At 37.9% G+C, this 144,179-nt stretch overlaps 4 protein-coding genes across 5 annotated transcripts in view; 1 reads left to right on the top strand and 3 right to left on the bottom strand.

Moving 5' to 3' along the window:
* GON7 (GON7 subunit of KEOPS complex) overlaps nucleotides 1-1,235 on the bottom strand; it is a 3,074-nt gene extending 1,839 nt beyond the window's left edge. The window contains exon 1 of the mRNA XM_072623387.1: nucleotides 858-1,235. Within this exon, the coding sequence (XP_072479488.1) occupies nucleotides 858-1,068 (211 nt within the window). The 5' untranslated portion in view covers nucleotides 1,069-1,235. The remainder of the gene's footprint in view (nucleotides 1-857) is intronic.
* A 27-nt stretch (nucleotides 1,236-1,262) lies between these two features.
* On the top strand, nucleotides 1,263-41,471 carry UBR7 (ubiquitin protein ligase E3 component n-recognin 7). Of its 2 annotated transcripts, XM_072623380.1 has the most exons (12): nucleotides 1,263-1,584; nucleotides 4,954-5,087; nucleotides 5,621-5,681; nucleotides 7,210-7,305; nucleotides 9,006-9,059; nucleotides 9,267-9,372; nucleotides 23,199-23,419; nucleotides 23,772-23,921; nucleotides 24,455-24,617; nucleotides 27,789-27,850; nucleotides 34,189-34,261; nucleotides 39,266-39,437. In XM_072623380.1, exons 1-12 carry the CDS (start codon nucleotides 1,435-1,437, stop codon nucleotides 39,271-39,273), a joined length of 1,278 nt encoding a protein of 425 aa, XP_072479481.1. In that variant the 5' UTR covers nucleotides 1,263-1,434; the 3' UTR covers nucleotides 39,274-39,437. The 2 variants fall into 2 exon arrangements, with proteins under 2 accessions (XP_072479481.1, XP_072479480.1); XM_072623379.1 differs by lacking the exon at nucleotides 34,189-34,261 and having other exon boundaries at nucleotides 39,266-41,471.
* Nucleotides 41,472-56,963: 15,492 nt separating this feature from the next.
* Nucleotides 56,964-115,841, bottom strand: BTBD7 (BTB domain containing 7). Its single transcript, XM_072623081.1, has 10 exons — nucleotides 111,294-115,841; nucleotides 109,509-110,588; nucleotides 85,241-85,449; nucleotides 83,842-83,917; nucleotides 74,223-74,383; nucleotides 72,775-72,918; nucleotides 69,118-69,307; nucleotides 67,113-67,291; nucleotides 63,384-63,815; nucleotides 56,964-62,140 (listed from the first exon to the last, which is right to left on the bottom strand). The coding sequence occupies exons 1-10, from the start codon at nucleotides 111,373-111,375 to the stop codon at nucleotides 61,325-61,327; spliced, it is 3,369 nt and encodes a 1,122-aa protein (XP_072479182.1). The 5' UTR covers nucleotides 111,376-115,841; the 3' UTR covers nucleotides 56,964-61,324.
* LOC140514647 (uncharacterized) lies at nucleotides 111,374-138,487 on the bottom strand. The gene is made up of 4 exons (XM_072625139.1): nucleotides 138,461-138,487; nucleotides 132,976-133,693; nucleotides 119,339-119,389; nucleotides 111,374-111,481 (listed from the first exon to the last, which is right to left on the bottom strand). The coding sequence occupies exons 1-3, from the start codon at nucleotides 138,485-138,487 to the stop codon at nucleotides 119,373-119,375; spliced, it is 762 nt and encodes a 253-aa protein (XP_072481240.1). The 3' UTR covers nucleotides 111,374-111,481; nucleotides 119,339-119,372.
* Between the last annotated feature and the right edge of the window lie 5,692 nt (nucleotides 138,488-144,179).

Raw genomic sequence — 144,179 nt, 5'->3', positions numbered from 1 at the left:
CTTCGAAGATACAAAGTTGCTTTACTGCCACGATACAATGTAGTACTTAGAGCATCCACACTTCACCACAGTAGATGTTCTAAGTACCGAACCTCACCCTCGTAGATGGTCAGTAAAGCAGTTTTGTTTGGTGGGAAGTACTTAGATGCTCTAAGAACCACCTTGCACCATAGCGGAAACTCTAAATACTATACTTTTCGTAGTAGATGCTCAAAAGTACTACACTATACCATAGAAGATAAAGCAGTTTTGTACAGTGGAAAGAGCAAAAGGGCAAAGGATTTGGTGTCCGAGGCGCAGGGTTTGAGTACCCTCTGCCACCTACTAGCTGTGTGCCCTTTGGCAAATAACCTTTCTGAACCTCTGCTTATACTCATCTGTAAAAAACAAAATGGGGATTCACACTTGCACTTTCCACTTCCCAGGGTTTGTCCTAAGGAAAGATTTTAAGGAAATCGGACAGCACTCTATATAAATGTTTGCAATTATTTTTCCTTTCTCATTTTTTCCAATCATCATAGCTATTTTTTCCTCCAAAGAACGGACAACACTTGAGCACTAACTTAGGCTGTGAGGCCTCAAAAGACAAAAGCAACCCGACTAGACGTAAATGCGACATTGCGGATCGGAGGATTCAGGGCTGGAAGGGCGTCTCCGACATTTTCGAGTCAGAATTCGAAGCCCATCACTGCCCCCGGACCCCGTCCTCAGAAGTCACCAACCAGGACCAAGCACCCTTCGGCCCCGGGCTCAGCCTGGCCTCGGCCTCGCCGTCCTCCCCCGCCCCGAACAAAGAGCCCCGCCCAGGACCCCCGCCCCCGCCGTTGCCAGGGGAACGGGGCCGCCGCCCGGCTCACCCTCCGAGGCCGAGGTGGAGCCTCCAGCCGCCGCCGGGTCCCGCGCCTCTCTTCCTTCCACAGTTTGAAGGAGCTCGGTCACCTGCTCCCTCATCTGCGCCAACCCCGACAGCAGTCCCTGGAAGCGGCCTGCCTCACTCGGCCCCTCACAAGTTATTCGGAGCCGCTGCTGCTTCCCATCTCGTCCCACAAACTCTCCCAGAAGCTCCATGACGGCAGTTCTTCAACTGCCCGCCACCGGAGCGACCCGGAAACGGAAGCGGCCCTTGCCGCCGCAGCAGCCACCAGAGGGAGGGGAGTGGGGCGGGGGGGGGGGGAGGGAGAGGAAAAGGGAGGGGATAGGAAACCAAAAAAAAAAAAAAAAAAAAAAAAGCCTACGCATTCGGCACCTCCCGCCTCCCCTGAACTTCCGTTTCCGCAATCGGCGCCCCCCGCGCTCCGCCTTCTCCTCCCGGCGCTCTGATTGGTTTTGGGAGTTGGAGGGGCGGGGTTCCTCCATCTCCGGCTACACCCCTCGCGCGCAGTTTTCCCGCCGCCCCCGATGTGGAGCTCCGGGCCTGCCGGCTGACAGTTGAGCATGGCGGGAGCCGAGCGGGGCGGGGGTCGGCTGTCCGAGCAGGAGCCCGTGGTGTCGTTGGTGGACGTGTTAGAGGAGGACGAAGAGCTGGAGAACGAGGCCTGCGCGGTGCTGGGCGGCAGCGACTCGGAGAAGTGCTCCTACTCGCAGGTGGGCGGGGGGCCGGGGCCGAGATTGGGGGGCTCACGGCCCGGGCCCGCGCGAGCCTCCGCTCCAGTGCCCGGGGCTCCCGTGCCCGGGGCTCAGTCCGGGCGCCTTCGGGCCCGGCCTGGGCCTGCCTCCTCTCCACGGAGGGCCACCCCGTCATTCTTTGCCCTTTCACCTCTCCTTTAGGGAGTTCCCACCCCCGTGCGGACCCGCTCTTCTCCGGGATTCCCAGCCTGCCCCGCCCTTCCCGGCCCCCAACTTCTCCCCCACCTTCCCATTCCCAGCCCGACCCCTTCACTCCTGATGTGTCTCGGCTCCCGCTCCGGAATTCTCTGCTTCCTGGTTCTCTCTTAAAGGCTCGTCTGCCTCGCAGGGTCCTCAGCCCCCCCACCCCCCGTCCTGGAGGTCAGGTAGTCCGCTAGCGTGGTCCTTGCCCTCCGAGGACGTCGCCCAGCCGCGTGGCTCTTGACCTTCTCTGCCTCCGCCGCCCAGCGCCGTGCCGGGCACGCAGTAGGCGTTTAATAAATGCTTGTTGGCCTGAGGCCAGTCTGTAAACTGCCGTGTGCAAACTGGAAAAATGCTGGCTAAAGTATGAATAATCCTGGGGAAGACTCCAGGATTAAGGGGATCAGGGAGGCTCCTTGCAGAAGGTGGGAGATGGGAGGGGATGGCCAGTGAGCGCGCACGGAGATGCCCCCGTTCTTGGTCTGTCCTCTTCCCAGCGTCGCCCCCTTCCCCTTCTTTATTCCCCGCCCCCCCCCGTTTCTGTTAGCTCCCGGAGGCTTTGCCCACCCCCCACCCATTCCCTTTCATAGATAGGGTGGCCCTGTCCCCCCCCACCTTGTCTTCTCCCCTGCCTTCCCCCCCAGTGCCCCTTTCCTCAGGACCTCTCTGCCTTATTCTTAGTGTCACTGTTTGCGAAAACCCCATTCCTTCCTTTCCTCCCCTCCTCTTGGTTCAGGCCTTTTATCCTGCCCCCCCCCCCCCCCTCTCCAAATCGCATTTCCCCGTCCTAGGGCGAGCAAGAAGGGATAGTAAGTTGTGGGCTGGCTTCTTTGGGAGGTGAGGGTCAGGGACGTCCTGTCCAGTTGCGTGGATGTGATGTAGTATTTTGTAGAAACGAGTTATTTGTAGAAGCTCTGCTTTCAACGTTAGATTAGGAACCAGAAGAGCGGATAATAGGGGAAAAGGGAGAGAAGAGAGCAGATTTGGCATTGAAGACTGCGGAAGGATGAAGGTTATAGGGGTTCCCTTTACCGGCTAGGGGTGCGTAGAAGTGCAGTAAGGACACTAGACGGAAGAATTAAAATGTGCAGAGATCCCTGTCCAGAAAGCTTAGTGGAGTGTGGAGAGAAAGGGACTTGAAGACGTTTTCTGGTGTGGACTAACATAATACAGCAGCCATTGAGAAACGTGTGAGCTGCTGCAGCATTAAATAATAATTCTCAGTATCGAGTTCTCTTTGGGATTGGAGGCGATACTCTTTACCTTAGAGGTGGTATGCTTCAGGCCTTGATCTTAATGAGAGTTTAAACCTGGTAGCCTTTTAGGAGAGAGCACCTGGGGCTGTGCTAAAACACCTCAGAGGTGATTTTTTTAAAAAGCTTGATTTGCAGCAGGTGGGTAGGCAAAAACCTGTTTGTTCTGTAAGGGAGGAAGGGGAGAAGGCATTATTCTTCCATAAAGTAAATTGTCTTTCAGATTTAAATATCTAAGTTGACCAAACATTTTCCAAGATGAAAATATGATGGTTAATTATTTTCATGTTCTCAGAAATACCAACATTGTAAAATGTTGATTAACCAGAACCCTGCTAACACTTAATTAGCTAAATTTATTTTGCTGTTTCCCATTTTTATGAAAGATTTAAGCCATAAGGCAAGTAGTATAAGCATTTTAATACAAAAAGTGTATTTTAAGATGTCTGGGGGCACAACCCCTACATCATCCACATCTATTCCTATAACCTTTTATGATCTTTCTTGATATGCAGTGATGATGAGACACTAAAAGATTTTCAGTCATCAAATATTGTTATCTATCCCAAACTATAATTATTAAGGCAAAGCAGTTCCCTAATTCATTTTAGAGTTTTAAAAGGGGTTGGAAGAATTATATTTTGGCAAAACCTTTATTGACCACAACAGCTCATTTTTTGTGTAGTTTAATTAATAAAATACCTTTCTTGAGCATTGACTTTATGTAGACATGTTTAAGACATGGTTCTTTTCTTCATGGATTTTTGAAGTTGGGAACCGAACTGGGTCGTGTGTGTGTGTGTGTGTGTTCGTGTGTTCGTCCTTCGTTGCCAAAGAAGACCATGACTTGGACTTGACTTTGTTTTGAGTGAGGGAGGGCTGTGCAGGTCACCAGCCTCACTTCTCCTCCAGAGCCATCTGAATCCAGTGACCAGATATTCAACAAGATGACTGGAGATGACCCAGGATGAGGCAGTTGGGGTTAAGTGACTTGCCCAAGATCACACAGCTAGTGAGTGTCAAGTGTCTGAGGTGAGATTTGAACTCAGGTCCTCCTGCACTGGTGCTCTATCCACTGCACCACCTAGCTGCCCAGGGGCATGTACACACACACAAAATGACTAGAAATATTAGGCAGTAAATAGTAAGTGCAAAATGAGCAAACGAGTGAATTTTAGGACTGAAGAGGGAAGGGAGAATTTCAGATTGAAGGGGTCAGAGAAAGGTTTACAGAGGACCTAGAATTTGGGCTGGACCTTGAAGAATGAATAGAATTTTAATGGTTGGGAAAGGGCTTTTTAAATGGGAAGCAATTGTAATGATTTGTGATACGACTCAAGATACAGAAGCTGGTCATTATAAAACATTTTAAAATAATAAAAGGAAAGATATGACTGAAATAGAAACAGCATAGACTATATGGTTCGAAAGGTAGGCTGGGCCCTAAATGAAAGGTGTATTAAAATTCTCAGTACATATATGGATGTCATTGTCATAGAGGTAAAGTTGAAAGGAACTTCAGAAGACATCTAGACTAAGACCTTCATTTTGTAGGTGAGGAAACTGAAGCCAGGAAAAGTAAGGTGTCATGTCCAAGGTTACATTGGTAGTGTCAGAGGCAAGATTTGAACCCAGGGCCCTGTGATCGAGAGCTTCTGCTTGTTCCACTGTACATGCTTTCTCCTTTGAACTATACCCCATTTTATGGTACTGTTGTGCTTTTAAAAAAGAGGCTTGTAAGTCGGTGTGGGAAGACCTTTACAGATGTCTATGGGTTTTGAATTAAATTTCATTTATTATGTAGATCACAAAGAGTGCTTAGTGCCAGCTGTACCACTTTTGAATGAATTTGTTTTCTTGATGATTTTCTTCTTCCTCTTTGTGCATCTGACAGGGCTCTGTAAAAAGACAAGCATTATATGCCTGCAGCACATGCACCCCAGAAGGAGAGGAACCAGCAGGAATTTGTTTAGCATGCAGTTATGAATGCCATGGAAGTCATAAATTATTTGAGCTATATACAAAAAGGTAAAGTTGTTCAGAGAGCATTAAAATATCTGGATTAGTTCTTAAATGTTAACTCCAGTCCAAAGAGGTATACTTTATATAGTCTTTGCCTTCTTAACTGTATTTCCTTTAGCCCCAATTTTTTCATTTAAAACTGATTTTATAAAGGTGTAGAAGTGATTAAAGCTGATGTATGCTAATGAAACAATGTAATCATAATTGTTTTTAATATGGATTAGTTTTTGGGAGCAGTTTTTAAAATTACAGTTAAAGAACAAATTGATTTACATTTGTTTAAATTTACATACTTGGGATCAAGGAAGTGACCCTTATCTGTAGTAATTTTACTTATTTCTGCATTCTTTTTGGCCTCTTTCTTTTCTGGGACTGTACAATTTTTTTCTTATTACTTTTGTTCAGGGATCAGGTCATAGTAACCAAGCCCACTTTAAAAAAAAAAAGAAGCATGATTGTAACCTGACTCCTGAACGTAAAAAGTAAGACATTACATTTTTTGAATAAATTGAAATTATTACCTTGCTCCTTTGTTTCAGAAATTTTCGCTGTGATTGTGGAAATAGCAAGTTTAAAAACCTGGAATGCAAATTACTTCCGGTAAGTAAGATTTATCAATCATTTAATTAATAAAATCAATTGCAATTGGATGGGTAGAAAGGAAATTTTTTTTTAATTCCCTTAGCAGTTAGCTTAATCCGCATTAGAATCCAATCTCTTTATTACTTGTTTGCAAAGCTAAGTGGTAAAGTCATCAAGGTCTACAGTTTAGAACAAAATTAAAGGAACTACAAATTAGATTACCACTTAAAGTATCTTACTAAAGTATGTTGCATGTTAAATTGAATTTGTTGAATTGATGCTCTGGATCTTTCTAAGGAAAGGGTACCACTTAAAAATTTGAATAAATAGTATTGAATCGAATGTGAATGAAGAACATCTAAATACTTTTCATTATCTTATTGGTTAATCCTGTAATAAAACCCTGTTCTATAAGTGATGGTAGGAATGGTGACCCTAGGATCTTGAAAGTTATGCCAGTAAATTACAAGCTAGAAAGACTTTGGGTATGGACCTAGTAATGAACCCTTATGTCTCTCATCTGACAACCAGTCTAGTTTCATTTGGAGAAACTCATCACCATAGAGTTGGTGATGAATTGTTGTAAACACAGCAGTTCATGAAACTATCTACTAAAGGTAGACAAGGTTTCAGTCTGCATAAGTAAAGTTTTCTTAGTTGAAAAAAACATGTTTACTCAGCAGGTTTGCTTTAATAAGAAAAAAAATATTACCTTTAAAAAGAAATGAAGGGATATTAAATTATATAATCATGACTTGATTCCTAAAGACTTCGGGCTATCTCCTGTTGGCTCTTTGAGGAAGGGCAAGTAATTTGAAGAAGTAGGACTATTATCTGGCCTTTCTGGGACCCTTGATCTAATGCCCTGACTGGGCATTAGATGACATCTGAAATTCCACCAGGATTTCAGTTTCTTTTTTCAGTTCAGGGTGATTCCCATTTGTCTACAGTGTCAGATATTCAATTTCCCACATTGCCATTCTGACTTGTTCTAGGTTTGATAGCTGCCAGTTATTCAATCTGTCCTATTAATCAATGAGAGTTTGATAATTAATTATAGTAAATATTAGCTCCATCTTACTGAGAAACCAGGATTTAACACTAACATCAAGGAAGAGTAAGAAGGAAGTTTTTCTTTTTCCCTGAGTCTTAGATAAAACCTGTCTTTGAAGGACTGAACTTTTCTGGTTTGAAAATGTTTTAAAGTAGAAGTTTCTAAAACTCAGCCCCTGAACCCACAACCCTTCCAAGCATGACTCTAAGCAGATTAAAATGTAATTGGGAAGCATTTAACAAAACAAATAACAGTACAGTAAAACATAGATAACATGTGCTTTTCTAAGTCAATAAATATGCAGCTCACATTATACTTATGTAGATCTTGTTTAGTAGGCCCTGCTTCCACTGAAGTTTGACACTGGTGTCTTAAAGAACAGACTTTTGGGTTGAAATTTTTGTAATGCCAAGATAGATGTTTTATATTCTTTTTCTGCAATTAAAGTTAAGATCAGATTGTATATTGAAACTAGTATCATCTTACTTTTAGGAAAAAGGAAAGTTAAATTCAGGCAATAAATATAATGACAACTTTTTTGGACTATATTGCATTTGCAAGAGACCTTATCCTGATCCTGAAGACGAGGTAAGGAAATTGAGGGTCAAGACTAAAGTCCATGTCACCTATGGCCTAAGCCCGTTTCGTCATGTGAGTGAATGGTAAGGATTGAGGTTCCTTGAAACCAGGCTTTCTTCTTAAGAACCTAGAATGATTGAAGCAGCCAGGTATGTTAGAAATAGTGGAGTTAAGGAAGCTAAGGAGGGATGGGGAACCTGTGGCCTTGAGGCCACATGTGGCCCTCTAGGTCCTCTGGTGCAGCCTTTTCATTGAATCCAAGTTTTACAAAACAAATCCTTTTATTAAGGGAATTTGTTCTGTGAAGTTTGGATTTAGTCAAAGGGCTACACTGAAGGGCCTGGAGGGGGCCACACATGGCCTCATGGCCGCAGGTTCCACATCCCTGGGTTCTTGTCTCAACTGTGCCAGGAAATAGTTGTGTGGTGTTGGCAACTTATTTCAGCTTTCTGGGAATCAATTTCTCGTATGTGAAATGATAAAATTGGACTAGATGGATTTCTAAAGCCCTAATAAATTTTTCCATTACTTCTGTGTTGAAAGGGACTACATAGGAAAACTAAGCCAGAGAGAGAAAAAGTCACTTTACCAAGGTCACACAGGTCTTGTCATTTTAACTCCATTGAGCTTTGCTTCTTTTCTCCCCTACGGTGAAGAAAATAGGGGTTTAAGTTTGCAGTTTGGATTTTCTTTAAGACCACAAGGGGACCCTAGGCTCAAGTGTAGTAATGTGCCACAGCCCACATCTTTACTGTTATTATTGATACCTTCTTAGTTGTTTTTTTTTTTCAGTCTTACTCTGAGTAAATAGTCTTTTTTCTAAGCCTTCTAATTATCTTTGGGCTACAATCACTAAATTAAATTTTGGAAGAATAAATTGAAAACAGCTATGAATCAAGAGTGTGTGTAGAATAAAAACTTAGTGTTTATGTGGGATTAAAGAAAGTGGGATAGAAGCCATAAATGAACCAATAAAGAGAAAAATTAAAGTAAGAAGAGCAGAAGATAAAAGGGAAAATGCCAGTTTTAAAAGAAATTAAGAAGTAAAAGGACAGGTATGCACATATAAATGTAAACAGTATACATATAGAATATTATCTTTTAGATATGAAAGACTAGATAGAAGTAGTAAAACAAAGATATTTAAAAATTAGATACCTCTCTGTATCCTAGAATTCTATTTTTGCATTTACCGCTGTCCTTCTGGTGGAATAAGGAGGCTTGTGTAAGGAATTCCCAGTGTGAGATCTCCCTGCAACTGCAGATAGCAATTTATCTGCAGCTTATGTTCTTAGAGAGTTGGCCGAGCCTTTATGAGGTTACAGGTCACACATGATCACACAACTACTACATTTCAGAGGAAAGACTTGAATTCGGGTTATCCTGACTTCCATGGTGTGACTTTCTGACTGTCTGCTATATTGTGTGCCTTTGCTGTCTTTGTTAACAAGATTCTGATTTCAACATTGATTTTACGATTTATTTTGATAATATTGTACTATTTATGGGCAGCTTTACTACTGTCATCTATTTTTTCATTTAATATTTAAGTTAAAATACACATTTGAAGCCTAATTGGCATATAGAGGCTTCAGAAAGAATTCTCAACTAATTGACACTATAAGGACAGAATTACTCAAAATTTTGTGCATATGAACTGTTTGTGTATCTTGAGTATCTTTATCACAACATTGCTTTTTTTGTGCTAGATTCCAGATGAGATGATCCAATGTGTAGTTTGTGAAGATTGGTTCCATGGAAGGGTGAGGAGTATTTCTTTCATTTTTTAAAGCTAATATTTTAAAACTCTTGACATGTTTTTTTAATTAGTCTTCTGTTATGTAAAAGACATTACTAAAAGTTATTATGTACAGTGAATATTTGCCAATACACTGGTAGTTGCTTAAAAATGAATGTATTTATTGAATACATTGAAGGTTATTGGAACATTCTATTTTATAAATTGACAGCATCTAGGTGCAATTCCTCCTGAGAGTGGGGATTTCCAAGAAATGGTGTGCCAAGCTTGCATGAAACGCTGTTCCTTTTTGTGGGCTTATGCTGCGCAATTAGCAGGTAAATATCTCTGTTATCATATTTCCAGACTCTTAATATTAACTGAAATAGCCTGCTAATCAGACTATTATTTAAATACACTGTGAGAGGCCCACTATTTCTAGGTGTTATGGAGAATAGAAAAAAACTATAAAATTTGGTTTGTGCACCTTTAGAAAATGGATATCAGTGAAGAATATAGCTTTAGCTGTGTCACTTAGAATATCAGTTCAGTAGACATCAGAGAAGGCTTTGTTGAAAGCCGAAGACTATTTAAACCTTTCTCCTCTCGTGTTACTCATTAGTACTGTCCTTTCTTTCACAGTGAGCATCCTCTCCTTCCTTTCCAGTTCTTACCACTATCACCACAGGCTTTTATTGATTTATATCAGGATTACTTCAGTCAATTCCTACTTGGTTTTACTGTCACCATTCTCACCTGTCTCTAAAATGATACAACAGGGCCAGATTCATCTTTTTAGGATGAAAAAAAACAAAAACCTATAATGCTGGAGGAATAAAGTCTATACTGCTTGGCTTTCTCTAATCTTATCCCAGTTTTTCCCTTTCAAATGCTATTTCCACTGCTTTCCCAGCCAGACTCTATTCCAGACACAGTACTCAAGAGTCCCCTGGAAGCCACTCATATGGCTCAGTGAGAGAAGTAATGAACTTAGAATCAGGAGACCTGGAGTCAGCTCCATCATGCATACTTCTCCTGTGGGATCTTGGGCACCAAATCACTCTGCCTCACTAGGTCTTGGTTTCCCCCTCCTCAGAGAGGGTTGGGTTAAATTGTGTCTAATCATCTGTAGATAGACTTGTAACAGAGTCAGGACCAAAATTGAGGGTTTCCAACTCTAAATCCCATTCTTTTTTCTACTTTTGGGGCCCATGGGTCAAAGACATGAAACCTCATACCCCTAAAATCCTCTATACCTTACCTTGAAAAGCCTTCTGTTGGGCTCAAGGGTTATCAGGTATGCAGTGGCTTGGCCTGCTCTAATTCTTGAACTAATTGTCCTATGTTGTCAGTTTACACCTTTCTATGAATGCATATCTCTTCTCCTACACCAAGAGAAGCCTTTGTATGCACAAGTGATGAGTCTGAGCTCGAGTAATGGGAAAATGTTTTAGCAACTCAAGAGGTCCGTCTTTTTCCTTTGTCAATCCTTCCCCCTCTAATAACTTGCACTACAGTAAGATCTTTTAAATTTTTTTCTGGACCTTTGATCGATGATAATAATCGCAGTAGCTAACATATTATGCTTTTAGGTTTGTAAAGTACTTCTACTATATTATTTCACTTGATGTTACAACAACCCTGTGAAATAAGTTATTATCCTCATTTTGCAGGTGAGGAAACTGAGGCAAACAGGGGTAAAGTGACTTGTTCAGGGTCACACAGATAATAAGTGTCTGAGGTCAGATTTGAACTCAGGTCTTCTTGATTCCAAGTCCAACATCTTTGTGTCACTATCTGAGTTAAAGGTCTGCCTCTAACACACAATATCTGCGTGACTATGGAGAAATGATTTAATTTCTTAATGCCCTAAGCAATTTTCTGAGAATCAGTCAATATTTATCTAGAACCTGCAATATGCCAGGCACAAAAAGAGACAAAAGACAATTCTTGCCTTTAAGCTTACAACCAAATGAGGGGAGACAACGTATAAGAAAAGCTATATACAGGATAAATAGGAAATAATTAACAGAGGGAATTAAGAGGGCTTGGGGAATACTTCCAGTGAAAGATGGGATTTTAGTTGGAACTTAGAGAGCATTCCAGGCATGGAAGAAGACAGCCAGAGAAAATACCTGTAGCTGAGAGATGGAGTATCTTGTTTATGGAAGAGCCCCCAGGTGGAGGAAGGAATGGGGTGGGAGGATGTGGTTGGAACTGTGCTTTAGGAAAGTCACTTCAGTGACTCCAATGAAGAATGGAATTGATTGGGGGGAGACTTGAGGAAGACCTACTATCAGGCTATTGAAATAATTCAGGCATAAGGTGATAAGGAGTTGTAGTATTGTTCTGGCACCATCAGAGTATAGAAGGGGAGGTATTCCAGAGGTGGTGCAAAAGTGAAGTTGACAGGCCTTGGTAACAGCTTCTATGACACCTAGGTTGTGAACCTGAGGAACTAAAAGGGTGGTGTTGTCCTCTACAGTAACCGGGGTGAGGGAGGGTGGGTGAGGTTACTATAATTTGTAGATGAATTGCTAATCTGTATTGGTAAGAGTTTTTTACCAGTTCTTAAAAGACTCATAAAATCATAGATTTGAGACTTCTTATGTAGTAGAAAACTTTTTTTTGGCAAAAAGAAGTAAAATATTTGAAAATTAACAGTTTCTAGATCATTTAGCAAAAAAAAAAAAACTAAGGGAAAAACCAGTTGTTTTAAATACTCTGAAGGGAAGCTTTGTTTCAGGTTGTAGTTAGATTAGAAGTCATTTGAGGCCCTGTCCAGCCCTCCATTTTGCATTTGACTTTACTATTCCTTTACTGTATTTCACCCTTAATTGTCTGGTATTGTGGGACTTAAATGAGATAATGGATTTAAAGTGCTATGTAAATACCACTTATTATGTTATTAGCTTCCACTCTGGTGATGATTTCATTCTTTGAGCCTCCTCCCACACTTCTGCTGAGATAAAGGGCTGTGCTGGCTCTTGTTAAGTGGGAGTGAGGAGCAGAGGGGGAATGAATGCACATATACTTTTAACTTTAATCTGCATTATTAGCAGTTTTTAAAGTATAGACAATGAACAAAACTAAATCAAGCCCTGATTGTTTTTGTATTTATTTAGTATTTAATTTTTCCCCAGTTACATGTAAACAACAATTTTTAACAGTTTTTAAAACTTTGACTTCCAAATTCTTTACCTTCCTCCCACCTCACCCCCCCATTGAGAAGGCAAGCAATTCCATATAGTTTATATATGTGTAGCCATGCAGAACATATCCATAATAGGTTTTGAAAGAAAACATAGATTAAAAAAAAAAAACTCAAGAAAAATAAAATGAAAAACCCAAAAGTTGCTTCAGTCTGTATTCAGACACCATCAGTTCTTTTCTGGGGATGGATAGCATTTTTCATCCTAAGTCCTTCAGTGTTTTCATGGATCGTTGCATTACTGAGGATAGCTAAATCATTCACAGCTGATCATTCTACAATATTGCTGTTACTCTGTACCTATTACATTTCACTTTACATCAACCTGTGCAAAGTCTTTCTAGGTTTTTCTGAGAGCATCTTGCTCATCATTTCTTATAGTACAATAGTATTCCATTGCAGTTACATAACAGCTTATTAGCCATTCCCCAATTAATGTGCGTCCTCTCAATTTCCAATTCTTTACCCCCAGAAAAGAGCTGTTATAAATATTTTTTGTACTTATAGGTCCTTTTCCTTTTTGTTTTTTAGTGGTATTGCGATGTCAAAGGTTTTATAGCCCCTGAAGCATAATTCCAAATTGCTTTATAGAATAATTTAATCAGTTCACACCTCTGATAACAGTACATTAATGTCTCATTTTTCCCACATCCCCTCCCAGCATTTGTCATTTACCTTTCTTGTCCTATTATCTAGTAGGTATGAGATAGTACTTTAGAATTGTTTTAATTTGCATTTCTCTGATCAATAGTGACTTAGAATATTTTTTCATATGACTATAGATAGCTTTAATTACTTCATCTGAAAACTGATTATATCTTTTGATCATTTATCAACTGGGGAATGGCTCTTGTTTTTATAAATTTGACACAGTTCTGTATATGTTACAGAAATGAGACCTTTATTGGGAAGCTTGCTTTAAAATTTTTTTTTCCCACAATTACTGTTGCTAACTGTATTTCCCTCCCTCCCATTTCCCCTTCCCCTGTTTATTTTATTCTCTCTCTTCTTTCACCCTGTCCCTCCTCAGCAGTGTTTTGCTTGTGATTACCCTTTCCCCCATTCTGCCTTCCCTTCTATCACCACCTCCCTTCTGTTTTCCCTTTCTCCTTCTATTTTCCTATAGGGTAAGATAAATTTCTATATCCCATTGCCTGTATATCTTATTTCCCCATTACATGTAAAAACAATTTTTAACATTTGTTTTTTATAACTTAGAGTTCCAAATTCTCACCCTTCCTCCCTACCCACCCTCATTGAGAAGGCAAGCAATTCAATATAGGTTGTGTATGTGTAGTCATGCAAAACACTTCCATACTAATCATGTTATTTCCTTTCACTCTATCCCTCCTTAGAAGTGTTTGCTTCTGTTTATCCCCTCCCCTAATTTGCCCTCCTCTCTGTCACTACCCCCCTTATCCACTTCACCCCTGTTTTCCTGTAGGGTAAGATAGATTTCTATACCCAATTGAATGTGTATGTTATTTCCTCCTTAAGCCAGTTCTGATGAGAATAAGGTTCACTCATTCCTTCTCATGTCCCCTCTCCTCCTCTCCACTGTAAAAGCTTTTTCTTGTCTCTTTTATGTAAGATAATTTATCTCATTCTACCTCTCCCTTTCTCCTTTTCCTACTACATTCTTCTCTCACTCCTTAATTTTATTTTTTAGATGTCATCCCTTCATGTTCAACTTACCCTGTGCCTTCTGTCTATACATTCCCTCCAATTATTTTAACAATGAGAAACGTCTCATTAGTTACAAATATCATCATTCCATGTAGGAATGTAAACAGTTCAACTTCAATAAGTCCTTTATGATTTCTCTTTTTTTGTTTACCTTTTCATACTTCTCTTGATTCTTGTATTTGAAAGTCAGATTTTCTATTTAGTGCTGGTCTTTTCATCAAGAATTCTTGGAAGTCCTCTGTTTCATTGAATATCCATTTTTTTTCCCTGAAGGAGTATACTCAGTTTACTGGGTAAGTGATTCTTGGTTTTAATCCTAGCTTCTTTGACCTCCTGAATATTATATTCCAAGCCCTCCAATCCCTTAAGCTGCTAAATCTTGTGTTATTTTGATGGTGGTTCCACAATACTTGAATTGTTTCTTTCTGGATGCTTGCAATATTTTCTCCTTGATCTGGGAATTCTGGAATTTGTCTATAATATTCCTAGAAGTTTTCCTTTTGGGATCTCTTTCAAGTGGTGATCAGTGGATTCTTCAATTTCTATTTTACCCTCTGGTTTTAGAATATCAGGGCAGTTTTCCTTGATAATTTCTTTTTTTTTTTTAATTTAAATTTATTTATTTAAGTTTTCAACATTCATTTCCACAAAATTTTGGGTTCCAAATTTTCTCCCCATTTCTCCCCTCCCCCGCCCTTAAACACCAAGCGTTCTAATTACCCCTATCACCAATCTGTCCTCCCTTCTAACATCCCTCACTTCCCTTAACCCCATCTTCTCTTTTGTCTTGTAGGGCAAGATAAATTTCTATACCCCATTACCTGTATTTCTTATTTCCTAGTTGCAAGAACAATACTCAACAGTTGTTCCTAAAACTTTTGAGTTCCAACTTCTCTTCATCCCTCCCTCCTCACCCATTCCCTTTGGGAAGGCAAGCAATTCAATATAGGCCAAATCTGTGTAATTTTGCAAATGACTTCCATAATACTCATGTTGTGTAAAACCAACTATATTTCCCTCCATCCTATCCTGCCCCCCGTTTCTTCTATTCTCTCTTTTGATCCTATCCCTCCCCAAGAGTATTCCCTCCTCCCACTGCCCTCCTTTCTATTATCCCCCCAACCCTGCTTATCCTTTTCTCCCCCTCTATCCTGTATTGTTAGATAGGTTTTCATACGAAAATGAGTGTGCATTTTATTCCTTCCTCTAGTCGAGTGTGATGAGAGTAAGCTTCATGTTTTTTCTCTGACCTCCCCTCTTTCTCCCTCCATTGAATAGTCTTTTACTTGCCTCTTTTATGAGAGATAATTTGCCCCATTCCATTTCTCCCTTTCTCCTCCCAATATATTTCTCTCTCACTGCTTGATTTCATTATTTAAAGATATGATCCCATCCTATTCAATTCACCCTGTGCTCTCTGTCTCTATGTGTGTGTGTGTATATATGTATGTGTGTGTGTGTGTGTGTGTGTGTGTGTGTGTGTGTGTGTGTGTGTGTGTGTAATCCCACCAACTACCCAGATACTGAAAAAAGTTTCAAGAGTTACAAATGTTGTCTTTTCATGTAGGAATGTAAACAGTTCAATTTTAGTAAGTCCCTTGTGATTTCTCTTTCCTGTTTACCTTTTCATACTTCTCTTGATTCCTGTGTTTGAAAGTCAAATTTTCTTTTCATTTCTGGTCTTTTCACCAAGAATACTTGAAAGTCCTCTATTTCATTGAATGACCATTTTCCCCCTTGAAGTATTACACTCAGTTTTGCTGGGTAGGTGATTCTTGGTTTTAGTTCTAGTTCCTTTGACTTCTAGAATATCATATTCCAGGCCCTTCAATCTGTTAGTATAGAAGCTGCTAGATCTTGTGTTATCCTGATTGTATTTCCACAATACTCTAATTGTTTCTTTCTAGCTGCTTCTAATATTTTCTCTTTGACCTGGGAACTCTGGAATTTGGCTACAATATTCCTAGGAGTTTCTCTTTTTGGATCTCTTTCAGAAGGTGATTGATGAATTCTTTCAATATTTATTTTGCCCTCTGGTTCTAGAATATCAGGGTAGTTTTTCTTGATAATTTCATGAAAGATGATGTCTAGGCTCTTTTTTTGATCATGGTTTTCAAGCAGTCCCATAGTTTTTAAATTGTCTCTCTTGGATCTGTTTTCCAGGTCAGTTGTTTTTCCAATGACATATTATTAAAGGTGTTATTTTCTTCAGCATTTTTTTGGCTCTCCTTTAGCAAGGTGTTGACCTGCTTTTCATGCTTTTCTTGCATCTCTCATTTCTCTTGCGAATTTTTCTTCCACCTCTCTTACTTGATTTTCAAAATCCTTTTTGAGCTCTTTCATGGCCTGAGCCCATTGAATATTTATTTTGCCTGTTTGGGATACAGAAGCCTTGACTTTTGTGTCATTCCCTGATGGTAAGCATTGTTCTTCCTCATCAGAAAGGATGGGAGAAGATATCTGTTCACCCAGAAAGCAACATTCTGTAGTCTTATTTTTTTTCTCTTTTTTGGGCATTTTTCGCAACCAGTTACTTGACTTTTGAAGGTCCTTTGTCAAGAGTAGGGTATACTCTGGGAATCTGTAAGATCTCAGTTCCTCCAAGGTGGCACAATCAAGCACGTACTGGTCTGGATGCAGAGAGGGATTTTTGTGCCCAGAATCTTAGCAGTTACCTCTCCACAGCCTCCTGTCCTCCAGTTCCACCAAGTCAGCACTAGGGGCTGATTTTCAAATAAGCTGAATGGGCAGGGCCGCCATTCAGTGTGAGACAAAGACCAGCTCGGCCAAGGCCTCCACCCAGGGCTGAGGTAAGACTCAGCTCTCCAGTGCCCCCAGGGGTTTTTATGCTCCAACAGTGGAGTGGTCCATACGGGCTGCTGTGCAGCTTCTGTGGCTGCTGCCTGCTGCCGGAGCTATGGAAGGCCCTTCTCCCTTCCTGGCCAGCTGAAAAAACCCCCATCACTGACCTTTGGTGCCTATGGGTTGAGGGATCTGGGAACTGCTGCTACTGGAACTAGGGATTCCGTGACTGGAGATTCCACCCCCAAGGACTGTTCATGAGCCGACCTACCAAGGGTGGGCTGGGCTCCACTCTGTGTCCTGTGCAACAGACATTTCCTGTGGGCCTCTCAGGTCACCCTGGGCTGGAAATCTCCTCCTCTCTGTTGTTCTCCACTTCTGCTGCTCCACAATTTGTTGAGAGTCCCTCAACAGGTTTTTTTATGGGCTGTGTGGGGAGAGCCTCCGTATCTATGTCTTTCTACTCCGCCGTCTTCGCTCTGCCCCTCCTTGATAATTTCTTGAAAGATGATGTCTAAGCTCTTTTTGATCATGGCCTTCAGGTAGTTCAATAATTTTAAATTATCTCTCCTGGATTTATGTCCAGGTCAGTTTTTTCCAATGAGGTATTTCATGTTATCTTTTATTTTTTCTTTCTTTTGGTTCTCTTTTATAATTTCTTAATTTCTCATAGTCATTAGCTTCCATTTGCTTGCTCCATTCTCAATTTTAATTAATTTATTTGTAGTCTTCAGCATTTACTTCCATAAGTTTTAAATTTTCTCCCTCTCCCATCCCTTGCCCTAAGATGGCTTGCAGTATGATATGACTATACATACAAAGGAACTATTTTCTTCAGTGAGCTTTTGAACCTCCTTTTTTCCATGTGGTCAGTTCTGCTTTTTAAGGCATTCTTCTCATTGGCTTTTGCCATTTGGGTTAGTCTATTTTTTAAGGTGATATTTTCTTCATTATTTTTTTGAATCTTCTTCAGCAAGCTGTTGGCTCGTTTTTCATGATTTTCTTGCTTCACTCATTTTTCTTCCCAATTTTTTTCTCTACTCATTTGATTTTCAAAATCCTGAGTTCTTCCCATGGCCTGAGACGAATTCATATTTTTCTTGGAGGCTTTGGATGTAGGAGCTTTGAGTTTGTTGTCTTCTGAGTGTGTGTTTTGATCTTCCTTGTCAAAGTAAGATTTTATAGTCTGAGTTTTTTTCTGTTGTTTACTCATTTTCCCAGCCTATTTCTTGACTTCTTAAACTCTTTGTTAAAGCATGACTCTGCTTCCAGGAGGGTGTACTGTTCCAAGCTTCAGGGGTTTTATGTAGCTGTTTTCAGAGATAATTCTAGGGCCCTGTTTTCAGTTCTTCCAAAGTGATATGATGTCAGGAGAGGTGTTTATTCTCTCCTGGCCTGTGTCAGTGAGTGACCCACAAGCACTCTTTTCTGCCCCAGAATTGTGAGAAGGGTTCCCTCTCCACTACTGCCACAAGCTCTGCTCTGCCAGTGCTCTTCATCACCCTAGGACTGCCACCTAGATCCAAGTATGAACAAAGCTACAGAGCCCTGCCTTATCTCAGTGCCAGCAAAGAGACCCTATAATCTCCTTAACCAGTTGTTTAATCCCCTTACTATCTGGCCTGCCGCTGCTACTGATTCAGTCACTCTCCAGGCCTGCTCCTAGTTTGCTAGGGCCCAGACTGTGTTGGGACTGGGACTGGACTGTACTCCTCTCTCAGCCAGATCTGACAGCCATTTCCTACTGACTTTCTAAGCCTTTGGTGTTTGTGGGTTGAGAAGTCTGGAAAAAGCAACAGCTAGTGATTCAATCCTGAGGCCTGCTTTGGGTTTGCTGGAGCTCAGTCTATGCTGGATTATGCTCCTCTCATGTCTAGTGCAACAGACCTTTCCTGTCAGCCTTTCAGGTTGTCTTAGGGTTGGAGATTTGTTTCACTCTTGTCTTTTTGTGGGTTCTGCTGCTCTAGAATCTGTTTAGAGTCATTTTGTACAGGCATTTGGAAAGGTTTGGGTGAGCACTCTGGCACGTCCCTGCTTCTACTCTGTCATTTTTTTTTTTATTAAACTTTTAACATTTATTTTCACACATTTTTGGGTTACAAATTTTCTCCCCTTTTTTCCCCTCCCCCTGCCAGATCCAAGCTTTCTAATTGCCCCTGTGACCTATCTTCTCTCTCCTCTATCCTCCCTCCCTGCCCTTGTCTCTGTCTTCTCTTTTGTCCTGTAGGGCCAGATAGCTTTCTTGACCCCTTAACCTGTATTTCTTGTTACCCAGTGGTAATAACATTACATTTGGTCCTAACACTTTGAGTTCCAACTTCTTTGGCTCCCTCCCTCTCTACCCCTTCCCCTTGGAAGACAGGCAGTTCAATATAGGCCATATCTGTGTAGTTTTGCAAATGATTTCCATACTAGTTGTGTTGTATAGGACTAACTATATTTCCCTCCATCCTGTCCTGTCCCCCATTACTTCTATTTGCTTATGGTCCTTTCCCTCCCCATGAGTGTCGACCTCGGATTGCATTCTCCTCCCCCATGCCCTCCCCTCTATCCTCCCCCCCACCCTGCTTGTGCCCCTGTCCCCCACTCTCCTGTATTATGAGATAGGTTTTCCTATCAAAATGAGTGTGCATTATATTCTTTCCTTTAGTGGAATGTGATGAGAGTAGACCTCATGTTTTTCTCTTGCCTCCCCTCTTTATCTCACCACTAATAAGTCTTTTTCTTGCCTCTTTTATGAGAGATAATTTGCCCCATATAACTTCTCCCTTTCTCCTCCCAATATTTCTCTCACTGCTTGATTTCATTTTTTTTTTTTTAGTATGTGATCCCATCCTCTTCAATTCACTCTGTGCACTCTGTCTCTATGTATGTGTGCATGTGTGCATGTGTGTGTGTGTGTGTGTGTGTACTCCCACCCAGTGCCCAGATACTGAAATGTTTCAAGAGTTATAAATATTGTCTTTCCATGTAGGAATGTAAACAGTTCAACTTTAGTAAGTCCCTTATGATTTCTCTTTGCTGTTCGCCTTTTCATGGTTCTCTTCATTCTTGTGTTAGAAAGTCAAATTTTCTTTCCAGTTCTGGTCTTTTCATCAGGAAAATTTGAAAGTCTTCTATTTCATTGAAAGACCATTTTTTTTCCTGAAGTATTATACTCAGTTTTGCTGGGTAGGTGATTCTTGGCTTCAGTCCTATTTCCTTTGACTTCTGGAATATCCTATTCCATTCCCTTCTGTCCCTCAATGTAGAAGGTGCCAGATCTTGTACTATCCTGATTGTATTTCCACAATACTTGAATTGTTTCTTTCTAGCTGCTTGCAATATTTTCTCTTTCACCTGGGAATTCTGGAATTTGGCCACAATGCTCCTAGGAGTTTCTCTTTTTGGATCTCTTTCATGTGGTGTTCTGTGGATTCCTTGAATATTTATTTTGCCTTCTGGTTCTAGAATCTCAGGGCAGTTTTCCTTGATAATTTCATGGAAGATGATGTCTAGGCTCTTCTTTTGATCATGGTTTTCAGGTAGTCCCAGAATTTTTACATTGTCTCTCCTGATTCTATTTTCCAGGTCAGTTGTTTTTCCAATAAGATATTTCACCTTATCTTCCATTTTTCGAATCTGCGCGGTACGTTCTGAGATATCTGTCTTTCTCGAAAAGTCCAAAGCGTCCATCTGTATCATTCTAGATTTGAAAGATCTATTTTCTTCAGTGAGCTTTTGAATCTCCTTTTCCATTTGGTTAATTCTGCTTTTGAAAGCATTCTTCTCCTCATTGGCCCCTTGCACCTCCCTTGCCAGCTGAGTTAGGCTAGTTCTCAAGGTGCCAATTTCTTTAAGATTTTTTTGGTTCTCCTTTAGCAGGGAGCTGACCTGTTTTTCATGCTTCTCCCTCATCCCTGTCATTTCCCTTTCCAGTCTTTCCTCCACCTCTCTAACTTGATTTTCAAAATTCCTCTTGAGCTCTTCCATGGCCCGAGCCCATTGGGTGGGCTGGGACACATAATCCTCGATTTCTGTGTCTTTGCCTGATGGCAAGCATTGTTCCTCCCCATCAGAAAGGAGGGGAGGAAGTGTTTTTTTCTCTCCGATAAAGTACCCTTCAATAGTTTTATTTCTTTTCCCTTTTCTTGGCATTTTCTCCAACCAGTGGCCTGACCTCTGAATGTTCTCCTCACACCCACCTCGCCTCCTGGTCCTCCCAGCCAGCGTTTGGGGACTGAGATTCAAATGCTGCTTCCCGCCTTAGGATTTTTGGTGGGGGCAGGGCTGTTATTCAGTGTTAAATTAAGTTCAGGTGGTCAGGGGCAGGGCCACCTCTCTGGCTCAATTCCCTCAGGCGGTTTATGCACAGACCTTCCACAATGGATCCAGGCTCCCGCCGGCTTGGGGAGCCCCTGTCTGCAGCCGCCTCTCAGTCCCCACCTCCCCGGGGGCCCGAGCCATGGGGGCACCTCACTCCCCTCTAAACCCGCCAAAGAGACTCTCTCACCTACCCCCGTCAGTCACCTGTTGGTGGGGGGGCCGTGCCGCTGCTGAAGATCCTGCCTCCAGAGCCCTCTTAGGACTGTGCCTCTCAGAGCCGCAGCCACCGCCGCCGCAGGTCCGGGCTGGGCGCCGCGTCTACAGCGCAACGGACCTTTTGCGAGAGGTTTGCAGGTCCCTCTGTGGGTGGGGGGACCCGCATGGCCGCTGGAGATCCCGTCTGGCAGCCCTCTCGGATCTTCTTCCCACGTCGTCGCTGCCGCGGTAGGGCTGCTCTCTGCTTCTCGCCCCGGCGCCCAATCCACGGCGCGAAGGCTCCCCCGCGAGAGGTTTGCAGGTCTCTCCGGAACAGAAATCTCCCTCGCTCCAATATTCCGTGGTCTCTGGGTGTAGAATTCGCCCTGGGTTATTCCCCTCTGCCGTTCTGTGTTTTGTGGGTTCGGAGCTATGTGTATGTGCGTCTTTCTACTTTGCCATCTTGGCTCCGCCCCCCTCAAGCCTTGATTTATAGCAATGTTTATATTGAAAATTTACCAGCTCTTGCTAGCCCTTTAGAGCTTAATCCAGCATACCCCCGCTGATAATTGTCTTCCAGTATTTAAAGGGCTTCTACGTAGGAAGCTTTAATCTTGATATGCTTAACCCAGAGGCAAAACTAGGAGTAGAGGAAAGAAGTTCAAGAGATTTCTGTACAAAGTCAAACCCCAAAATAGAGTGGGCTTCTTGAGATGGGAGTAGGGGGGAAATGGTGAGTCCTTCTTCACTGGACATCTTCAAGTGAAGGCTGACTGACCCCTTTGACAGGGGTGTTGTAGGGGTGGGGCCTCGGATTTGAGTTAGATCAGATGTTCTCAGAGGTCCTTTCAGATTCTTAGATTCTATCCACAGCCCTGCACATCTCTGACTGCAATAATTTGCTGCCCTCAGCACTTAAGATGACCTGCGCTCTCGTCTCTGCCTCTCTCTCTCTCTCTCTCTCGAGAGAGAGAGAGAGATCTCTGTCCTTCAAGTCCCACCTGAAGTCTTAGTTCTTTTCATGAAACTTTTTTTCAACAACCCAAGATTATCGTCAGTGGTTTACTGCCTTTAACACTCATTTGATAGAGTGAGTGTGTTCTACCAGAGCATAGTAGAAAGAGTGCTGGATTTGGAATCAATAGACCTAGATTCAAATCTGCCCCAAAGGCTTAGTAGCTGTGTGATACTGGTCAAGCCAGTTAAACTCTGAGAGCCTTTTTTCTTCATCTGTAAAATGGGGATAATAATATTTTGTACTACTTATCTCACAGGGTTGATTTGGAAAATGCCTTGCAAATCTTATTAAAGCACTTGTGTAAATTTAAATTGTCATAGATTATTTTGAATGTGAAGATCTTCTATCTTTCTAAACAAATTAGGAGTTATTTTGAAGGTAGGCACTCTTTCTTTCCCCTATTTATCACCCCATAGCACTTAATATAATCTCTTTTACCCAGTAACTGTTTGGTAAGCATTGATAGATGTATGAAAGAAATAGCCCGATTCTATATTCAGTCTCTTTGTTGTTGTTTTTCAGTCATGTCCAACATGTCGTGGACCCTATTTGGGGTCTTCTTGGCAAAGATACTGGAGTGGTTTGTCATTTCCCTTTCCGCTCATTTTTACAGATGAGGAACTCAGGCAAACAGGGTTAGGTAACTTGCCCAGGGTCACATAGCTAGTAAGTGTCTGGGGCCAGATTTGAACTCATGAAGGTGAGTGTTCCTGACTCACTGACAACTCTGTACATTGCATCACCTAACTATCCCAAAAAGCCCATGCTTATTGGGTTGAAAGTTAGGCTAATGTAACCCTTTAAGTATGGAAATTAGTTTTTATTTTATTTCTGTCATCTTCCCTCCAATTTGTAGAGTGTTCTCTCTTTCTAAACTGTGCAAGTAATATTATCACATGAGGCAGAAAAATTTCTCTGTGACAATTATATGGATAATTATCTCCTAGTACCTACAGTCACTAAAATAATAACTGCTGAAGATGATGGAGTGCTGACTGTGGATGGAACAGAAGACCAGAAAGTCGTCAAGGCTGAAAATGGAGCAAATCATCATGAAAGTATCCCCGAAGAGAGTGTTCTAGAAAAAGGAAAAGATGTCAGGGAGGAGAATAAAGCAGAGCAAGTTGATGAACCATCCACCAGCTCTGGTTCTGAGTCTGATCTACAAGTAAGAATCATACTAATGCTCACTAGGGTTGTTGTGGGTTTTGAGAAAGTCAGAGCTGAAGCTAAATAAATTTAATATACAAATATAAAACATTGTATGCACTAACTTAATATATAAATTAAATATATTCCATTATGATAAAATCAATATAATTAAAAATAGATAATTTAATAATTGTTATTCATTTATGTCTATAATAATTTAACTTAATGGCCTATAGTAGTGATACTTTGAGTGTTTTATACTATTTTGCATCCAAAGAATATAATTTTGAAAAATTTAAACTAAGGAATGAAGCTATAGTAGTTTTTAAAGTAGTATGAAAAAACCCTGATGCTTTACTTTAATCTAGGCAGTTTCCGTGAATGAACATCAGACTATAGAATCCCATTCAGGCTGCAGATTACAAGATCTAAGGACCAAGAAGTATGTAAAGCAAGATACTGCCACCTACTGGCCCCATAACTGGCGTAATAAGTTATGTACCTGTAGTGACTGTATGGTGAGTATCGAATCTAATTAGTTTTTGATTGATTGAGAAATAGATTTTTTTTTTTTGAAGTTGATACCAAGAATGTAGTCGGAGCAGGAATTTAGACCTATGTAATATTTTCCTCTTTGACTCTTTTCCTCTGTGAATTTTGGTTTTGAAAACAGGTTCTTAACTTAGACAATTTGAAAATAATCTGTTCTTTTTGCCCAAATTCCTCCAACCTCTTAGCAGATGACTTGGACTAATGCTGAGGTATTTAGTAAGAACCACTGATGTGTAGTAGAAGCCTTTGGTTACACTAAAAACTCCTCCGGCTGCTGCTGAGTCTTGTGCTGCAGGGCTTGTGGAAGTGTTGTTCAATGCGCTTCTGAGCGCTTCTGTAGTTTCTAGTGACCCTTCACTGTAGGCTTTTAGATTTCTTACCAGGTACCCCCCCCCCAACTTCTTTTATTGATTAAAACTACTTATCAAAGGATAATTTATTAATTTTTCACAAGATTGAGCTTTGAAGGTAAATTCTAATAATTGTTTTGTCTTTAAAGAAAATGTATGCAGATCTGGAAGTCTTGTTCCTGACAGATGAATGCGACACAGTCCTGGCTTATGAGAACAAAGGCAAAAGTGACCAGGGAGCAGACAGGAGAGACCCCTTAATGGATACACTTAACAGCATGAATAGAGTCCAGCAAGTGGAGCTTATCTGTGGTAAATACTGTCTCAAATGTGGAATTTGGGAATATTTTTAAAGCATATTTCATTATATAAACTGACCTGTGTGGAGACCAATATAGTAGATGTCATTTTAGCTTTAATACTAGTCATCAAAAAGTCATGTTTTTTTTTCAAAATTTTTTTCTTTTAGTTACATGTAAAAACATTTTCTTTAGCATTTGTTTTTAGAATTTTTTAGTTCCAAATTCCCTCTCTCCTCCCTTTCCCCTCTCCTTAAGAAGGCAAGCAATTTGATAATGATTATGCATGTGTATAATCATTATTATATGATTATACATATATATATTTCTATGTTAGCCATATTGTAAAAGAAAACACAGACAAAAGAAAAAGAAAGTAAAAAAGTGTGCTTCAGTTTGCATTCATACTCCTTCAGTTCTTTCTCTTGAGGGGGTAGCATTTTTCATCATACATCCTTTAGAATTGTTTTGGATTATTATATTGCCGAGTACAGCTAAGTCATTCATGATTGATCATTGTACAGTATTACTGTTAGTGTGTACAACGTTCTGGTTCTGCTAACTTCACTTTGCATCAGTTTGTATAAGTCTTCCCAGGTTTTTCTGAAAGCATCTTGCTTGTTATTTCTTATATAGCAATAGTATTCCATCATAATCGTGTATCACAACTTGTTCAGCCATTCCTCAGTTGATGGGCATCCCTTCAATTCCCACTTTTTTACCACCACAAAAAGAGCTGCTGTAAATATTTTTGTACATACAGGTCCTTTTCCATTTTCTTTAATCTTTTTGGGAGCTAGACCTAATAGTGATATTGCTGGGCCAAACGTTATTCACAGTTTTCTAGTCCTTTGGGCATAGTTCCAGATGGCTCTTCAGAATGGTCAGACTAATTCACAACTCCACTAACAGTGCATTCGTGTTCCAATTTTTTCACATCTACTCCAGCAGTTGTCATTTTCCTTTTTGGTCATATTAGCCAATCTGATAGGTGTGTGGGTGGTATCTCAGAGTTGTTTTAATTTACATTTCTCTAATCAATAGTGATTTGGAGCATTTTTTTCATGACTATAGGCATGTATGATTTCTTTTGAAAACTGCCTATTCATATTCTCTGTTCTTTTATCAATTGGGGAATGACTTGTATTTTTATGAATTTGACTCATTTCTCTTTGTATTTGAGAAATGAGGCTTTACCAGAAAACTTACTAAAAATTTCTCCCTTCCTAGCCTTCTTTTATCCAGAGTAACTTCAGCAAGTTCCAGCAGAATTCTCCCTTTCCTTCCATTATTCATTAATTTGTCCTGCATTTCTAGAACAACTTGTCTTTTAGCAAACCTCCAGCCTTCAGATTCTTTCTTGATGAGAGCCTGTTTCTCCCCTCTCTCCTTCCAGCAGCTAACTTGTACCTAGTTCTTTCATTACAGTTGTAGTGAGAAAAAAGTAACCAGAAGGCGTGTTTGAGCCCCAGTTCAGCCACTTAATGTTTTATGATTTGGAGGGCTGATCATTTAATCTCTGGGTCTTAATTTCCCTATTTCTAAAATGAGAGGGTAAATGATCTTTTAAGAACTTTTTAAAAAAATTATTTAGTTTTAGTTTTCAACATGAACTTTTATAAGATTGTGAATTTTAAGTTTTTTTCTCCCTCTTTCCCCTCACCTCTCTCCATAACTTCATGTAGTCTGATATAGGCTATACATGTACAATCTATATTAAACATATTTCCACATTAGTCATGTTGTAAAGAAGAATTAGGAACAAAGAGAAAAACTATGAGAAAGGAAAAAAGGGGTGAGGGAGAGAAAATAGTATGCTTTGTTTTGTATTCAGACTCCATGGTATTTTCTCTGGATGTAGATAGCATTTTCCATCATAAGTCTTTTGGAATTGTCTTAATTCATTGCATTGCTGAGAAGAGCTAAGTCTTATCAATGTTGGTCATTTCTCAGTGTTGCTGTCACTATGTTCATTGTTTTCCTGGTTCTACTTACTTCACTCAGCATCAGTCCATGCAGGTGTTTCCAGGTTTTTCTGAAGTCTACCTGTTCATCATTTCTTATGGAACAATAGTATTTTATCACATTCATATACCACAATTTATTCAGCTATTCCCCAATTGATGGGCATCACCTCAATTTCCAGCTCTTGGCCACCACAAAAAAAGCGGCAGTAAATATTTTTATACATGTGGGTCCTTTCCCCATTTTTATGATCTCTTTGGGATACAGACACCTAGAAGTGGTATAGCTGGATCAAAGGGTGTGCGTAGTTTTTTATAGCCCTTTGGGTGTAGTTCCAAATTGCTCTCCAGAATGTTTGGATCAGTTCACAACTCCATCAACAATGATTTAGTGTTCCAACTCTCCAACATTTCTTATTTTCCTGTTTTGTCATGTTAGCCAATCTTATAGGTGTGAGGTGGTACCTCAGAGTTGTTTTAATTTGCATTTCTCTTAACAATAATGATCGAGATAGAGCATTTTCATATGACAATAGGTAACTTTAATTTCTTCATCTGAAAACTCCTTTGACCATTTATCAAATGGGAAAGGAACCTTTAACTATAACAACAACAACATGAAGTTTTCTTCCTCTAAAATTTTCTTTATTCTCCCGTCTCTGTCATACACTTACCTAAATATGTATTCTGAGTGCTATGAAGCATTATGTGTTCATGTGTGTCCATTAATATAAATTTTGGGAAGCTTAATTTTCCCACCAGGTTTTATGATCTCCTAAGACAGATATGATATTACCTCTTTATGACACATTCTTTTTTCTACTAGCAGCTAAGTATATAATAGGGTCCAAAGTTTTTAGCAGACATATTCTTTGAAATGTTCTATCATGGGTATAGAGATTGAGCATGACTTATGTGGATTTTCCCAAAGATTAGATTTATGAAGAAGCAAAAAAGCCTTTAATTTCTCAGCTAATCATTTGGAGTTAGATCTCTGCTTTTTTTAGACTGGGGTTTCTGAGATGAAGTTGAAGGGAGTTCAGAAAACTTTGATAACATGTAGAATAAACTTTTAGGTTTTATCTTAAGAGAAATAACTCTGGTTTAAAAATGCTGATAGCCAAGTCTATTCCAGCACAGTGACAGAAAGGTTGTATATTTTATAATAGATGCATCTTCACTAAAGTTAACCTCAGTGTGTGTGTTGTTTTTTCTTCTAGAATATAATGATTTAAAGACTGAACTTAAAGACTATCTCAGGAGATTTGCTGATGAAGGAACGGTGAGATGAATCACAGTTTTAAAAATTGCTTTAAGTTCCTTAAATTAAAAATGATTATTTTTCTTTGACAATTTAAATAATTAGTTTTGCAAGTTAGTGCCATTAGTTTTGCAAGTTGAAATCAGGTGTGTTTATGGGATGATAAAATTTGAGGTGAATCAACTAGACAGGGAACATTTTATTAAAAACTGGGATATAAAATAACTTTCTTCTTATAAAATCTTAACCCATTTGCCTTAGTATATATTTAAAGACCTGCAGTTTTTGCCTTTCCAGGGTCAGAAAGATGTAGAAACCTAGGTTTTTCTAATTATTCCCAAATTCTTGACTCTGAACTAAAGGAAATAGCCTGACATATGAAACAGCTAAAATTCTCTCTTTCCCTGAAAATGCAGAGTTTCTTCCCTGGGCATATTGCTCCTTCTTCCCTGCCCTATGATGCATTCAGTCGTTATTTCTTCTCTCTTCTAGAATTATCACTCAGCTAAGTGTTTACTTTTATAATATTGACACTGTTTGGCATGTGCCCGTTCTGAGGTATGTGGAGCAGATTACTGTCACCCTTTTAACAATGTAATTGTGTTTGAGTTCCTCAATTCACCATAAAGCCTTATATTTTAGAATTCTTCTGACCAAATGGGGTTTCCCATTGACTTTGACAGTTCACATGATGTCCATCTACCCTATTCTGATTATCTCCTATATTACTTGAGATAAAGTGTTTGAGTTCCTTATGATAACACTGAAACTAACAAGATTTCTAAAAACTCTGAAGGCTTATTCAAACCTACCCCAAACTACCTACCCAAACTCCCTCCCTTCTTTTATAGCAGACTTTACTCCCAGAAAACAGTCTAGTCACATGTGTCATACATTATGGTAAGACCAGAGTGAATCTGCCATTAATTCATGAACTCAGACAGTTCTACTACGGCTTCATCTTTTCAACTGGGATCTTTATGACCAAAGTCAAGTAGAGAAATACGTCCTTTTTCCAGAAATCTTGGAGAGTGAGAGTTGTTCTGAAGTGCTTTAGATGCTGGAGAAGTTTTTTGAAATAGCTTTTTTTAATGAAAATCTTTCCGAATTATTTAATAGGCACCCCTGTCTTCTTGAACAGCATACATAGAACATATTTAACTTTTTTTATGATTAATTAGTTTGTTTTCATCATCCTAAGAGTCTGTATTTAAATAATACTTTAAAATTTTTGAAGTTCCTTACAGATAATCTCTCATTAATACATATTTGCTCTAAGTATATGGTATTGGGGTATACATGCTGAATGGGGACTAACTGTGTAGTACTTGTCTTCTTAAAAAGAAGACTTTGTATTACTTGTCTTGAAAAACTTTCTGGTACCAGCTTGTTTGGCAGTCATTTACATTGATCTCTTCATCATAAAGAGGCAAAGGATATGCAGATACATCATTTCCTGGGTGGTGTAACATGACTGCCTTTTAAAAATATTGTTTATTGAATCAAAGACCAAAGTACGTTTCTACCTGTTGGCTGCTTTTTCTTCCTCTAACCATCCAGAAAGGCATCTTGACTTTTGCTTTTATAGTCTTTTTAACTTTACAGCAGCTTTCAAAACATTATTAGTGATTTCTTCATCACTAACATAATCAACCCCATGTACCTACTCTCTTCCATTACATACTCTTCTTTTCTTCTTAGATTCTGAAGGAGAAATGTTTTTTCAAGCATTGTAATATGCAAAAAAAAAAAAAAAAAGTCAGCACTCTATGTTAGACTTCTCTGGGGCACAGAATTCCCTAGTACCTGTCAGGTTAGAAGTTGGCAGGCATTGCTAAGAGAAGTCCATTTCATTAACATGTTCAAGGGATAAGACTGCTCAGAAATGTCACAGAATTCTTATGGCATATCTTATATTTTAGTTGTTTGGGGTTTTGTTTTGTTTTTAACTGTCTGGCTAGCCTTTAATGCATTATTTCAAATTCATTTCTAAAAGCTATTCTTCAGTAGACAGGCATGACTTACTATGATGGAGGTATTTTGATGTAGTAGAAAGATTTAAAATCAGAAAACCTTGGTTGAAGTCCTAGCCTTGCTGAAGACAGTTTATGTCTCTCTGAGTCTTACTTTCCTCACCTGTACAGTGAGAATAAAAATGCTTGTTACCTGTCTCATAGGTTTGTTCTATGTATTCAGTTAGGTAATGGATGAAAGATACTTTGTAAACCTTAGGGTGCTATATAAATGTTACCTTTTTTATCATCAACTGCATTTGCTCAAGCTAATCACATGATTTTTCAGATAACATCAGGCCAAAGATAGAGGCCTCCTCATATTTTTAAAATTACAAACCATGAAAATATGGTCTAGGTACTCTGATTTAGGAAGCTGCAAAATACAGCAATGTTAAACAATTTTAGAAAAGTCGGCCATCTGCAAATAATTTGAACAGCTGACCTTGTTGAGCCTTCGTATCATCAAAGAGAGCTGAACCAATGTTGATTAGCATTTTACTCTATTTGTCCTTTTGTGTCATATGCAGATTCCCATCCTCTCTTTTAAACCCAATGCAGCTTTCTTATTCTTCTGCCTTTTATCTAACTAGAGGAAGCTTGCTGTCCATACTATACAGTGACTTCTGTACAAACTTTTATGTTTGCTGCTGTCCAGGCAAAGTCATATCATAGAGGGTGACTTCTAAGATACAATTGTAGCTCTGTTCTGCTGCTTGTATGTACACTGTGGTACAGGTTACAGTATGTTATAGTACCTATTGTGGCTTAAATCAGTGTATATTAGAGAGAGACAGTACCTCAAACTCCCAGTAACTGAAGTGTATCAGGTGTATCATTGGCATGTCTGGTCCATTATAATTCAAGCAGTTATTTGCCATATAACATAGACACATCCTGTACCTTCTGAAACAATTAGGGTTCAAGTGCCTATTTCCTATCCAGATACACAAATGCCCAGACAAAAGATATTCTGTGGTTTCAAGGATTTTTGAGGTGAAGTTTGATAATACCCCCCCCAGTTTCAGAGTTCTTATTTTTTAGAACTCCATTTTTCTGATTGCAAAAGGTTCCGATGTTTAGTTTCATGGCTGCTAATTTCTTAATTGCTTCTCCTTTCTTTTTTTTGGCTTTTTAATAGAAGGTTAAAATCAGATTATAATGGACTTTAAATCTGCCAGGAGAATTTTTATTTGATTCTAGAGATAACCAGCATTTACTGAACAAGGGAGTGATGTGGTCAAATCTATGCTTGAAGGACGATCACGTTGGTAGCTACATGGAGGATAAATTGGTAGAGAGAGGCAAAGAACCCAGTTAGTAGGCTACTGCTGTAGCCCAAACAAGAGGTAATGAGTCCCAGAACCAGAGTGTGGCTGTGTGAGCACAGAGATGGAGGGGGATTAGAGAACTGCAGTAGAGATAGAATCAGTGAATCCCAGCTCATTGAGGAATGCAGAGTGTGTGTGAGAAATCAGAGTGTCAGAGATGACTCCAAAGCTGCCCTTTGTGGAAAAAAGGGAAGTTCTAAAGGAGGGGCTAGGCTTAGGGGTAAAGAATTATAAGTTCTGTTATCCAATATGAAATGTGAAAAGGACACAAAGTTCAAAGCTCTTCTACTTTCTAAATGCTTATGTAGTGTAAAAATCCTTGATCTCAAGCCTGTGAGGAAAGCTAAAATTTAATACTGTTTTGAGGATACTTATCTATTTGGCTACTCCCTTTAATAGTAGCAATCTTGTACAATCCTTATCTATGTTATCTTATAAATCCAGTTCTTTGTTATATCAAAAAGTGCCTGTAGGAATATTATTGTAGGTATGGGCACTTCTCCCTCTGTCATTGAGCTCCTTTGGGTATATGTTCAATGGTGGTGTCACCAGGTAAAAGGATATATACCTTTACCCCAGGAGTGAGGGGTTGCACCTAAAATGGACTTACAGGAAGCTCTAAATCTCTTGACATTGTCTGTATTCCAGGAGATCATGTAGACTGCCCATTTTCTTCCTTTGCTTTCTGACATCCTTTAGTACCTTGAAACTCTTCTGCTCAAACAAAATAAATGCAATTAGAATCAGAAGGAAAACTATTAACTGAGAAAAATCTTAATAGATCTTAATAGAAATCTTAATCGAAAATTTATCTGATAAACTTTGGGCAGCTAGGTGGATAGAGCATCAGGGCAGGAGTCAGGAGGACCTGAGTTCAAATCTCACCTCAGACACTTGACTCTCACTAGCTGTGTGACCTTGGGCAAGTCACTTAACCCCAATTGCCTCATCCTGGGTCATCTCCAGTCATCTTGATGAATATCTGGTCACTAGATTCAGATGGCTCTGGAGGAGAAGTGAGGCTGGTGACCTGCACAGCCCTCCCTCACTCAAAGTCAAGTGCAAGTCATGTCATTATTTCTCTGATGGCATGGTCTTCTTCGGCAATGAAGGACGAACACGCATCTGATAAACTTTAATATCCAAGATATATAAGGAATTGATTCAAATATTATACATGACCTATATGCCAATAAATAAGGGTCAGAGAATATGAATAGGCCTTTCTCAAATGAGGAAATGTAAGCTCTGAACAACTGTGAAAAAAGTGCTCCAGATTATTAATAAGAGTAATTGAAGTTAAATAACAGGTTCCCTCTCACGCCCATTAGATTGGCACAAATAACAAAAAAAGAAAATTTCAGTTGTTGAAGAGGGGTTGTGTAGAGTCAGGCACGCAAATAAATGCACTGGGTTGTTGTGTTTTTGGGGGGGGTATTACTGAAACTTAAATACACAATAAGAAAAGAAAAAGAAACATAAAATGAAATACAAAATAAAATGAGAAAAGAAAGCATGTTGTGCATAGCAGAACATAAGAGGATTCAAAATATATAGCAATACATTTCCATTTCAAGAAAGCCTACATAATGAATACCACCTGTTGTATTAAGAGCTGTCTGTCTTTTCTTTGCTTCCTTGTGAGTTTTCTTTTGTTCTCTGCTGTGCACTTTTTACTGTTTTTTTCCTCCTTCTTCCCCCCCCTTCCCAAAGATTACAATTAAGCTTGGATATATTTATAGATATATAGGTGTATATATACATATATACACATACATACATATACAGACATTTACTTTCCCTAATCAATTCTACTTCTGATCTTTGTTTTTATATTTGTGCATATCTCTTACTTCCTTTCTCTCAACTCCTTTGCTTTACTTTTACCCTCTATCCTCTCCTCCTATTACTTGACTTTTGAGCTCTTTGTTAAGTTGAGGGCTCTGGAAGCCACCTTGGCTTTAGCAGGGGCTGGGGCCAGACCATGCTCCCCTCTCAGCCAGGTGAGAAACCCTTCCCACTGACCTTTGAAGGTGTCTGATGTTTGTGGATTGAGAAGTCTGGAAACTGTACCCTCCGCTAATGATTTAGTCCCCTAAGGCCTGCTCCAGCTCTGGCCACGCTGGCACAGCCCATGCCAAACTGCACTCCAGCCCAGTGCAATAGACCCTTCCTTTCGACTTTCCAGATTGTCATGGGCTGGAAATTCGCTTCGTTCTGTCATTTTGTGGCTTCTGCCGCTCTAGAGAATTTTTTACAGGTTTTTTGAGGGGCTTGAGGAGAGAGCTGTAGCAGGTTCATGCTTCTACTCTGCCATCTTGGCTCCTAACTGTTTTACTTTTTAGTCATATACTCAGCTCTACTCTAGTCTAATTTATGAACTACTCACTCACTAATAACAATCTCAGATATGTTTTACATTTTACGTACATAAAGGTAAACAGCCTGTCCTTATTGAACATCCCTTGTAATTAGTTTTTGGTATGTACCTAATATTTCTCTTGGCTCTTGTATGTCAAATTTTCTATTAACTTCAGATTTTTGTTTGTTTTTTTGTCTTAGCAAAGTCCTAAAAGTCTGATGGTCCATTAAATGTCCATTTTTTAATTTGTAGTAGCTTAGTTTTTATAATCACCTCTAGTCCTGAAATATGGGGGATGGTGCCTCTGGCCTCAGATCCTCCTTCATTTTTCTCCTCTGGCCTGGGACTGGAATGAGGAACTCCAGCCTCATGTAAGTTGCCCAGCTAGCAGGGTCCCTGTCCTACTGCTTCTGCAGCATCTCTGCAGCACAGATGGGTCTGGTGTTCTTTGTCAGCAGAGGTACCCTCAGACGCTCAACTCCCCTCACTCTCTGGGGGGTGAAAGTTCCTTCTGCTGGGGCTGAGGCAGCCTCCCAACTTAGCTAACCCCAGGGCTTACCCCTTGTTTAAGGTAGGACCCAGCCTGGAGGTGTTACTCTTCACAGGGACCAAACTTCATCCTGAAACTTTTCTTCCCATCTCTGATTGTTTCAGGCAGACCCCTGTTCGGTGCTGAATGCTGGACACTCCAGGTCAAAGGGCACGTACAAGTTTGGCAGCTTTGGGGGTACAGTTCCAAATTCCTCTCCAGACTGGTTTAAACATTTAATTCATAGTTCCATTAACAGTGTATTCAGAGAAGATTCTGGAAAGATGGCAGAGTAGGTCAGAAAATTCCAAGCTCTCAACATTTTCCCCCACAAAAGAGATGAAATAGCACCTCAGGTGAATGAGTGGTTAAAAATAAATAAGAGTAGGGGCAGTCAGTTGGTCTTGTTTTGCTTGACTATAGATTTGTTACAGAGGAGGATAATCTGGTTGGGAGGTGGATTAATAGGCAGAGATGTGGGGGGGGGGAAGCTTCAATAAAACATTTTTAAATGCATGGAAGAAAATGAAAAGAAGTGCAGACAAGGATATAAATAGACTTAATTTGTTAAACTTGACATTTTTTTTAAAGCAAACTTGTGTGTGTATTTATATAAAGTCCTCTTTTCTGTTTTTCTCTTGAAATGTTAGTGTTTGTTGGGGATTGAAAAGTTCATAATTAAAAGAAATTTTTCTTTTTAAAGAAGTGTAAGATGGGAAGATGGCCAAGTTGAGATATCCTAGGGGCAGCCCTTCCCTCACCACACCAAATAATAGAGGTGAAAACACAAAAATGCAGAAAACTCAGCAACAGTAGAAGGAAGAAAAATGAAAGAACCTACTACAGCAATTCTTACTGGAAAAATTAAGACCTACTCCACAGCCCATAGTTTTTGGCAGTGGGAGCCCCTGTTTTTCCCCGAATTGCCATAGTGTCTTCTGCATACACTTCAGGCTGTATCAGTTCTAGATAACTTTTGCAAGTAGCTTCAGTTAATTTTTCTCTGGGGTGGCACTACTTCCTAGGGCAGGCTTGGGCCTTGTGCTGGATATTCCCATTTTGGGAAAGGACTCCACTCCCTCCCCATAACTATCGAACTTAGAGGAATTTGATTTTCAGTGCCCTCAAACTAACCTGCAAGGCTTATGAGGAAGAAAAGGCAGGGAGTGTTTGTGGAAGAGTGTGCCCGTCTGGGGAGATGATTTTGGAGGAGAGCAAAGACCAGGAACGCAGTACTAAAAAAAATACCATATTTCTTGAAATCCTATAGAAAAATTTTGCTTAGAAATAGAGGGAGCAGATTGCTAAGTACAGATCAAGAGAATCCATAGAAGACTGACAGTAAATTCACCAAGAAATCATGTGATCATATTTCAGAACTAAAGTATCAAAAAGCAAATTTTTTATGTAGCAAGGAAAAAATACCAGATTTCAAAGAGAATTAACAGAAGAACATAACATTGCCCTGTGGTTACAAGAAATCACAAAGGAGGAAAAAATTTGATACTTCCATAGACCAAGGGAACTTGGTTGTCCCCTTCAAAGGAACATACTTGGTGTGATAGAGCCTAACCATCTAAGAAATGAATTAAACATTCAGTAAGGGGGAAAAATTTAAATGATTCCTTCAAAAGAACTCAGAGGCGAGCAGATTATTAAGTGCAAATTGACCTGTCAGGAGAAAGTTAAATACTTTCAGGTAATAATGAAAGGCTAAGAAAGGAAATGTTTGTTTTCACGTGGCCAGGACTGACTGAACGAGGTCATGAATATGTGAGTTGGGAGTGTCTGTTGTTGGATTTTCAGTAGGGAAAAAAAAATTTTTTTCAGTATCTTGGTGACAGAGAGCTCTAGTAAACTAAAGAATCATTCTTAGGATTAAACAGCATAACAGAATCATTCAAGATAGTAGATGGAAGAAGTGAATTAATTTAGAAAAAAAAAATCTTGTTCTTAATAAACCAATATTGATGTTCAGATAATACAGAGGAACCTTTTGTATGTAAAGAAGGTGCAAAGCAGGTAGAGAAAAGGGTCAGGAGACCAGGTAGTGACCAGGAAGGACTTGAGAAGAAAAGGTGGATAAGAGACTTTGTATGTATCTCTTGCCTTTTATATGGTAGAAAGTATTACAGAAGGAGAAGAGGGAGTTTGGTTATGGACAGTACACAAGAAAGTATGTGGCAGCATCTGAGTGATCCCATGGAGATGGGAATGACTGAAATAAGTAACCAACTGTACTGGGATGGTTTGGATAATTCAGGAGATGGACTTTTTAGTAAGGGGTTGTGCATCTTTGCACTTTGACTGAGGGGAGAAGAGGATTGGGACTCTGGCACGATACAGGTTGGAAAGAGTTGAACAAGAAATCATATATTGAAAAGGGAGAAATGAGGAAAGAAATCAATAGGGAAAGTGGGTTGGGAAAGACAAGAAATAGGACCTGACTCCTTTGGTGAGGGTTTTCAACTGCATTTGTGTAATTATTAGTGATTTAGAGTAGTGTTTCATATGGTTGTTAAGAGCTTGTAGATCTTGTTTTGAGTATTGTTTCTTTGTGTTTTTACCATTTACCATCAGGACCATTTGATCATTGGGAATGGCTGATCAGATGTTTGACATGAAGATTTGTTTGATGTAAAAGATAGGTTTCATGTAAAGATTTTTACCAGTCATCTGCTTCCCTGCTTATCACAATTGAATTGATTTTGTTTATGTGAAAATTTTTCATTTACATGATAAAAAATGGTCTTTTGTCTTGTGTGGTTGCCTTTCATCATTGTTTTGTTAAGAACTCTACTGTAGCCATCTTTGAAAAGTACCTGATCTGGTTCTCCTCCAATGTTTTTATAATGTAACTTTTTAAATGTTTAGATTATATAAGCATTTTGAGCCTATGGTGGCCTACGGTTTAAGATGTTGATCTAAACCTAATTTTTGCTAAGTTGCTTTCCAGCAGCAGCAGTTCTTCTCTAAGTAAAAATAGATAAACTGATAGCAAACCTGGTCACAAAAAGAGAAAGGAAAATCAGTAACTACAAATGAACAAAGTGATATCACAATTGAGAGAGAAATTCATTAATGGAATCTGTTCATCATAATTTTATGGTAGCAAAATAGAGAATTTATAAGAAATGGATAATTACTTAAATAAGACAATACCCAAATTTTCAGAATGTGAAACTGAGATCTTAACCTAATCTCAGCAAATGAAACTGTATAGATTATAAAGGATTTCCTGGAGGAGGGTAAAGATGGTTCAGCATTAGGAATAGAACATAATTAATTATATTAAAAGCAAAAACACACAAATCACATAATTATGTCACTAGATGCAGAAAAGACTTTTGGCAAAGTACAACTTTTTTTTTTCCCTAAAAAGCACAGACTTTGAAGCATCATTTTAATCAGATAAAAAAAAACTGAATTGTAGAGCTAGCATTACTTGCAATGGGGAAAACATCAGAAGCTTTTCTGGGAAACATATGGGTAAAGCAAGGATATCTGATCTCCCCAAGAATTATTTTTCATGCTAGTAGTAGCAGTAAAACAAGGGAAAGAAATTAAAGACAATCAAATTGACAGAGGAGACAGAATTACCCTTATTTGCAGATAATAAGATGGTTTACTTACAAAACCCTAGAAGATAAGCAAAGAAATTATCTGAGAAAATTATTAGTTTCAAAAAGTTATATGATACAAAATACACATGCAAAATTATCATTTCTCTGTAGCAAGAGCAAATCCAGGAATAAATTCCATTCAAAATAACTGCAAGGTACCTAAAATATCTGGGAATCAAATCTACCAAGAACATGCCCAAACATATAATTATAATCACAAAACTTTCTTGAAAGAAATAAGAATTTCTTGAACATTTGTAAAGATATTAATTCCTCATGTTTTTGTGGAGCAATAGTATTGATAATACTGTTGGACTTGGGTTAAGTGGAAGACCATAGTGTGTGGTCTTTATTGTCTCCACTCATAAAAATAAGTTCAGTAGATGGTCCCAGCCTTTGCCACATTGAGGGTCTTTAGTGGTATTGGTTAAAGGTAAACATTTCTCTTAGAGATTTCCCTGTGGAGAAATTTCCCCTGTTGGCCGTGTTTGCTTCTAGGTACGTAGTTTGCTCGGGGCTAAATTCCTGAGTTGTCCAAACTTGAACATCAGCAAGTGCTGCAAGGGTTGCATGTCTCAGCATTGGTGCATTCCTGGGGAAGTGAACCTGGGTCAGCTGCCCAGGAGGCGTTTATGCCACTGTTCCATCACAGGTCCCAGAGCAAGGCCCAGCGGTGATGGTGAGAGCAGCTGCTGTTGACGTAGTTTTTTGCAGCTCTTGCAGCCTTGTAAAGTGGATGTTGTCAGTCGTGTTGTTCTCTGCATTTCCATAGCACTTATGGTGCCTTGGTGCTGTAGAAAAGCAGGACATTTGGATTGGGATCCCTCCTCAGAATTTTACTAGCTATGTGACCCTGGACACTGAGCCTCTCTGATCCTGGTTCTTCACCTGTAAAATAGGGATAGTGATACTTGTATTAACTACTTCATAAAGTCGTTAGCAAAGTGTTCTGCAAACATCAAAGCACTGTGTAAAATTCTTATTTTTAAAAGTATTTACATCTGTTATGCTAACATTTCTACAACACTTTAAGGTTGACACAGAGCTGCACATACATATCTCAGTTTATCCTCAAACAACCCTATGAAGTGGGTATTATTATACTCATTTTACAGATGAGGAAACGGAGGTTGAAGGAGGTTAAGTGACTTACTCTAGAGTCACATAGCTAGCAGGCGTCTGAGTCAGGTCTACCCGCCTTCAGCAAGCCCAGCATTCTATCCTGCTGCCATCTTGTTGCCTATAAGTAAGGAAAATGAGATTCAGCAAAGTTACTTATCTCAAGTTCTGACTTCAGGCTTTTTCCATCACGTGTCTGGATCATTGGCATCATGGCTGGGACATTGGCAAGGCCACAAATGCTGGCACATACTTCACCGGCTGATAGCAGTCTCCCAAGCTTCATCATTTTGGTTAGGGGTAGTGGTGTGGGAAGGCTGGAATTTTAATGATTGCAGGAAGGATTTTGAAAAGCCTCTTCTGGGGAAGGGGATAAATCTTGAGGGTATGTTTTTCTTCTTTCATGTTGTGTGACTTTTATTTTCTCCTAATTACTGTTTATCTTATTGTTTACCCGCAGGTCGTTAAGAGGGAGGACATTCAGCAATTCTTTGAAGAATTTCAGTCGAGAAAGAGAAGGCGGCTAGACGGGATGCAATATTACTGCAGCTAGAATGGCATACATGAGCTTTTTTATTTCAGGCCAAATGGGAATGCTGCTGTTCGATGAATAAAGGAGGCACATTTGTAACTGTTTGGTCCCCTTTGCACCATACTCCTTTCCAGGAGAACTTATCCAGCCTTCTGCTGTTACTACACGCCATCACGTTAGTGACCAGAAAGCATATTCTAATTTCACTACCAGTGATTTTCATTGTGAATTCAGTTCAATGTAACTCTGGTTTGTTGACTCCCGTTCCCCACCCCCAGTGTCAGTTGGTTTTAGGTTTTAGGGAGTTTGATTTGATTTTAAGAAAAGGTTGCCAGGATAATAGCCCCTTTTCTGCTGCCTAGTACTATAAACCGGGTATTAATAACCCTGTTAAATTTTGGTGGTTGTTTACAAAGTGCTTTGGATTTTTTATATTATCAGGGATACTTATGAGCCTACATTGAAAACTGACCTACTTTGATATTGTCATGTTTTAGAAATGCTGTTATCAGGGTCCCAGCAAATTATGTTCTCTCTAAACCTCTGCTGAAGCAAATATATCTTTGGTGGACTATCCTACTAGGAGTCAGCTTTGTGACCAGGGCAGCATGTGTCCCATATGGAAGGGGACAGACTATGAAAATGGATAGAAAAAAGATTTTGTGCTCATGGATGATTTTTTTTTTTTAAATACAAAGAAAAATCAACATCCAGTTTCCTTTCAATTGTGATGGCATCTCCTTTGGAAGGTGGTCAAGTTTCCTGCATTTGTGAAATGTGAAGCTCCATGGGAAGCCATTTCAATTGGTAGAGAGTTCATTTAACAGCTTCCTACCCCACATCCCTCTTAGTTTTTGTGGAGTGAGAGCATTCATTGAGAAGTATGTAGCCTTGAATCAGTGCCTCCCTCTATGTGAATCAGATTCTTCCTGGAAATAGATGATGGATGTGCTTTAGGACACATTAACTGCTTTGGGTTTCTTAGGCCACAAAATACATGCTCACATAGAGGCCACATAGGTTCAGTAGGAACTCAGTTTTGGCATGCCCACTCATGACTAGTATCTTACAGTTAAGTCAGGCATTGGGTCTAGAATAAATCAAACTGCCTTTTCTAGTGATTCTCCTATCTGTGAGAGTGATCTTTGGTTGGAAGATCCTTGTGCTTTCTGAACCTCAGGAGGGCTCACCACACAGCTGTGACACTTAGCATTCTTTGCAAGAGTGAGGATTCTGCAGGAGGCCCTGTTCCTAAGGCTCCTCAGGTAACCACACCTGCAGGTTATCAAGACTAGTTAGGAGGACCAGGGGACTGATGGTTGTGGCTAGGACAGAGTGTACTTTTTATTTTTCAGGTAATAGGATCATAGAATTTAGAGTTGGAAGAGACCTTAGAATTTATCTTAAATCTAAGCCTTTCATTTTAATAATAAGGCCAGAGAAGCTAAGTGACTTGTTCCATGGTCACAAGTTGTAAATAAGTAGCAGAATTGAGATTTGAACTCAGGTCTTCTGACTCCAAATTCTGTGCTCTATCTGGTAGTCTGACAGTTTTTTGGTTTTTTGTTTTTTTTAAACCTGTGGGCTGAGACTGTATCTCTGTGTGGCCTAAAAGTTTGCCTCTGATTCAATAAACATTTATTATAAAAGTACTGAAGGTGTGTGGATTCTGTGAGAGGGACTAGGAATACAAAGTCTAGATAAGCCATAGTCCTGCCAGTTGTTTTTGACTCAGTGCCCCAAAGTAACTTACCTGGCAGGGACAAGACGTACTAGAGCTGAGACTGGCTGTCAGCAGAACAAATTGCCACTAGTGCTGAAGGGCTTATTTGATGAAAGGCACTGTTCCTTCTTTAACATTGACCAAAAAACTTCTTTTCTACCTGTTCTTCACAGCTCCTTTTCTGACTGACTTTATTGGGCCACCTCTCCTCATAGAGACTGATTTTGGTCAAGATGCAAATGTGCTCTGCGCATGTTTTATGCAAGAGAGAAATATGGTATTAGTTGCTTTAAAACCAATAAATTCTGGTATTGTATGTGCATTTTTGTAGAAATTGTTACTGGAATTGTAACTACATACTTAATTTCAATCAAGATTGTGTACAAATTTAAATAAAACATTCAGAAAAGATCTGTGTGTTATATCTTCTTCAAGTGAGTTGTTTTTTTTTTGTCTCTAAAAGCTATGCAACCAAGCCTCCCCATTGATCATTCACATCAGTCTAGTTCTTTCAAGGGTTACGAAATATTTTTCTCAAAAGGATCATTGCTGAGGGAAGTCTTTCCTCTTGAGGTCATCCTTCCAGAGCTGCTAGCATAATATTCCTAAAGCGCCGGTCTTACCACATTTCTTCGACATGCAAATACACTACAGTGCCATCCAAAACTCATCTGTTGAGCCTTTGATAACTTGGCTCCAGCTTCCCCATCAGATCTTTTACATTACTCCCCTTCATGCACTCTTCAGTCTAGCCAAGATAGCTGCTTTCTTTATATGTGGCATCCTGTCTTCATGCCTTTGTCATGACAGTCCCACATGCTTGGAATGCACTTCCTTATCTGACCTGTTAAAATCTGACTGCTCAGGTGACACTCAAAAGCCTAAGACCTTCCCTGATCCAATTTGTACATTTTTTTTTGGTATATCTTTGTATATCCTACATGTGTACATGGCTCCCCCAATACAATGTTCACTTCTTAGAGGCAAGGGCTTCTAAATTTTGTTTTCTAGCATTGTGCCTAGCAATGATAAATGTTTGTTGACTGAGGAGGGAAACGTATTGTCTGTTTTACAGATAAACAGAATCAAGAGGTAGAGTGACTTGGCTATGATCAAAGCTGGCAAAGCCAGGATTTGAATCCCAACTTAAATTCTTCTCCCGCTATCTCATCCTACCTCTTAGTGTGTCTGCAGCCCTATTTTAGCTCTTCTTTTATTCTTGACACATGAATAGCAAACGAGAGTTGTTTCAGACTATCGGTGCTGTGAGGTAGGTGCTATTATTAATTTAGCCTCAACCTTTCTTTCAAACTACCTCGGTAATGATAACAGTTTTAAGAATGCTGATAACATTTTCATATATATAAGTAAACAGTTTGACCTTTAACAAGTGCCTTATAATTAATCTTTAATGTTTTCCTTATATTTCTTCTGGATCTTTTGTATCCAAGTTTCCATTGACTTCTAGTCTTTTTCTCACAAATACTTGAAAGTCTTTCACTTCATCCAATACTCATTTTTTTCATTCATTTTACACTCAACTTTGCTGCGTGTTATTCTTGGACACGAACTCCAGGTCTTTCTACCAAATCTGTTACCTCAGACGTTGGCACAAACACAAAGCATTGAGCAATCTTCCCCATTTTCCTTTGTTGCCACTGTCCTGCCTTGCTTATTGGCCCTCATTTCAGACTCAGGCCAAGGTTTGCTTCTCTCCTAGGTAGCAGAGTGGATAGAAAGATGGGCCTGTAGTTTAAAGCCTGGGCATCAGATACTAGCTAGCTGTGTGACCCTGAGCAAATCATGTTTAATGTCTCAGAGCTGGTTTTGTTATCCGGAAAGCAGGGATATTAATAGCACCTACCTCGCTGCATTGTTGGTCCGGGGTTTGTGGAGAAAGCTCAACCAGCAATACAAGAGCTGACTTGTGAGAACTGATGGTTAAGTTTTCAATGTAAGCAATTACACCTTGAAAATTGGTGCATGCTACAAATCAGGACTGGAATGATTGTTAATCAACTAGACTTAAGACAGTAATGGAAAAATGTTAATAATTCATATTAAACTTAAAAGCATGTTGTGAATTCAATCCTCCCTCCCCCTCCCCCCAAGAACTCATTAAGAATTTACCAGCACATCTCACTTGTAAGGATCAAATGAGAGAAATGTGTAAAAGTTCACTGAAAACTAGAGGACTACATAAATGTTGGCTAGTATTATAATGACCCTGCAGGACTTTGGTCCTGCACACTCATCCTGAAGTCCAGAAGTTCCTAAAGTGGATGATAACACCCCCTACAGGGCACTGGAATGATTGGGGGAGGGAGGATGGTAGCAGTCTTGGGTGCAGTTGGGGGGCACTGAATAAAAATAAGGGGGTGGTGTAAACAAAAGGAAAGGACATAAGAAAATCTTGAAAAACCATTTGTACATGTTTCATCTGTTGTATAACAGAGGTAAAGTCTTAGTGATTACAGTGTTTTCCAGATAAACACACAAAATGCAAGTTATGACCCATCAGTGGCCAAATCCACCGACAGGTCTTAACAAGCCAAGTGTTGGCAGGTGAGTGTGTCATGCATTGCTGGGAAGTCCAGCATGCATCAGCAGGAATATGTACATGTAATGACTTGTTTACAATACAATACTATACAGTTTCAATGTAGGAAAAGAAAACCCAATATATAATAAATCATTAAATTTAAGATGTCATTTAAAAAAAAGTATAATTTTTTTCAGTTTCAAAATTTCAAAAAACTGTTAAAGGGTTAAAGAAAGATTTCCAGGGGGTACTCAGTAATTTTTTTTTAAGGGGGCAACAGGCCAAATAAGTTTGGGAACCTCTGATCTAGACAGTTCTGGAATCTCTCCTTAACCTCCAGGTCAGTTTATATCTGACTTGGATTTGGCCTACGAAAATTGTTGCTATACTTTGGAGAATGGGCTGCTCTGGAGCTAAGAGGCTAGAAGTTCCATGGGTGGTGTTGCACACAGGGTAACAGGTAAAGGAAACGTTGGCTCATTCCTCTGGCATTTTTACCAGGACTTTTAGGGAAGGCAGATAATGGGAAATGAGCCACTCTATCTTGGATCAAGTCAGTCTATATGTGAGAAAGGGAAGAGAATGGCTAAAGTTAGGGAGCAGAAGGAAGTTTCAGTGACTGCTGTTTGGTACTGAACCTCCCTCCTGTAAGGATACAAACCATCCAAAGGAAAAGTCCCACCAAGACTAGAAATATGGACAAGTACTGAGATACTAAAGAAAGAAGGCCAATCCATGCCAGGTTTTATTGGGGTTAATTGGGGGCGGTTACTCCCGAGGTCCAGTCCTTGACAGCAGGAGGGCAGTGGTAGATGTCTGCACCACCCTTAGGCCAGGTCGGATATTATATTAAAAAAATATATATTTTATATTATATATTTATATTATATAACAAACAAGGCATGGTGCCAAGGGAGGTCCAGTCATGTGCAACTTTTCCCATGGGATAATTAGAACTTCTTTTGCTATTTATATTCAAGGTAGGTTAGGTCATGTTTTCACACTCTGGCTCTCACTGTGTACTCCACCTCCTCCTGACCTGCTCATACATTCTTTCTGATAGTATCTTCCACAAAGTTCCCTGAATGGTGCAAAAGTGGCTTTGTTAACATGCAGAAACCAACCAATGAACTACATACATTGGAAGCACAATCCACAACAGCACAAGTGGAAAAATAAAAAAACAACATAATTAACAAAAGAAGTCCCACAATTGTTAAAATTTTCTTTCACTCTACCTCAAGGCAAGTGAAGAGTCAATGGCATTTGGTGATTAGTGGGGAAAACTGGACTTCAGAACTTCTTAGTAGTCAGCTAAATTTCTGAACTAAGTTCAGAGACAAAGAAATATGGCTTGGGCAGTTTTACAAACTGGGGAGGATACAGAGTAGAATCAATTATAAAATGGAATTATGAACATTTGATTGCCTCAATTTCCCCCTTTTGTCAATGTGAGACCTGTTACAATTTTCTTTGTTAATGTCAGAACAAGAAGACTGACCAATCACAGTGAGAATGCCTAACCATAGGAAGAATATCTAAAATCATGGCTAATTTTACAATGAAAATTTACATGACACCAAGGTGACTGAGACAACAAAAAAAGCCAAAATTATACAATAAGAATCGTTAGCATTAACTAATATCAAATCTTTTTTGTATTTTAGTAACCTATTCCCAATGTCCATTTTATCAACATTTCATCTTAAATCTCAGATATCCTATGCAATTATCTGGTCGTTGGAAACATCTCAGCCATTTGGAAACAGGTCTTGTTCTTGGGGCAGCTCTGAAGTGGTCTCCTTTTTAGTACATTTGCTTCTCTGCTTCCAAGTTGCTTGTAGATACTCCTCAGATGTTCTTGCCAAAAATATTTTGCAAAACAAATCTCAATACAATTTAATATCTCACATTTTCTCCAATAACTAGTTCATGTGGTGAAAACTAGCTCAAATCTTGCAGTTCTGATCTTATCAACAATAAGAATGTGGTTCACTTCAAACTTCAAAGAATTTAAGTTTTTACAATACCCCATTAGAATCATTTACATTTTACATATATGATCGTCTGATCTTGTTGCTTTCTCAAAAATTTTCCACTCCAATTAAATCCAATTTCTTTAGGAGGATCAGATGCTATTAAAGATAAAATTCTATATGTGAAAATGTAGCTAACAACACTCATTGCATCCCCTAGGTTCAATGGTTACTGAAATGAATTTACTTATAAGAGGCTGCCTTTATTCCAGTTGTAACAAAAAGACCTGGGAAAGGATGTGTGGATGCACTAAGTAATTAATTCCCAATTGTATACAGAAAACAATGTATATCAAATGGATTTTCTGTAGTAATACATTCAGTTGTTAGCCATATTCAAATGGAATAAATATTATGCAAATATTGTTCTCCACCAGGAAGACTGACTTCTTAAATTTCTTTGAGAAATTTAAGAAAAATAAATATCTTTTTAAATTATTTTTTTATTTTTTATTTTTAATGTTCTACAATCACTACCTTAAAACTAAATTTTTTTCCCCCTTCCTACCCCCCACCAGTCCCCTCCTTCCCCAAGACGGCATACAATTCAACATAGGATCTACACATACATTCCTATTGAATACATTTTCTCTATAGTCATGCTGTGTAGAAAAATTAAAATAAGTGGGAGAAACCATATAACAAACCAAAACATAACACACGCACACACACACAAATGATCTGCTGCATTCTGCGATTAAATTCCATAATTCTTTCTCTGAATGCTGAATATGGAAGGCATTTTGCCTTAGATGACCATTGAGAATTTTTTTTTTATGTCCTTGCATTTCTTTATTTTTTTTTATTTAACTTTTAACATTTATTTTCACAACATTTTGGGTTACAAATTTTCTCCCCTTTTATCCCCTCCCCCCCCCAAACCCAAGCATTCTAATTGCCCCTGTGACCAATCTGCTCTCTCTTCTATCCTCCCTCTCTGCCCTTGTCTCCGTCTTCTCTTTTGTCCTGTAGGGCCAGATAGCTTTCTTGACCCCTTAACCTGTATTTCTTATTTCCCAGTGGTAAGAACATTACATTTGGTCCTAACACTTTGATTTCCAACTTCTTTAGCTCCCTCCCTCCCCACCCCTTCCCTTTGGAAGGCAAGCAATTCAATATAGGCCAAATCTGTGTAGTTTTGCAAAAGATTTCCATACTAGTTGTGTTGTATAGGACTAACTATATTTCCCTCCATCCTATCCTGACCCCCATTACTTCTATTCTCTTATGATCCTTTCCCTCCCCATGAGTGTCGACCTCGGATTGCATTCTCCTCCCCATGCCCTCCCCTCTATCCTCCTCCCCACCCTGCTTGTACCCCTGTCCCCCACTCTCCTGTATTATGAGATAGGTTTTCCTATCAAAATGAGTGTGCATTTTATTCTTTCCTTTAGTGGAATGTGATGAGAGTAGACCTCATGTTTTTCTCTCACCTCCCCTCTTTATCCCTCCACTAATGAGTCTTTTGCTTGCCTCTTTTATGAGAGATAATTTGCCCCATTCAGTTTCTCCCTTTCTCCTCCCAATATTTCTCTCTCACTGCTTGATTTCATTTTTTTTTTAAGATAGGATCCCATCCTCTTCAATTCACTCTGTGCACTCTGCCTCTATGTATGTGTGCGTGTGTGCATGTGTGTGTGTGTGTGTACTCCCACCCAGTACCCAGATACTGAAATATTTTGTCCTTGCATTTCTATGAAGATCCAAGTCTACCAGAAAAAACTCTCACACACTGTGGTTGTTGCTGTGCACAAGAAAAATCAATTTCTTAAAGCAGAAGATGTTTCTGATTTTAACCTCACACATTAATAAATTCAAATCTTTGTTTCATAAGCTTTTTTTTTTGCCCCTTTGTCCAATTATCCCTCTAACGTTCTGAAAGAATGAGATACCTCAGGAATCTTATACACGTGACTATATAACTAGTAGCAGGCAGATGACAAGCCAAAGCACTGATTTAATTAGTTGTTGAGATCTGGAATTCAGACTGAAAATAGTAAGATGCTATTAAGTGTCTTACTATAAATAATAAGACAATAGTTAATTGAGACACATTCAGACTGAAAATAGTAAGATCTTACATAATTGCAGTGGGCTCATATTTTCCACTGACCACCTGCCCCGATTATAGAAGTTTCCTGTAAAAGGAAAAAGCTAGGGCATGATTATAACAGCATCAAAACTAGTCCTTCAGCTTTAAGCTGAAGGGCAGAGAATAATTCAAATCGTGTATGCCAGAATGAAGAAATCTTAACTTCGCTTGATTTCAGGTAAGAATCACAGCTGAGTTTTTGGAACAGCCCATTGTACACCAAAAGTTCCACCTCCTTTATTGCCAGACTCAGGATTAATCAGGTGGGAAATATTCCTATTCAAGAGGAAGTAATACAATGGGGAAACTGAGTCAAGAGGATCCTACTTTAAATCATGTTAAAGTCATTCCCTCATTCTTTTCCCAGATACAGATATTCATAGTTATAGCAATTCAGGATCACATTCCTTTGAGTAGCCTGGGGCTTCTCTCTCAAATGACAATTTACTGACTTGACTGACTTGATCTATCCATCAACTATACCTAAATTCAAAACTCAGAATATTAATTTCAGTCCCAAGATATTTTACCTCAAATACTAAGTTTCACTAATCATAGTATAGGGCTGGACACAATTATTATCATTCTTATGGTGATGCAATATGCAACATTTACCAGGATTCACACACACTCTCTCTCTCTCTCTCTCTCACACATACACACACATACACGATTTCACTTAGCATCCTTTTCTTGTTCTTTTTTAAGCTTTTTTGAGCTTAAACTCAAAAACAGACTTGTAAATTCTCAGCTACCTAATTCATTGTTTAGGAATTCCATAATCCAAATAAGGTCTTTCATGGGGCTGATGACCTTGCTCAAAAATGGTTTCAAGAAACCTGGCAAGTTTACAGACAGCAGGATTCTACAAGGTCTCTTTGTACCTTTTTCCACACAATAATTACCATTTTTTCCCAAAATTTTTTCCAGTTCCTCTAGGGATGTGGGAGACCAGTACTAGGATTACCCACCAGAGGAGGCCTCTATTTCCAATCCCATTTCTTTGGTATGACTACACTAACTGTAAGGATGCAAACCATCCAAAGGAACAGTCCCACTGTAACAGGAAGGTACTGAGATACTGAAGAAAGAAGCGCAATGCACACCAGAATGGAGGTAAATAGATTTTATTGGGATACTTGGGAGAGTTTACTCATGAAGCCTACTCCTTGGTGGCAGAAGAGGCCAGGTCAGATATTATATAGAAACAGAATGAAGAAGACATGGTGCCAGGGATGGCCCAGGGTGACATGCAAGTTTTCTTTTGTTGTTTATGTTAAAGGGTGTTTACACTGAGAGGTCATCTTCTTATTTTCTGGCTACCACCAAACACTTCCTTTTGTGTTATAACTGCCATGAGTGAGGAGTGTTTGTATCTGAGCCAATCTGGAATCAGAACTAATGGGTGCCAGAGGCCACAAAAGGCTTACCAGGAGGCTTACTTGGAAGTAATAGTAAAGATGGTAGTCTGATTGAACCTAGCACTACCTGAGTTGTACCAGCTCAAGCTTATTCTCTAGAGAAGGGGTGCCTAGTGGGCACCTAGTGGGCATCTGATATAGGGAATTCCTTCAGTTCTAGGAAATCAGCACATCCCAGCTTTCATTCTCTTTGCACCCCCGTTTCAATGTGTTTTCTAGTAAAATGATTTCCTCAGCCACCACATTTTTTAATGAAATTATTTTGGACTTTTCTGCTCTCCTTTTAGCTTCTGTGTGTTGACTCACACCACCTCCCATGTCTGAAATGATTTTTGCTCTACATAATAATAGCAAGCATTTCTACAGAACTTCTGAAGTCTGAGAAGCAAACCTTTGGGAGTGACCTTCTGGACCCAGGTCAGAGAAACATGAAATGAAAACTCATCCAGCCATCATGCCAAATCTGAATTTGACCTTGATGGGACCAGTGATATGTAAGAACTGAGCTGAGAGTAAGTCTACTATCCCCTGAGACCAAGGTGATATGGAGGAGTCTTGGGGGCAGGCAAACGGTTATTCTTTATTCTTTCTATATCTTGGAAGAAAATATCCTTTTATAAAGGCTAGTTGGTGAAAAAAAACTTCTTTCTATTTGTCCCCTGTACCTATTAGTGGAGGGAACACAGTCACTGGGGATTTGAACTGATGGTAGTTGTGAAGAAACATCCACAAGCCCCTCAGAGTACCCTAAAACCCTTAGTGGGGAGAGGTAGCAACTTAGCTCTGGAATAGTAAGCCAGAGAGTACTTGCCTCAAGAAAACGAAAACAGATGGGGACAGACAAACTAAAACACTATTGCTATTATATTGCTAAAATCAAAATATGCATTTTTCAACAAAGCATAAATATAATAAATTTGTGCATGCTTTTATATGTTTGTTGGAATGTTTGTTTCGAGGACAAAGCCTGAGTCTTCATTATATTTTATTTCCTCAGTTTATTAATTGTCACCTACAGGGCAGGCAAGCCAAGTCTAGCAAGGGACCCTGAGGGAAAGACAGGAGGTACATGTACCAGATAAGTCAAATCACCACCACCACTCTGTATCCCCTCAGAAACTGATGAAGATAGCCCAGGGCCATGATCCCAAGAGCCCTGCAAAGAGCAGTGTTATCCTCCCTCCCAGACCACTAGCCCTCTTTTTGGCCCCCTACTCACAAGTATCATCTGCAGCCATCACTTAGGGGAGTAATCCTATAGAGAATGGTTCCCCACTTTTTACCACCAACACCAACCTTTGATTAACTGCTGCTGACAGGCAGGTAGCTCTTAGAGCCCTGGGGAATAGCAGTTCCCTTTTTCCACTCTCCTGAACCTTACCATGCCACACCCTAAACCACTGATCTTTTCAATCTAGGCTGAGAAGCCCAGGGGGAGCATACTTCGTGGAGATATGGCCACTTCCTTCTGCAGCCACTGGTCCTGAAGACCTGGGAAGGAAAGTCCTTACCACCAAAGTCCTTGGTCTCGCCAAATAGTTCAACACTAGAAATGGTTAAGGTTCTTAACAGTGCAAATACCATAAAGGAAGATATGTTACCTTATTTTGCCTCTGAACACTAAGAATTATATGCCCTTTCCATGTGATTTTAACAGAGACCTCTGTCAGTTGGTTTAGTCACTTGTGTGAGAGAAGAGGAGACAGAGAAGACACAGACTTCACAGGGTGAAGCACGATGGCAGGCTCCCTGAACCACAGAGATGTGGGGAAGAACTGACCCCCCAACTTAGTCCTTGATTCCTAGCACAGAGAATACTTGAGTAATATTGTTTTATTCCCAGTTGAGATTAGATTTCTTTCTGTTCCCAGATTTTTTTGTTGTTCTTTCAGTCGTGACCCAAGGACTCATGGGGTTTTCTTGGCAAAGATACTGAACTGGTTTGCCATTTTCTTCTCCAGTGTGTCGCCATTTTGTAGATGAGGACCTGAGGCAAACAGGAGTTAAGTGACTTGCCCAAGGTCACAAAGCTAGTAAATGTCTGAAGCTGGATTTGAATTCATATGTTCCTGGCTTTCAGTTTGGTGCTCGGTCCACTGTACCATCTAGCTGCCTCTCCCATGTCATAGACTACCCTTGCCTATTCTATCACCTAAACTAGCCAGCATGTCTTCCTTATCCACCGTTTCACTGTTTGCTTTGAGAAATATGTATAATGAAGTTGACCCATCCTCCCAGAGCCAGGCCTGTTACATTTCTCCTTTCAGGATTCTCAGATTTTCAGGTACCCTGAGAGGGGTGAGGGAGGAGTCTCTTTTTCAAACTTCAAATGGCTAAAGCCCTTCCAGCTATGTGTCCCCCCCCATTTTTAGTGTCCCAATAAGTAGCACCCCTAGTTCCAGTTCACCACTTAACAACAGAAAGTTTTTATAAAGGACTGTTTACTTCAAAGACATATTTAAAACAAAATGTAAACATTTCTCCCAACATCTCACCTACACCTGAATCTCTTAGGGCGGTGGTGGGGAAAATTAGGCTCAAAACTTAGCTCAGTTCCAACTTAGCATTGATCCTACCAAGTTCAGATTCAAAACTGGTACCACTGCCAGCTTCTGCTGGGCTGACTGTAACGCTCACCCTCCATTCCTGGACTGCAAGATTCTCAGGGCTTGCACTTTTGGCCCAGATCAGACACTCTTATTTCCTGCACCTAGAATGAAAAAGAAATTAAATAAAGGCAAAGACCCAGGCCCATTTCTCAGGGCCAGGTCCAAGCAGCCTTGGGAGAGGGAAGGAGGCCCTAAGCCCTCCCCTCTTACTGTATGGCATTTATTCATTATATGGCCATTATTGTAGCTGTTCCTCTACTCTGTCAGATGCAAATGCAGCAAAGGCATGACCAGGTCCTGACTCGGGCTGTTTTAAAGACAAAGATAGTTTGGGCTACAAAACCAATGGAAATAGTTTCCTCCCAACCACATTTGGTAGGTCAACACAGAATGCCCATGCACGTTCCAGTTTTCATTTTTCTGGAAGCAGGTCCCTACCATCCTCCGTGTGGATGATTCCATATTGACAAACAGATGACCACATATACACATATATGTATATAAATTCATATATACATACATATATATATATATGCATATCTATTTGCTGTTTTTTTTTACTCGATTAATCATGTCTCTTTATGACCCCATTGGGAGTTTTCTTGGAGGAGATACTGGAGTGGTTTGCCATTTCCTTCTCCAGCTCATTTTATAGATGAAGAAACTATGGCAAACAGCGTTAAGTGACATACAGGTCATACAGGTGCTTAAGGTCATACAGGTGTTTGAACTCAGGTCTTCTTGACTGCAGGCCTTTGTCTGCTATTAATGATTGTCTTTTGTGTAATCATCAAATAGTGGAGGATTGTTTCCTTCCTTTTACTAACAAACGCTGGACTGGCTGTTCCATGAACAAGATATTTCATCTCTCAGCTGCAGGCATTTATTTTCTCTAGCTGTCCCCCCTACGTGGAATGCTCTTTCTCCTCTACTTTGCCTAATGATCTCCCTGGCTTCCTTTTTTAAACCCCATGTTCTACAGAAAGTCTTCTCCAAACCCTCTTAATTCTAGTGCCTTCCCTCTGTTAATTATTACCAATTTATTCTGTATATAACTTTCTTTGTATATATTTGTTTGCATTAGATTTTAAACTCCTTGAGTTTTTGAATCCTCAGTAAATTAGCACAGTGCCTAGCATACTATATATTTGATAAATGTTGATTGGTAGGAAGGGGAAATGATCATGGTTCAGATTAAGCTAGATCTGGTGCAGAATTTACTCCTCTCCCCACAATCAGCAACCAGAGCAAGTGGCTTTTATGCTAAATCCCTCCCCTTTGAAAAAAGTACTGTACCCCTAAAAGAAACTTCTTGAAAATAAGGGAACAAAGACATGACCTCTCAGGCACATCTGTCCTACTTCCCACGAAAGTGGGAACCCAGACTCTTCAGGTTATTCCAGATTGTTCTGTGTTGTGTACGTATTTCCCAGTTATATCTGTGCTGTTTTGGTCATGTTACTTGGTGCTCTTGTACTGAGACTAAATTGATTCTGTATCACTTTAACTGATCCTATTTACAGTTAACTGATTTTTTTCCCCTTTAACTGCTTAAATCATGTTTTTTTTTTCTTTGAACTTAGTGTAGAAATTCGGCTGGCCTGTAATAGGCTAATAAGTTCAGAAATTCAGTTCTCCTGTTAATCGCTGTTCTGTTCTTTTCTCAAGGAAATTTGCGGTCCTTGAGGGATGTGGGTGGGCATCCAAGGAGTTTGGTCTTTACGCCACCAAATCATCCTTCAAGAATATATGGTTTGCTATCCAAAAAAGTCAGGCCTATTATCTCTAACTTCGCAGGTCCACTCAAACAATGAGCCTTTCTTAGTTATGGGAGAAGAGGGGGTTGTTGTTAGCCTTTCATTCCCAATTTCCAGCCAATCATTTTGTCTGCCATGCCTCAGCTATGTAACCAGTCATATTGTCCTCAATCCCACAATGTCACCAAGCTTATAAGAAATTGTATTATTTTCTCACTTACCCTGTTCTGTTCTAAGAGGAGAGCTGTCCTTCTGCTTCGGATGCGTGTTTTTTTGGACTAAACTGAGGCAGGCCATGGACCCCTTTATTATTGGGCTTGTGCCCTGTTAATAAGCTGCTATATTGCTTGGAGAGCATGTGCCTCAGCCTATCTTTGCTGAGATTCACTTGAGACAGTACAGTCCTACATGTATTGTCTCCTCCTATTAGAAATATGAGCTTCTTGAGAAGAGGAATAATTTTGCTTTTCTATCTGTATTCTCATGGCTTAGTGCCATTAATCATTTTTTTATTCACTTTTCTATATATGGGATGGGAAACAAGCATTTATTTATTAAGTACTTACTATGGGTCAGGCACAAATCTGTACTAAGCACATATTATTTCATGTGATCTTATCCTGGGCAGGAGGTGTTATTACTGTAATTATCATCCCTATTCTACAGTTGAGAAAACTCAGGCAGACAGAGGTGAAGTGACTTGCCTGGAAGTGTGAAGGGTCTGAGACCAGATTTGTAATCAGATAGATCTTCTTGACTCCAGGCCCACCTAGCTACTTCCTATATATATTTTTGATACCATTTTTCTTTGTTTATGGCTAACCCCTTGTGAACCCACCTCTGCCTCTCCACTGCACTCTGAGTGATCTCCAACTTCAGTTCTTTAGAGACTATTGAAAATGATCTGGTTGACAAAATCAAGGAACCACGTGCTCCATTCATTTCTTCATAATGCCAAGAATACACAAGGAAGACTCTGAGCAGGCCAAGTGGATACCTCAGGGTGAGCTAATGGTGAGATATTGGCAACAATTGCTTAGCATAGCTGGCAGTGATCTGAATCATTTAGAAGGAGTACCTTGATCCAGAAGTGTCAAATGTACTGGTGACATTGCTGTCCCCAGAACTCCTGACTGAACCAGATTAAAAAGTGATTGGAAAATATTTAACAAAAATAAATAAAAATACAATAGAACATAGACAATGTTAACAGGCAGTTTCCTAAGTCAACATACTACCAGCAAGCATCTTGGTATCTGATTTTAGTGGCCCCTGTTTCTATCCAACTTTGGTGTCCTAACTAATGTCTTTACAGGTCCAGTGTTGAAATATTAATCAATATTTGTTGAGCTGAATTTCATCATATTGGGCTGTGGTTATTGGAGTTCCTTAAGAACCACAAAATGTTAATTTGGTAATTTTTAAGAACTGGAGAAAATTCCAAAGTTGAGAGAGGGAGTGTCATGTTCAAGGTACAGCGAGAATGTCAATGTCAAGAGTTCATGCTGGGAGGAGGTATAAAGCGTAAGAAGAAGGTGTGTGTCCATAGGGGCAGGTTATGAACATCATGTGATGGCTGTTAGTGGAGAAGAGAGCATATAGGAGAGATACTGACCTTTTAGGTGTGATGGAAAGACTGAAATTGGGTGTCAAAAACTCTTGAGTTTGAGAACTGGTTCAACCACTTAGTAAAATTAAGGTCTAAGTCTACAGCAGACCTAGAGGGCCATAACTTAATCTCAACTTCCCCTCACCACCAAAAGATTACACAAAATAACTGTAATTAGTCACTTCTTCCTGGATCTCCCTTTTCTCCTCTCAGATGTGTATATGATGGATTTATGTATGTTTATGTGATGTTTAACAGCTGGATGGCACAATGGATAGGGAGCTGGGCTTGGAGTCACAAAGACTCATCTTTATGAGTTCAAATCTGGTCTCAGACACTTAACTAGCTGTATGACCCTGGGCAAGTCGCTTAACCCTGTTTGTCTCAGTTCCTTATGTATAAAATGAGTTGGAGAAGGAAATGGCAAACCTCTCCAGTATAATTGTCAAGAAAACCCCAAATGGGATCAACAGAGTCCAGACAAGAGAAGATAAGCCTAGCTTTGAAACTAATAACTGTTTTACACAAAGAATGCATCATCTAAGAAACACAAGCCAGCAGCCTCCAGCATTTATATATACATTATGTTCAATCCTATCCTCTCCACTCTTCCTGTCTTTCCGTTTCTCTTTTCTTTCTTATCCCTTTTTGTCCATTTCTCTTTTAAAATTCTTCTCATTGTGATAGTCTGAATGCAAACTCAGGTCTGTAGCAGGGTCAGAAGAACAATGATTAAAACCATAAATTTGATCCTGAAACGATCATTTACTACCTGTGTGAACCTGGGCGAGTCATTTAAATTTTCTGGGCTCGTTTTCTCAACTGTAAATAAACTTAAATGGACTGAAACTCAATGACTCTCTGTAAATGAGCTGAATTTAGGGTTCTTTCCAGCTCTAAATCTATGGTCCCATGATCCTATGAACTAGAATAAAGCCCAGTTCTTACATAAATCTTTGATAGGACTTATTTGAAAGGTTGAGCCTGAAACTGCTGATCTTTCATCTGAGTCTTTGTGCAGAGAAGCAATCCCAGAAAAACTAATGGATTTTTTTGGCCACAGCAATTGAGCATGAACTAAGAATGAGAGCCTCAGCTAAAGTGTGTGTGTGTGTGCATGTGTATGAATGTGTTAACTCCTTGAAAAAAGCTACTGTACTTTTTGGAAATAGCCAATGCAGGTATACTATGCATATTCATTACAAGGGTTTTGTTCTTTAGTATTTTTCAATAAGAGAGGTTGGAAAGAGAAAAAAAAAATCCAATTTCATTACTTGAAAAAAATTAAATAAAAAAAAAAACCACCAGGAAAAGAAGCTGTCTGCACTGATTGCCTTCACTTGCTCTCCTCTCATTTCTCAGTCCCTTACAATCTGGGTTTCGGACTCCATCACTCCCGCTGCTTACTCTGTCCTCTCCAAAGTCAGCCAAGATCTCTTACTTGCCAAATCCAAAGGTCTCAAAGTATAAGGGCAGAAGCTGAGGTGGAGAGATAAACAGCCTGGTATCCTAAGCTGTCTCCCAATTATTAGATAGAAGATCTTTGATGGAAGAGAGTGCTTCCCATTTGTCTTTGTATCTCCAGTGCTCAGCACAGTCTCTGACACATAGTAAATACTTAATCAATCTCAGAAATGTTCTGATAATGGGTAGGGGAAGAATGAATTTTATATTTGAATGTTAATAGCACAATTACCTCACATTAACATGCTTATTGCAATCCCAAATCCAGAAGGGCAAACTAACAATCCTCTGTTCTATCTCCAAAGACTGAAATGTTTACTGCAGTGTGGTATACCTCAGGTGAACTGCTCAAACAGACTATCCAACTCAGTAATTTCTATACAATCCATTTATTTGAAATGCCAACTATATGTAGGATAAAGTCAGTGTTACATGCTTTTCAGTAACAGTAGAAAAATAGAACCAGTGAAAACCTTTGTACAACTGTAATGGTACTCAAAAGAGAATGTGTTGTTTTACAATGCATCACACAGACTGGAATTCAAGTTTGGAGGTACCTAAATAAAAATACTATGTATATATATTTTTAAAAAACACTATATACAATTGAAGCGTAAACAAGTTTTACAAAGTACTGGTTATGCAGGTTGTAGAAAACACTTGCATAGGACATGAAATCGGTTTAAGAAAATTTTCTGAGCCTTTGACATTGAAGGCACTTGACTTTATACCAGTAACAGCACAACACCAAGAAATGCAGTATTGTAGAAGACCCCACCTCTCAGAAATACAGGTGGATTACTATATGCCAGCTGCAGATTTACCTTCTTGATCTTTCAGGTACCCCATATCCATGGGCAGGTTTTCCCACCACCTGCACATTTTAAAACAGATACACAGTCATGAACAGCCACACAAATGATGTTTCCACACCATGTCTAATCCCTTAAAAAGAACCACATAAAGACAAGCAATTACTTTCAAGAGTTTTCAAGACAAACAGAATACTTATAAGTATCCTTTCTATAACAAGGGCCACAGCATCTTAATATTCAGACTATGGAACAAATGATAGGATTTTTTTGGGAGTGGGAATAGACAAAGGGGAAAATCAATTAAAGGCTTGCCAATGTAATAATTACAAAATAACTTGTAATCTACGGGACAGAAAAGATAGACAGTTACAACTTCAGAAAAAAGTTATTCTTAGGGCATTAACAAAATAAGAAAAATATTTTTAAACAGTGTGTACTCTAACCATTTTCTTAAGCTTATTTGTGATGAGGTTTTAAAATAATTAGTACGCACAGTAAACCACGCAGAAGGGGAATTAGCACCCATCATGCTACTTTGATTTAAAATAATAATAAAAAAAGAAAACAAATATTTCTCCCTTTGCGTTCAGTATTAGACTGAAGTCTTAGAATTCCTAAACCATCTCGTGTTTCAGGGAACACCAATTTCTCTTCCTGTCCCCCAAAACAGGCAAACTTACATTTCTTCTCTAATGAAACAAGTAAGTTTAATAAAGAATAGTTATTGAGGAAACTGAATTCTTTGCCTTTAGAGACTGAGGTATTAAGAGATTTACTAGCCTAAGTTTCTATAGATGGATACCGGCCTTTTTTCCCCCTTGACATTGTCTCCAGTTAATATAAATACTGTGCACTCAACTTTAGTAAAAAGCCTCTCCAATAAACAAAAACAGAATCCCATAAAAGATCACTATAATAAAAAGTGAACAAAAACTTGGGGAAACATACTACATGAATTACAAGAGTTTGGCAAAGTTTCATCCATAATTTCTACAAAACGACTTAATTACACAGAGCTCCTAGAAAAGCCCTTAATGTTTAAGTGATAAATGAAGTGTTTCAAGAGTTTAGGCCCAAGATTTACCTGGGGAAAGCTAATGGGCATAGTGTGAAAACTGTATCATGCCAAGGGTTTAAAAATACTAAGTTCCACAAACAATTTTATGCCACCATACATTGCCATTTTCCTCCTAATGATTGTTTAGGAAGGTGGTATCTTTTTTTCTTCCACAAAGAGAGCAACACTAGTTGTTTACCCACTCTTTAACATGCTATGAGTACTGAAAATGGAGATTGTCTGAGCGGCCGATTGTCTTATGGAGATCTGGTATTTTGGTGATTTGGTTATTTTTAAATGCTTTTGTATCATATAAAATACCATTGCTTGCGGCCCTTAAGTATACACTGTTTTCCAAAAGCAATCTTCTGTAGTAATCTCATTTATCTTATCACAGCATACAAAGATTTAATAGATGTGTTTAAAAGCCATTGGCACACAGCTATTCAATTTACTCTACAAATTACATACCATATAATACAGTAAGATAAATGATAATTAATCTAATAAGACACATGCGTCGCAGACATAATATCCTTCTGCAGCATGTTATATCAGTCTATAGTACCATACACTAAAGCGGTTTTTCCCCATATGAATATTTTAGTCAGTTATTCAAACTAATTCTCAGCTGAAAATGTAGATTTTGCAAGTAAATCAAATTATGAGCAGTGGTCATTTTAAAATAATTTAGGTGATGTGGAAGGAAATTTCACTAATTTTTATTAAAAGTGAATGCGCAGATTTCAATAGTACCAGCCAAAATAATTCATAATCTGAACAGAGACAAGGGAAAATTAAAAAAATTCTGGGAAATGGAGCTCTCAATTGCATTCCCAGTACAACTCTGGTTTGATCCAGAGCAGCAACTTATAACTGTATCGAACTGATTAATGTTAATATATATGAATAAACACTAGAGAATAGACTGGAATCATTAACTCCTGTTTTCTGATTAAAGCCAGACTTCTTGTCAGGCCTCTAAAGATTATATCATCTACTATATGGTTTAGACCCTTAAGTAAGACAATGAATTGTTATAATTCTCTATCTAAGGAAAAAAAAAGCCTTTAAGGCAATGAGTAGGTCTATCTTATAAGTACGTTAGTGTTTACCCTTGGACCTCTCAAATGAAATATACAACATGACCTAAATCAAAATTTAATTGGAGCAGTCAACTAGACAGCAAAACAACTTGGCAGCGTTTTTAATCTGGGTATAGTATAAGCACATATTCCCCTCTTTGTGACTATCTATCGTTAGCATTAAAAAAATGTCAAGAGATATTCCTGAGTGTACATCCACAGGGTACAGTAGGAAAAAATCTGCAGGAAGAACTACAGTTAATCAGGAAAAAATCAGAGCTGTTGTCACCCAATAAAATGTATGTACTTAAAAGTGCATGTAAGTCATTTACATGGTAGCTTGTAAAGGCCTCCTCGCCCTGCATAGTTTAAGTGTGAGTGTCAATGAGTGGATTCATATGTGTAACATATTAATATATGACGGAATATTCAGGAAGCCTCTTTTATTTATCCAAGTACTATTGTTGGATATATGTGTGTGTGAAATACAAAACTGACACAAATAATGTTGAAGAATTGATTAAAAAAAAACCCACCGGTATATTTACATGGAAGGTTGGGGGAAAAAACAGTCCTTAGCTCATGTACTGCTGTTTCTAGGGAGAGGATCTTAAAACAATCCTATGTGCTGCAATAGTTTGGTGAATACCCAAACCAGCATCCCTAGAGGAGTTCAAGTAGGACATGTATAGTGTGTAACTTTTTTTTCTTTTTTTTGGTGATTTAAGCATTATGCAACACACAACTTCCTTCACATGACATCAAAATTCATTAGACGTACATTAAAAACATTTAAAAGTATACATATGCTTACAATCAAATGACATCCTTAAGACTGAAGCCCTTTTATTTGTTCCCCAATAGGCAGCAAGATCACTGAAGGCAATAAGCAGTCATCTCACCCCTCTCAGCATCAGAAACCTAGTTAGTGGTGTCTCATGAAAATCTGACATTTTCAGTGTTTCAAGATTAGAAGGACTTTGATTTGATTAAGACCCTATTTAGTGAGATTCTCATCTATTGTTTGAATTTTACAGCGATTCTAACTTAAGAGTTCCCACTGTAAATACATTAATAGTTTTAGATTGGGCAAAGAAAGCTTTTTTCTTCAGCATTCATCACTAAATCAGAAAACTCCAGGATCCTGGATGGACAGTAGCTAGAGATACTAGCTCCCACTATTAATTTAAAAAGGATGACAACAGATTCTTTTAGCAGAGACTGACCAGGCAGATTTCTGAACTAAAACTAGTACTAAAAAGAGAGGAGCATTTTGATGTGCTGTTCTTTGGAATTTCTATAATTAAAAAATAAACACATTATAACTATTTCATAAGAAAATACATTTCAGTGTGCAACCCATTGCACATGGAAATTGGTAGGTGAAAGGTAAAATGCAAAAAAATATGAAAATACAGTCCTTTAAATGTGGCAATAAAGTTTAACACGGTGATACAAAAATTAATATGGGTAAAATAAATGTACAGGTGCAAAAAACCAATTTGTTTTTAAAAAAGTGCCAGCTTGGTTTCTCTTAAAAAGGCTTCCTAAACACAACTGCTCAAAACACAAAATAAAACCAGATGCAGCATTTAAAAAAACAAACAAACCCTCATAGCATGCTATGTCTAATCAACATTGTATATACAAAAACTTGAGCAAAATAAAGTGAAACTGAGTTATCTGCTGGCTTTAAGAAACTTGTCTGAAAGTTGTCCGGTTGTGTCATAAAATGGGATGTTCCACATCTCAGGCACAGACCATTTGGAAGTTACTTTTAGAGGGCAGACTTTTTGTATAAAAAATCTGGTTTGCTTGGAGACCTCCTTCCTCTGCTTACTGAGTCTTCCCTTTCCAACTCTGCATTTCTCTGGGCTCCGTGTTCCGCAGACTCACCCTCTGTCAGTCTCCTTCTGGACCTTTCTTCTGGAGCGTCAGAGCTACATGCAGAGAGTGAAGTTCTATTACAAGTAAGCCCATATGTCAAATCAGTTTCCATTTTTGTTCGTCCCCTGACATGAGCTGGACCATTACTAGCATCTTCCTGGGCAGCTAATGCCAAATCCAACCTCTGGGGTGGTTGTTCTACAACATCAAGGTGTACTGGCTCATTCTTTTGTCTCGGTGGATGCCCATCTTGAGAAAGCATATATTCTCTCCTAGTTTCTTCTTGCTTTTTAGGGGATTTCTGGTTAGGTAGGTATGCTGACTTTAAGCCACTTGGTGAAGGCTTATTGTGGCTATACAAATCTGGACCAAAATATACACCTTGTGGAGGTGAAGGGGTATGCCTGGTAGGAGCTGGAGTAGAAGGTCTGCAAGCAGCATTTGAGAAATCATAGAAATCTGGATATTCTTGCTGATTTTCTCTAACATCCGCTTTTTGCTCTAGTGTGTGTTTCTTTCGAGAAGTGTTCATGTGCCTCTGCTGGATACATGGTACGTGTTGGGGAGGTCCTGGTCCTACCTCGGAAACTGGTTGGTTTAATTCTGTGTCAACCGCAAGTTCAGGCAGCCTCCTGTCCTTGAGTGATATTGTTGACACTCCCATGGCAATATCTGGCATCAGCTCATTGAGCATAGGCTGAGTACACTGCAGAAAAGAGGAAAAAGTCCAAAGAAACTACCACATTAGACGTATCCTTAAAAGGCGGCTGTTCTAAATATTATATGATATTGGATAAGTCATTTCAGCTCTCTGAATTTCAATTTCTTTATCCATAAAATAGGAAGTTTGGCTTAGATCACAGCTTCTTAAACTTTTTCCACTTGTGACCCACAGTTTAAGAAGCACTGGTTTAGATGACCTCTAAGTTTTTTCCAGCTCTGAAATTCAATGATTCTATGTTCTGCTAAGTTTATTCAATTTTATGACACTGATGGAAACATGGGATTATAATGTGTGACACCTGATTTTATGATTCTAAGTTCTAAACAGAATGAGTGATAGAGTAGAATCCTTGTATAGGTAGTTTAGAACTGGAGGGGGAAGACTGATACACACCTTATAAACTAATCATATTATATCTTATCTTTTCGGTATGTAATTTTCTTTTGTGGGGCAGAAAATCATGTTTTTACCCACTAAATATTCTAATTAAATTCATAAGCCTAATAATGAGCCAAATTACAATGTGGTTCTTTATCAACTTCATTTATAATCACCTCTTTGAATTCAATTTTACTGACAGTGTGATAGTAAAAGGCAATATTTAGAAGTTTTCCTCATGGCATAACCTAAAATAAAATCAGACAATTACTGTACAAAATCAAAAAAAGGTCTAATTTCTCTCAAAACAATATTTAACAGCTTCAATTACTTTAAGTTTTCAAAGCAAATTGACCTTGCTAATGAAAAAACACACCTAAGGATTTAGATACATTAGAAAGAATAGCTGGTGAATGTAATGTATGGGTAGTTTTTTGGACAAAGAATCACATACATATATGACATCATCCTAAATTATCTGAAATCACATCCTTCTGAAGTATAAATACAGGATAACAGATTCAAACTGTGTCTAAAAATCTTAGGGAAATAAAAAATTTAAAGTGCATAGGAACAAATCATTACAAAAGAATATGTAGGTCCTAATGTTCATTTTTTGCTTCTTCTAGAGCAACTGTAAAGCTGCTGTTTTCCTTTAAATGGGGTAGGAAACTTGTGATCCTCTTCTAACTAAATGCGTCTCATTTTCTCTTCTTTATTTTTTTCTTTTCTTCCTTCTTTACCCATTCCCTTACTTCTCTGTTTCCATATCCCCCCTAAGGCACTAGCTCGCCTTCAGGGCCTAGAAAGGGCTTTTGGCATGGGAAGTTACTTAACACTGACTTACCGCTTGTTTCTCAGCTGCTATCATTGTTGCAGTTGCAGCTGCTGTTTGTCTCCCTGATCCTGTAGTGTTAGTGCAGTCTGGTGGTTCTGCTTTGACACCAGGTATATAGACTGGAGGAGGGACAGCTTTGGGAGCTGTTCTTGTATGAAACAGCGAATGGTTGCAAGGATAAGAAAAAGAACGTGAAGGATGTTGACTGGGAGCTCTTTGTTTCCAACCAACTTTGAACTGGTTGTGAAGTGGAGTAGCTGGAGGATGATAGGGGGGTGGTGGAGGAGGCAAGGGTGGATGGAAGGCCACAAAAGTGTCGAGATCTGTAAACATGGTTTCTGCAGCGGGAGTACTGTTAACTCGACATCGTCCAGACTGTTTTACGGTCAAGAGTGGACTTTCATCCCCAAAACGTTCATCAGGAAAGAACTTGTGAGGATTCTACAAAAGGAAAAGAAAACGCTAAAAACTTTCTGGTAATTACTAGATTTGGAAACAGTCTTATACATCAAATTATAAAAATAAACAACTTAAGAACATTTACTAGGTACTCACAGAAACACAAACCAGAAAGCACAAAACTATCATAAATAAGAATGAAAAACAAGCAGAACAAAACATGATTTTCTAGGTCAAAACCCTAAGAGAAAGTATTAATAAAAGGAGAATAAGTGGACATTGTGCAGTTAAAGATACACACACGCACACACACACACACACACACACACACACACACACACACACACACACACACATCAACTAGACTGAACATTCTGCAAAACAAGCCAGCTAGTTTGGCTGTTATTGTTACAAGATACCACGGTCATGAGAATGCTTAATCACTCAAAATCAAGCCGTTTACATTCCAATACAATTTTCACAAAGATAACAAAACTAAGACAACAAAAAGTCACAGTAAAGTACAACATGAAAACTGTTCCTAAAACTCTCTCTAAACTTAGACACACTGACATATTTACTTCAGAGAGACATAGGAAAAGCACAACTATGGCACTCTTTCCCAATTTTTCCTAACTGGTTTGGACTAACATTTTGATACAATATGGGAATGCTGCACTCTTCAGAGCATGTTTTCAAAATTTACAATACACTCATTTTGTTTAAAATTTCACAAACAGTAACAGACCATGCCATTAAATGAACAGGAAACCACAGAGTGCATTTAAGACAAAGCACGGACCCTCCAAAAGAATCAAAGAGCTCTGGGGGGGAGAAGATGTTTTGATAATATCAGGGCAATCCTGTTTTTCCTTTTAAGGATTTAGTTCCTAGAGTCTTATAATTCAATGACAGAGAAAACCAACAATTTATTTACCACAACACAGACAAGGAAAATAGATCAAATGTAATTTTCCTTCAAGTTGTAACTGAGGGGACTATGGGCAGGATGCTTTTTACGTATAAAAACCAATTTAAGGAAGTTGTCAGAGTGCTTTCTCCGCCAAAAATAAGGGTGGCTAATTGTTTTCCAGCTTGCCTTAATAATTAATTTCATTCCTCATGTGTTGGAGGCATCAAGGGTACTGAAATCTAGATCTGATTCTCAGTAGTGAGGAAGAACTTGCTTCTGAAGTAGACATGACAATAACCATTAGGAAAATGATTATTTCTTAGAATTTGTCAAAGAAAGTTAGATAGTAGTCAGTTAGCTAGGTTCCCTAGATTTCTGGAGATCAGTTTTCAAATGGTTCACAAAAATAAGAGGCAGGACCCCATGGACTGAAATTCTATAAAGGAAAATCATTTTAGGACAATAAAAAGCTCTGAAGACTAAAACTCTGAAGATAGAAGGAGAAATAATTACAATAGGAAGGGGAAAAGTGAGTAGACTAGTAATATGTATGCATAGGGAAATCACTGACCAACTTCAATTCTTAAAAAGTCTGGAGTCAGGAAGACCTGACTTCAAATATGACATATACTTACAAGTTGTGTGATTTGGGGCTATCACTCAACCTCAGTTTGCCTCAGTTTCCTCAACTGTAAAAAGGGGATAATAACAGGACCTTCCTACTAGAGTTGCAGTGAGGACCAAATGACATAGTATTTGAAAAATGCTTAGTAACAGTACCTGGCACAAAGTAGGTGCCATACAAAAAACGTAAACACAAGACAGAAGCAAGGGTGAATGCAGAAGTGTAATATTAACAACATTAAGAGTAGCGTCAAGAATGCCAAAACTCAGAATGAACTGGGACAAGGGGAAAGAATGTTAAGGACAACAAAAAGGGTGGTACTGGGGAAAGGATCAAAGAGGGAAAAATGGCTACTTGAGACAGTTAGGAGGATGGTTGCTTTAGGTATGTGGAACAATAGTAAAATGACAGAACAAGAACTTCCCAATACTTATTTTTCTTTACCAAGAAGAGTTGATCTTGATATTGAAAATGACAGAGCAAAGAATTGAAAGGGATTTGAAACTCAAAAAAAGTTGGAAGATAGAATTGGAGGATGTAGCTGTTCAAGTCGCCAGGTCTAATGTTCAGAAAGGGCCAGTAAATGTGACTGTTAAGTCACTGTCAGAGACCTCTAAAAGAAGACTGAAAGGCTGATGTTCCAATCTTTCAAAAAGGAGAATATGCAGTCTATTAGCTATATTACAGACAGCTTGATTTTAATTTCCAGCAAAGTTAAAAGTATGGTTAATGAACATAAAGAGAAAATAGTGATCAAAAAGAGTAAGTAAGTAGAGCTTCATCAAGACTAGATCAAGCTAAACTAATTTAATTTTCTATTGTGACAATGCTAGTAGACTGGTGTACCAGACAAATGCAAAAGATATAGTTAATTATTGTTTTAGAAAAGCATCAAAGTCTCTGAGGTTATCCTCATGTACAAGATGTAGTGATGTGGGGCTAGATAAATATAGATAGGTGGAGTCGGAACTGGATAGCTATTAATGGTTTGATGTTAACTTGGTCTCTAGTGGAATGTTTTTGGAATCTGTGCATGGCTCTGTGCTGCCTAATATTTTCACTAGTGATGTGCCTAAAGGCATAGGTAGCATTTTTATCAAGTTTTCATAATACAGTTAGAAAGAAATAAGATTGGAGGACAGATTTAGGATCCAAAATGATCTTGACCGGTTAGGATGTTGGTGTGAATTTAATAAGAAGAAGAGGAAAATATTTAGGGATAAACATAAACTCTTAAGTTAATTTTTTTTTAAAAATAAATATAAGCTAGAGGAGGTACTGGTAGATCATTTGAAAAAAAAACTGGGGAATTTAGTGCATTATAAGGTGATTCTGAGATGTGGCAGCCAAAAGAACCATGGAGACCTTGGGCTACATAAAAATGATGCACTGTGTAGGGTCATGGAGGGAATGCTTCTGCTGCCCTGTTCTGGTCAGATCACACTTGACATATGGCATTCAGTTCTATCTTGATAGATAGAACATTCTGAAGTGTGAAATTCAATGGCATTGCCCTTCAGAGTTCAAGGATACCTCCATACTAAAATTAAGACCAGAAATAAGGACTCAGAGGAGGGTACTGATTATTGAAGAATTGTTATCTTTAAAGATAATAATTTAGAGATAACTTGGCTGCAGTTAACTCTGATAGCTACTATTTCAACATGAGACAAGAAAAACAGATAAAACCATAAAGTTTTCTTGGAAGACTAGTATTTGAAAATGAGGCTCGAATACCTAAAACTTATAGAATAATTAACAGTTTCCTAGTTCTAAAAATACCTAAAACATTGCTTCCTACCTGCAAAAGCTCTGCAGCAGCATCTGCAAGACCAAACTCTCGCAATACTCTAATCTGAATTTCATAACTGACAGTAGCACCTTCTCCACAGTTTAGAGCGTATGCTCTCTGTACTTGCTCAGTGTGACGTAGTTCCTGCAGACGTCTGACCATCTCTTTCATAACAAGGAGACGAGGGACTGAAAACAGAAGAAAATTGGTATACAGTGTGGCACACACATTTTATATTAATTCTCCATTCAAAAACAATGTTTGAATTCAACTATGTTTTGTCATTTACAGTTGTATTTTTAATGTGTATTTACTTCTTGAGCCATTTAATGTGTGCAATTTTTTTTGTATACTAAAATGGCTCCTTAATTGTGTCATTACTTTTATCTACCACAACACAAAATACCTAACAAAACACTATAGCTGGGTTCTCATTAGTGTGAATAATAACGAATCATGGGAAGTAGTCACGTCACTCAAATTTGCTCTATATTATATTTCCACTGATCTGGAATCACTACAATATTTTACAGAATTGTAACTCTGAAGAGCGTGAATTTAAGTACATGAGACCACTTCACAGGATTCATTATTCATACTAACCAGAATCTAGCAATTCTGTTTTTATTAAAATGTGAAACACATGAAAAACTGATTTCCAGGTACATTTAACCTTGAAGATTTCTAGGCATTAAAAATACTTTATGGTAATTTTTCAGTAATAGAAATAGAACATGATGTCTTCAAAATCCACAGTTAAATTAGCTAAAGAAACTGGGATTTTGCGTTATATTATTAACCATAACTTCTGTGGGCTTCAGTTTCCTACCCTGTAAAATGAAGACTAGATAGATCCCTAAAATTTCTTCTAGCTCTACAACTATCATTCTATGAGTTACGAGCTTGCGAAATTGTTATCATGATTAGATTCTTACAAAGAACAGACCAAAATTTTATGCATTTATTTCTGAACCAATCCTTAAAATAATTAGCTATCCATACGGTTGCAGAACTACCATTCTACAAACGAATGCCAAGTGTCACTTGATTTCTTGAAACAATGTAAGCTCCTTGATGGAAGAGATAATTTTGTTTTTGCCTTTTGTATTCACAGTGCATAACATAGTATCTGATACACAGCAGACACATAATAGATATTCAATGAACATCTGACTAGAATTAAATACCTATGGAAGCCATCAACAACAATACAAAGAAAACTTACAGAGTCAAAGAAATATAAATGAGTTCAAAACAAGTTTGGATAAACTTAAAAATGACAGCCATAAATAACTACTGAGAAAATCTAAAATAGAACTAATTTTAAAGGGTGATTCCAAGGAAGACAACTATACGCTGTCATGGCTAGCTGAACAGAACATCTACTACTTAACAGAGATTTTTGATCTTTATTTGTCTAGGAATATACTTTTTTGGTTGACATTCTGAAATATTAATACAATTGTACTAAACTTCTGGTTTCTGAGCAATTTGTAGTCCCAGGAGGTAGAATGGCAAGGGTGGGCACTATACATTTTCCCCAATATCCATGACCTCTCAAATCTCTCCAAAACACAGAAATGATGTGCTAAAGACAAAAGCAACTTAAGTCCTCTCCAAGGTAGGTAAAAAAACCAACAAACCCCAAATCCAAGACCTGATATTCCATGAGTCTGAGATCCCTCAGCACCTCTCTCTCTTACCTCCCACGCTCCCAGCAGCAAGTCTGCATTAGCAGACCCAAGGATTCCACACAATTTTACATCAAAACCCACTCCTGCATTCCAGTCTTCCCTCCTTGTGTCCAAGGCCAGCCATCTTGAATTTAAAGTGTGGGCAATTTCATTAAGGTTAACAAAATTTATGGTAAAATTAAAACTGGTTAAAGGACAGAATAGAACAATGGATGATAAAGAGGGAAAATAGCCTAAAGAGAGATTATTAAGAAATGGGCAAATTATCTGTCTGTCTGTCTGTCTATCTATCTATCTATCATGAAGTTTAAAAATCTTACCTGGAATTTCATTGGCTACAACTGAAGGAGGACTGGACTGGTTACTGCTTATTTGCTGGTGACTGATCATATGACAACACTGTGGTACTGCGTTGTTTACCATATAAAGCGTGTCAGGAACATTGGACATTCTAACCATCCGTAATCGAACAAGGTCTGTTTGTTCCACCATCATTTCATCTAGCACTGACTGAAATAAATCATTCAAAATTAATCAGAATTAGTCAAAACATTATTACTACTTAAAAATTACATTTCCTAGAAGCCAATTACCTTAGTTACATAAAAAAGGACAAAGAATTTGCTTCTAGTTTATAGTTCCAACTTCACTGAGAGGAGAAATAACCCCAATTTCTTTCATTTAAAAATAACTCTTTTGTGTTATCTTAGAGAATAAAATTTTAAATTCTAATTTTTTCCTCAAGTATGACTTATAATTTAAGAATCTGAATACTGCCTGATGAAGGAATAATTTAATGAACAGGATATAAATAAACGGGATCAATCATGTGATTGTAAATTTAGAGCTGGAAAAGGTCTTAAAGCAGAAGCCAGAGTCCAAATGATGATATTTTTGCCTCAGCTCTTCCATAATGACCTAAAAAGCATGCTAGACTGAATTCTAATTGAGAAAATTAAGAAAAAGTCACAGTGAGCTATTTTTTCAAGGCTAAAGGCAGCTTATGATGCGAGAAAGTTCTGCAGACAATCATCTTGTTAAAAAAATATAAAGGAAAGCTTTAAATCCGAGGGTGAAATTGAAAAATCCACTGGCCACCTCCTGAAAGAAATCTCAAAATGAAAATTCTAAGCAATATTATAGGCAAAAAACAGAACTTCCAGATCTAGAAGAAAACTGTGCAAGTAGTGAAAGAGAAAGAATTCAAATACCATGGAGTCACAGTTGGGATCACATAAGACCTAGCAGCTACTACTATAAAGAAATGGAAGGCTTGGAATGATATTCTGGAAGGCAAAGCACGTAGGATTACAATCAAGAATAATCTACCCTGCAGAACTGACTATAATTTTATAGGGTAAAAATAGAAATTTAATGAAATGGAAGATTTTCAAGCATTCCTATCAAAAGACCAGACCAGAACAGAAAATATGACATTCAAACACAATACTTAAAAGCTGATTACTCTTATTTTTCTCTTCTTGATCTGTCCTCTAGATCAGCTGTTTTTCTTATGTTTTATATTGTCTTCTATTTTTTCATTCTTTATATTTTGTTTAATTATCTCTTGATCTCTTATAACATCACTGGCTTCCTCTCATCCAGTTCTGATTTTCAGGGAGTTGTTTTCTTCCTTAAGATTCTGTATTTCCTTTTCTAATTGGCCAATTTTCTTTTCATAATCCTGTTTTTTTTATTTTTATTTTTTCTCAATATCTTTCATTTGATTTTTAAAGGCTTTTGAAAGTTCTATGAATTCTTTTTGAGCAGGTGATCATTTGACTTTATTCTTTTGGGTAGAAAAGGGTTTCTTTGCTTTAGCATCCTCCTCTAAAGACAAGCCTCAGTCTTTTCTATTCTCACAGTAATTCTCTAAAGGTGGATTATTATTTCTCCTTTGTCTGTGCATTTTAAAAATTTGTAGTAGCTCAGTTTTCATAATCATCTCTAGTCCTGGATGAAAGCAGGTTTCCAGAACTAAGTCCCCCTCCCCTATCTAACAGTTCTTCTTCTCACACCTCATTTCTATAAAATAAATACTCTTTTCAGTTGTTCCTAAACAGTTTTACTTTTTAAAGTCACATCATACTTAGATCCATCCCAATCTTTCTTACGAACTACCCAATAATTAGTATGTTTTTTACATTTTACATACATAAAGGTAAATAGTCCCTTACTGAGTCCCTTGTAATTAGTCTTTTGTATGGGGGATGGTACCTCTGGTCTCAGATCCTCCTTCCCTCTGGCCTAGAACTGGAACCAAGAATTCCAGCCTGGTGTAAGTGCCCCCAGTCAGCAGAGTTCCCTCAGATGCCCCACTCCCCTCGCTGTCCCCACCGTAAAAGTTCCTGCTGCTGGAGCTCAGGAAGCCTCCCAACTTAGCTAACCCCAGGGCTTGCCTCTTGTTGTTTAAGCTAACCTAGGACCTAGCCTGGAGGCGTTTACTCTTCACAGGGACCAAACTTCATTATGGGACTTTTCTTCAGATCTTTGATTGTCCCAGGAGGACCCCTGTTCTGCCCCTACACTTCTTAATTTTTACTGTTCAATATTCACCCTAAGGTGCTATTTAATTTCTTTTGTGGGGGAAAATCTTGAGAATTTGGAATTTTCTGACCTACTCCGCTATTTTCCCAGAATCTTCCCATCTTTTGGATTGAAATAAAAACCATCAAAATACAAAATAAAAGGTCCTAGCAAAGCTGACAAAGTCGAAAAACTTTAGTCTAAATCTCCACAGATGGCGTAATACAGTCTTATATAGAAGTTATCTTCATTTTTAGGGGCATTTATTTTACCACACCCTATGGATAATAAAGACAGCATTGAGTTGATCTACTGTCTACTTCTAAGACAAAGAAGGAATGTAAAAAAAAAATATTTGTGCTCTGTGGTCCTTTCAATCCCAGAGAGGATTCCTCTTGAGGGATGGAGTGTCCTTTAACAGATTCCAGAGAAGACCATACAATCTTGGCTTTTTCTGCAAGGATCAGACCAAACAATTTTATTTCCTCATATATCTTAAAAATGCTAAACTATGGGGCAGCTGGGTGGTGCGGTGAATAAAGCACTGGCCCTGCCGTCAGGAGGACCTGAGTTCAAATCCATCTTCAGACACTTACTAGCTGTCACATAAATAACCCCAAATGCCTCTGAAACCCTTCCCTCAATAAAACCTAAACTGTACTATCAGTACTAGTCAATATGACTCTAGTCAATATGATCATAGATTTAGAGCTAGAAGTAAACTTAGAGGTCCTCTAGTCCAATCCCCTCATTTCCTAGATGAGGAAGTTTGGGTCCAGAGAGGTGGCAGAGCCAGGACATGAAGCCAAGGTCTCTGACTCCAAATGCAGAATGCCTTCCAATATATCATACTACCTATAATTTGCCAAATGGAAATTATCTTGTGTCTCTTGATAGTACTGGGGAATAAGGAATGGCCAGTGACTTGCTTTTTAAGAAAACTTTATGAACAAGTTACTAGCAATGCATTTTTTCTTAGTTTAACAAAAGAAAACATATGAAATGGGAAAAGCATGTCTCAGAATTAGGAAGACCTACATTCAAGTACTCTGATCCATAGTTACTGTGTGACTCTCAGACAACTTACACTCTTTGGGCCTCAGGCAACTCTTAAGGAGCAGAAAGATCTGTATTGGTAGATAAAGTTCTTCACTGGGAGTTCCGTATACTAATGAAATTACAGGTACAATTTTTCAAAAAGGAAGAAAAATGAAAATCTTTTGGAATATTTTCCCCACTTTGGAAGACAAAAGAATCTTCATAAAATATAATTTTCTTAAAGATAACAATTTACAAAGTAATTAGTGTTATAGTCAGAAAAAATGTTTTTTGAGAAATAAAAGTATTATAAATGTCTAACACAGAATAAACTTTAAAAAAAAGTATTTTATAATTAAATGTTTCTACCTATTATAATTAAGTAATCCAGCATCTAAAAAGATTTTCATTACCTTTGCTTCATCAACATAAGGAGAGAATAGTCTTGGTCGAACATATATTCCAGCATTTTTTTGACGTAACCATGCATTTGACTTTCCACCTTCAGCTGTAGGCAGCATATCTGATGGAGGAGTACTAATCAAGCTCCTTTTCAGCTTTTTAAAAAGAAGATTAGAGACTTAGATAAATTACAGGTACTGTAAACATACCATATGAATGAACTATTTTTGAACCATTAAAATGATTCAAAATCCAGACACAGATAAAATGTTACAATTTAGAAATGTTCTCCAATAGGCAAAGGATGCAGCTTAAAAAAAACCCCCAACAGTTTTTTGTACCTTTGAATTTTTCTTCAATTAAGGAACAAAGTCCTTTCAAAATCAGAGAAGCAAACTCCAAGCAAAGATGAATTAAGATAATGGACAGAATTTAATACATAAATATCATTTTTTACTGAACCATGAATGAAACCAAAATTTATTTTTAAAAAATGTATTAAATTGGGTTTTGTAACAAAAAAACAAGTCTACTGTACTAGGCCATTAGAAGTTTCTGAAGCAAAATTTCATTTTATTTGGTTTCAGTCTGATTTAAACAAATTCTCTACTTCTCCAACTTTATTAAGTAGTCTTTGGAAAGTTGAATGAGTTTTCTTTCTCTTAATTTTTTTAAACAAAGATTGATATTCTTTCTTTTCCACATTCCCCTCCTCCAAAGTGGATTAAAGAAAAAAAATAAATCCTTTGTACTACATACGCATAATGAATCTGTACCTATTTCAAAGTGTGAAAGTGATTTCTTAAGTTGTAAAGGACCCTACAAATTGTGTTAAAGTCACAGTAATCTACCAACAAAATGATATTTAGATATGACTTTCTGGTTTAGGTAAGGTTTTAGTATTCATAGATTTTGAGTTGAGATCATCTCAGCAATCATTTAGTCCAGGGGTAGGGAACGTCTGGACTTGAGGCCCCATAGGTCCTCAAGTGTAGCCCTTTGACTTACTTCACAGAACAAGTCCGCTTAATAAAAGGAACTGTTCTGTAAAACTTGGACTAGATTAGTGTCAACTCCTTACAGACAAGAAAACTGAGGTACAGAATAGGAAGTGCCTCATTCAGGATCAGAGAGTCAATTACAATCAGGATGAAAACTTATGTCTTCTTATACAATGTAATAAAATTTCCTTCATTTTTTTAACTGACCCTGACACTTCTTGATTTGAGCCTTAATGTATAGCATATATCAAGTATAATGTGTATATGTATGTGCATATATACGTACAATAATTTATTACTGTGCATTAATGTACAACATAAAGTGTGCCCTGGAAAAGCCTACTCAAGCTGTATTCTAACTGATCACACAACGTCCCATACGAACAAGAGGGATTACATTCACTTGAAGAGATTAATTTTTTTCAATGAATGGATCATGGAGAAGAAAAACCACTTACCGCATCATTCAGGACTTCACTGTTCATAGGTAAAATATGTTCAATTCGAACAAAGGGTAAGAGAGAAGAGAGTATTTCTCTAAGCTCCTCAATGTCTAGGTCTCGCCTCTTTACGCCTCTCTTGTTCACACTATGAGCAGTACCACTTAATAAGTTTGGTTCTGTAGGAGAGATAGGAGGAAAATTAAAGTGGTATTAAAGTAAATTAGAGTTTTCAACAGGTGAGATTTCTAGGGCTTTTATATAAGAACATAATCTTTTAAAGAAATTACTATTAAGTTATTTTTAATTTATAAAAACTATGTTAATATAAAGTATTTTATGAAAAAAGCTCAAAAGTGCGAATAGTAAAAATAACTTTTAAAGATCATTTTATATTTTATGCAGATTTTGTTTCTTTGCTTCCATTTAGGGAAGTAAAGGGGCATCAATATAAAAGAGAAAAAAGCTATCTGGATTAGGATTTTCCTCACTTACTATCATTTTTATATCTGAGTTTTACTGAAATTGGAACATCATGGTATGTTAAAAGTTCCTTGAGAACAGAGATTATTTCATTCAATGAATTTGTATCCCGAGCACCTAGCTCAGTGTCTGGCATTAGGTAGGTATATAAGATGTTTTCTGTTTAATTATTTTTGGTCACTGTAGATGTATCAACATAATTCTTAACTTGCCATAGTTAATAAATATTTAATAGTAATAAGATATACATTGATCACTTGTGCCAACTGGAACAAGAACATCTTCACTGACATTCAAATCTCAATACTGAAGACTGACATCTTTTCTAAACATTAGACAAATGTCTACAGGATATCTCATTTCCCAAACTTTGTTAACTATCAGTCACTCTAAAATTGTTCCTTCTTCTGAGTTGTCTATGGCACCACCATTCTCTGAGTTTGGGGTTGACTTTTTACTTTTCATATTAAGTAATTACTCCTAATAATTTCAATTTTGCAACAATTCACAATTTGACCCACTACTATCATCCTTAAGAGAAGTCTCCATTATCATCTCTAAAGACTGTCCTGCAATAGGGTCCTAAAAGGTCTTACTGTCTCTACTGTCAACCTTCTCATCATCTGCTCTGACACTATACCCTTCAAACTTCTGGTGCACTGCCATCTGGTCTGCCAATACAGCTACAACTCTGCTGTGCCATCTTTATGTCCTGTTTCCCCAAAGTAGAAGATAAATTCCCTGAAAACAAGGACTATTTTGATTTTCTATTTACATCCTGAGTTATGGTAGGAGAAATATCCTAAACCAAGGGCCGGGAATGTGTGGCTTCGAGGCCACATATGGCTGTCTAGGTCCAAGTGCAGCCCTTTGAGTGAATCCAAACTTCACAGAACAAATCCCCTTAAGAAAAGGATTTGTTCTGTAAAACTTGGACCCAGTCAAAAGGCTGAACCCAAGGGACCCAGAAGGCCATGCTCCCCATCCTGTCTTAAACTCTACTCCTAAGCAAGTTAGGCTAGTTTTTCCTTAAAAGATTTTGAAACCATTGCTCAGGCTCAAGGGGCTCAGGCAGGATATTGACATTACTTCCTGGTCACCAAAGTATAAAACAGTTATCAGGCGATCTCTGCTGTTCATTGGAACCATGATAAGCAGCTTAGGCAAGGAAGCTTTACTCTACTGAAATCAATCTGAGGTATTCTCCATGCATATGCTTGTAGTATACTATTCTCTCGCTAAGTAAGGCTAAGTAAATCTCATTTTAACTATAAAATGACCATTGAGTGTTCCATTTTGTTCCAGTACTGAATATATAAACTACCAGTGAGTTCTGAACTGGTTGGCACATATTAAGTGCTTAATAAATAAATGCCTTTTCTTTCACTTATGCAAACTGTTTCCAGAGGAGTTTAAAAAACAGACCTGGTCATATAACACCCATGCTCAAAAATATTCAGTGCCTGCTATTGCCTCTCAAGTCAAGTTCAAGTTCTTCCAGCTGGCATTCAAACCTTTCCACAATCTGAAGCAATCTACTAGTCTTTCCAGTCTCATCCCATGTTACCACTTGCCATACCTTACGTTCCCATCAAACTAGACTGCTCTCTGGCTCAATGATATACATGATTCTTACAATGTCCATTTCTTAGGTCCTATTACTCATTTATTTATCCCTTTCCCCTCTTACTTTCATCTACTGATAACGTATCCATTTTTAAAAGATCACCTCAAATACTCTCCTCCAGGAAGCTCCCCCACATCTCCCTTTCTTCCTCCCAAAATCACACAGCGCTGTTTTGTAACTTCTAATGTGTTTATCAGGAATCTGATTTTCCTATTAGGCTCCAAAATCTTTTTAGGACAGGAATGATGCCTTCTTTGAACTTTCTATCTCCACCAGTGCACAACATATTGATGCACCCAGGCATTTAATAAATGTTTACTCTATTGTACTGTAAAATGTGAATGAATGAGAATGTCTATGAACTTGAACCCTTTCCTTTATAAATAAAATGTGATACGGAATGCCAATTTTACCTGAGCAGGAAAAAAAGTTTTTTCTTTCCTCTTCATGAGAAAATTAGGTATTCTAAGAGTACATGAGCTTACAAAATACAGGGGAGGTTAAAAGTACAACGAACTTGGGAAACTTTGTATTTTTGATCTAGGGATCTCCATTTTTTCTACGAAAGGGGAAATATTAATAAACAGAATCCATGCCCCTCAGGGCTTTAGCAAACAGCAAAATTGTATTTTTACAAGCATGCTGTTTATAAAAAAGAGACTTTTTCTCAGCCTTTGACTTTCTTAACCTTTAATATGAAATCTCCTTGTGCTAAGTGATCCAGGGAATGATTGGATTTTTTGCGGGGGGAGTGACAGGGGGAAAGAAGTGGGAGAGAGGTTTGCTGAAATTTGACTATAACCCAATCCAGATTCAGGTGTTATTATCCACTAACACCCAGGATATTTTTCTGCTTTTCTCAACAACTTCAATGTATGGTTCAGTTGTCCTCTTTACTACAACTTCTTCCCTCACTCTAATGGACATTTATCTACCTCTGTCTGTATGTTCTGATGTTCTCTCACACACCATAATTTCTCATTCTATTCAACTCCTTCCTTACTCCAATTGAGCTAAACACAGGGATTTTTGCCTTCACTAATGAGTTTTACATTCTTGTTCAAGAACTCTGAATTTGCATATCATCAGAATTTTTTCTTTCCATCTCTCCTTATGACTCATTTCTTCTAACCCTTCTCTTGTCCCTCAAAGTGACCTCAAATCCCTCCAACTCTCAGCACTATACCAGGCTATTATCATCGTTCGGACTACATTCTTCTCCCTTTCCAAACCTGACTTTTAGGGAAACTAATTCAAATCTATTCCTGAATCCTTGGCTCCTTTGTTGTACTGCTGCTGATCATGTCTTACCAAGTCCCAAACCTGCACTGTTCTACCATCTTTCTCCTTTGCTTCTACTCACATGCTGCTGAAAGGAAGTTAAAAAACTTCTGATTGGGTCCACTATAATTTTATGCTAACTAATCCCAAATGGAGTCTGACTTCAGCAAAATAATCCTACTTCTCTCTTATAATTGCCTCTTTTGGTATGTTCTTGGCATTATTTATTTTCTTTCACACAATTTCTATGATTTGTTCTTTGACTCACTCATTATTTAGGATTTCATTGTTAAGTCTTCATTTGAGTTTGTGTCCCCTGAAATGCTTATTCTTTTTTATTGTGTTAGGGATAGTAAAGGATATACTTACTGTTCCTGTCCTTCCATACCAATTTGTAACATTTTTGTATCCTGGGTAGCCAGTTTTTACAAAAGCTTGACATGGCGCTAGGACATATGCGTATTCTTTTGGCAGTCCCACTCAGAAGACGCCATAATAATTCTTTTAGTTCAAGCTTCTTCAGAAATTTTTTCACTCTGTATTTTCATTTACTCTTCAAATGCTAGAATTATATAAAACTAAGAGGGCATTGAAATCACCTAAACCTATTCTATTATTATGTCTTCTCGTCATAATTATTTTCTTTATAAATTTTTTTTAATTCTTTATAAATCTAGAAGTTAAGGGATTTGCAGAACTTAAGTTTATTATTTCTTTTATTTTCTTTGGTTCCTTTCAGCATAATTTAGTTTATTTATCTTAGTGTTGTGAATATTTATTTTTACTTTGAAAGCATGAATGCAACCTCTGCTTTTTGGGGTTCACTTCATCCACAGCAATTTTTTTCCATTCCCTCAATTTTATTCTATGTTTTTTTTTTTTTGGTTTGTTTCTTGTAAGCAGCAGCCTGTGAGATTTAATTTTCTTATCCAATTGGTCACTTTTTTGTTTTATTCAACTGTTTAATTCAGTTACACTTAAAATTACAAGAGTTAGGTTTGCATTTTCCTTTATTTTTCTACCAATTCCCCCCCCCATTTAGATTTCTTCCCTTTCCTCTATAAATAAAATATTTTTGTCTTTTCTGTTATTTTAGGACAAAATATTTTAAGGCAACCCTGTTCCTAAAGGCTCTCTTCCCTTCAACCTTAACCATTCTTCCCTCCAATTTCCCCTAATTCTAGAGTTTTGTTCAATTTATTATTATTATTTTACCTAGTTATTTAATTCTTCCCTTCCTTCTCTCCCCCTCTCAGTTAAAAAAATCAAGTAAAATTCTTCCCATTAAGTTTTTGAAAATTCCATTTTCTGCACCTTTCTTTAAAAATTTCTTTTCTCCACTTTTTTCTAAAAAGGATTTCTTTCCCTCATTCTCTTTATTATTTAGCTTCCCTTTCTGTCTATACCTTTAATTTTTGGTTTATGGCCTTTATACTTACCTTAGTCCTTCTTCAGTCTCTATTACTCATGGGATTAAAGCTTCTGAGGTATCTATTTTGAGTTTCTTCTTCTAAAAGTTTCTTTCTATGTTATTGACTTGTAATCCTTCCCTTTACCCGCTTGTTCTCTTTTTCTGTTGTGCCTCACTCTAAGAGATACCAATTCCTGCAGGTGACAGAGAGAATATTGCCTCATGGTAGGAGTTTTTCCTATGTCCCTGTACAATTCACTTTATTAACCTTTGCTCTTTCTATGGTAATTTTTCCCCATCTATACCATAAGTTTACTTGCCTGGATACTAGAGACATAGTTTTCCCCTCCTCTGCATGTTAGCTGCCCCAGGAGCTCTAATTCCCCCTTTCCCGAGGCAGTTATGAATGGTTTAAGGACCAAATCCCAGCAGATTTTATCCATTATACAATAGCCATTATCTGTTTATAGAATCTCTCTCTATAGGAGCATTTATCAGTTGTATGTCCTCTCACCACCGAAACAAGATTTCATTATTTCTTTCTCTGTTTCAATCCCTCCCTTTCCCTCCTCACCCATCCTCCTAGAGACTATCTTCTTCCTAAGAGACCGCAGGAGTTATTTTCTGTTGGTGTTAACCTTTGATTTGATTATGGTATGTTATAAAGTCTCTTCTCCCCACTCTTAAGTGCCATCTTATTCTGCAATTTAGGCCCTCAATAGCATTGGTTCGCCTGAAGGTGAGCGTGTTGAGGATTAGCCCATGTTTCAGACCTGTTTCTACACTATCACCTGTATTTGACTTTTATTCACCCTTAGCATCTCAAGTACTTTTAGAAAGAAATCTCTTAATGTTATCTCTGTTGTTATCTTCAGTTGCTGTATTTGTTTACCTTTTTTATATTTCTATCTTCTGGGATATTTGCAAAGCAAATAATTTGTTCAGGTCTAGATTTCTTTCTATGAATGCTTCAAATGACTTTAAAAAAATTAAAAATCTTTTATCATTAATGGTTAGGCCACCCTAAGTTACATCTTGAGGTCCTTTACTCTTCAGAAGATATTATTTCATTTCACCTTGCAGTTTCTGGTGAGTGCAGAATAGTTCTGTGTTATTTGACTTTTCTGTTCTTTAGATCTGAAGATCTTCTCTTGCTTGCTTGCTGAATTTGTTATCAGTTAATTGTTAAATTTAACCATTTTGGATCTTGGAGTTTATAGCACAGGAATTTTTTTTTTCTTTTTCTTCTGGAGGCAATCATGAATTCTTTCACTTGGCATTTTTTTCTGTATTTAAAAATTCTGGGAGATTTTCTTGTATTATTTCTTGCATTGTGGAGTTGAGTTTTTTTTACTTAATTATGCTCCTCTGAAAGATCTATAATACTTAAATTATCTCTAAACACATCCTGTGTTGGAGATCAGTATGTTTTGTTTGTATGGAGATGTTTTCTTTGAACAATATTGCCTTTTGCTTTACTTCTGTGTATTTGCATCTCCAAACAATTATTATCTCTTGTTTTTATGGTGAGACTTGCCACCTTGGATTCAAAATTGTCTGTTCTGCCAATTTTTTTCTGCTGTGCAGCTCAAAGAATTCTGCTTTCACAATTTTTATTTCTTTTTAAGACCATTTTGGGATACACTGTTGTGGTTCCATGCTCTTTCGGGAATACAGAGGGTCCTATGTCTCATCAGGTGTTGATTCATTTTCCTTTGTCCTGATATATTTATTCATAAATACATGGACTCTTTCACCCGATTTGGAAGCCACATTTCCTTCTGTTATCTTCCCTGTTGGTTTACATTAAGACTGGGCCTGATGGTCTTGAGACCACCATGACAGTCTCTCCTTAAAGGAGGTTGTAACTTCTAGAATCTATGCATAGAAATTACTGTTATAAGGTTAGGCCTATGGTTTTGAGGCCATTATGATGGTGTTCCCTTAAGAAAAGCTGTAAGGACATACTCATGGAAATAACTGACAATATTTTTTTAACACTGTCAACCACTAGTTCGTTTTTCTCCACGATAACAAACCCCCAAAATATTTTCCCTTACCCATTGATATGTATATTGGCTAAATGCAAGGAGGATACCCAAAATCAAAGTATAAGAACCTTACTCTCAGAAGGGCACCTGAAAGCATACCCTTCCCCTTCCAGTGGGAGTGTAACTTCCTGTTGGAGCACCTCTTTTCTGATGAATGGACCCATGTCTCTATGCTCCTTAATGCAGCACTGCCCTTATGTGAGTTACATATTCTTACGTTAGTATGTATGTCTGAATTGAATAGTGGGTTCCCTTTTCTCCCTTCCCCTCTTCTCCATTGTTTGCAATAAAGCTATGCATTGAAGTCATTCCCATTGTTTTACATGTTATTTTTATCACCCAAACTCATTAAGGCGTTATTTTCCCTGACATCTCTGGCTGGTCCACAGGCTTCACATTAGACATAAACTAGGTATCTGGACAAGGACTTAACTTGTTGACAGGTGCACCTATACAATCTCTATCACAATTGACTATGGGGGGGTGGCACACGGTACCCCTTCCTCCACATGTATCTTGTCCTACATTTCCCTGTCCCTCAGTTGTCACTGTTACAGCACAAAGTACTGCCACACTGTTTTCCCAGCCTGGATAAGCTTCTGCCTTTTGGTTTTCCATGCTCTGGGGACAGAGGTAGAGCTGATTTCTTTTGTGAACATATGGGTTGGCTTGTGTAGTCCAGCTAGGGTGTGGTAAGTGGTGTGGGAGGGGCTGCTGAATAAGCATGTTAGAGGTCAGTGATTAGCTTTTTCTACTAATTTATCAGATTGCTAACTCCTTAGGATTTGTATTCCAGAGTGTGGAGGCAGATGAAATTGCTTTATTTCTTGGGTATAATTTCTGTTTTGGAGATGTTTGAGTAGTTGATCTGTCTAGTACTCCTCCTTGCTGGCCATGTGACTGATTCCTCAACCCCACTCAACACAACAGTTGTTCCAAACCTTAAGCCTTCCATGACACTCTTATCTCCTGTCTACTGAGAAACCTACTGAACACTTCCCTGAAAAAAATAAGGCTGCCTATCCTGTCTTCTCTCATCTCATATTATTCTGATGTTATTCCCCACTAACTGTGCAGATGAGCTGTGGCAATATCCTGGGCTCTCTTATCTCTGTATACTTTCTCCCCTTTGATGATCTCATCAGCTCCAATGGGTTCAACAATTTTCTCTCTGTAGGTGATTCACAGATCTTTATATCCAGTCTGAGTTTCTTTCTGTCTTAGGTCCATTTCCAAATTACTAACTGCCTTTTAGACATGGATATCCTGATGTATCTCAAACTCAACATATCTACAACAGATTATGCCCTGTCCTGAAACTCTACTTGCCAATTTCCTAGTACTTTGAGGATACCACCATCCCTTTTCATTGTTCAGTTGCTTTGGTCATGTCCAACTCTTTGTGATCCCATTTGGGGTTTTCTTGGCAAAGATACTGGAATGGTTTGCCATTTCCTTCTCTAGCTCATTTTACACATGAGGAAACTGAGGTGAACAGAGTTAAGTGACTTGCCCAGAGTCACCCAACCAGTAGGTGTCTGAGGTCAGATTTGAATTTAGGAAGATGAATCTTCCTAATTCCAAGCCCAGCACTTCATCCACTGTGCCACACCTAGCAACCATCATCCTTCTAGTCACCGAGTTTTGCAGTTTCAGTGTAATGTATGACTTTTCTCTCCTGATTACTCCACATACCCAATTAGTTGTACTTTCTTGTGCTTTCTCTACATTACTTCTCACCTACTTCAGAGGTGTGCTAGTGAATGTTTAACAACCAGTTCGGGGGAGAGGGAAACGTATGCACAAGCACACTTTCATGTTCAAACTGCCCTATCAATATTTTTTCCATCATTTAAAACAAAACAATCAATTACACCCTCACTTGTAGCTTTTGCCAATCTTCCTGTGTAAAAACTTACATTGAAATTTTAACAGTTAGTTTCTTGAGAACCAGTATGAACTGGTTCCAATATACCACTGCTTTTCTCTCAACTAATACAATTACAACAAATGCAACTATCACCCTAGTTTTGGTCCCTAGACTCTTAGTTATCCCTTGTCTGGATTAACAGTCTTGTAATGAACTCCCTCCTCCTCTAATCCACCCTCCACACAGCTGCCGAGGTGTCACTCCCTCCTCCACCCTACGCCATGTTTACTTCATTTCTGTGTCGTGCATTGCATGTTTCCTCTGACTTACTTGCCATCTCCCCTGTATGTATCTAGTATGTTCTGATTGGTATCTACTGTCTCCCCTGGTAGAATATAAGTTCCTTGAAGGCAAGAACTGCTTTTGCTTTTTTTGCTTAGCACAGTGCCTGGATATATAATAAGTGCTTAATGAACACTTATTTATTTCTCTAAGAGAGAATACTATTTGCTTGAAAGGTGAATTAACAGACATGAGATTTATTTTCAAATATCTGGAAAATGATGACCACACATAATTGTATACTTTTATATCACTCCAGGACACTCTCACAGTACATCTGAACAAGCAAATCAATTACTTTACTAGAGGACCTAGAGGGTAAATAGAACTATATAAAATAAACTTGTAAATTATTATATATAGCTTACCCATCTGCCCTTCACTGAAAATCTAACAAATTCCTATATTTTCTGACAAATTCTTTGTGATGGACAAATATATCAGTGCCTGTACTGAAGCCTGATATACAGTATTACATGTAAGTGTATTTCTGAGTAGAACAAAAAGTATTTTGAGTATATTTTCTTAAAAAAAAAAAACCCAACAAACCAAACCCCCACAAAATCTCTTACCTCTGTCTGCTATTCTTTTCATCAACTGATGTTCACCCCATTTAATAAGATACTTAAGGATATCTTGTTCACTTGCCTACAATGCAAATATATATATATAGTATTTTCATACATTCTATCTTTTTATGATATATTATACTACCACAGACAAAAAGAATAGAATAAATAGAAAGTCAATATTAGAATTAAGGTAAAACAATTATTTTGAGAAAATAAGAATCCATCACAGAAAGATAAGGTCATATATAGAGAGATGAGAAGAAAAAAATGTCTCTGTAGCTAGTCACTTAACTGTTATTGGTGATTTTACTTTTTCCATGCTGAGTAGCAGAGACTACATTTCAAAAAGGCACTCTAATCTGATAACTGGTAAAGGGCCCTTCATGCACTGGGTGTTTAAAGGAATGTACCAACTTTGCATGCTATATTAAAATTGTTTCCCAATTTTTGTACTTTCCAAGAAAAGCAACTTGCTCCAAAACCAATCACTGGGAACAGTGGACTATTTTTTACCTCTCATATATCTATATATGGTTTGTACAAAATATTAATGAATCAAGAAGTTACTGAATAGAATTTTCAATAAATGGGCACAAATAAGAAAGGATTTACTTTATATTAGAGTGGATATTTGCATAAAAAGAATAAGAGATTCAAGACCACTGAATAGTTGACTAAGATGAGGCAATTTTACAGACTACGTACAAATATAAAGCAAAAATCAGATATTTCAATATAAAATTTTAGTAAAATCAATAAAACTAGTTAGCAACATACACAAACAGTGAAATGACCTGCATGTACTGTCATTATGGAATGGAGTCCAAGGAAAAAAAAAACCCTGAACATTTGCTTAATCACTACCTATATGATTAAGTTTGTTATAAAAAACACCCCAAATTAACAGGTATCATTAAGGGTAAGGTAGGGCAAATTGAAAATTTGATATTTTAGCAAACTAGAATGAATTTGAAATTTGTCATTAATTGATTTAGTCAACTCTATTTATTCTAAACCAACATATTAAGCCTAAATCTTCCTTTTGTCTCTGTCCTGGTGACTAATGATCCTACAAGGAAGTTTCCTTCATTACTCTAAAAATAGGAAACTGATGTATTATAATTATAGGAACATACAAATGCCACAACTCCTTTTAGAGTTATATTGATCAGGCTGCGTACAAGGCTGTACCTTGGCAATACTCTCCTCTCCTTTGTATAAATCTGCTATGGGTCTCTTTTCATTAGTTTATGATAGCATATGGTGCAAATGGAGCATCTGGACATCAGAATTCTAATGCAGGCCCTGCCACATGGCAAAACATTTTTATCTTTTTAGCCTTCGTTATCCCATCTTCAAAGACAGTTTACTTTATAATGATAAGACAATAATTAATTACCTGTAAGTAGTCAGATTGGATAGCAGTAAGAAGATGGTCTTTGCTGAGTTCATAAAAAACATCCGAAGTCATGACTTGAGTAAATTCCTCACAGAGGAAATGTAAAGCTTGTCTGTGTACCCACTTAGAGCCATACGGATGAGAACTCCACTTGAGGATAGCAATTAAGGTATCTAATGAGATGCTCTCAGCAATAATATCCTCACAGCCTAAAAGAAAATGCAAATATTTATCACTGAACATAAATATACAAGGTATGTAAGAGTAGAACTTTTAGAACTGTTACTATCACATAAGTCAAAAAGTGCCAACTACTTGATGGAATAAGTCTCATTACCTGAAAATGGTCAAAAATGTCTACCTTATTCAAAAGAAAACAGAAGGGGGAGGAGGAGAATAATACTATATATCAAGAAAGTATCCTTATCTGGAAGTCCACAAACCTGAGGGAGGTTCATGTCCTAAAATACTAAACAGAGACAAGTTAGCCTTTTGGGAATATACTTCAGAGTATTTGACTGTGAAGAGGAAATAGATAATACTTTCTGGAAAACAATCAGAAAATCAACATTAATAAAAGCTATGACAGTGTTAAAGAAATAATACTATCTGGACATTTGCTGTATCTCATTCTAGAAAAAAAAAGATGTGATAAATTCTGAGAGACAAAATTATCAGTCAGACAAATCAAAAAGAAGAAACGAGAATAAATGCTTCCCTGGACTTAATTCTAATTGATAAATAAAAACTGCTGGACAAAATATAATTTAAGGAAATCTTGGGAAAAAATGATCATGTTCCCAACAGTTGGAGGAAAAGAAAACTGAACATGGTCAGCTACATATGGAATTTAGTTTTCAAGAAAGATCTCAAAAATTTCTGAAAGATAATCTCTTAACCTAACAAATTTACTAAATGCCTTGTTCAAAGCACAGTGCAAATTCAACAACAAAGAATACCTTATCCCTTATCTCAATCCTACAATTCAGTAGAGGGGGTAAGTATAATATTTACAGTACAAGGAAGCATAAAACAAGTGCTATTAAGAGATACAAAGTATCTAGAAGTTTAGAGGAGGTTGAGATTCCTTCCAGCTGGTGGGAGGAGGTTGGATTAGGTTTCAGGGAAGATTAGGTATTTAGTTGGGCTTTGAAGAATGAAGATTTTATAGGCAAGGATGGGAGAAAAGAATGGCATGAGCAAAGGCACAGAGCACATATTTGAAAGCCACTGAATAATCTGTTGAGAAAGGCATGTGCTCTATCCTGCTCAGGGGGAGTGTGAGATAAAGTTGGAATGGCAGGTTGGAATTAAGAGCATGGAATACAGACTTCACTTTAGGGGGATGATGGCCTTCCTGACTGTTCATCATCCACAATCTCCTGCTTCTGGTCTTTCCCACCCTTCTGAGATCAGTTTAAGTGCCACCTTCTACATGAATCTTTTCCTGACCCATCTAGCCACGAGTGCCTTCCTCTGACCCCCAATTACGTTGTGTATACTTACATACATACACACTATACGTATCTTAGTAAGACTAAATAAAGCTGTTAGGGGAGGGACTGTTTTCATTTTTGTCTTTATACATCCTTAATCCTAGCATACAGCCTGAAATATAATAGGCACTTTAAAATGCCTGTTATGTCATTATTTTATATTGATATTATTACATATTATTTTTAAAACGCTTGCTGGCTGACTGAATGGAAAACCACTAAATTTTTTTGAGGCCATCAAAGTGATGACATTAGGAATAATAGGGAAGGGAAAAAGGTAAGAGAACTTGGAGATAAAATCTACTGGACGTGGTGACTGAATGAATTGAGGGTGAAGGGGAAAAGTTAAAGACAAATCTGGCATCACTGACAAAAATAGATATGACAAAGGAGCTGGTTTGGGGTGAAGGTGAGGAAAGGAGAAATACAACTGGTTTTGGATCTGATGAATTGGAAATGATGGTGGGAAAGTCAAATTCAGTTGTCCTGTTGAAAAACGCAAGACTAGGACTACAGGCTGGAATGACAGATGTGACTTGGAGGAGAGTAAATGTGACTGCCTATGGATATATATGGTAGCTCTGAGAACATAAGGTATCACTAAAAGGGAAGGGGGGGAGAAGGAGGAAAAAGCAGATGGGGAAAGAGATGAGAATTTAAATCAAAGCATTTGGAAATGTTCATTCAAATCAAAAGACAAGTGAAGGACAGTCAGCAAAGCCTATAGAAGAGATACATCAAGAGATAAAGAATAGGCATACCATGGTATTATGGAAGCCAAGAGAGTAAAATTTCACTAAAAATGGGATGACAATAATGTGGAAAGAGTTTTCATGACTTCATGTGTTTAAGGGTTATCATATTTCCTGTCTTCTCAATGGATGAGGAAGGTAGAGAATTTGGAACTGAAAATAAAAAAATTTCAAGAAAAATTAAATGCATACACACAAAGAATGGGGTGACAAGTATCAAATACTAAAGATAAGTAATGAAAAATGATGATGAGGGAAAACCATTTAACTGCCAATTAGGAGTCAAGGAAGCAATTTCAGTAGTATGGAGAGGGCAAGTCAAATTGAAAAGGTTTAGCTAATGTAGACTACTTTAGAGATGTACTTAAGCTAAGAGGAGGAGAAACAGAAAAATATCTCTAAGAATTAACAGTCTTGGCAAATTGGCAAAGATGATTTAAACCAGACATAGTTAACTCTGGGGTGGGATGGAAGCATTGCGGGGCTATAGGAAGATAGGAATATTAATACACTTTTGGTAGAGCTGTTAAACGGGTTCAAGCAATTTCAGAGAACAATTTAGAATTAGGAAAAATGTAACTAAAATGTTCCTACTTTGAACAAGAGATCCCACTGTTAGGCATATGCAACATAAACAATAATAGTGAATATTTATATGGTGCCTTAATGTTTACAAAGTGCTTTACGTTTATTGTCTTATTTTGAGCGTCACAACAACTCTGTGAGACAGACGTTTTATTTCCATAATCCTATACTGATGAAGAAACTGAGTATCACAGAGGAAAAGTTGATTTGCCCAGGGTCTGCCAGTTTGCCTGAGGTAAGATGTGAGCCCAAATCTTCCTTGATTGAGTGCTCTATTCCCCACTCCATGCCGCATCCTATTCCAAGAGGGTCAAAGTCAGACAGAAAGTCCCTTGTGGATCCTGTATGAGATATACATCTCTATATCAAAATATTCATGGTAGCACTTTTTGTGGTAGCAAAGAGCTGTAAATAGTGTAAGTGCTTACTGATTGGGGAACGGATGAACCTAATGTGGTATGTGAATGTAACTGAGTATTATTAGACTGTAAGAAATTATAAATATAGAGAATACAGGAAAATGTGTAAAATTCTACAGAGTAAAATAAGCAGAACGTTTATAACAATGTAAATGACAGTAATAAGAAACTTGAATGTTCTGTAATTATAAACAAGGAGAAAATTCAACACTTTCCATTCTTTGTAGAGGTAGAGACTCATGGGTGTGGAATGTAAAATACACTCTCAAAGACCAGTCAGTCAGTCAACATGCATTCATTTAGTGCTTACTTAGTGCCAGGCATTGTGCTACAGGGAGGAGCATACAAAGAATGCAACAAAAAAAAGTTTCAGCTCTCAAGGATAAACTAGAAATAATTAATAGAGGGAAGGCACTAGCACAAAGGGGGATTAGAAGGGGCTTCTTGTAGACAGTAGGACTTTAGCTGGAATTTGAAGGAAGTCAGCGGACGGTAGGAGGCAGAGAAGAAGGGGGAGAGCATTGCAGAATGGGAGACAGACAGTGAAAATGCAAGGTCAGGAGATGGTTAAAGAAACAGCATGGAAGCCAGTGTCATTGGATCACAGAGTATATAAAGGAGATTAAGGTTTAAGAAGAATGAAAAATTAGAAAGGAACCAGGTTATAAATAACTTTCAAAGCCAAACAGGAATTTTTATTTGATCCTGGAAGTGATAGGAAGGCACTGGAGTTTATTGAATTGGGGGGCAGGGAGAAAGGGTGACATGATCAGATCTGTACTTTAGAAAAATCAATTTATTAGCTGACTAGAGGAAGGACTGGAGTGAGGAGAGACATGAAGCAAGGAGACTAACCAGCAGACTAATGCAACAGTCAAGGGGTGAGATGAGGACTTGCATCAGTACGATGGCAGTATCAGAGGAAAGAAGCGGGTGTAAATGAAAAAAAGGACTTGGAAGTTGACTCGATAGGGAGGTGAGGGACAGTGAGGAATCAAATGTAAGAATTAGGTTGTGAGCCTAGACGTCTGGGAGAATGGTGGTATCATTAACAGTAACAGGGAAATTAGGAAGAGGTGAAAACTTAGGGTGGTGGACAATGAGTTGAATTCTGAATATGTTGTATTTAAAATGCATAAAACACAACTAAAGAGACAACTGGAAATCAGGAGAGAGCTGAATAAACAGATCTGAGAATTATCTGCACATATATAACTGAATCCCTGAGGAGCTAATAATATTACAAGGGCAGAGAATGAAAGAGGGACTGAGGTGTCAAGGACTCAAGGTGTCCTTGAGGGGACACCTATAGTTAGTAGGCATGACCTAGACCTAGTAAAGCGACAGAAGGAGTATCACAAAAAACTAGAGAGAAAGCAGTATCAAGAGGAAGGGAGTCACTGACAATGAAAAAAGGCTGCAGAGGGGTCAAGAAGAATGAAGATTGAGAAGAGGTCATTAGACTTGGAGATTAAGGGTAAAAAAATCTTTTTTGGTAGGCTAGGGGAGACCTATTTGTAGTCAGAACAAGAGACAGATAAGAGTCTGAAAATGTGTGTTTGAGGGAGGATGCCTAATGAAACAAAGAATTAGAGAAATCTAGCCTTGGAGAACATGAGGGAATTTTTTTGTTTTTTAAGATCGGAGTAAAGTAGAGAATGGAAGAAAAAGAGAAATATTGAAACAAAGGAAGCTGTAGCAGTTCCTACAAGATAGTCTCAATCTCTATAAATGAAAGAGAAATGGGGGTAGGTAGGGGGATTTGAGGCCTCAAGTGGTTTAGAACAGTTAACAGCAAAATATTGATAAGAAGCCAAAAAGAAAAGAAGTGCAGAATAGTAGTAAGGTATAGTGCAGCAAATATATGAGGAGTATATGTAAGAAAAGGCACTGGCAAGACAAGAGCACACAGATGTTCAAGGGGGTAAGGGATTTTAATGCAGGGCTTCTTGAACTTTTTCCACTTGTCACCCCTTCAGTACTTCCTTAACTGTGTGGGTTACGCCATATGGGGTCTTAAACCTAGTTTAAGAAGCGCTGTCTAAGGGGGTAGTAAGTGCATCATGGAAATGATTAGTGGGTCTCTGGCCTGGATAGGGAGATAAGTGAAGTCTCTAGACTGAACAGAAATGAAGAAATGAGGAACTCGGAAGACACAGAAAGACTAGAGAATAAAACAAAAACAAGCGTTCAGGAGCATAACAAATAAAAATAACGTGGAGGCTGTGGTTAGAGAAGGGAATGATATCTTGGGAGTGACATGCTGATCATCAGGTCCAAGATATGGTTAAGCTAGGTGGAAGAAATGAAATTAAGGAGGTTAAAGGCTCAGAACATCAGAAGAGAACCATTAACATGGATGTTGTAGTCAAAAAGAAAAACTGCACGCAATAGATCTAGAGAGGAAGCTTAAATTAGATGATGAAAGAGCAGATTACTTAAAAGTAAAAATTGAGGCATATACCTTTTAGGCATGGCCAAGGTGGAAATTTGTTTTGCTGGATGTTCGTTGTTGTTCAACTGGAGAAAGTGTAACCAATTTAAACTTAAGACTCTGATCAACAAAATGACTAATTGTGATTCTAGAAGATCAAGGATGAAGAACAGTATTCATTACCAGACAGAAAGAATGGTGATATATCCAGCGTACAGGCTGAGACATTTGTATTTTGGACATGGCCAATGTCAGAATGTGTTTTGCTTGACTATGCTTTTTTTATTCCCAATAAGGAGAGAGGATTTATTTTAAAAGGAAAGAACGGTGGAGTCAGATTTTGAAGGGTTTTAAATGCCAGAAAAATTTTAATTTTATCCTAGAGGCAAAACAAGAGCCACTGAAGTTTCTTAATGAGAGTGATATGGTCCTAAAAGGTAGGGACTATTTCATATTTATATTTCTATCACCTAACACATGGTAAGTATTTAATAAGTGCTTGTTGATTGACTGAAGTTGCAAAGAGTAGATTCAGTCTTCTGTAATGAAAAATCTACTAACAAGTAAATGTATTCAAGAGTATGCCTCAATAGAGACCTTTAAGCAAAAGACAAATGAGCACTTACTGGAGATATTGTGAAGAGGATTCCTATTTAGATGTAGGTTGCGGTAAATGGCCTTTTAACAATCATGTTTTGTGGTTTATAACCTAGTCAAGGGATATTAAGAGATGAAACGAAATAAGCTACATCAAAAGAGTGAGCTCCCTGGAGCATGTGTTCAAGTACAGGTTGACTGACAACCTGCCAGAGATGCTATAGAATTATTTCTGTGCAAGGAGCTGATAATTTAAAGATCCGTTACTACTCAAATTAAGACTTATGTACGAGATTAATCTGTAATATTAGCTAAAATGCTTAGGAACAGAAGATATCAATCTTACAACTTACAGGTCATTTACTATGCAGATTTAAGTTATGACTACAGATCATTTTATCAATAATGTGATGACAGATTGAAATGATTAAAGTACTACTTCTTAGTCTAGGCTAGTCTTCAGACAAAACACATTGCTAGGCTAAACTTCAAGTCTTTCCAGCGTAATGGGACCTATGAGAGATTAGGCTCTGGTCAAGTAGTTTTCATATCTTAATAAGGCATTGGAATGGTAGTTCAGTGCAAGGAAAAGACATATATATATATACATACACACACACACATATAAAAGATAATACAATGCAACAAACTGTGTCAAATGAGGAACAGAGAAGTGTCTAATTTTTAACTATTATTTACTTTAGCTTTAACATTTGATTATGGATCAAGATAGTATTCCCTCCCTTGGAGTCAAGTTACTGGGTTAACTTGGGGGAGGTTAACTGGAACCACTTGGGGTAGATTCAAATGAAAACACACATCCTCGACTATCACAGGATTAGGACCATAGAAATGTGAATTGTTCCAGGTAGGAATGCCATCAGATTAAGAGACTGGTTGTACAAAATAATGATACGGTAGCAAAATGTCTGAGTCAAGTGCCAGTGCTTTAAATGAGAAGACAACAGCTAAGCAGAGATGAGCAATGTAGAATTATCATAACGAATTAAGAGACCAAGCATACTAAAAATTATTTTTCCTTTGTTGTATCTGATATTCAGTGTTTAGTTATTCACACATATAAACATACCTATGTATATTTTAAGTCAGTTATTGATTTTAAAAATTCCAGTAATTTCTGTAAATATTTTCCCTTATTCCATTTTAAGAAAAAATTAAGCGAAGACAATCAGTACATTCATCTTAAAGGATAATGTATACAATGTATACAACATTCTGCCCAAGAAGAAACCTTTGTACTTCTGCCAACAAGTATGTTTCATTGTTTCCTCATGCTGCTCTTAGTATTTCAATTTGTTATAATTGTTTTCATTTTAACGATCTTTCCATTTTACATAGTTGCAGTCGTGTATATTGTTCTCCTGCTTCTCTTTATTTGACTCTGTATCAGTTGATATTGATTTTCTTGTTTCTTTGCAATCCTAATGCTCAACACTTCTTATTGCATAATATATTACATGCAATCCTAATGCTCAACACTTCTTATTGCATAATATATTACATTAGATTGATAGATTAATGCATTAGTTCAGCCATTCCCCAATAAATGTGTGCCCATTTTGTTTCTGGTTCTTTGCAAACATAAAAGGTGCTGCTATGAATATCTTCACATATACCGGACCTTTATTTCTTTTACATGTCTGTAGGGCATATACCCTACAGTGGGAAAACTACTGAAGTCAAAGTTTAGTCACTTTTTAAAAAACCTGTAATTTCAAACAGGCATTCAGAAGGGTTGAATCAATTCATAGCCCTACAGACAAAAGGAATGACAGGTCCAACTCTGCCTGACTATTTGTTTTTTGGGGTTTTTTTTGTCATCTTTGCCAATTCGTATGGTATGACATAAAATCTCTTAGCTGCTTTAGTTTGCATTTCTTTAGCTATTAGTGATTTGGAGTATGTTTTTATATAGTCACTTATGATTTCCAATTCTTCTGGAAAGTATATGAACTGTCATATTCCTGATAATCTCCTGTTCTCTATCATATATAGGGAACACTGTTATATATTTGGGCCACTTCCATAAATATAATTTTATTATTTCTACCTGACAACATAAAAGCAAAATCCACTACAAACACATATAGTTAATCGGAACAGATTTCCATTGATGTTAAAAAAATTGTCTCACTCTGCTTTCTGGTCTTACCTTTCTATCAGGAGATGGACAGCACATTTCATCATTAGTTCTCTGGAATCTTGGTTAGTCATTGAAAAACAAAATCATCTATGCTTTTATCCGTGTTACTGATGAAAAATGATATAAGCACAGATGCCTTGGACACTCCACTGGAGACACTGAATAACTACTCTACCTATTTGACCAGTCCCAAATCTATCAGATCACACAACCATAAAGAGTTCAGTATGAAAGTATTCCATCAAGTTCATATACTATAACTTACTCACCAATTCTCCAATTTAAGGGCTACATCTCTGATTCTCACTGTTTGCCACCTCAAGAAAGAGCTACAAATATTTATGCACATCTTTAAGCTAGTTTTGTTTAGGACTAATCCCTTCCTTAATCTACCATCCTTCAAATTCCTTTTCCCATTTCTCTCTTATTTTCCTTTTGAATGAAATGTACTTTTGTACCAGAGAGAGTGCCTGTATATGTGTATTCTTCCTTCTTTTGACCAGTTCAGAAGAGAGCGAGATTCAAGGGTCAGCTACTCCCTGATACACCCTCCTTTGTTTGCTTAGGAGTTTAGTTGTGCATACTGATTATGTGAGAGAATTTTCCCTACTCTTCCTTCCCTCCACCCCCACTCAGGGAAATCCTCTTCCTTTTCCTTTCCTTGAAATCATCAAGACAAAACAGAATCACTCCTAGGCCTTGTCTAATTGGATTCCTTCTATGAATAATAGGGTTCAGAGGGATCATGTTTTATTTCCCCATATTAGAAGGTAAGCAATTTATCTTTGCTTGGTTCTCTATCTTGTTCATCTCTGTGTGTTTCTCTTCCATTTTACATTTGAACTTCAAAGTTTCTCCACAGCTCTGTTCTTTCCCCACCACCGTAGCCTGGATAAGTTGTTCTTGGCTGTAAACCTATATACTTTGCTCTCTGGGATATCATATTCCAAGTATTCCACTGCTAAATCATGCGTGATCCTGACTGGGGTTCCTCAGTATTTGAATTCTTTCTTTATGGCTGCCTAGTTTCTTTGACCTGGAAACTCTGGATTTTGGCTATGAAATACCTTGCAGTTTTCATTTTGGGGGTTTCTTTCAGGAGGTAAATGGATTTTTTTCCATTTCCATTTGTCCTCTGCTTCTAGAGATCCAAACAAGTTTCTTTCTTTTTTTATTTTCAAAGATTTCTTAAAATAGGATATCTAGCCTTTTATTTTGCTCATGGTATCAATGCAGTCCAATGACTGCTAAATTTTTTCCCCTTGATTATTTTTTTTAGGTAAGTCGGAATTTTGGTAAGATACTTTAGATTCTTTTATTTTTCTCCCAGCCTTTTGACCATGTTTTTAATATTTCTTGTCCCATGGAGTCACCAGCTTCTCTAATTTTCAGGGAGTTTTATTGCTTAGGCAAAGTTGTGCCAAGCTATTAGTTTCCTTTACAACTTCTTCTTCCATAGCTCTTATTTCTTTTCCAATTTTTTCCTTTCATAAAAAAATTTAACTTAAATTTTTAAAAATAATTTTTAATATTTTAAGTTTTAAAAACTCTTGCTTCATTATATCCCAGGAATTCTGGCTGAGTTTGTGCCCACGCTGAAGCACTCACTGTTTTGTCAATATTTTGGAGACATTCTCTTCTTGGCAATTGTATCTTAAGCATCTCCACACCTTAACAGCTCATTAAGTGGAGGAGGGAGGGGGGGGACAGGCGGTAAGGCAAGGGAATTGGGAATTAAGTGACTTGCTCAGTGTCACACAGCTAGTAAGTGTCTGAGGTTGGATTTGAACTCAACTCCTCTTGATTCCAGGGCGAATGCTCTATTCAATGTGCCACTGCCCATTCTTACAGCCTGCTTCTTGCCTCTGGACTTAATGTCAGCACTGGGCTCTGTAATATTTCTGGAAGAAAAGGTCTGGGCTGGTCCTACTGCTGCTTTCTTGGGAATACTGAGATCTGTGTTACTACAAGATCTGAGGGATACACTGGGGACCTGCTATATGCAGCGTTCCCAAAGTGCAGGACAGCTATACTGCTGTACCCCTGGTCTGAAACTCTGCAAGTTTCTGACTTCTAACAACTGGCCTAATTTAAGTCCAGAAAGTCCATCACTAGAAAGTTAACTACCAAGTAATTAAATAGAAATACAACTAATGAAGACTATCTCCTAAGGCATGGAGAAGGGGATGGTGATCAACAGGTTTCCAACACTCCTCCCACTGATAAAATCAAGAGTCCTTGAAATATTATATTAAAGCACTGATAATACTGAAGCAAAAATAATTTTCTCAATCATTAAATATAAATAGAGTAAGACAGAGGAATAAAAGGTAACCTAGGGTTCATTTACCCCTTACTACTTCAAATAAAATGGAAAAGTGCCCAGCAGTAAAAACACAAATAACAACAGGAAGAGAGATAAAAGAAGTCACAAGATAATTCTTACAGAAAAATAATTTAAGATCATTTCACTTCCTATACTCCCATTCTTGGAGAAGCCCTGTATTCCTTCTGGTGGTGGTAACATCAGTTTCAAAGTTAATCTCTTATCTAAGGCCAGGACCCCCATTCCCCAGAGCAGGTTTAGTGAATCAAACTTGCCCCACGCTTAAGTGGAAGATGAAGCTCAGAAAATCTGAGTCTGCTGCTGTTATCTAATGAGTGGGAGAGAAGAAAGAAGTCATGACAAGCATTCTGCAAAAAAAAGTACTGAGAGAAAGGTGAAGAGGCTCAAATGCAAAGACTTCTTGGAGTTTCCTCTCATCAGTATTTCAAAGAATCCTACAACTTCCCTTTCATGAGTTAGGCCTGTAATTCTGATCAGCCCCACTACTGTATCTCCAAGTGTCTAGCAAGTGGGAGGAACTTCATAAATACTTGTTGACTGACAATCTTAACAGGTTACCACCACCACCTGAAAGCCCAACCTATCTGAGAGAACAAACATCAAGAGTTGAGAGGGTATCTGTCCTACAATGCTAAAATCCATCTCAAAAGTAACTAATACAAATGGCTTTTCTTTAATACGGTTAAACTAAAGCCAAAAGCTATTTTCTGCAATTGAAAAAGACATTTTTCTTGTATAAAAAAGATAAAGCATGGAGATTCCCTCTCCCACTATTGCCTGACAGTTCTAGAAATGCTTGCTTTAGGATTGAGACAAGAAAATGAAATTTAAGATACATAAAATAGCGAAGAGCATACACTGGTTTTGGAGTTAAGAGGACCTGGGCTTGTATACTACCTCTGGTTTATTCTAATTGACACTCAGGTTCTTCAAAATAAGGACTGGAATTTCTGTAAGATTATAGAATAGTATAGTAAGAAAACCCCCAAGTACAAGCAAATATTGATTTCTTGCCTTTAGAGAGCCTAACAAGATTCAGGGTAGGCAATTCTGGGTTTGAGGCTCATGCTTCTTCATTATGGAATTGCCATTTCCCAATTTCTGTGATCCTTCATTGGTCCCTTTGTAAAGTCCACTCAGATTCTAAAGAGAGGACCAAGTATAATGAATTTTTATTTCTTCCTGCTCAAAGTCTTAAGGATTCTATTTGGTTTTGCCTCATCATTTTAAAACTGGACTTTTTCAACAGCCTCATAACAGCTTCCAATCTCTTTGCTCTACAATCTGTCCTCTACATGACTTCCAAATTGATAATACTATATACATATGACCAGTCATTTCCCTTTAAAAGAAACTTCACTGGCTCCCTCTTGCCTCTAAAATTCAAACTGTTGTACTTGGTATTTTAAAGTTCTTTGTAATCCACCTCTGATCTTATTCTCTAGGCTGATTTAAGATGGATTACACCATCCACCCTCTAGATACCAACAGACAATGCTTGCTGGCTCCCTCTCTGCCTTTACACGTTCTATGACTTGGCATGCCACCCTGCTTTACCTCTATAACTTGTAATCCCTAGATGCCTTTAAAATTCATCTCAAGTACTACCTTTCATATGAAGATTTTCCTGATATTCCCAGGTGTTTTGTGTTCTCTTTTCCTACTCTGGAAGTACTTTGTATATATTTTATATTTACTTCTCTATGAGAACATTGTATGACCCAGTAGAAGATAAGATCCTTGAAGGAAGGGTCTCTTTGAAATTGAAAAGTTCTGGGGAATTTTCTTTCACCACTTCTTGAAACATGGTGTCTATTACTATCCCCTGTTCCCCTCACCCCTAAGTTTTCTGGAATTTCAATAAACCTGAGATTGCTATATTGTGACCTATCTTTCAGATTTTTCTTTTCTGTGTGCGCGTGTGCGTGTGTGTGTGTGTTTTACTGGACCTAAAATAATTTTTTAAAAAAGATTATCAACTTGACAGATAAGCAAATATTAATACTTCTATGTATAAAGCAGAACAGAAAAATCAAAGTGTAGTAAACCATGTGTAGTTTTTTAAAACATATATATCAAATTTAACATAGTACCATTAACACTGCTCTGCTTGACTATGTTCTCTTCTGAATTACCACCTTCTTCAGCGTAGTTTACAAATGTTTAACATCTTTCTTTTTTTTGACACCGTCACTCATCGCTTCTCCCCAGTTCCAGGCATAATCCCTCCCATACCTCCCCCCAAAATGAATGATTCATCATCGTCAGTTTTCTGGAAGTGTGACTGATCAATACACTGTTCGGTGTTCTTAATTGTCAATTTGTATCCTTTGTCGTGAGCCTGTGATTTCATTGGAAGATGGGCTTTTAGTGAGGAATTCCCTTTACCAATGCAGATCAGGACCTGCTTTGCAACAGTGTTACCTAAGAAACCAACACATTAGAGAATTTGCTATGGTTTATAAAGCTAGTATATGTTAAGAAAGGAGAAGTGAACCCAGGTCTTCCTGACTATGAGGTTAGCTCTCCAGTCACTAAGCCATACTGACTCTTGTCTCTGTTTTCCAAGAGGTGTGCATAATAACAATGTCTTCAGTCTGTATTTCAGTTGTTGTGTATTGTATAAGGTTAACTTTTTCACTGTACTGCGCTTGCTACTGATTGCTTCTATGGAATATTGGTGGGATTTTCTACTGTATTCTTCACAATGGCCATTTTCTGTAATTCTTCTTTAAAAATTTTATTTAATAGAGTCTAATCATCATCTGAGTTCCTTGATTTTTTCCTACTCAGGCTTTTTAAAAAAAATCATCAATTTTGCTCAAGAGAGGCATGGGGCTGTTTACCTGAGGCTCTGGTTATCTGGCATGCACCCTGATATAATGGAATTAAGTTTGTAAAGGAAAGAGGCATCAAGGTTGAACTGAAAATTAGACTTGGGATTTCAGCTATCTCAGTTCAAGTTACAAGTTTCCTGTGTTGTTTGTTTTCTCACATGTTAAGATTAAGATAATACCTGCACTTATTTGTATAGTATTTTTATGAGTAATCACAAAGAAAGATAGCTCTGTGGCTCTAAAGTACTACAGAAATGTGTTCCAAATGAAGAATTGCAGAGAAGCTGCTTTATGCAACTTCATCAGACATCATCAGAGAAATGACTGAAAAAAAGGTCTGACCCATCAAATGGCAGAAGCGATGTATATGATAGATAGGTACAGCCTGCGCACTCCATTAGTATCCACGTAATGTCAAGTAAACTAAAAAAAGTTTCATATCATCTTGGGTGAATACCTGCTATGTATGATTTACAGGACAACAGTCACACAGGATGGGTTGTAATCTGCATCACAGAAGGACATACCTATGTAGTTGAGATCATAGAATTAGTCTAATCATTCCGGAAAGCCACTTGGAATTGTGTTCAAAAGGTCATAATATTGTGCATATCATCTCTGACCCAGCATATACCATAAGGCCCTGAAGACATGAAAGAGGACAATGACCCACGTATACAAAAAAGTTTTATGGCACTTTTTGGTAGTAGCAAGGAACTAAGGGGAGTGCTCATGAATAGTGGAATGGTTGAACAAACTATGATATGTGAATATAACAGAAGAAATAACAAAAGGAATGATTTCAGAAAAACCCAGGAAGATATATGAATTGATACAGAGTAAAATGAAAAGAATCAGAAGGATACAACAAAAACAATAGAAAGGAAAAACAGCGAGAGACTTGAGACTCTGATCAATGTAATGATAAATAATGACTGTAGAGCAGGGCTTCTTAAACCTTCTCCACTTACAACACTCTTAGTGCTTCGCTTCTTAAACTGTTGGGATCGCAATCCCACTGTTTCAGAAGCGCTGTTTCTAGAGGCCCAATGATAAACCTTTGATACCAAATTCTAAAAGAAGTGATGGATTAAAAATGCAGAATAAGACACAGATTTCTGAATACAGCCAATCTGAAAATTTATTTTGCTTGAATATCCATCTTTCTTAGTAAGATTTATATCCCCAACTTGAAAGGAAGATGAGGTTCAAACATGCATATATTGGCTCAACATGAATAAAAGTTTTCTAAACATAGGAACTGTCCCAAAATGGAAGGGGCTGCTGTGTGTGTGCATGTGTGTGTGTGTGCGCACGTGCGCGCGTGTGTGTGTGTGTGTGTGTGTGTGTGTGGGTGTGTGTTAGAGAAACAATAAAGGCTATGAGAATTATAAACAGGTTTAATGACTAGGGTAGGAATTGGACTATTATCACCTATGAGGTCCTTTACAACTTTAAAATCTTAGTATTTGATGATTTTAAAATTAAGGAACTGAATAAGATTAAGTTAAACTAACAGGGTCAATGATTTATACTTTACCACTGTATTATCAAGATAGAGGCACATAGAAAGGCCTCAAATATCTGGTAACTGGTGGATAAAAAAGTCCCTAAATCATTACCCTTCCCTCCCTCTCCTTAATACAGATGTAAGAAGCTCTGGTTTATTTGTATGTGAAAAATTTTAAAATCTCACACAAAACTGTAGTTCTGGTCAAAAATGCCTTTATGGAATCTGTAACCTTGTTCTGATTTATTTTTAGATGCATTAAAATAACAGATTCTGGTGGGAGAAAAAGTAGCTGGTGTTAGGCAGCTACAGTTAAATAGCTAAAAATTGACTCTAAAAATGTAAAAATTAACAACTACTGCATTTACCTGGATCCAATCTTTGCTCTTAACAACCAATCCTCCACACTAGTACCAAAATGGTATTTCTAAAGCACAAGTCTGACCATACAACTTCTTTGTTCAAGATGATTCAGTGTCTCATCACTTGCCTTTACAATAAAATAATATTTTTAAAATTTTTTTTTAATTTTTATTTACTCTTCACTTTGGCATTTGGAGACATTTACCATCTGGCTCTTGCCTATCTTTCCTGGCTGATCATATATTACTCCCCTCAAGTGCTTCTCAAGTCCACCCCAAATACCATAGTTCTTGTTTCCTAATACTCTTCAGCCTTTGTGCCTTTGCAGTTTATATACCATACTCTCCCTCATCACACAAGCCTTCTGAAATACTTGCCTCCTTTCAAATCACAGCTCATGAGATGGTTGCTGATTTCCACCAACCTTGCCTGATCACTATAGTTTTTGTTTGTATATTCTGTATCTGTTTATCCTATTTCCTGAGTAGAATGTAAATTCCTTGAGGGTAAAGTCTGCCTCACTTCTATATTTGTTTCTCCAGTGCCTGGGTACAATTTTGAACATATTAAGTAATCACATAAAAATTACCACACGGTTCCAAAAATCAAGGAGGTAGTAATGTAATTGAAAAGGAAAAATTTGAGCAAACTTGGCATGCTCCAGAAGACCACCTTACTGAATTCAAATGCAAATGTTTTGTATATGTAGTCTCCCCTGATAAAATGTAAGCTCTCAGAGGGAAGAGGCTGGTTCATAATTGCTTTGTGTGTAGCCAGCACACAGCACAGTGCCTGACGCAAAATAGATTTAGGTGTTTGCTGATTTTGGTTGTCCAATTCACTTGAAATACAGACACCATGAAATTAAGTAGTGAGTACCATCTAGCACTACCTGTGGGACTATGGGCAAATGCCTTAACTTTCTTGGGCTGCTTCTTCTGTAAAATGAGATGACTGCACTAAGTCTCCTCTGAAATTCCTTCCAGTTCTAGCTCTATAACCCTTGAGAGATATATAGTCAATTCAGGGCAGGAGTAGGAATGAGAAGTTGAGAGGATAAGGAAAGGCTTCAGGTAGGTGGTGTATAAGCTAAGGTTTAAAGAAAACTCAAGATTCTAGGAGGAACAGGTGATGCAGCCCAATCATGAGGGGCAGCCTCTGCAAAGGAAATAGGAAATGAAATACCATGTCTGAAGAACAGCATGAGTGTCAGTTTGGCTGCAATGTAAAGTGCGTGAAGGGAATTATGATGAGGTACAGCCTGGTTGAGAAAGGCTTGAAATGTTAAAATAGTCTGTATTTGTTCCTGAACGTAATAGGGAGGTTGTGAACCATGGCATGGTCTATGTGAATGGAAAGAAGGTAATGGATTTTCTGGAGGAAGATTTAGCAACTGATGTGACACAGGCATAAAGGAGAATGAAGAGTCAAGGATGACCCTAAGATTACGAACCCAAATGTCTATAGAGAGATGCCCTCAACAGAAATCTGCCAGTCAGTCACTAACCATGTTCAAGCACCTGCTATGTGCCAATCACTGAGCTAAGGGCAAGGGATACAAAGATAGACAAGAAGAAAGCCCCTGTACTCAAGGAGCTCATATCCTAATAGGGGAGATGATGAAAAGTTATGCACAAACATTTTATGTAGGACAAATAGGACATAATTAACAGAGAGCAGGTACTAGAATTAAGGGGAATCAGAAAAGGCTTCCTACTGAAGGCAAGATTTTAGCTGGGATCTGAAGGAAACTAGGGGACTCTAGAGGTGGAGATGAGGAGATAAGCATCCCAGGCATGGGGACAGCCAGAGAAATGCCTGGAGTTGAGAGGTAGAGTGTCTTGTTCCTAGAAAAACAAGGAAGCCAGGGCCAGACTCCACTGAAAAGAAGTGGAGGGAATGAGTAAGATGCAAAAAGACTGAAAAGGTGGGAGGTGGGGAGAAGATACATTATGAAAGACTTTGAATGCTAAGCAGGGATTTTACATTTGATCCTGGAAGTGATAGGAAGCTTTTTGGAGTAGGAGGATGACAACAAGTTTGTGTACTTGTGCTTTAAGAAAATCACTTTGGTGGCTGAATGGAAGATGGACTGGAGTGAGGAGAGATTTTTTTGTGGCTGGCAGACTAACCAGCAGCTGCTGCAAGGTTTGAGGAAGTGAAGACCTGAAGCAGTATTAGAAGAGAGAAGGGGCATTATCAAGAGATGCTACAAAGGTTAAATAATCAAGCCTGGGATGGTAGTGCCTTTATATATAGCAATACAAAAGTTTGGAAGGAGGAGGATTTAGCATGAAAGAAAGTTGAGTTCAGTTTTGGACAAGATGAATTTAAGATTTCTACAAGGTATCCAGGACCAGGTGTCCAATCAAAGTAGGAAAATCTGAAAGAAGGATGGATTTGGGGAAATTATAATCAGTTCTGTTTTGGACTTGTTGCATTTGAGATGCCCATAGGATATGTACTTTTCAATGTCCAATTATTCATCTCTACAAGTCATTTGGAGCTCAGTAGAAAGACTAAGGTTATTTATGTGTGGTTATCAGTTAGACTTTCAAATTCAAGGAACTATCAGTGAAACTACAAATAGCCACTGGTAGGATTTAATAGTAATGTGAGAATTAGTCTCAGATTTTTACTTGCAAAGAAGTATTTAGCAAGTGATTACAAGCTGTGAGATATTTGTTAGAGCAGAATTATTTATTAATATTAAGAGCATCTTAATTATTACTCAGTGTATAGTAAACTTTAACCTGTAATGTAAAGGTCATCTATTACTGATTTTTCCAATCCTTTCTCTGTCAAGATGTTACTGAAGCATAGTTTTACTGAGAGATGCAAAACTATTGTCTAGTTTTATTAGCTTATTTTAATTCATTATTTGGTACTACTCTGGTTGTTGTAATGTAATGCTGTACTTTAATGTGCAATTTTCATCACTAGATTGAAAAAAAACAGTTGTGTTTATTATTCACATAATAATTTTTGGGTCCAACCTGGACCCCAAAATTTTTTTTACTCTGCTGCATACCTAGCCATAGTGTTTCTTTTTTTCACCATAAATATCTTTATTAAATGTGAAAATACATTGGCATAAAAACAGTACTCACATTTGCAGACATGTCTGAGACCCAGTTCATTGTGTTTTAGGTTCCTTTACTTTTTTTATATAAAACATTCAAAAATCTTAAGATGTATTAAGTTAGTCATCTCACTCAAACAGCTGAAGTACAGCTTTAGGGTAGTAGTATCTCGAACTTATAGTAAGAAAGATCACCAGTTCTAGGCGCAATATATTAGTTAGTCTTACATACCCTTTATAAAATTAGCCAATATTACCTCTGCTACTGACAATCTTGAACGACCTTTTACTGCATCTCCCTTGCAAATAAATGTGTCCTGCTACAGACAACAGTGAGCAATGTCAGCAAAGTGGACCTTAGCAGTAGCCACTTTGGTCAGTGTGAACTTTCATCTCTTTGGCCATGTGGATTTTTTTTTATTATCATACCAAACTATTCTATGTAACAACTACATGAAAGCACAAGCACTCTGTCAATAAAAGACAACAGTCACAGTACATTACAGAAAATTATTCTTTAGCAATCCTTGCACAAGAGTATGTTCAATGCTTATCTTTGCCCATTTGAGTTCACCAGGCAGCCATTTGACTTGGAAAATAAAATTCTACCCTTATTCCTATTTCTTTCATTCCTGGACACTACAGAAACCAGAAGCAGTCGAGATCTGTTCGGGTACTAGCATTCACTCTGGGTATGTTAAGGTAGCAAGGACAAATTTTTATCTGAATCAAATTTGTTCTTAGAGAGCTGGGTTAGAAACATGACGGACAGTGGCTAAGTGAGGTCTGGTCTATTGTATTTGTTTCTACAACACTCACTCTCTCTCTCTCACCATAAGAATTTCCAACTGTTATGTATTTTAGGAGGCACGAGAAAGAAATGAGAAGAAATTTAATCCTGACATAATTTGTAGAAGTATATAATAGTGACTAATCAAGATGTAGCACAGCAGGAAGCTAAGTTCACAGGTCACATGGGTATATCTCAAAACACTAGTTGCAAAAATGCTGCTCAAGGGATCATTATTTGCAAACTTGCTTTACTTATAAGGTATGTGTTCATAACAAAGTGCTACATACATACTGTGTTTGCAGCAAGTCAAATTCAGGCTGAAGCCAAATGTGAAGTCCATAGTGTCACTAAACAAGTCAGCACTACCTCAAGCTTTGCAGTGCTTAGCTTGCAATGAGGGTACACTATTAATTTTCTCAAAGACAATGCTTAAATTTGAAACTATGCTACAAGGGCCACAAAACCATGCATTCTCTTTAGCAAAGTACCAGTAGGCTGTATCCCAGAGATAAAAAAAAAAAAGAACCTATATGTACAAGAATATTTAGCGCATCCCTTTTAACAGCAGGAAAGAATTGGAAATTAAGGGGATGTTCATCAACTAGGGAATGACCGAACAAGTTGCTGTATATGATTATGATGAAATAATATTGTGGTATAAGAAATGATAAACAGGACACTAGAAAAAACCTGGAAAGATTTACGTGAACTGATGTAAAGTGAAACGAGCAGAACCAGGAGAACACGGTACACAGTGACAGCAACAACGTATTATGATCAATGTGAATGACTTAGCTATTCTTGGCAATACAATGATCCAAGACAATTCTGAAGGACTGATGATGAAAAATGCTATTCATCTCCAGAGAAAGAACTGACTGAGTCTAAATGCTGTCAAAGCACACTTATAACAACTTCCTTGGGCTCTCAAAAGCTACGACAGCACAGCTCAACCTTCAGCAAGTTCGGCCATGTTTGTAAAAAGGCTTGCATCTGACTGAGTGAAGCCATGGTCTGTCATCCAAGACGCGGTCTGGCTAGGTTCTGAAAGTCTAACTGCCATAAAGTTGAATTTTATTTGGCCACAGAAATTCCTAATGGTCTAAGGAAAAGAGGGGCTGGGATCTGTATTGGTGGTAGGAGTGCTCCCAATGATGAAGTCATCAAACTTTCAATGTAAACTGAAAAAAAAAATTCATGTCTACTTAGAAAAAAATACTCACATTTTCACAGACACAACAAACCAATTATTTGGAGAATTGGCAAAACATTGTATTTAAGTTAATTATAAACGGTATGGAACATGATCATCATTATCTTCTGATTGACAATGACAATGTTTTGCTAATTCTGAAAATCACTGGTCTGTTGTGTGTATGTAAATGTAAGCTTCTGGGCTCTAGAGTAGTTATTCTTCAAGGTCTTTTGGAACTGAGTCTTTAGAGTTTCACTATTTCAGAAGATTATTATTTTCTAGATTCTTTATTGCTTTAAGCTTACCTTAATAAACGGGATTTAAAACTCACTTTCACCATATAGTCAAGAGGGCAAATAGATCTAATACAATGGCCAAGTTCTCCAAAGTTCTCCTACTTTATAATTATACGGTTAACAGCTAACACTATATAGTGATTTAGGATCTGCAGAGTGATCTTCTTATTTCATTCTCACAGCTCTGTGAGGTGAGTGTTAGTATTCTCTCTATTTTACAGACAAGCATACCGGGGCTGAGAGGTTAAATGACCGGTGTGCCCAGGACCACACAGCTATTTAGTTATTTGAAGGTACAATTTAAACTCAAGTTGACAGCTCTATTCATGTAGTGCACACAGTTTTTATAAATTTGTTGGGGAGTATGCTCAAAAATGTTTGGAAACCATGAGTTTGTAACCCTGAGAAGTTAACTGACTTGTGACTTGCCCAGGGTCACAAAACCAGTATAAGTCAGGGGTGGGGCTTGAACAGAAGTCTGCCTGGCTCCTCTAAGGTCACCTCTGCTGCTTCTAATTACAGAGAAAGATAAATGAAAAAAGATAAAAGGAAATAATTTTACCTAACAATAAAGCCCAAATAAAGTATAAACATTAGTGATATTTACAATAAACATATGAATAAAAGCAATGTAAAATGATTTCTATCAGAATATGTACATTTGCATAGTTTACATTTTGGTGATTGTTCTGTAGATCTGGGTATTTTAGTTTCTTTGTGATGTTGTCTCTCTCTCTCCCCAACAACCACCCTGACAGTTTAGTTAAGGTGGTATCTAATAAGTTTTATGAGTCTGGGTTTTTTAACATATCTATTTTCTTAAATGGGCCATATGTCAGTATGTTTAGGGAGATGTCAGGAACAAACAATCCGGCATCTGAAAATATTAAAAGCAACTAAAGGGGGAAAAAAGCTTTTGACCAAATAATTTTAACATTCTTCATTCAACCAATCTTGCAGTAATGAAAAATATTTTCAGCATAGTTAGTACATTATTTAAGTAGTTTTCACTTTTTAAATACTATTAGCTATCTTTAAAGTTGTTTTATAGTAAAATGTTACAGAAGGACAGAATTAAAGTCTAGAAAAACCAAGCTGTTCAATCTATTCCACAACTTTTAAATGTATTTCCACTTTAAGAAAGTCAGAAAACACACTGCTGAGTTTTTAGAAACAGCTTAAATAAATGTACTGTGATCCACTATTTTCCCAGGTTAAAAATTAAAAGTCATATTTTTGCTTGGTGTAAAAATTAAGTACATATTCCAACACAGCTACTGAGGAGAGGAAGAGGAGAGGGTGATAGTGGGGAAAGGACAGAGTCCCAAATGACAACTTCCTATCCCTCTTTAAAAAAGGAAACTCAAACCAAGCAAACAGCAGTTCACAGGAATCGTACTATTTACACAAGACAGAAAATTACAAGCTATACGTGTGCAATAGAAACACTGGAAATTGTTTTAGAAGCAGTCAAGATTTCAAGACAGTCCACTGGTGTTATATCTTATTTTGTTATATGCCAGGACATTAAATATTCTGGGAGAGACAAAAAGGATGAATATTAATACAGGAATTAGGGTCAAGGGTCCTTGGTTAAAACATTTACCAAGAGCTATAGCTAAGCTACAATTTTATTTAAACATTTTAAAAATTATTGTAGTCTGTGGCTCCATTTCTCATTTTTGAAAACAGCAAATTATAAATGTAAAAATACTTTGGTTTTATTCTTTTAATTAAGTATCTCAAAGACTTTAGATATTTAATACTTGGTCTTTCTGGTAATGACACAAACTTAAGTTTTCTATACCGTGCTAGTGATTCCTAACTTTATTTTGTGGAGGGTGGAATCAATCTACTGAGCTAGCTTATTTCCTGAAGAATTAACAATATTTTTCTACATTCTTCTGAAATAGAAACATTTCAGTACTGCCAGTACAGTTGAACTCTTAAAAAAAAAGTAAAAGCAAAAAAAATAAAAAAATAAAAAAAAGTAAAAGCTTTAATTTCGGAAGACTGAGTTTATCATATTATATTGTGGAAATAATAAAAAAAATTTAAAATAGCAATTAAATCTATCCATGAACAAACTTGCTTATCTACTTTCATTCTCTCAAATTCTTAAGTCCTTTTTTTGGCAGGGGATAACTTCTCTCCTATTTTTACTGATATTTTGATGCTATCACATAATCTCAGAATTAGAAGTGAATTTGGAGATCAATCTAATACAATGTACCTGGGAACAAGAATCCCCCCTTCCAAAAATGCCTGAGACAAGTAGTCATTGTTGGTCAGCTTGAAGATTTCCCATTATGGGAACTCGTTACTTATTGAAGAGGTCCACTCTAATATGTATAGCTTCTTAATAATTCGTAATAGTTAGGTAAAATTTCCCTTAGAGACAAAATTAGCCTGTCTTCAACTTCCATCCATTGTTTCTAGGGCTTTTCTTTATCTCAATTTGTTGGCTTAATGCAAACTATTCTTACTTAAGAACTCAAAGCAGCCTTCAACAATATCCTTTCCTCCCCTATCTTAGTCACAAGATTTTTCTATAGTTACTTAAATTTACATCAGCAAGTCTGATTGCATTTAAGTCTCTGCTTCCTTAGTGCTCGCCACAGATGTCATCTAGAGTGGTTTTCAAAAACACGTCCAAACACAACATGGTCATGGAAATATAAATATATAACCTTCAGTAAAATTCAAGAATCTCTTTAGTTCTGTGGAATGACATCAAATTTTTATTTTCCCTCATCCATTCATGTATAGAACTAATATACCATAAACATTCAGTCAAAATTCTTTTGGTATAGATAAAAGATGGCAGATGCTTTCAGTATAGTTCCTTGCCCATAGCAGACATTCAAATAAATACTCATTATTCAACAAGATAAGCTTCATATTTCAAAAGATAAAGGAATTTAAGTTTAAACTTAGGTCAGATTTGCATCCAAAAGTCTCTAATATAAATTAAACTATTATTGGGCTAAACCATGACATTCCCTTACAAAGATATATTAAGTAATGGCTTAGATGAAAATATCAATAGATAAGGGCCATGGCCATCCTTCAAGTATTAGAACAAATTTTTGGAACTCTGGATATGTTAAATTTCAACTTTCCTTTGAAGCCAAATATTCCCTAATGTTAAATCACTGGAATTTTGGAGAGCACACCAAGGGCCACAATCAGCCTTCATACTGTTGCAGATGACAAAGTTATAGATGACAAGGCCAAATCATGGTGCTAAATGTCACAAACAGAATTTCCTGAAATTATTTTGATCATTTTAACTAGAACTGAATGTCCAAATTAAAAAGAAAAATATATGCAACTACTGATTCTGACACAAACTTTTTTTCAAGGAATATTTATGGAAAATTAAATATATTTCATACCTTGTGCAAGCATGTTAAATTCCAAGAACAGTGCTATGTGATAAAGCTCCATTGCTTCTTCAGCCCTAGTCAAATTTGGCTTTCCTGCTACGAGAGCCTGAACTTCACTCAGACTCCCCACAGAAGGGCTGCAGTGCAAAACTGAGAGATCAACTACATCAGTATACATACAGTTTAATATAACTTTAGCATATTTTTTTGGTATGATGGACTCATCTAGTATAATTCTAGTGGGAGTCCGCAACGTTCGGTCTGTAATTTCTTCACCAGTCCGTATCCTCCTTTGTAATAAATTTCGAAAAAATGGAGATCGTGCTGAAATAACAGCCTTGTGAGCTCTAAGTTCTTCATCTAAACAGTTCTGATTTCCAACAAAAGCTTCGACTAGTTCAGAGTCTGACGAAAAACTGAGGACAACATCATAGTAACACATATAATCAAATAGTCCACGCATATCTACATCAAGGGAATTTGGTGTTCCAAATTCTTCAGTGAGCTGCACTAGTATGTCAACATTCTGAAATCTTGAATCCTCCACTCCAAATTCTCCTGTGTAAAGATAGTGTAACAAGGCAGAGAACATGGGCATATCTATACCTGCTGTATTTATGTCCATTATTATCTCTGCTCCATACTCTGGGGAGGAAGAAAGCAGGGTCTTAAAAAACGGACACCTTGCAGCTAAAATGGCCCGGTGCACAGGAAAGCAAGTTTCTTGAAATATTAAGTCTACATCTGTACAATACTTGTACTCATAAAGATCAGCCATATCTTTTTGCAGTGTTCGAGCTTCTGGTCGGGCCAAGCTGGCTTGCAGAGAAAGCTCCTTTAAGGCTGATGTTCCCTCGTATTCTTCCACTAATGCATTGACATCTCTTACATCCCACCCTGAGAGGAGTTCTCGCATCTGCTTAGCGTGGTCAGCAGAGCGGCTAGATTTCCGACGTTTAATAAATTTCTTCTTGAGGGTGGCAAGGCCAGAGGTTTTCTTTTTCTTGTCTTGTGGCTTTTCATGGCCATGGTCAAGACTATATAATTTTGATTCACATCCATAGCCTTGATGAGAATAGGATGATGTTCCTAAAGCAGAAAATGAATAATTAATGAAAGCTGTCCTTCCCCGTTCTTTTCCAATATAACCTTATTTTCAATAGTCTTTCCAATTGTTAACTTCTTTCATGACAGAATTCACATCACCTTTATTTAAAGCAATTTAAAAAATTTTTTTAAAAAAGGAAACCAAATCTTCATTTTGGTAGTAGCATAGCGGCCTTTTTGGGGGGAGAATGTATAATTCACTCTAATAATTTCCATCTCTTTTATATTCAATAGTGATTTTTTTTCAATAAATCATCAACATATTTTCTAACCTATGGGCAGATACGACTGGGTTGACTTTCAAGGTTTATTATATTTGAAATTTAAGGTTTAAACAGCGTGTAATTAATAGGGTTCACTTGTAGGGCTGTGTCCACGTAGATTAAAATAAACAAGTAAATCTATACCATTTTAACCATCGGCAGAGATTTTCACAGCATAAATGTGGCAATGATGACTTACAATTACAGTGAAAATAGCCAAAATGAATGACCAGCTATGCTCTAGCAGCCCGGCTAGTGTAAAAATCATATAGACAGAAGCAGAGGCATCATTCTTTGTTTAAAAAAACTGTAACCTAAGAGGAAAACTTTTATATATAGCTCAATGCTTTTCTATTCAGTCCCTGCTAAACAGTTTTATTAAATTCACTAAAGAACACTATTGGAAAAAAATCGATGAAGTTACCTATAAATGTTTGTTGGGCCTGTGAACTTCCCCCTACCCTTGGGGAACATGAATGGGGATAGCTAGATGCATTAGCACCCATTTTCTTCAGTCACTCAGGCATTTCACCTGCTGGCTCTTCAGAGGACAATCCCACAATCCATTCTGAGCCTTCAACCCTGGATCCAAAAGCCTCTTTTCATCCATTTCTTAAAATCAAACAAAAATCATTATATTCATTTTTACAAAAGCATATTTAAAATTGCACTTGAGAAAATATAAACAATTGTTGGAAAAAATGCATAAAGTTGCAAGTGCCTGCATCTGGGGACAAATTATGGTTATAGTATTAGAGTATGGAAAAGGGCTAGAAGCTAATCATAAACATAATTAAATCAAAATGATAAACTCATGCTAACTATATTTTTTCAAGCTGCAAAACAAAGCAATGTTAAGTCAGTGAAGAGTAATGAGTTAAATTTTTGCGGGTGTATTTGAAATTTCAGGAAGAAAATTACTTAGTCCAAAAATAACAAAATAATTTTGTAGATTCACAGAAATGTTCCCTATGGCCCCCAACATTACACTTTCAAGCAATATGGAAAATAATAAGTATTAATAATAGATTTTCACAGACATACACACATGTTTAAAATAATCTTTCATCTATGTCTTCAAGCTTTTTTGTTAGAAGAGTAGAGAAGGAAAGAGTGAACTCTGAATCTCTTGAGCTTTGTGTTATACTCTATAAGAAATTCTATGCTTTAAACACCTATGATTTCATTGATGTAGATACTTTCTCCACAAAGATTACAAAACCTCTGTGCTTTGGGTAGGCAGGTGATCTTTGGAAGTTCATAGAACCACAGATTTGAGCCTTAATAATTCACCCAGGCTCCTCTTCACAGAACAGTCTGTCTCCAAGACCACATTCCAAAGCCTTTCCAGGTTGGTTGGATAGTTTTAAGAACCCAGGATGTCCCCTTCACCTGACACCTGAATGGGATTTTAGTGGATGTCAGCAGTATATATTTATAAGATACAATTTATAATGCTTTATATTATTTACATAATTATCCTCACTTGAGGAAAAAAATATTTTTAATGACTTAAAGGATTTATAGTGTTCTAAGTATATTAAGGTGATCTGCCTCAATGGGATGCTACTCTTTGCAGATAGAAGGTATTTTTATTGACAGCACTACTATCTACCTAGTTAGTCAGGTTGCTATTTCTGGAGTTATTTTTGATTTTTCATTCATCACTCATATCTAATTAACTGCAAATGATGATGATCATCCTCTTTCTCCACTTAGAATCCTTGGCTCCTTTCAAAGTTCAGTCCAAGTGGCACTTCCCACAGGTGATTTTTCCTGATTCCCACAGTTGTTAATGCTGTTTCAAATTTACTTATTTAATGTATATATTTTGCTAATTCATTTTTACATATGCTATTTTCTCACAATATAATGTGAGCACTTTGGGGGCTAGGACTATTGCCTATTGCCTACATATTTACATGTATGTGTATGGCTATAAAATTTGCAACACATTGTACATACAGATTTCATCATGACACAGGTAATAGCAGGTCTCATTCCTATTTTATAGATAAAGAAACTGGTGCTCAAAAAAGTTAAGTGAGTTAGTAAAAGTCAGTTATGATCTGAACAGACTTTTCTCACTTCTAACCAAGGCTTTAATACTATGTGGCATACTTCTGTTCTCCTAACTATATTAAGGTAATTTGCTACCAAAGGAATGCTAGGGGTAGTTTTCTCCCTAAAAGAAGCTGATTCTAAGACTTGACTGGAGGATTACTCTTTGCCTAAGGGTATAAAAGGCCACCCCCAGGTACAGAGTGCCCTTCAGATCTGGTAGATATCTCAGAGCTATGCCAATCACCACACCTTGCTCTGCTAACCAGATTAAGTGGGATGTGCCTAACCAAGTCAAATGCTCTATCACTACTGAGTATCATTTTATGCTGTGGCTAAGAAAGCCTCCTTTTGTGAATTGCTAAATATTCTATATCTTAGTTCTCTCCAATTTTGAACCTGAATTTCCAGGACAGTCTGCTTCTGGCTTGGCCTGTTTCTTGCTATATCTAGTGGCCTTATTCATGACCCTTCTTAAACCCCTGTCACTGTTGATTGCCTTCCCCTACCTACTAGATACTCTCTCCTTTCTAGGTTATTTCCCCCTTCGTTCCTCTTCCAGTCCTGTTTCTGACTTTCTCTGGACTTCTGCAAGGTCTGTTCCCCTTCTCCCACCAGTGAGTTCTTTCTGAAGCCTCCACTTTGTGAAAGTGTCCAGCCCAGACTGTCTTTATTCCCCTGCAGGCCCTATTTAAAACTTTGTCCGGCCCTTAAAATCATGCTCCTAACCAGGTACCTTCCTCTTTTTCAGAATCCTTTTGTGTGTTTTCTCCCATTAGAATTCAAGCTCTTTGAGGGCAGCAACTTTCTTTCTTTTTGCCTGTATTTGTATCAGCACTTAGTAGGTCTTGGCACACAGTAATATTTATCCTTCCTTCACGAGACACTCTTCTAATTCTCCTTTCCTAATTTTCCGCTGGTGTATCTTCCCCAAGTTATACTCACCATCATGGGTATCTTACAAGACTCAGTCTTGAGCCCTCTTACTTTGTCACTCTACATTATTTTGTGGAATCTCATCTTTTCTCACAGGTTCAATTAACATCTCTATGCAAATGATTTAGCTCTCTCTCTCTCCTGAGTCTAATCCAGCATTGTTAACTACCTGGAGGATATTTCAAACTCAACATGAACACAAAACTGGACTCATTCCTATTCCCCTTTCCCAACTTTTCTAATACTATTGAGTTCTACCACCTTCAGTCACCCAGGTTTGCAAACTCAGTGTCATCCTTGACTACTTATTCTTACCCTACATAGCCAATCTGCTGTCACATTTTTTCATTTCTGCCTCCACCAGATTTTGAGTATATATATGATTCCTTCTCTCCACAATAGCTACTACCTTAGAGGACCTCATCATCTCTCTCCTAACCTACTGCAATACCCTTCGAATTAGTCCAGAAGCCACAAGTCTCTTCCCATCCCAATCCATCTTTCACTATGCTGTGAAATTAATTTTCTTATGTCACACTTCCTCTTTGAGAATGAAGAGCAAACAGCAAATCACCCCACTACTCAATAAATTCCAGTGGCTACCTATTACTTCCAAGATCAAATACAAAGTCCTCTATTAGGTCTTTAAAGCTCTTAATAATCTGGTTCCTTCCTACCTTTGTGATCTTCTTGCACTTTACTTTTCTCCATGCAGTCTATAATTCAATTTAAAATTTAAATTAAAGTAGACTCAACAAGATTTTAACATCTTTTATACCCATTTCTTTTTCGCTCCACTCACACGGCATAACACTCTATTTTAGGTTCTCATCATTTCTTGCCTATTCTATTTCAATAGTCACCTAATTGATCTCCCTGCCTTTTCTAATCCATTTTTTAAAGAGCTGACAAAATGATATTCCTGAACCACAGATCTGTCATTTCCTTGCTTTAAAAGCCTTAGCTGCTTCCCCACTGATTCAAAAACTAAAACGAAAAATTCTTCTGGCAATTAAAGTTCTTCACAATCTAAACCCAACCCATCTCTGCAGGCTGATTACACATTACTTCCCTCCATACAAAGATCTAGCCAAGTTGATCTATTTGCTATTTCCAGCATATGACACATTCCTTTTCTGAATATGGTACCTTTGCAGTTTATCCTCCATGCTTGGAATACTTTTCTTCTTACATCCGCTTCTTGAAGGAAGGAAACAAGCATGTATTAAGCACCTACTATGTGCCAGATACTGAGCTAAGTGCTTTACAAATATTGTTTGGTTTCATCCTCACAACCCTAAAAGGCAGATGCTATTATTATCCCTATTTTACAGTTTAGGAAAATGAGGCAGGCAGAAGTTAAGTGACATGTCTAGGTCATACAGTGTCTGGAGCGGATTTGAACTCAGGTCTTCCTAACTGTGGACCTAGCCCTGTATCCACTATACTATCCAACTGTCTCTTGAAATTTCTAGCTCCCTAGAGACCACCTTCCTACCAGTTGTTTGTGCTCTCTTAACTGCATACCTCCCCAACTTCTACCCAAAATTACTTTCTGTATATATTTTGTATTTTCTATCTATGTGTACATTTGGGTTACCTCAGCAGAATGAGGTTCTCACACTTTTTATCTTTTCATTCCTAGTGCCTGACTGAGTGTAGCTACAATGTTAAACTGAAATGAAACCACACAGCATGCAAAAGTGAAGCAAAGTATAGAGGGGGTTTTCTACAGAATGGAAGCAAGTTGGGTTAGAGATAAAACTAGGCATCTCACTCCAAGAATTCTCAATTTCCATTTCAAAAAACCCCATTTTCACTAAAGCTTTGCACATTTCACACTATACATATTTACATATACTGAAAACATTTAAAACAGTTTAATACACACACATATGTGTATGTATAACCTTACATTAAATCCTCATTAGAGGAGTTGGTATACACAAAAAGGATCCCACCCCCCACCAAATAATTCCAAATGTAAAGCAATTTCTTACTTTCTGACTGTACTTGAAGTTGGAAAAAAAAAGGGTTTTGTAAGAAACAGAATACTGTTCATGTCTACAAAATGGGAAATGCATCACAATTACTTTTCATGAATAGAAGTAACCTAGTAACCCTGAAACAGCAGTGTGACAAATGGAATTTTTATTTAGCAAAAATTTGCTACTATTTGAAAGCTACTTGCTACTAGGTATTGAGGGAGACACAGATATCACTAAGATATAATTACTGCTCTCAAGAAGTTTACCATGGCAGGAAAAATGCTTTACGTGAACAAAATCCAATATAATAAAAAGTCAAGTCTGACAAAGTACTATAAAATCTCATGGGGAAGTAAGGTCAGGTTCTGTAAGGGAAGAATTAGGTTTTCTGACACAGTACTTGAACTAGATTTTGAAGGATAAGTCTTGATTTAAATAGGCAGTGACTACTTAGCAGATGCTTCATCATTCACTGACAAAGGTGACAGAGCTGAAAGAGTACAAGCAGAAGAAATGTTATAAGCTAGGCAGAGACTTAAACAGGGTATTTAACAGTCCATCTGGCTGGGACAAAACAGTCGCTCAAAGGAATTTTATGCTTTTGTTTTGGGACAAGGGAAAGTTGGGAGGATAATGAGCAGGCTGGCAGTGAAAAGTCAAAGAGCTATTAAGTAGACAAAGAGAAAGTAAAGTTTAAACAGCACAAGAAGAATATAAAGAAGTTTTGAGAAGTGAAGGAGATGAGCTAAGGGAGTATATATCAGATCAAAGGATCAAAATTTAGAGTTGGAGGCCATCTAGTCCAACACCTTCATTTCAGAGATCAAGAAATCAAGACTTCTGGGATAAGAACTCACTTTTTGACAAAAATTGTTGGGAAAACTAGAAAAGAGTACAGCAGAAATTGGGCATAGATCAACGCCTGGTACCCTATACCAAAATAAAGTCCAAACGGATACATGACCTAGTGTATAGAGGCTGATACTATCAACAAATCAGGGGAGCAAGGAATAGTTTATCTGTCAAATTTATGGAGAATGGAGGAACTTATGACCAAACAAAATAGAGAACATTATGAAATGTGAAATGGATAATTCTGATTATGTTAAATTTGCACAAAGTCAATGCAACCAAGATAAAGAGGGAAGCAGAAAACTGGTAAAGAATTTTTACTAGTATCTCTGATAAAGGCCTCATTTCTAAACTATATAGAGAACTGAGTCATATTTAGAAGAAAACATCTACTCTTTTAACAGCAGGCCCATGAAATCACACATGATGAAACCACATACTGTGTTCAAACCTGAAGGCAAGGCACTATTGCTCCATAACTGTAGCCTTCCTTTATGGGTCATCTTAGCTTCTTCATGTCTTTCTTGCTGACCCTGAAGTCCCTGTAAACTAGATGTGAACTGTCCATCCACTGACTTGTTTTTTTCTTATGAGAACAACTCTTGTCAGAATGAAGTTTATATCTTCATTTTCTTCCCTCATATTCTAAATGGGAGTAGGGGAGTGGGTGAGGAATGGGCCTGTATTGCCTCCATATAAAATATGAAACATTTTAGATTTATTATTATCTCTGGATAGGTGATTTGCAGAAGGATAGCAAATGGCAAAGTTAGTACCTCAATTCAAGCCTACTGCTTGGTTCTTAGGATAATATAAAGAAATGAATATAAAGCTATGAAACCAAATAATATGCAAAACTTTTGGCAGAAAATATTTTAAAGTAATTCCAGATAGTTTATGTATTGGAAAGGAAAATAAGGTTATCTGTACTTAGTATCAGAGTGTTAACTCAATCTTCACTTCTAAACTAAAAATTAAATTAGATACTAAGAATTTGTGTTTTCACCATAAAAGTGGAAATAAAAGTAGTTCTTCAAATAACTACAGAATTTTTGCTAAAAACATAGTAGTACTGAGAGCTTTTTTCCTAACATATGTTTAACTTTAAAATGTGAATTCTTATTGCTAACTTCCATTAGCATGTACTTACCAAAAAAAAAACAAACCAAAAAACCAAACCCAACACAACAACAAAACCATCTTCTTTATGCCAGGAAGCTGGAAAAAAGTTGATTGTTCATTTCACAACCTATACATATGTCATGAGGAGCTCTTTTGTTTTTTAAGGACTCAAGACACAGACAAGCAATGCTGGTCTCCAACAATATAAATACAACTGTAGTAAATATCAAAATCCTGAAAAAATAAAGATGAGTATTTTAGGACCATACAGGTAGAAGGGTATCTAGTCCCATCTCTTTATGAAGAATGAAGCAAAAACAGACCTGAGAAGTTAAATGAGTTGCTCAAGCTCAGAGAGGCAGCAGAACCAGGTTATGAACCCACTCTTCATAGTATTATCATTTTCTGTTACTTACACAAAAACAAACAAAATCCTTAGTCACCTAGATTTATTGAGTATATTAGGGCTAAGTGTTGGGGATTCAAAGAAGAAAAAAAAAGTTCACAAGACTTCAGTCTAATTGGGAGACAAATGTAAACAAAGATGTACAAACACACACCTCTCTCTCTCTCTCTCTCTCTCTCTCTCTCTCTCTCTGTCTCTCTCTCTCTCTCTCAATTAGGAGTAGTCTCAGAGGGAAGCCACAAAGATTAAGGAGGACTGGGAAAGGTTCAGAAATACTATATATTTTTTGATCAAATCAATACTCTAGCATTTCAGATAGCTAAAAACCATTTGCCTCAATATCTGCCTTCAAAAAGACATATCTGGGGAAAAATATTTTCAACAGAACAGTAGGAATTTACTTATTCTGCAGTCAAAAAGCACTTTTACAAAGGAAACCAATTTTATAATAGTCATGAAGGCCAGAAACCTTATGACATTGTTAATTTTTTCCTCCACTCTTCTCCTAAATATAATCAAGTTATTTCATCTTATTAATTCTTCTGAAGTAGCATTTCCCAAAACAAATTCACAAAAATTTTAGTCCCAAAGTTTTTCATTAAAACTTATAAGCTGAAAAGACAAATTATAACTTGAAAAGATCATTGTAAATAGCCCTATCAATTTCTAAGGTGGAAAGTTACCACAACAATAGCTCTGAATGGGAGCAATCACTTTTCAAGGCTATGGTTGCACCATATCTCCAGTGTCTGTATTCTTTTATATATCAAATGTTAATGAAATATAAGAGTGATCTTTAAATGAATGGAAAAAATATGGGATGCAGCCTGCGTTTTTCTAGCAAAAACCAATGAATCAAATTATTTTAGATCTGCCTGACAACAATGAAGTAAAAAAAACTAGGCTATCAACCTGAAAAAGTTAGGTTTTATATGGAATGATGTCAATTATTTTCAAATTTCATCTACTGCTTAGTAAGAATATGACATCTCTTGCAATTAGAGCAAATACATGGGGCACCTGGAATAATCACTAAGGCTGAGGGTAAACCACTCTCTCCTATGGGAAAAAGGAGTTGGGGTTGATATCAGGAAACATACAAACCTGAGGACAGGGTTCAATCAGGAACCAGGTCTTCTCAAGGATGCCAAAAATCTAAAAGGGCACAAACAGAAGTTGGAAGTCTGGATCCAAAGCATATTTCACATTGCATATAAGATTAGGAGGCACATTACTAGAAGCCTTGGGTTGTCTACTGAAATTCACCTTCCCTATTGGGACTACTAATACTACCCACCACTGACCTGTTGTCATACCACCTATTGTGCCCCATTGCTACCTGGCAAGTCTCTGAATTTGGAAATAATCCTGTGTCCCACAATACCGAGGGTATCATCGATGGAAAGCTATCTCTTAGCTGAGAACTTCACCCCAAAACTGAGGGTATTTACCATGAGATCCCACCTTCTCTCTCATTTCACATCATCTGGGGACATCATTCCCTCTACCATCTCCTTCACTACAGTTTCAGTGAAGAGGGGGCCTTCACATCAAAACAAACTTCCCTCCAGATACTTATGATCCAATAATTTCCTGTCTTCTCTATCAGACTAGTCCATAAATCATTCCTACTCTCTTTTATCCTTAAGTTTCCCCTATGGATCCTTCCCTGATGCCTGCAAACACTCTCATATCTCCCCTATACTTAAAAAAAATGTTCACTTGATCTATTATTTCTCAGATAAACTCCCTAAGAAAGTTGTATACATCTAGTGCCTTCATTTTCATCCTCTCACTCTCTCCTAAACCTCCTGCAATACAGCTTTCGATTTTATCATTTTGCTCTTTCCAAAGCTATCAATGATTTCTTTCTCAATTGCCAAATCCGATGGCCCCTTCTCAATCCTCATCCTTCTTGACATCACTGCATCATGACATTGTCACTTTTTCCTACTGGATACTCTCTCTTAAGCATTGGTGATACTGCTCACTCCTAGTTCTCTTTCTACCTGTCTGACAGTGCCTTCTCAATCTTCTTTGCAGTTCTTTATGCATGCTTTTCTCACTGAAGGGAGTTCTTCCAAGTTTCCATCCTGGGTCCTCGTTTTTACTTCTTCTACCCTTTCTCACTTGGTGATTTCATCAGTTCCAATGCATTCAATCAGACAATCTATTCAGACAATTCCCAGACCTACATATCCAGCCCTAATTTCTTTCCTGACCTCCAGTCCTGAATTAACAACATTTCAGATACCCCAAACCAGACATCTAGCAGGCACCTTAAAATTAATATGATCAAAACAGAACCCCTTATCTTCACCTCACTTCTCCCTATCCAAATTGTTCCTCTTCCCAACTTCTCCATATACAGGCTACCATCACTAGCCACATTTACTCAGGATCACCTTTTGTCCTCAATTCCTCACTCTACTTCATTATATTATCAGTTGCCAAAAATTATAATTTCTTTCTCTACAACATGTCTCTTGTATATTGTATACAATCCCTTGTATAATCCCTTCTCTTTACTTAGGTAGCTACAACTCTCATTTGGGTCCTCTTGTCCAGACTAATTTTCTGGACTCATTTCACCTCATTCTAACTGACCCTTCACAGAACTGCCAAACTTACTATTCAAACAAACCCTAGTCAAATAAACCCCAGTGGCTCCCCCTTGCTTTGGGGACCATATATAATATCCTATTTGGTTTTGAAGACATCCATGAGCTTGCCTCCCTTATCTTTCCAGTCTTCTTATACTTTACTCCCCTCCACAAACTCGGTGATTCAATGACTGTGTACCTTTGTACATGGCTGTCTCCCATGACTGGAATGCTTTACCTCTTCACCTCCAAATCAAATTTTCCTGGTTTCCTTCAAGACTCTGCAAAAACTCCACCTTCTGCAGAAGGACTTTCCCAGGCCTCCCAGGTACTAATGCCTTCACTCTCAGATGCACTTCTACTACACAGTATGTAGCTTTTACATACTTAAGTTATTCACATGTTATCTCCTTCATTAGCATGTTAACTCCTAGACAGCAGGATTGCTTTTTGTTTATCTCTTAATACTTAGTACGGTGCCTGGCACATTGTGTTGACTTAATACTAACTAATAAGCATTTATTGAGGAAAGAAAGGCTAACTGGCATACTAGATAGAGAACCAGACACAAAAGCAGAAGTAAAGAAGGATTTATTAAGCATGTATTAAGCATGACAGGCAATGTACAAAGCACTAAAAAAACCCCCAATAATCTGCTGTCAACGAGTTCACAATTAAATGAAGAAGACAAGTAAATAACTATGCACAAGTAAATTATATAAAACTCAAATTGGAGATCACAAACAGAAGGAAGGCATATGCATTAAGGGGGGTTTCTTGTAGAAAGTGAGATTTTACTTGAGACCTGAAGAAATCAAGGTAAATCAGAAGGTGGAGATAAGGGAGAGAATTCTAGGCATGAAGGAAGCCAATGAAAATGCTGGGAGATGGAGTGGTTTGTTTGAGGAACAGCAAAGAGGCCAATGTCAATGGATCACAGAATACATAGGGAAGAGTAAGGTGTAAAGAATGGAAAGGTGAGTTACCACTTCACACCTATCATATTGGCCAATATGACAGAAAAGGAAAATGACAAGTGTTGGAGAAGATGCGGGACAATGCATATGTGGGAAGATGGAGTTGTAAGCCATTCTGGAGAGCAATATAAAACTATGTATATCTTTTGATCCAGCAATATCGCTTCTAGGGCTGTATCCCAAATAGATCATAAAAATGCGAAAAGGACCCACATGTACCAAAATGTTTATATCTTTGTGGTGGCAAAGAACTGGAAATTCAGGGAATGCCCATCAATCGGGGAGTGGCTGAACAACTTGTGGTATATGAATGCATTGGAATACTATTGTGCTGTAAGAAATAATGAGCAGGAAGATTTCAGAAAAATCTGGAAAGACTTACATGAACTGATGCTGAGTGAATTGAGCAGAACCAGGAGAACACTGTACATAGTAACAGCAACAACGCACAATGATCAACTATGACAGACTTAGCTCTTAGCAATTCAAGACAATTCCAAGATGTGATGTAAAATGCTATTCACATCCAGATAAAGAATTTATAAAGTCTGAATGCAAATCAAAATATACTATTTGCACTGTTTTTGTTTTTTTCTCATGGTTTTCTCGTTTTGTTCTGATTTTTTCACAACATGACTAATGTGGAAAAATGTTTAATATTGTTGTACATGTATAACCTACATCAGATTGCTTGCTGTCTTGGGGAGGGAGAAGGGGAAGTATAGAGAGAACAAGAATTTTTAAAATAACAAAAACAACAACAAAGAATGGAGAGCTAGTAAGGGCTCAGGGTTTTTAAAAGACAGGATTTTATGCTTGACCCTGGAGACAACAAGGAGCTGCCAGAGTTAATTGAACAGGGTGTGTGCATGCATATCAAGTTGACAGATGAGTTTGGGATAAACTGCAGTGGGGAGAGACTTGAAGCAGGGAGACCAACTGGCAGGTTAGTACAATAGTCCTGGTATGAGGTGATAAGGAACTGCACCAGAGAAGTGGCAATTTCAGAGGAGAGAAGAGGGAGGAATCTGAGCAGCTGCAAGAAATCAGGAAAAGCTTCATATAGAAGACCTTGAGCTAAGTCTACAAGGAAATCAAGAATTCCAAAAAATGAAAGTGCAAACCAAGTATGAACTACAAAGGTATAGGGAAAAGAAATAAGAGTATGATGTATGCAGATCAAGTGGGTCAATATGACTGGACCACAGAGTGTGTGAAGAAGTGGGTGTATGAAGCCTGAAAAGACAAAAAGACTTGGATGTGAAGACCTTTAAATGAAAAACAAAAAAGAGATTATATTTGATTCTAGAGGTAATAGGGAGCCACTAGAGAAGAATAGGTAGGGAGGTTGAGATGGCAGCATCAGCACTCTTAGCTCATGCTTCACGTTGGGGTGAATCAAGGTACTGGAAAGTCATCAAACATTTACTAAGTAGATTACTTTGCACTAATACACAAAGCTTATGTAACAGGGATATAGGGCTCTTAGCTCTTCTGGACTTTGTGCCCCTTGTCTGTATATGGAATATCTCTGCTAGTTATCAGAATAAAGATAGTTGAAGGGGATGGTGATTTCTGATTTTTAGAAATCTACCAAATTGGAAGAGCGCAATATATGAGACCCTTTATTTTGAGGTGACTGGAAAATTGCCTTGAGGAAAGTCATAGCCTATTAGGTATTGGGACAACTTGGTCTCCTTTTAGGGAAAGCTAATCCTTGTCCAAAGAAGAACCCAGATCTAAACCATGTTATGGTTGGGGGCCAGGGAACAGAAAAGTTGTGTCAATAAAACACTGGTAAATATCAGTCCTATCACAGGAAATAAAGGAAGATAAATTGAGAGATTTATTATGCATAGTTAGGCCACACCAATATAATAAGGTATGACTATGTATTTTATGTGTTATTTTAAATGTCAAGTTATTATCTGCCATAAATTTTCCCAATCTTTTTTTCTTGTAATTATGTTTTTGGTTGTATGTAAGTTTTTCATTTTAATGCAATAATGTACATATTTCTTTTGTCCTCAATCATTTCTTCCCCCTGATAATGGAGAGGAAAAAAATTCTTTACCTGCCCTTCCAAAACTGTGATAAACAATGACTTAGAGCTAAAGCCTGAAAAAAAAAGTCAGACACTGAAAAAGTTAAGCACTGAAATTTTATTTAAATGTTAGCAATTACTAAGCAAGTTTAGTTATCTGTCATGACACTTAATGCAGTTCTATACTATCTAAACTAATTTATAGATTTAATGCTATACTAAGTACAAAATAACACTAAAATTCATTTGGAAGAACATAAAGATCTTGAAAGGTGGTATTATAACTGTGATCTATTAAACCTCTACACCCAAGTCAAGGCTGTATTTTAGGGTATGTGTGAACTTAGATGGGGAAAATAAATCACATCCTTAAGAAGCCCTAATCTATAATCTCAAGGGAAATAATGAAAAAAAAAAAACAGGAATAAAGTGGGAAGGGAGAAGAGTAACATCAGACTTAAAATTAAGCTATAAAATAATAGTCATTGAAACTAAATAGAAAAGTATATCAGTAGAACACAGACAAGAGAAGCATGATGCAGAGAAGCATGATGCAGAAGTAACACAATAGAGCAGCCTAGTGTTTCAAAAATCGAAGAATAAAAAACTACTGGGAAAAGACTCCTTAAGTGACAACACTTCTGGGAAAACTTATAATGAAGTTTGGCAGAAAGTGGCTTTAGGCTAGTATTTTACTTAATATTCTGTAATAACCTCTAAAATGGATACATGATCTAAATATAAAAGCTCATATTCTCCCCCTCAAAATAGAAAATAGGCAAATTCTCATGACAATTGGAGAAAATTCTTTAAAAAGGGGTAGAGTTTATCATAAAAGACAAAACAGTCCATTTTGATTACATATAATTTAAAAGCTTTTGTATAAACCAGAAAAGTAACTGTCAAGAGATACAAAGAATTTCTGCACCAAATATTTCTTTCAGTGCTTAGTATTTAAGATCTATGGAATACTTCAACAAATATATACAAGGCCAAGAACCATTCTCCAACAGATCAAAAGATACAAAGTTTGATTTAACATCATTCCAAACTAATGAGAGAAATGCAAATTTTACCTTTTTAAATAAAATTTTATTTTTTTCAATTAATGTTTTTCCTCTTCCTTCCACTTTCTCCATTGAAAAAAATAAAAACAAAACACTTGCAACCAAAATGATTAATCAAGTAAAACAAAGTCTCACAATGTATGTCTCATTCCACACTTTGACTCTGGCACCTGTTAGAAGGTAGATAACACTGCTTCACATCAATATGCAGGAATCAAGATTGGACATTTCACTGATCAGAGTTCTTGAAACTTTCAAAGTTTTTTGTCTTCAAAATGTTGTTGTCTTGGCATCAATTGTTCTCTTGGTTCTGCTCACTTCACTCTGCACTGTTTCTTAAAAGTCTTCCCAGGTGTCTGAAACTATCCGTTTTTTCATTTCTTACATACAGTACAAATGTATTCCATTCCATTAATATGTCCTAATTTGTTCAACCTTTCCCCAGCTGATAGGTGCCAACTTAATCTCTAATTCCCTGACACAATAAAAAAGAGCTGCTATAACTATTTTTATGCATACAGGTTCTTTTCTTCTTCCTTTGTTCTCTTTTGGGTTTAGACCTGATAGTGGTCTCACTGAATCAAAAAGCATGCACAGCTTGGTTAACTTTCTGCAGTTTCCAAATCGTTTTCCAGACTGGCCAGCCACATCACAGTTCTGATAACAGTTCATTTATGTGCTTCTCTTACCACAGCTCTCCAACATGTCATTTTTCTTTTGTCAACTTTACTAATCTCAAGGGTATGAGGAAGAACCTCAGAGTTGCTTTAATTTACGTGAAAAATGCAAATAAGAACAAATCAGAACATTTTACCTCACAGTCTAAAGATGAAAAAGACAATGATCAATGTTAAGAGTTGCTGTGGGAAGACAGATTCTTTTACTGGTTCTGTGAATTGGTCTATCTATTCTAGAAAACATTCCTAAAAGTTACTAAACTGCTCTTATGCTCTGACCCAACAATCTCACTCCTCAACAGTTAAAGGTCAAAATCCCAGAAAGGTCCCATATATTCAAAATACTAACAGCAGCATTATTTGTAATAACAGTTAAAAACTGGAAAGTAGTTGTCATCACATAGAAAATGGCTGAACAATTTGCACTATATAAATGTTGCTATAGCGTTCTGTAAGAAATGATGAACACGAAGAATTCACAGAAACAAAGACCTGCAACAATGGAGAGTCAAACAAGCACAACATTCACCACCACAAAATGCAGATGAAAACATTAAAAGGCTGTTAAACTTTAACTGCAATGATCAATCTTGATCTCTAAGCAGTGGGGACACGAAAGGAGGCATAAGACAGTCCCTGCCCTCAAGGAATTTAGATTCTAATCGAAGATATGAGAAGATATGACATACAAATATAAGCAAAACAAGCTATCCACAGGATAAACAGGAAATAACTAACACAAGGAAAACACTAGAATTAAGAGGATTTGGGGAAGACTTCCAGTAAAAAATAGGACTTCAGCTGAGAATTAAAGAAAGCCAGAGACGTCAGTAGTCTGAGTGGAGGAAGAATGGCATTCTAGGCATGGAAGAGAGCCAGAGAGAATTCTCAGAGCCCAGAAATGAAGGGTCTTGTTTGTGGAACAAGGCCAGTGTCACTACATCATAGAGTATGTCTGGGAGTAAGGTGTAAAAAGACCGGAAAGGTAGGAAAGGGCAAGGTTATGAAGGGCTTTAAATGCCAAACAATACTTTGTATTTGCTTCTGAAGGCAAGGAGATATTGGAGTTTATTGAAAGGGGGAAGGGAGTGGAGTAGGGGAAGAGAGGAGTGGGAATTGTACTTGTGCACTTTGGTGGCTGAATGAAGGATGGATTGGAGTAGGAAGAGGCTTGAATAAGCAGACCCAAAAGCACGCTATTACAATAGTCCAGGCATGAGGTGATGAGGGCCTCTAGAGTGGTAGCAGTGTCAGAGGAGTAGGAGGAAAGGAAAAGGAAATAACTACCGCAAGATGGTTTTTTTGAGGAGTTTAGTTACAAAGCGCAGAAGAGATATGGGACAATAATTAGGAGGGATAGAAGGATCACTGTCCATAGCAGCTTTGGAAGAGCTGCTATGGACAGTGAGATAGTGAAATGATAGTAGGATTGCCTAGCAGCAGTGAGAGCCCAGTTGAGGTTGTACAACATAAATTTGTACTGGACCTAATCAGAATGGCTCCATGATTTTTTTCTATGTGTAGCTGATGTAGGGTGGAAGAGCTCATGAGAAATGATAAGGCCAAGGAATTGAGTGGTTAGGGTATTTGAGTGTATGCTGAAGTTTCCCAGTACAAGGAAAAGATGTTGGGAAGGAGAAAAATTGTAGGCCAGGTGTCACAGAGGTCAAGAGTTGAGTAGAAGGTTTAAGTTTCTTAATGGCAAGGACAATTTCATTTTTGTCTTTGGATCCCTTGTATCTAGTACAGTGCCTGGTACATAAGTATTTAATACGTTTGTTGGGTTAAACTGAATGGCCACCCTTAATAAAAAGATTTGTTCTGTGAAGCTTGGATTCAGTCAAAGGGCTGCACTTGAGGACCTAGAGGGCCACAAGTGACCTTGAGGCCACAGGTTCCCCACCCCTAGTTTAGATTAAGGGAGCATGGGATTTTAAGGGTACTCATCCTAGGTCAGAACTCCAAAAGTCCTGGAGTCTCCAAGTCTGGGACTAGGATATTAGTGGGAACTATACATAATAACCAAGGATACAAAACTATATGGATGAACTAGAACATGTTGAAGTGGTTAATAACCATCCTAGACTCTTCCAGGTGTTCTGACACAAAAAGTTATGTGATCTAGACTGTAAAACTAGAATCTGATGTGAAGTATCCCTGTTCTGATATATCAGTTTTTGAATAGTTTGGACATGACTGTTCATGATTAACTTACTCGTGTGACATGTACCCCCTGGTAATTTTAAAAATTCACAGATACCCTGAAATCTATTCAAATGCCTCTTAATCTAGATCAGGGGCTCTTGATCTGGGATCTGTGAATTTGTGGATTAAAAAAAAAAATTTGATGACTGAATTCCATGTAATTTGTTTCCTTTGTTACCCTATGTATTTTATTTTATACATTAAAAAATATCACTCTGAGAAGGAGTCTGTTTCAATAGACTGCCAAAGGTGGTCTATGACCCCCTCAAAAGATCAAGAACTCCTGGTCTAGACAGAATTGGAATATTCTACCCCTAGTGTTTTGCCCTTCCAAAGGCAAAGAACCATTGGGTTAGTCTCCCCATTCCACTGTCCCCCACACTGTAACTGTAGTGTAATGAAACTGTAAAAAAAAGTCCCTAAGCTCCTGTAGGAATCTCCCCACATTTTTTGATAGGGTTCCCCCCCCCCCCCCCCAAAGCAAGGGATGGCTCAACAGGCAGCTGGCCCTACTGAGAGGACATAATGAAGGCGGGCTTGATTTGGGTCATGGTGCAAAGCATGGAGCTCAATGAACAACATGCATTAGGCAGAGGACAGTTATTTCTGTCCATTCAGTGAAAAATCCTGGGAAGGCATGCTGACTTAGTTATTAAATTTGGGCAAACTACTTAACCTCTTTGAACCCTGGTATTGTTATCCTTAAAATGAGAAGGTTAGATGAAAAGATTCTCAAGGGCCCTCCATGCCAGCTCTAAATCATGCTTCTTAAGGTGGTGCATAAAACCTGCAGCTTCTCAAATATGGGCTGCAACTCCAAAGCCTCTGGAGCCCTCTGCTGGGGGACTTGCAGGGGAGCAAGCAGCTTAACAACTGTAGGCTATAGGCGGCTTGAGTACAATGCTACCTGTACTACAGCTAACTACCCTTCCCCCGACTCCCTCAAACCAGAGATTTGCATAGGATTTCTATCAGTGTCAGGGAAGTGACTACATGATACAATAAATCTTACCAACATTTTGGTCTGTGTTCCCTGTCTATATGTGTTGTCCCCCACTGTTGGATCATCAGTGGGTTCTAAAAAGTAAATCTTTCTCAACATTTAAAGACAAAAATTTAGAATCTGAAAATAAATCAACTTATACAATTAAAAAATTTCTTCAAGTTAAAAAAAAAATCTAACATTACTTTTTTGTCATTTCAAGTATTTGTTACTTTGGAACCTCTGATTTTATCTGTGTATAGCTGTCTTTCTACTAATGCCAATTACAAAGTTTTCCATGCCTTCTTATCTATGTTTTTTTGGATATGCTACATAAGGATCTACCAATGTGCTAAAAGGCTTCCTTTTGTTGTAAAGACTTCATATGTAAATGCTTTTCACTTTATTGTCAACAAGAAATCATTTCGACAACAAAAATCAAAGAAATCAGTTTTTGTCTGCCCCTGTTGCGCAGCTTTTAGTCACATGTCTAATTCCAGAACTAGACAAGTTAGCGTATGAAAAGGAACAATGACAATCATTAGCTTCAATTTCTACATGTATGTGCTTGTTTTTCACTATAACTTCTTGAGAGAAGCACTATGATGACAGTGGACAGCGAGCAAGTTGGAGTCAAGAAGCCCTGGGCTAAAAGTCTGGGCAGCCCCTCTAACCTTTGGTGATCCAAGACTATAAATTGCAGAGCAGCTGCTGAATTGCACTGGGCAGGGTGTTCTTTATTATGCACTTTCTCTACCAATGAATTTACAGGTCCCACAAAAAACAAACCAAAAAGCCCCGTTTAATGTGGCTTTGTATTTCATTTCAGTCTCAAAATGAGTGAAAAAAATTAATTGAAATTTGTACTGTTTAAATCAAATAAATATGTACAAGCACAGTACATAGCTACATGATTTCTGTAGGCCACAATAAAGAATTGGATACATTACGAGATCTAAGTTAAGAAATTCACTACTTACATATATATTTATGTTAATATGCCATGTAATAGCTTACATGCTTTGAGAACAAACACCAAGGAAGATCTCATTGTAGAGAGAATTCCACACCCATTTTATTGTCTGGATTTACCGGCATAAGGGGCTCCCCAACAAGGATATGCTCTCAAAACTTTCAGATCATCGCTATTCTGCCATTTGTAGTCTCAGCAGCCCAGAGCACTGAAAGGCTAAGTTGTTCAGGGTCTCACAGCCAATAAGCATCAGAGACAGGGTCTTTAATCCAGGTTATCATCCTGACTCTGGAACCTGCCCTCTATGCACTATGCCATGCTCCTTCTCATTATTTATAATAATATTTGTAAGCAATTCAAATGATCATGAGCAGAGAAAGTTTAAATTAACAATAGAACTTGGTCACCAATAAGAGTACAAACTGTTGATAATGTGAAAAACAACACAGAAAATAATGCTAACTGGAAAAAAAATGCAAGGCTTTTTAGTGTGGACAAATTGTTGAAAAGCATATAAAAACAAAGGCACTGTAGATAGGAAAAATTTCATAGGATCATAGGTTTGATACTGGAAGGGACCTCAGCTAGCCCAAACTATTCATTTTACATATGGAGAAACTAAGCCCCAGAAAAGGTTCCCTAGGGTCACAGAAAGAAAAGTTATAAGCAATGTAAATGTTTATTAGATTATTTTTTAAGGTTGTTTCAGTTCATTTTTTAAAACTCTCTCCTCTTTTCCTTCTTATTGTTACCACCTTAGTTCAAGTCCTCATTACTTTAAGCACAGATTAGTTTTATAGGTTAACTTGTCTCTCCACCTCGATCTACTTTCATCTACTTTCTTCTATTTTCAATCAAACCCATAGATATCCATCAAATGATGAAACCACTAAGGAATAGAAGACTGCTATGATCTAGAAGTAAAAGTACTTATACCAAGGAAAATATGGCTCCTTAAAATACTGCGTGCCATTTCCCCAGTGAGACAGGAAGTTCCTGGGAGGAAGATTTGTGTCAAAATTTGTGCATCCCATCTGCCAACAGCACCGCTGCACCCACAGGATGTATTCAAAACTTGCTACAATGACTGTAAGTTCCCCAAACACAGAAGCGATATTATACCTCAATGTCATGTCAGTTTCATCTTTCACTAATGTATTTCTGCAGGTCAACCTGTGACTGGTACTATAAGCTATGAAGAAACTTGCTATGACTCAGCACAAATATATAGGAAGCTAAGTCACTCTAAGTTGAGAAATGAGTATCGCATATCTTAAAATTATTTGATGGTATCTTAAACTTCCACTATGGCCCTACTCTTAAAGAGTTCATTGTGGAATGGAAGGGATGTTGGGTTCTCAAAGTCTGTGCCAGTACAAGTTCTGGCAAGTGCCACCAAACTGGAAGGGCTTTGAGTACCAGCCTGGCAACAGACTCTGTATGTTATCCAACGGCCTGCTTAGATAAACTTAATGAAATCTATCCTCAGAAAACTAGAGATTCGGTAACTAAGTCTTTTGGCCAGAGAAAGGTATAAAGACAATCTATTACGTTATGGTAAGGTATCTTGATTTGTGTCAGTATCCATGATGATGGAACTAATTATTTCAGTTACTATGAAGAGGTATATTTTAAAAACTGGAGAAAATCAACTTAGAAGTGACTTAAAATGTTAGTATTGTGGAAATGCATCCATATTTGTGTCAACAGTCTAACTTATATCATTATACTAATCTCTTAGTAGTTAATGTTTAGGGGCTGTATGGACTCATGAATACCCAAGGTTAACTGTAATAGTAAATTGTGTTTATATTATATATATGTATTATATACACACATATATGTGCACACATATAATACATAATATAAATATAACATAATATATATGACATAGGACTATATTTATGAAGCTATAAAAAATTTGAAGGAAAATTATTTTAGTTTTTTGAAAATTCAAGTGAAAGATAAGCTTAGTAAGACAAGATATATAAAGCATTAATTACTTGAAGTGTTTGGTAACTCTTCCGGCCACAAAGTGAACTTCTGAATAAAAAAAATAGTGAAGACTGCCCCATTTTAAAGTTTGCTACTTGCATACCCAAAGACAATGTAAAAAAAAGAATCAAGCAAAAGTAATATTCTTAACACAAAGAAATGCGGTGGAATGGAAAGAACACTGATTTGGAAATCAAGAGACTTCGCTCTAGCGTCTGTCAAGGAAACCACTAGCTTTGTGACCCTGGGCAAGTCACAACCTCTGGAGAACTTGGTTTGTTCATCTGTAAAATCAGAGGGATGGACTATTAAAGGTCTCAGCCAGTTCTAAAATCCTACTACTTTCATATGTTGTTGAAATCGGGAAAGCTTTTCTCCCAGTTCTAGTGGGGAAAAAAAGTCACTAATTCCATCAAGTTAAAATACATGGTAGGGATTTTAGAAACAAAAGAAGACGATTCAGTTAACTGAAAATGCTAAAGACCCAGGGAAACAGGCAAATTCTAGTCCCGTTAATATTCTCAGCACGGATAGGAGTGTTCAGACGTAGAGGACCGAGCGAAGTCTTCCTCTGTAAATCAGGCCTAACAGCACCTATCACCACGGTAATATTCAGCGCTGGATGCTGATCGCACGCTAAGAGAAGGTAAAGGCAGCATCAGCTTTCAGGGCTCTTCAGGAATGGTGGGAAAGTTCTCATTCTCCGGATGAGCCTGGGACCACAAGGCAGCCCGGACGACCAGAGTGCGAGCCGGGGCCCCTGCACGTTCACCGGGACCGCTCCTTCGGCCTCCCTCTCCCACCTGTCAAAGGCCAACTACAGCCGGACCCCGGCGGAGGCACCGGGGAACCACGACTCTCGGACCCTTCTCCCGCCGGGCCACCGCGATCCAAGAGGGCCGCCGGGGTCCGCCCCCCTCCCCCCGCGCTCGCTCTCCGCTCCGCGGACCGGACTTCCCCGCTCGCCCGGCGCCCTCCCGGTCTCCCCCGCCCCCTCCCCGCCCCGCTCGCTCGGCCGAGCTCCACGGGCAGGCACAGCCGCCGGCCAGAACCTTGCTCCTCTCCAGCCCCGGACCCCGAAGGCACCGAGCCGGGCGAAGCCCCCCTCCCCGCGGCCCCGCTGGTGCACGGCCCCCCGCCCACCCCGGATATCCGAGCAGCCCGCCGCCCACCCCGGCCCCGCTCTCCGCCTCGGCTCGACCGAGAGAGGACCCTTACCCCGCAAGCTCCTCCCGCCGCTGCCGCTGCTGCCGCTGCCGTCACCCCCGCCGCCGCCGCCGCCGCCTCCCCCAGAGCCGCCGTCCGTCCCGGCGCCGGCACTCCCGGCCATTCTCCTCCCGCCGCCGCCGCCCTCTCCGCTCCTGTCACACACAAGCTCAGGATCCGCGACCGCTTCGGACTTTCCTCGCCGCCATTTTGACACCTCGAGAGAGAGCAGGAGGAGCTCGCTCGGCGCGGCCCTCGGGGCGCCTGCGCGGCGTTGCGGAGCCGGCCGGGAGGGAGGGACTGAGGGAGGAGGGAGAGGCCCCGCCCCTTTCGCCGTCGCCGTCGCCGTCACGTGGTACGACGCTGGCGGGCGCGTCCCAGCGAGGGGGAGACGCTTTCTGGAGCAGAAGGGAGGCGCGCAGGGGGCGGGGAGCGCTTTCCAGGGAAGGGGAAGCGGGAGGTGTGCGCGAGCCGGAGGGCAGGGCCGAGCTCTTTCTTCCCTCGCTTCGTTCGCAGTCTGTGCAGTCTGCCCCTCTAGGCCGACGAGTAGAGCGTGGTCGCGCTTTGTCCCCCAGAAGCGGGCTTGTGGTGGTCGCTCGTTCCTGAAGAGCAGGGGACCCCAGCCTCTCCTCGGAAAAGCGACTTGCTTTTTCTTTCTGTGGTTTTTTTTCAGGACAGGAAGCTTTGGAATCTTTCTAGACAGATTTCGACTGCAATGAGTTTTAGGCGCCTAGCTGTGTTACATTTTAGAGAACAAGCTCTCTAAAGATACATTGTATCGTTTGGTCCTCATAGGAGATAAATTGTTACCCCTAGTTTTACGTGTGAGGGAACCAAGGGTCAGAGAGAGCCGGGGTTGTGCTGTTTAACGACCTGCTCTTCGGGAGGACAAAAAACGTATTACAACACGCTTTTAAGTTTAATTTACGTTCTTTACCTTTCCCCCATCACTTTCTTAAGTCTAAGCAAAGAACAAAGCGACAAATGGAGCAGCATTTGCAGAGTTCAGAAGTATAAATGCTAATGCTAACACTGAAACATTTTTTTTAACAATCAGCTGCCTCGGAAACTGGTTTGAGCTGGTTCCAGTGTTGCCCTGGAGAGCCACAGTGATCCCTCTAGGACAGAAACCCAGGTCTGTTCCAAGGTCTATGCCCTTTACAGTACATGGTGGGACCTTCCCTTGTTCAGACTTCTTGTATTTATAGATATCTAGGACTTTAGAATCTCCAAAAATACTAATATTCCCTCGTCACCCACCTAAGTAAAGGCCGAATTCATAAAGTGCATAAAATTGTAGACTGGTTTTCTCTGTGGCACCAGGAAACTAGTGTGGGAGCATAGCTCTCCATGATTCAGAGCTCAAAATGTCCCAAATTTCCCCAGTCTTAATAGTTTGCTGTTTCCTGTTGGTTGAACTATAGTTAAGTGTGGCCTGATGCAGGTCAGGACACCTCTGGCAAACACTGATTGTATGATCCTGGGAAAATCACTTAACCTCACAGTACTGCAATCAACTCCCTAAAACTGAAAGTTGCCTGGAAGATAATGATCTCCATTGGGAAAAGGAAGGGACTTAATGAGAGTTCCTTATAGATGGATTGTAGCTCTGGCTTAAAACAAAACAAAACAGTAAGCTTTTCCAAGTGTTCCCAGCTACTAGAATCTTCCCCTCTAAGGTTATTTTCCATCAACTCTGTGTGTATTTTATATTTTGTCAATCATAAAGATTTATTAAGCACCCTGTACCAGGCACTAGGAGTACTGTACTAGGCACTGAGGATACAAAAAAAGAAAAAAAATACAACCCTTGCTCTCAAGGAACACTAATGAAGGAGACAACTATGTACATACAAGATATATAGAGAACAGATTGCAAACAATAGAGGGAAAACACTAGCAATAAGGGGGAAGGTGGATCCTAGGAAAAGCTTCCTATAAAAGGTGAGATTTTTTGCTAGAGAAGCCAGGAGGTAATAATGAGGAGTGAGAGCATTGTATGCATGGAGGACAGCCAAGGAAAATGTTTGGAATGAGGACATGGACTTTCTTGTTTGAGGAACAGCAAGGAGGTTAAGAGTACAGGAATATAAGTTATAAGAAGATTGGATATCTTTGAAAGCCAAACAGAGGATTTTATATTTGATCCTGCAGGTGATAGAAAGCTATTGGAACTTATTGAGTGTGCACCTTAGGAAGGTCTCTGACTGCTGAGTAGAGAATTGACTGACATGGGAAAAGACTTGTGGTAGGAAGTTGGGAGAAATTAATGCTATGCTATTATATAATTATTGTTAATTATATAAACTGTTATATAAATAACTAATTCCTTGTATTTCTGTTAAAACCCAACTCCTAAAAAGGTCAGTCTCTTGAACGACAAGACTAAGTGACGAGTTTGCTACTAGTCCTCCAGGCACATGCTCATTAACCCCACCCAACTGGGAGACCTAATTTCTATTTTGAGTATAAATAGAATCCAGTCTAGGTGAGCCTTTGTCTGGAGAAGGAACCCCCTCTTCCTTGGTCCCTTCTATTAGGGTTTAGGGCAATCTAGCTCATGAAGGAGAGAACTTGCCAGAGAAGTGCAGACAATTCTCTGCCCAGAAGCCTTGAGGCTGAGAGCTGAAGACTCTTAGCCCACCTCCTCCCTAGATGGCCATGGAACAGAGTTGATTTTCACGTGTCAGGGGAATTCCCTTCCAGAAGAGATTTTTCATCTTTTCATCTGGTATGTTTGATTAGTAAGAGAAACTACTGACCATCAATTTATTGACTACCAGTTAACCAAATTAATAATTTGATTATTAATTATCTAGAAACTCTGTCTCGGGGTTTTCATCCATTTCAGAATTCAACAAGAAGGTGATTGCAATAGTCCAGGAGTGAGGTGATAAGAGCCTGCACTAGAGTGATGATAGTGTCAGGAGGGAAGAGAACATATAGAAGACATATGACAAAAGTAAAATGAACAGGTCTTCGTAACATTGCATATGTGGGGGAAGGTGTTGAATTGAGAGAGAGTGAAGAGTCAAAGATAACACTTAGGTTCTGAGCCTTGGGTCACTGGGAGGATGATGATAATACCCTCAACATTAACTGGGAAGTAGGAAAAGCAGACAGTTTTGGGGAAAAGAAAATGTGTTGAGTTTAAGATGTCTTGGGCTGTAAACTGGTTTCACTCATCATTTTGTGGGTTTTGCTGCTTTATAATTTATTTAGGGTCATTTTTACAGGTATTTGGATGGGTTTGGTGGTGAGCTCAAACAAGTCCCTGCCTTTACTCCACCATCTTGTCCCCACCCCAAGTTTAAGATGTTTATGGGACATCAAGTTCAAGATGTCCAATAGGTAGTTGGAGATGCAAGATTGGAGGTCAGAGAATTTTGGTTTGTAGATTTGAGAATCATCAACATAAAGATGATAATTAAATCGCTGGGAGGGGATAAGATCATCAAGTGAAATAGTATAGAGGGAGAAGAGAGACCAGAACAGAGTCATGTGGGACACACCTAGATTAGTAGTATGACCTGGATGAAGATCCAGCAAGGGCGTAAGAAACAGCAGTCAGATAAGTAGGAGAACCAGGATATAGTAATGTCATAAAAACCTAGAAGATGATCAACTGTATTAAAGACTGCCCAGAAGTCTGTAAAATGGCAAAGCAGCAATCTCCTACCAAAATGGCAGCAATATACCCACTTGTCCTAGGGATTTTAAATTTGGAGCCTGAGAACTAAGCTATACCTGACAGCCTGGAAGAGCTCAGTAACCTATGTAACCAAAGGATTCAGAGCAATTCGCAACCTGCCAGCACTTTGTGCTGAGCAGATATTAGTGGAAACTTGGACCATAGATAAGACTTCAAAGGATACAAATTGTGGCTAAATAGGGGCTCAGCATTCCATTCAAGTCTACAGGAGTAGTCAGAGCCTGGCCTTGACTAAGAGACCCAGTTAAGGAAGGAAAGAACATACCAACAATAAAGAGGAAAATCAGCAAATTCTAAAACTTCATCTAAACACCCAAAAAGAAATTGTAGAAATCAAAAAATAGATTAACAAAACTAAAAGCCAAAAAACACTGAATTAATGAATTAATTTAGCAGCTATTTTGGGTAAGAAAACCCATTAAGCTAGGGAGACCATTGGTTAGTCTGACTTTTAAGGAGAAAATCAAATTGCTAGTATCAAAAATGGAAAATGAGAAATTACAACAAAATTTTTTTAAAATTATTGGAAATTATTTCACCCAATTATATGCCAACAAAGTTGATGTTTTAAATGAAATGGATGAATAGCTAGAAAAAAAAATAACCAGATTAACAGAATTAACAGAATAAGAAAGAGAATTTAAATACAAGTCCTAAATGACCTACCAAAGAAAAACTAAAAGGATGAATTTATAAGTGAATTCTTTAAAAGATTTAAGAAACAATTCCAATGTTACATAAACTGATCGCAAAAACAGAAAAAAAGCAAGGATCCTACAAATTCCTTCTTATTAAAAAAATGGTCTTGATATCTAAATCAGGGAAAGAGGTCAGAGAAAGAAAACTAGAGAGCAATATCACTAATATACAACCCAAAATCTGCAAAAAAAATTCATTTCACCAAAATAGAAATAGTTGCTAACAATTATGTAGTATTTTAAAACGTACAAAATGCATTTGTACATATTATCTCATTTGATGTTCTGAGCAGCCCTGTGCTACTATTAAGTGCTATTATTCTAATTTCAGGTCTGTGGAAACTGAGTCTGAGAAAGGTTAAGTAACTTACTGAACATCATACAGCTAATAAGTGTCCAAGACAATATTTGAACTGAGGTTTTCCCAACTCTAGGTCCAGCTTTCAGGGCCTTCTTCGTTAACGAAGGACAAACACAATTCAGCTTTCTATTAACAGTACCACTTAGGTTTTATATTTCCCCCATCCCTCCTTTTTCCCTAAGAGATCTCTCCAATTGCAAATAATGTTTTTAAGAGAAAGAAGAGAAAAAGTCAGCAAAATCAGCAAACATAAATTTTTTGCAGAATTCCACAACCCTGCACCCCAGTCTTTGCAAAGAAGCAAGGGAAGGTATCTTTTTATATCATTTCTTTGGAGCCTAGCTTATTCTTTATAATTTCAAAATATTACTTTTTAAAAAATTTGTTGATATATTTTTGTTTTTATATTACCAAAATTTCTCCCTGTATTCCTTCTTCTCCCTTTCCCCAGAGAACTGTCCCATAACAAAATATTTTTTAAAGAACATAAGACAGAGGCAAAAGAAAAATAATCAGCAAAAAAACAATATATTTTTTTAAAAATCTGAAAATATATTCAATGCTCCATACCAGTGGACCTCCCAGTCCTATAACAGAGTGAGTGGGGGTATCTTTTCATATCTCTTCTTTGTTCTATGTAATTTTGCAATATTTCAGTTGTTTTGTAATTGTTCTTTCATTGATATTGTTGTGACCATTGTGTATTATTTTCTTGGCTCTTCATACCGCATCAGCTCCTGCAAATATTTCCATGCTGTTCTATATGTATGATATTTATTATTTATTATAACATAGTAATATTCCATTATATTTACGTGCCAAAATGGCTTTTTTTTAATTTATGCTCCTCTTAAATTGATGGGCATCATCTTTGTTTCCCGTTCTTTGCTACTACAAAAAGTGCTGCTAAAAATATTTTGATGCACATGGAGCCTTTCTTTTAGCCAATGATTTTTTGCAGTATTTCCCAATGTCTAGGTCAAAGGATATGGCCATGTTACTTTATGTCACTTTATATCACAAGTCACTTTACCCCGTTTGCCTCAGTTTTCTCATCTGTAAAACAAACTGAAAAAGGAAATGGCAAAACATTTCAGTATCTTTGCCAAGAAAATCCCAAATGGAGTCACAAAGATATGACTGAAACAATTGATGACCACCACAACAAAAAGCAAGTATGTCCATTGTCATCACTATTGTTTAGCATAGTCTTAAAAATGCTATTTATAGCATTAGGACAGACCTAGAACAGAGATGGAACCAGAGAGGAGCATGAGACAAGTGGGATGGGACCAGGAAAGAGAGTAGTACTTCTGTGAAACTTCAGATACTGGTAAGATCAAGCCAGGAGCCCAAACCAACCCTCTTCTTGTTTGCAGCAATCATTGGCAGAGCGGATTTGTACAAGTTTTTGCCATACAACTCCTTCCCCTAATTTATCTCCCCATTCCCTGACAGTGGTGAGAGTTGTTGGGGGTGAGGTGGGGGAAATCAGTGGTTTAGGAGGCCAGGCCTCTCAGGACAATCTGGTAGGTTAGGTTGAAGACTGAAATGAAATAAGATTCTTATAGAACATCTAATACTTAACAAAAGGAAGTTTACTTAGCCAAAGCAGGAGAAGGATATTCAGGGCAAAGAAAGGAGATTCAGCTAGGATACAGTATTGATTTAAATTGGGTCCATCTTCTTGGCCTTTATGTTGCCCATGATAATCTGCCAATCAGAAGCTTGGGGGAACTCCTTTTATTCTGGCTTTTTTTTATACTTGGGACCCCAGGAAGCTGCATTAACAGCTCAAATCTTTAGTCCCCTGAGCCAGTTAAGTATCTAGGATGGTTTCAATATCTATTACAGGAAAACTAACCCACCCTCAGTAGAACAGGGCCATAGGACATTGCTCCTATGATGAATGGGAAATATAGTAACATAAAAACAATTTTTAAGAGTTTTGTTCTACCCTGAATCTGACTACTTTTGTTTTCAGCTGATCATTGCCTAAGGACCCTTAAGAAACAGGGAAACAGATAAGGCATCAATAGTGTTTGTCAAGGATAAGGTGGTACAGCAGATGGAGTGCTGGGCCAGGAATCAGGAAGACCTGAGTTCCAGTTCAGCCCCAGACCCTTTCTCACTGTGTGACCCTGGGCAAGTCACTTAACACTGTTGACCTCAGTTTCTCCATCTGTAAAAAAACTGGAGAAGGAAATAGCAAACCACTCCAATATCTTTGCCAAGAAAACCCCAAAAGGAATAATGAAGAGTAGGATACAACTTGAGTGAACTGACCAATAACAAATATATATCAAAGATGGGACTTTTCTCTTTCTCTTTTTAAAATCAAGACCTGTGATTTCATTGGGGTATGGGATTCCTGGTGAGGAAACTGCCAATTCAGAGTAGCAGCTGTGTTATAGTTTCAGAAAGTTGCTGAAGACATTAAGAGGTAGTGATTTCCTCAGGGTCACACAGCTAATATATGTGAGAGGATTTAAACACAGGCTTTCGTGAATCTGAAACCAAGTCTTTGTCCACTCTACCACATTAAAGAGAACATTATATACCCTTCTTTTGCTGTTGCCATTTAATTAGAGCTGATCTGCAGACACTGATGCTTTTGTGGTTATTGATAGTTCATACTACACTTATTCGACATGCTTATACAAGGGCATATCACTCATCTTGAAGCATCTGAAAAAACCCAGCATATCTGATCTTAATTCTCCCTCTTAGCCCGAGACCCAGTTGATTGTGCCTGAATAGTTTTAAAAATTCCACTAACATCAGCAAGTTTTTCTAATAGGTTGTCTTTTCAGTTTCTTTCACGCTAATAAACTTACTATGTAACTAACCACTTAGAGAATATTTGCTGCTAAATAGTAAAGAATGGACAGGAGAGATTGATTTCACTTTTCTAGTTTCTAAAAACTAGCTCCTTGAACAAGGGGAAGTAACAAAAGTTCGAGGTATACAATGAAGTACTGCACCAGATCATAATCAATTCTATGCAAGATATGTGAAGGCAACTGGTACCCCAAACCCACCAATTCATGATTTTCAAAGGAATCCATATGATTTTGGACATGAACCAAGAAAACACTCTAGGGCTGGTATAAAATGGATTCTAATAACCCAAGATAACGATAGATATGCTATCAATTTGAGTTGCTTTTCCAGAAAACATTTGTATCATTAAACACTTGGAGCTATTGTGAATCAACTTCTTTTCCCTTGAAGGAAACCCATATCCTATCTGATAAGCAAAATCCTACCTACCCAAGCAGCAGGAAGAGTCCTACAGTAGCCTAGGCGATATGAGAGAAGTATTTCTTTGTGTATAGTTTATCTGACAGGATTAATTCTGATGAATCTTGAGATTAAGAACAACCTACTTAAGGTACTAGTCTTATGGGAATCAAAAAATATAGAACCTCACGCCAATATCCTCAATAAAACTTACAGCCAGAGTATTTTTATCACCCACTGATAAATATTCTAGGGACCCTGAAGTTAGAATAGAAGGCTCAGTAGATTCAGCACACAGCTTTCCAGCATATATGATGCCATGCATATAACACTATCAGGCATGATGCCATAGGCCTTACTCTGTAACCATTGATGTTTGGTTGCTTCTCTGAAACTTATATGCATATATAATAGATCTGACCTTTGGAGCCAAATAGAACAAGTTTAATCTCTCTTCCACTTGAGAGTCCTTTAAATACTTGAAGACTGTATCATGGAAACTCTGAGTCTTTTCTCCAGCCTAAACACTCAATCATCGTATGACCTGGATTCAAAACCCTTCGTCATCCTGATTGTCTAATGTCCTTAAACTGCAGTGCTCAGAATTGAACCCAGTACTCTATATGAGGTATGATTAGTGCAGAGTATATTAGGAGTATAATCTCACTATTCCTAGAATCTATACCTCTTTTAATGTAACCCAAGATTGCATTAGCTTTCTCTCTTAATGTAACCCAACATTACATTAGCTTTTTTTGGCTGCAACATCACACTGCTGTTTGAGTTTGAATTTGCAGTCTTCTAAACCCTGCCAGATACTTTTTAGAACAACTATTGTCTATCCATTCTTTTTCCATCTTATACTTAAGAAGTTGATTTTTTGTACCCAAATGTAAGACTTTACATTTTTCCCTTTTGAAATTCATCTTATTAGATTCAGACCAATGCTATAGTGACTAGATAAGTTAAGATACTTTTGTATCTTATCTTTTGTATCTCACTTAGTGTGTTAGTTGTCCCTCCCAGTTTAGTGTCATCTGCAAATTTGATGAGCATATCATCTATACTTTTATCCAAGTCATTGATAAAAATTGGTAGAAATATTAAATGGCCAAGTACAGAGCCCTGAAAATCTCCTCTAGAATCTCCACTGGAAATCTCCTGCCATCTTGACTTTGAACCATTATTAATTACTCTTTGAGTCCAACTATTCAACTGGTTCAGAATCTTTCTGATTCTTCTTAACCTGCAATGCTAACTTCACAGGACATTTAGTTTGGATTCAGTAAAAGGGACACACTTGAGGACCTAGAGGGCCACATGTAGCCCCATGGCTGTAGGTTTCCCACTCCTGGCCTATAGCCAATAGACCCTGTTTACTTCCTGTTTATAAAAACTTGGATATTGGTTCATCTTCAATGTACCTTTGAAATATCACTGATGATGGCATAATAATCATATTTGCCAGTTTTTTCAGGACCCAGTGAAATAGCATCTAAAATAGGTGACTTGAATTTATCAAGGACAGCTAAATGATTTCTTACCATCTCCAGATTTATCCTGTATATAATCTCTCTGTTAATCAAATTTATTCTGTCATTTCTAGTGCCAGGGTAATTTTTGTTTGCAGAGAAAAATAGGAACAAAATAAGAACTTATATTTTCTTGCTGCTGTCAGTTTTCATCATCCCATCTACTCCAAGCTAAGGTCCTATCCCTTCTTTGATCTTCCCTTTTCTCCCAAGATAACTAACAAACCAAAAAACCCCCTCTTTTTGTTGTTCTTAGCATCTCTCTTCATCCTCAGCTCATTTCTGACAATGAATATTGTGACACTATTTTTACAGGACCATGCCATGTTCTTATATTCATTTCATGCTACCTGGTCAAACTTCCATCTTCTATACATTTCTGTACATTTAAAAAAAAACCTAAATGGTTCAGACAAATGCCATTTTTCTTCCTTGAAGGAAAAGTTTTCTTTTGTGTCTATGGTATTTCATTTTTGAACATCAACCATACCTCTAGGAATAACTATTTTAGTTATTATCCATGCTGTCCTATCTACTTTTCCTCTGAACCCCTTGAATTATGTTTCCCAAAATCTAGGGTACATGTCAGGAAATATTCATATTTCCTTTTCTATCACAAAATCTAGGATGGAGTGATCCCTTACCCCAAGGTTCCCATTATTTCATTCCAGTAACCAGTTCTTCCTGTTTGTGAGACTCAGATCCAAAATAGAATGCCTCCTTTTTGGTTCTTTCACCTTTTGAAGGATGAAATTATCAGTAAGGAAAGTTAAGAAGTTATTCACTACTTTGTTATTGGTAAAGCAAGCAGTCTAGCAGATGTCTGGATATTGAAGTCTCCCATTACCCCTATCATGCCCCAGTGTCAGTTTGGATGTGGTAGAGCTAAAATTCTCATATATTTCTTTCTGACCAAGTGTTCTGTAGTATACTCCAATGACAAATCACTTTTGTTTTTCCCTTCTTTGATCTCCATCCAAATACTTACCAATAAGCTTCCTGACTTGAGTTCTGGATTTGCTCAGATGAATATAGCTGCTTAACCTACAATGCTACCCCTTTTACCTATCCTATTTCTTTTGAAAGTAATACCTTTCTAGAACCATAGGTCAGGCATAGGGTTCATCTCACTAAGTCTTATTAATAACTATGATATCAAATTTTTCCCCTTGCATTAAGACTTCTAATTCCTCTTCTTTGTTGTCTAAACTTTGGGTATTTGTGTATAGACATGAAGCCCTGGGTTTTTATACTGACTCCTTTCTTGAATTTTGTCTCTTGTGAATTTCTAGCTGTTATTCTCTTTCCTTCTTTGTGACTGCTCTCTAAAGTATCTTAACTTTGGGGAATGGTACACACATATAGTCTCCTCTCTCTTTATTAATTTAAAGTTCCTTTAATTAGATTTGTAAGATATCTGACAAAACCATTCTTAACAGTCTTTGTTAGGAGTACTCCATCCCTAGGTAGTAAACTGTCAACCCTATACTAATAATAATCCAAAAATCCAAATTTCATTCTTATACACAACCTTCTTAGCCTCTTCCTAAGTAAACTTTTCTACCTTTCTTGCGTCAATTGGTAAGAGTGAGGAAAAAATAACTGGCATCCCCATGGTCTTCAGTTTCTTGCCCATATTTCATAAACTTGCTCAAGACTTCAGTTTTCTT

The sequence above is a fragment of the Notamacropus eugenii genome, chromosome 7, assembly GCF_028372415.1.
Source record: "Notamacropus eugenii isolate mMacEug1 chromosome 7, mMacEug1.pri_v2, whole genome shotgun sequence".
Classification (NCBI taxonomy): Eukaryota; Metazoa; Chordata; class Mammalia; order Diprotodontia; family Macropodidae; genus Notamacropus; species Notamacropus eugenii.
This window is presented reverse-complemented; position numbering and strand designations above follow the sequence as displayed.

Coding starts and splice junctions, on each gene's coding strand:
- UBR7 (XM_072623379.1), top strand. CDS start 1,435: ATGGCGGGAGCCGAGCGGGGCGGGGGTCGGCTGTCCGAGCAGGAGCCC. Junction 23,922..24,454: donor GTACCTGTAGTGACTGTATG/GTGAGTATCGAA, acceptor TTGTCTTTAAAG/AAAATGTATGCAGATCTGGA. Junction 24,618..27,788: donor GCAAGTGGAGCTTATCTGTG/GTAAATACTGTC, acceptor TTTTTCTTCTAG/AATATAATGATTTAAAGACT.
- BTBD7 (XM_072623081.1), bottom strand. CDS start 111,375: ATGGGTGCTAATGCATCTAGCTATCCCCATTCATGTTCCCCAAGGGTA. Junction 85,450..109,508: donor ATTTAACATGCTTGCACAAG/GTATGAAATATA, acceptor ATTTTCTTTTAG/GCTGTGAGGATATTATTGCT. Junction 63,816..67,112: donor CTGCTGCAGAGCTTTTGCAG/GTAGGAAGCAAT, acceptor TTCCTTTTGTAG/AATCCTCACAAGTTCTTTCC.
- LOC140514647 (XM_072625139.1), bottom strand. CDS start 138,487: ATGGAAATATTTGCAGGAGCTGATGCG. Junction 133,694..138,460: donor TATTTGCAGGAGCTGATGCG/GTATGAAGAGCC, acceptor TAACACAGCTAG/GCGCCTAAAACTCATTGCAG.